Source organism: Hydra viridissima, unplaced genomic scaffold (assembly GCF_058129835.1).
Source record: "Hydra viridissima isolate aposymbiotic clone 2 unplaced genomic scaffold, HvirCarnegie_v1 scaffold_5, whole genome shotgun sequence".
Taxonomy (NCBI): Eukaryota; Metazoa; Cnidaria; class Hydrozoa; order Anthoathecata; family Hydridae; genus Hydra; species Hydra viridissima.
Genome location: NW_028324304.1, coordinates 10997549 through 11123216, shown reverse-complemented (window position 1 = coordinate 11123216; position 125668 = coordinate 10997549). Strand labels below are relative to the sequence as shown.

The following is a 125668-nucleotide window of genomic DNA, read 5'->3' as shown; positions in this document are numbered from 1 at the left end:
GCTTAACACAATTTTTTCAGAATATGATCTGATAAGATTAAATCTAGCTTCTTAGGAGTTAGAATTTATTTATTTATTTTTTCAAATTTGATCATCTTGTTTAAAAATTAAACATATGGCCCCATTCAACGTATGGAATTGGATATTACATTCAATTCGAACGACATCAACGTTCTATAAAATCAGTTTTCGAAAGTTGATTTGACTTTACCGCTGTTCGCACGCCGTACTTTACGATTTCTGATCGGCTGCTTCATTATCTTAACTCTGGTTTAGGATTTATTTAAAGAAACTGTCGTTTGCATCAAAATTTTTACTGATTTTGATAATCAAGCAAGTCAAATAATATTATTTAGAGAAATGTTAGCTTTTAATAGTTATTATTAACTACTTTAAATCAATAATTTAAATTAATATAAATATCCGCTAATATAAAGTGTAAGTAATTCATTGTAAAAAAATAATGATTGTAAAAGTTAATTGCGTTTAACGCTATTTTCCTTTCGGATTACAAATCGAGATAAATGTTAGTAATTAAAAAGTAATTACGTTTTTCTTAAAATTAAAAGGAAATTTTAAAAATCATAACTGTATGTTTTTAAGATTCGAATTCTCTCATAACATTATTAATTTCTTCATAGCAATAATGATTGGTTAATTAAAACATTATACAAATCCCAACGGACCAATCGGCGTAATTAAGATGTCTAATTCAATTATTCGATTTTCATTCAAATTCAAATATCAATTCTTTGTTCTGGAAAAATAGTCGTTGAAAAGCTTATATTTAAAAATTAAGGCATAAGAGTTTCTGTATTTTAGTTATAAAATAGTGATAAAAATGGATTGTAAAGTGTCTGAACAAGAAATTCCAACTCCATCTCTGATTCCAAGAAGGCATTCTTCTGGAAATATCTCTTTTAATGAAAGAAAAACTAATGAAATATCTCAAATGTTTATGACACCAGCAGCACCCAGAGGTGGTCGATATTTAAATTCTAGTTTATCTTTGTTAGGAAAAGCCCCTATGAAAAATGTCAACACAAAGATCGGAAGGCGTTTGTCATTGACTGCAATGCTAGAAAATGGCAAATCTCAAGTTCGAAAAAGATTGGATTTTGATTTGATACCCGTCGTTGCAGAATCGAATGAGAAAAAGAGAAAAATGACTACAGAGTTTTTTACGGTTTTACATAAAAACGATTTAGCAGTTCCTTTAAAAAGCCTTGACTTTAACCCTCCAAGTGCAAAACGTGTTAGGTTTGAGGAATCTAAAAAAAATATCTTATCTTTATCTCCACCCGAAACGCCCGTAATGGATCCTTCATATCAGTTAAAAAATAAAAATGTTAGCACGACAGAAGGCTTCACTAGAATAACGGCAAATGAAAAAAGGAAAATTAATGTTAAAAAGTTGTTTTCTTCGAGCGAGTCAAATGAAAAAGTGGAAATTGGATTTTTTCATACTTCGATTAGAAAACTAACTTTAAATTGAGAATGATTAAAGGTTGATAAGAAGCAGGTATTTTAGTAACATGGTCTATAAAAAGATCCACCAAAGAAAAATCAAATTTAGCCTCCGATTTTTCTAAATACAAATATTAAAACTTTGAAAATATCAATCAATTTAATGTTACTAAAGTTCGAGTTATTATTATTATTATAATAAATATATTTCTTATTTATTGCAGCTATATTTAATATGAAATTAACTTTTCTTAGTTCGTTAACGTCTTTAAGCAAATTTGCTACTTAACTTTTGTTCAAAGCTAAATATTGCTGTGGTTGCTGGAGATTTACTTTAATAGAACTGAAGCAATTTTCGTTTCTTTCTGAGTTATTATGTAAATAAATGTTGAGAGTATTCGTTAGTATTACTTAGACTTCGATTTTCTTTTCTGTTTGGAGTTTGTAAATCGTTATTAGTTTTTATTTTAATTATTCGTTAGTATTTAAATTTTGTTAAATTTTTTTTTTTTTTTTTTTTTAACAATTAGAAAATAAAGAAAATATTTTTCAGTAAAAGACTTCATTATACCTTGAGGTAGTATTTGATGGACAACATTTAAGTTTTTTTTTTTTTTTTCTTAAATTGTTTTAATCTTTTCTTTAGTAAATTTTAATCACCAGGAATGACGATTTGATTTGAAATGTACTAAAATAGCTTAACAAAAATTTGATTGATGAAAAACCACTAATTTTTTTGTATTACTGAATAAAATTTTTTTCTTCCTCCTTTAATTAAAAATCGAAACAGCTTATGATATTGAAGCCATAAGTTTTATCAGTATAGCTTACTACAATTACTGCTCTTCAAACTGGCTAGCTCTTTTTTTGTAGAGAACCAGTGTACACAGAGAGAGGACATACGTTTGATCGTTTTTAATTGGTTTTTCTATTTTCATGATTTTAGACGCCATGTTTTTGCCAAAAATACTAACTACGAGTGAAGGCTACCAATAAATTTTTGTTAAATATTATAAAAGTATTCCTTGTTGTGCTACAGTAGGTTGCCATAACAGGCCCGAGAAAGGATTTCTTATAAAATGCGTCACAACTCGACTTTCTCCCCCCCCCTCCTCCCCCTTACTTTATGATTAATTCTGATAGAGAATTTTAAGCTGACTAAGAATCGTATAAAAACATAGGTCTCAAAATCAATGGAAAGTGCTCTAGCTTAAAGTTGAAAGTACAATAATATACTTATATATCGCTTATATTCGCCATCTTGAATAAAGATTTTTTTTGTTTTAAAAGTTATTTTTTAAAAGTACTAGCAACCTGGTTTTTATTTTTTTAAATAAAGGTTTTGAAAAATAGAACGTTATGGGAAATCATTGCGTTTAATTATTATCACGCCAGCTTGTTTTAGTTGGATTATTCTTTAGTTGGCTAAAATATCTTTTAAACTTTTATGGATATTAAAAGATATTTTAGCCAACTAAAGAGTAATCCAAGAGTAAACTTATTCCATAAAAGAGTAGCCCCTGAAATACTTCTTAAGAAATCAAAGCCAGAGGGCTATTTGGACTTCTAAAGTTAAATGACTAAACTGGATACCTACAAACGCAAGCTTTTAATGTGAAGTAAGCATAAAAAAAAACCCACACCCATCATTACGTACTCAACGACGAAGATTAGAAAATCTAAAAATCCAAAGTGGTATTTTAACGGAAGTCTTTGAGTTTATAAAGTTCTGTTAATGGAGGTGTTTTAAAAAAACATTGTCTTATCTATAATAAATTATACTGAAGAACTAGAATTAAAAGTTAATAATGTTATTTCTGGGTACCATATACCAGGCAATATGGATATCTTTTAATATTAGCTTTACTAAAAGTGTTGCTATTTCCAGTTCAATAAAACACCCATGTGACTCAACTGGTGCTATTGATTTTTTAGCAGATGTGCTACATTTAATAAAGAATATAAGAACATCTTTCTTATGTAAAAAACATTTCATAATAACAGCAAAGATTCAAGAAAAATATTAACTTCAATCACCAATTATAGATTCAAAACACCTTAACAAGTTTGTAGACTTTCAAGAAGGTATGGATTTGAAGTTTGCTTATATAAACTCACATCTGAGCATCTTGATGAAAAAAATTTCAACAAAATAAAAGTATCAAGAGTAACATCTGTAATACATCATCATGTAAGTTGTGGATTAAAATTATTGCAAATGAAAAAAAAGACGATTGCTCACAACTGCTTGGTTTATAGGAATTCTTGAAAAAATTCTCAAAGGGTAGTTATGATATAGATAACCGTTAAATCTTATCAGATTTTCTTGACATAGTCAATAGTAAGGTGCTTAGCCACAGCAGAAAGAGCACATTGTTTTACCCAAATATTGGGACAAAACCTCCAGCTTAATCTTAAGTAACGTTAAACGAAATTGTTTGTTTAATATTACAGGGTACATAATTTCTAGAGTTAAAAAAATATGAAAACGTTGTTTTATTAGGCCGAAGACTGTTGCATGCTTTGCATTTACTATTATCAGTTTGGTTAACATCGAAATCCTAGTTGAAGTTTGCACGCTTAAACAATTCATCATAAGATTTTTACGTTTGACTAACAAATGCAGATCTTGTAGAGGCTGTGCAAGTTCGCCGTGTTGTTTTTTCTTTTTTTTTTTCCTTTTTTTTTTTATCGAATATTGGTAGTGTAAGATCGCAGATTGTGGTGTTTGTCACAAATAAAAAGTAGTCTCTTTTCGATGCCTGTTCATGAATGAACTCGATTTGTTTTGTTTGATGAACTCAAGTTTTCTTTCCGTTGTAATCTGAAGTCATCCTCAGACGTAGATATTTTAAATAGCGAAACAGCGTTTTGTTTTTGAAAAACACCACAGCCGAAAATGGAACAATTAGCAGCAGGAGTTTTTCATAAAAAAATACGTTTGCTAAATGAGCTAGCGAGACGCACGTGTTTGCTTACAACATAATTCACATATTAGTAGATTGCGTTATTAAAAAAAAGATTGGCAAAAGCGACCTATTAACTGACATATCTTATGATTTTGCTGGAGCATAGTTGCATTCAAAAACTTGCGATTTGTTATCACTATAGGTAGCTACAAAATCTTTAAAAAAAAATAAGAATCAATAAGAAAGTTAAATAAACTCTATTTACTATTAGTTCCAAGAAGGCGTCGGTGGTGTAACGGTTAGCATTGCTGCCTTCCAAGCAGTAGATCCGGGTTCGATTCCCGGCTGACGCACTCGTTTTGTTTTCGATTCCACGTAAGAACCACTAAATTATCTCGGTACTGTTGTCACTACGTAACAAAATTTAACTCTTTTCTTGTTCCTGGCTTAAAACTATAAATTCCCAGTTCTTTGTGACTAAACAAAATGTGAAGGAAAACATTTTCGGTGCTGAAACTTCGCTTTCGTGGTCAGGATAATAAATTTTAAACTTGGCTTTTTCATACAATAATACAAGGCGCTATTAGTTAAGCAAAGGTTTAATGACAAAAGTATCAGTTGAAAAATAGGGAAAACAAGTGAAAACAACACAGAAGTTTTTTTTTCGTTCCGCTTTTCAATGTGGAAGTGGATAGTTTACATACACTGTTGTCAGAAAGGGATTTTTATTTACAATCCTTTGCAGGTTTGTAAATAAAAATCCCTTTCTGACAACAGTGTTTGTAAACTATCCACAAATTTGGCACAAGTTTGGCACAAGTTTGGCACAAGTTTGGCACAAGTTTGGCACAAGTTTGGCACAAGTTTGGCACAAGTTTGGCACAAGTTTGGCACAAGTTTGGCACAAGTTTGGCACAAGTTTGGCACAAGTTTGGCAGATATGCTCGCTATTCAATCCAGGAAAAACTGTAAAGATTCAAAAATGTAAAGATTCTTGTTCTGTACGAAGCAGTTATGGAGTATTTGTTTCTGAACAGAAAGAAAAGCTGATTTCTCTTTAACTTCTTCTTTTCTTTACCTTCAACATATAGTTATTATTCAACATTCAATGTCTGGATTTATACTTATCTATCCATGTTGGTACACAATTTTAGCCTTTTTTCTTAAGCAAGTTTTATCAAGCATTTCACATCCTCATTCACATCAAAAACTAATAGGAAAGTTTTATCAAGCATTTCACATTCCAGGATGGAAGGTTTGAGCTTGACCTTTGAGGCTTGAGCTTGTTACCATAAGATGCTTCCCAGCAAGCAAACGACGTTGAAACAACGTTGAAATAACGTTGATCAACGTTATTTCAACGTTGTTTCAACGTCGTGTGCTTGCTGGGTTGTGCTTCTCCTGAAGGTTCAATACCATAAAAATAGTTATTACAAAAAAGTATTATAACTATAATACTTTTTTATAACAACTATTTTTATGGTATTGAATTCCGTAATAAAAAACTTTTATACAAAATATTAATAAATTAGTAGTAAAAACAAGACAAAAGTGCAATATTGTAATATAAAATCACGATATTAACAATTATGATGAGTTAGGATAACTATGATACAGTTTTGATGAAATTTGATATTATTACCACTAAATCTTCTATTTACAACAAGGACTAATATAATACTTAAATACTACTATAATTAACAGCAGGCTTAATACTAATTAAGCTGGAAGATCAAAACATTTATATAAAAATTCATAAAATTGTTACTAATAGTCTAACAGTAATTGGCTAATTGTCCTAGTAGAAATCTAGATCTCTTTTCTTGGTCACGAGTAAGGTCTTCTACAATCTTTATTTCGTGCTTCTTGAAAAGGGTTTAAAACTAAAACTATAAATGAAACTATTTTACTTCTAAATTTAATAGATTTAATTTAATTTCTTTTTTTTTTTTTGATGGTGTTGAGTCTTCTTTTTTTTTCCTTAGGTTGATTTTCATTAGTTTGATCGCTTTGTCCTTTCACCATTGTTTTAGGTTTAGTAGATAAAACCAGGTGATAAAATTTAGCAAAATGATTGGATTAGCGAAGTTAATGACTTTTAGCATCGAAACACTGGAAGTTTTTTTTCACAAGAAGTTGTTTTTTCTATTTTTTGCTTTGCTTAGAAAGATGCATATTTAAGCTTCCATATTTATACAGTACATACTGCTTTTATATTGGAGAAAATGCTAATTTTTAAATATAAACTAAATTGGTTTACCTAGCGGTCAAAAAGTGTAGTGGTAAATGCCATATAAACCTGACATTATTTATTTAATCAATAAATTTTATTGATTCTATTGTTAACTTAAAATAAATTTTCATGCCCAGAACACACGCAGACACGAAGACATACAGAGACACAAGTTTTGTTCCAAAATAGGAAATCCATGAGGAAGTTACGAGACAGTCTGCCCAGGTATTATTTGGGAAAAAAAATTCTCAGAAGTACTTTAGTAATAGCAACTTAAGATTTGTAAATTGGTAAAATCTCTAATATTCATAGTAATTTTTTACTGATATTATTCAAAAATCTTATGTTATAAAACAAGTTGAAAGACAATATACACAGATATTGATTTCTGAAGGTTTGCAAATAAAATAGGAAGCAAATCAAAAATTAGAAACAGTTGATTTATTATTCAATGTATTTTCTCATTTCTATTACACTCAGTATAGTTTAAGATTATTTATGTCTATTTTACAACAAGAGTTTTATTTTGAATTATAAAAGTGATTATTCTCAAAATAATACTAAAAGAAAAAAAGAGACTTAACAAAATGAATTTCTTTAGACTCATTGTTGGGAAAGAAAGTGTTTAGTCAGATCATAACAAGAAAGATGCAATCAAAACAATCTGTGCTCCCAATAAAATCCTTTTTTGACTGGTACATTCTGCAGGAAAACCAATTTAACCTTTTTAATACTGGTTACTGCAAGAGCTCTTGTTAAATAACGCGAAATTTGAATTGGACGATGAATCGTTCTGCCGACTAAGGTCACTTGGGCAAATCTAAATCAGCTAGCATTTTTAGGGGTATAACTAAAACTTGAGAAATTTTATATAGAATCTGAATCTGATTTAGCTAATTTAAATGATATTATTTTTTGCTTCGATGATTTGCTTTTTTAGGTAGCCTATTTTCATTTCTTTCTTTCTTTTTTTTTTTTTTTTTTTTTTCTTTTTTTTTTTTTTTTTCACAAGAATGGGAGGAGGTTACAATTCCGAACCGTACTAACATACTACAGACCGGAATAAATAAAAGAGTCAAATTCTTGACCAAAAATGTATTTTTCATTTTGTAATATTTTTTTAAAACCATTTTACAGTTCTTATGAAATTTTATAACTGTAATAGGTTTGCACTTATTCCAAATTAATTTTTTCCGTAAAGTTGGTTAATAAATTTTTATTTGCCGCTAAAATTTTTGTTCTTTACATTTTTTGTTTGTCAATCATTGTTATTACAAAAGTATTTCGATTTAACAATATTTTACTAGTCGCTTTTATTATTAAATAACAGGTTTTCTCCAGTAGTAGAAAATATATTTCTTTGTTATAGAGTTTAGATTTTATGTACAAATACACCTTTCTTTTGTGAAGATCATATCAGCTTTTGATTTTTCTAAAACATCAACCAAAACTAGATTTAAGCTAAAGAAAAAATGAGTGTTTATTTTGGTGCAGGAAAAAACTAGGTAGTGAAAAAATAGGGATATGATACAATATGTATAATATTAGGAGAATATTGTGATGTCTTCAACAGAAGAAATTATTCAGTGAAAGACACGCCCATTGACATATAACTAGCTATTTTAGATAATTGATCTTTTGTAAATGTTCAAACTAAATAGCCTAAGTGAGTTATGGAGAGAACCATTTACAATAAGATAGTTGCATTGTAGAAAGGCTGAAGCAATTGGAGGTCTGAGGAAAAAAAAAGGAATAAGGTAAATTTCAAAATTTGAAAGAAAAATTAACAAACTTTTTGATAATTTGGAATGCGCAATTATAAAACTTGATGACAAAGATCATTATAAAAAATGTGCGGAAAAGTTGAAATGTTCAAAAGAGTTTAAAACATCATCTATTTAAGAAAAGTTTACATTTTTAAGAACATAAAAGAAAAAGTTTGAAATATGAGCAAGTTTCATAATGGGTTAAAGGGTGAAACCAGAAAATAGCACAAAAGAGTACTGAGAGAAGAACACCAAGGAACTTCAAAAAAGGGAGATAACAATATTATGCTTTAAAAAAAAACATAAAGGAATATGAGCTACAATAAGCTCTTGGATCATCAAGAAACGTTTGTAATGAAAAAAAAGCATTTGATGCCTCTGTTTTAAAAGTAAAGATTTTACTTTAGCGGAGTATGTAACATTGAGCACTAAGAAAGTCAAACAATAAAAGATAAGTTCAGTTACCGAAGCTTTATGCAGTCTACAGTCATGAAAAGAGAGATAACTCGATAACGATTCTGAAGATAAGATAAAAGTAGGACAATAATCCCCTCCGCAGAAATCCAACGACATCTGACTGTTCAGATTTAGTGTTAATGTGTAAACGGGGGGAAAAAAAACGTCTGCCCTTTTATCCATCGAGTAAAAATTTCCTGCCTGTAAGGACTGCAAAAGCTAATGACGTTAGTCAACTTTTAAATCATGTAAATATTCCCGCTGAAGCCACATTTTATGATAGCATTAGAGGGAAAGGCACAGCTCCTGAGGATAGCAGTGACACTGAAGTTGTTGAATAGTTTTTTTTTTAATTTGTATTCAGAATTTTGATAAAGCAATATCAAAATTAAGTATGTTGTCTTATTTGAGCTGTTTTGTGATACTAGTTTATGATAAACATACTAAAAAATGTAAAACATGTTGTTAGCAACCTCATCCTGTAAAAGAAAAACAAACAAATTGCTACAAATGCGCCCAAGAACAAAAGGTTTTTTGAAAAAGCACTCCGCTCCAGCGTTGATTTTTGGTGCATAAAGAGCCTAAGTACTAAATTAGGACAAAAAGCACAGGAGGCAAAAAACAAAAAAAAGTCTTAAAATATTTATCGTTATCTTAAAATATTTCATGGCTTTATGGCTAAAGTATGCTCATGTGTATTCATTTGACACTGAATATAAAACCAAATCACTGGAAGTAGTTTGATCTTTATTGCCTGATTTCAGTATCGGATTGAATTTTTGAACTCCATTTATCTTCAAAATAGGTATTTTTGATTTAAGTACGTTTAGTACTAAGGTCTTCAATTACTAAACACACTGTGCAACAGTACTTTGGTTCCCAGCAAGTTATTGCTATTTCTCAATCCATTTTAACGCAAAGCATAAGAAAACCTCAATATTCTTTTCAAACTTTGTTTTTGAGGTTTACAAGTTGAGTTTTTGTCAAAAAACAGCTTTTTTTCGTGACTTTTTGCTGATACTTTTGTGATTTTTATGATAGATTTTGTGACTTTTTGGATATAATATGAAGACATTTTTTAAGATTTGCACAAGTTTTATTTTTCTCAGTTTGAAACAATTTTACAATATTGATAATGGACAGTTTTTCTAGATTTGCGAGTGCTTAATGTAACATTTTATCGTACAAGTCCTCAAACGCAGTCTCCCATCGTGCTTTCATTGTAAGATCCCTGATATCTGCATTCAAAGTACATTATGTCTTGGTGGAATCACTCTCCTTGTTCCTCTGAATATTCAATATTCTCCTTGAATAAAAAGATGCACATCAAGGATATGGACCTTCAAGAACATCTTACAACCCATTTGGCCTCTGATAACTTGGAAAAGAGTCTTTGTTAAGACTTGTAACAAACTGCTTCTCAGCCCTAATTTGATGTGCAACGGAGGAAACAACGGAGGAGTTTTTCCTGGTTTGAATAGCGAGCATATCTGCCAAACTTGTGCCAAACTTGTGCCAAACTTGTGCCAAACTTGTGCCAAACTTGTGCCAAACTTGTGCCAAACTTGTGCCAAACTTGTGCCAAACTTGTGCCAAACTTGTGCCAAACTTGTGCCAAATTTGTGGATAGTTTACAAACACTGTTGTCAGAAAGGGATTTTTATTTACAAACCTGCAAAGGATTGTAAATAAAAATCCCTTTCTGACAACAGTGTATGTAAACTATCCACTTCCACATTGAAAAGCGGAACGAAAAAAAAACTTCTGTGTTGTTTTCACTTGTTTTCCCTATTTTTCAACTGATACTTTTGTCATTAAACCTTTGCTTAACTAATAGCGCCTTGTATTATTGTATGAAAAAGCCAAGTTTAAAATTTATTATCCTGACCACGAAAGCGAAGTTTCAGCACCGAAAATGTTTTCCTTCACATTTTGTTTAGTCACAAAGAACTGGGAATTTATAGTTTTAAGCCAGGAACAAGAAAAGAGTTAAATTTTGTTACGTAGTGACAACAGTACCGAGATAATTTAGTGGTTCTTACGTGGAATCGAAAACAAAACGAGTGCGTCAGCCGGGAATCGAACCCGGATCTACTGCTTGGAAGGCAGCAATGCTAACCGTTACACCACCGACGCCTTCTTGGAACTAATAGTAAATAGAGTTTATTTAACTTTCTTATTGATTCTTATTTTTTTTTAAAGATTTTGTAGCTACCTATAGTGATAACAAATCGCAAGTTTTTGAATGCAACTATGCTCCAGCAAAATCATAAGATATGTCAGTTAATAGGTCGCTTTTGCCAATCTTTTTTTTAATAACGCAATCTACTAATATGTGAATTATGTTGTAAGCAAACACGTGCGTCTCGCTAGCTCATTTAGCAAACGTATTTTTTTATGAAAAACTCCTGCTGCTAATTGTTCCATTTTCGGCTGTGGTGTTTTTCAAAAACAAAACGCTGTTTCGCTATTTAAAATATCTACGTCTGAGGATGACTTCAGATTACAACGGAAAGAAAACTTGAGTTCATCAAACAAAACAAATCGAGTTCATTCATGAACAGGCATCGAAAAGAGACTACTTTTTATTTGTGACAAACACCACAATCTGCGATCTTACACTACCAATATTCGATAAAAAAAAAAAGGAAAAAAAAAAAGAAAAAACAACACGGCGAACTTGCACAGCCTCTACAAGATCTGCATTTGTTAGTCAAACGTAAAAATCTTATGATGAATTGTTTAAGCGTGCAAACTTCAACTAGGATTTCGATGTTAACCAAACTGATAATAGTAAATGCAAAGCATGCAACAGTCTTCGGCCTAATGAAGAAACAAAGTTAGACAAGAAATGTAGCAAGCTAAGTTTTCCAGTTCAAACCACTGGTACTGATATTTTTGGTACTGCACCAGAACGCGTGCTATTGACCCTCCAAGAATTACGGCTTGAAAAACAACCCGTTTAAAGAACGAGCAGAGATGGTTTAGGGATGAATTAAGAGATGATTTAGAGATGAATTAAGGAATAAAAATATCCTCTCATCGTACGTGTGAAGATCTTTAAAAGGACTTGGTGTCTGTTACATCAAAAACTAATTGGAAAGTCAATCGACTTAGGAGGTTTTTTTTTAGGGATGAAGAACAGAAATGCTTAAACACTTCAAAATACCGCGTTGATCATCACTCTATGGTCATTCGATGCTGTTTGAGTTTTATTTTTAACTGTTAAGCAAGTTAAGCAAGTTAACACTTTTTAATTATTCTGGATATGTAATCCCCAGAAACCAGGACGCTCTGTGTTTTTGTTTCCAAGAATCTGTAGGTTACAATGAAACGATGTAGATCTCGATAAAACGATGAGGGCTTCTTCAAATTCTGCTTTACTGGCAAAGCAGACAGATTTTTTTTTACTATTTATAGCTTTTTTAATCTTTTGATAGGGCATTGAATATACTTTTTTAAATTATCTTTAAAAAACTTACTACAAACTTTTGTTGTATTTGCATATATTACATGCACTTAATGGATTTGCCACAGCTAAAAACTGCGGTAAGGGGCAAATCGAAAACCTTAAACACTCTATCAAACCAATTTGCTATTATGGAAAAAAAACAAAGTGCATGCAAAAAATTTAGTGCTGGATTCGATTGAGCTCTGATGCTGGTTATTTTAATCCATTTCCCGCTAAAGAACAGCTTACTCTTTGGACAACCTGATAAAATTTGTTCAAAGAAGTTTTAATTTTTCACTATTTGGTTAAAGTTAACATTTTTATTGAAAGTTTCGTTGATTTTTTAAAAGCAGTTTTTGTTAATTGAAAGAAAAAAAAAAAAAGGACGTCTTTCAAAGACGAATATTTAGTAAAAGTGGAATTTTTTTCCTTATAAAATAAAATCTTTTTTTTCCAATTGATGGTATTTTCAGATTAAATCTGATTTGCTAACTTTTTGAATAACGAACCCTGCGATGAAAAATACTTAACCAAATACTTAACCAAACTACTTAACCAGATACTTCCATGCTGCTATGAGAAAAGTCGGAAGTAGAGACCCTATTTAAAGTAAATATGAAAAAAAACCATAAAATTAAAGTAAAAGTATTAACCATCACATTTTTGATCTTCTCATTTGAATTCGATGATCTCGATGGTCTCGATGGTGAAAAGCTTCAGGGAAAAAAAACAAATTGATTTACTTCATACATTTTTTTAACTTGCTTAACTTTTAGTATCTCCTTTTCAATCCCTAAGATGACGATGATAAGGAATATTTCGCAGAAGAGATTATTTATATCATAATTATGTAGTTACAAAATAATGATTTTAAAGAAACAGATGGAACTCAAAATTTATTTATCTTGTTTATGAAACGTAACAAATTAAAACTTAAAAGCTAAATTTTATGTTAAAAATTAATTATTATGTTGTTTTTATATTGTATATAATTAAAGTAGGTTATACACCACCATAGTTGTTGAGGAGCACAGGTATAAATCTCTGAGTGTGATTATACTTCCCTGTAAGATTATTTTTGAATAAAAGGGACAATTTTAATCCGGCATTTTAATTTTGAGCGACTATTTTAATCCAAAATTCGGCAAATAGATTTTAAATTGCTCACTATTTTAGTTAAACTTTTAACTAAAATTAATTTATCACTGTATCAAGTTACACATCACACTCTCTGTATCAAGTATCAAGTTACACATCACACTCTCTAAACTAATAAATTTATGAATTCTTTTCTTTTAATGCGTTTTTTTTTTTTTTTTCTAAAATAAAAAAAACAACATTTTAATAGAATTTCGCGATTACTTGAAGACACACGTATCGTGTTAACGTGAAGGTGACAATGTTTGCTTGAGTAGAAAGATTTATATTAAAACTGTTATAGATAATATATATACAAATTTGTATTTACAAGTTCTGCACTTCCCATTGCACCTAGCGTATAGATTCTTTGAAATAATCGGCTGTTACCATGGTGTTCAAACATATTATACCGCTACGATCTCTCATACTTTAAGAAGTCTTTAGTAACTGCTGCCGTATACCAAGAGATTCCGCCTTTTTGTTTTATAAAACGATTATTGTTACTGACGAAGAAAATTTTCCAAACAGAATTCGACGTCATTAAAATACTCCAGAGGCGTTGTAAATTCTTGCGCGTTTGGGTGTGTATTAGATATTGGCAACTAAAAAGAATTATTTATTTAAAACATATAAATGATGATCATATAATCATATCATATGTAAAAAATCAGTTCAAAATAATCGTTCTTTTAAATGTATATAAAGAGAGCATTTGCTAACTTTAGATATATTATTCATCGTTTACTATTGTTTATAATTTTAGTATATTTTTTAGATTTGTATTCCAGCTGTTTTACTTCTTTCTCCTTAAATTTTGAATTCAATTAAAAGATTTGATCAGAGGTTGATAAAGTCAATAAAACGACGTTTAAATTGTTTTTTGTGAAAAATGGCGACAGCAGTCACAGTGTCTAGACTGTTTCGTTCTTGAGTTGATAAATGAAATTAATTTAATTTGTATCTCAAAAGGCTTATAAAATTCAACGGCACCGAACTTATAATTAAGTAAAACATAAGGAAAAGTGCTAAATAATGTAGAACATAATTTTACACCTGTTAAAAAATGAACAGCTAAAGAAAAAGAATTTTAGATTTTTAACTGGAAATTCATTTTGAAAATTATAAGTTAGTAGAAATTTATTTATGATTAAAAAAATAGTTTTTTTTTCTTTTGCCATAAATTACAACGACGCTGCTAATAATACGATATATCGAAGCCGTAATTATCATTTATAAAATACAGTAAATAAAAAACCCGTTCTTTTTAATACAAAAAAGAAAAAAAAAAATTACCTGATAAGCTCTTAACTGTTGCGTCGGGTGTTCTTCAGCTAATTTATCGAAAGTTAAACTGCAAATTCGTGAACGATTATCCGTAACATTCTCGTATGCTGGTAAAGTAGAATAGTCCAGATAATAACTGAGCATAGCAATATAATCAATTGCCATTCGTAGAACTTCAATCTTTGAAAGCTTGTGTTTTGATCTCTCGTTGTTCACTGGAACTTTTCTACGAAGATTTTCAAGAGCATCGTTTAAAACGTGACGCCGCCTTCTTTCTCTAGCGCTTGCTTTTAAACGTTTTGATCGGTCCGCTTTACCATGCAGAGTCTTGAGTGGGGAACTTTCCTCTGAAGTAGTTGGTGAAGGACATAAACATTCAGAACAGTCATCTTCTCTCAAAGCTTGGTATGCTGGCATTTTCATTGTAAAAAGATTCCTGCGAGTTTTCCGGAGAAAAAAAGTTAAATTGACTTCGAGGCTGAGTGTAAACGAGAGTTATTCTCCGCTGTACAGTTTAACTGCTGGCCAATTTTCAACTACTGCTGACCATAATGTTACAACCTTTTATATGAGAAACCGCTGCTACTTTTCGCGCCTGCAAACCTTGAATGTTTATTGTTTTGCAAGTTTAAAGAGCTATAGTTTTATTATATTTTCTCGTTACACGTGTTTTTTAAAACAAAGAAATGAAATCGATTCTCATTCGACAACAAAATGCTTTGATCATAAAAAAACGATATTGACATTTAATTCAAACGCCTCGTGGTGGATTAAGGGAAAATTAAAATCAAATATAATAATTCGAATGTTAGGCCATGTTCCCAATGAACCTTTCAAACTAGTTCCCAGATTTTTTTGATAGAATCATAATACTTAAGAACAATGCATCTGGCTATGAAATTGTTTACTCTTCTAAATACTTCTAAACCACACAGCAACCATTTTAAACCTACGGTTAACTTAACAAAAGGCGTTAATTAGATTTGCAACAAAAAACTTGATGAGTAAAAGAAAATAAAAAAAGAACATGCAAAAATGAATAGAAAAAAAGAGTTAGTTACGCAAATTGATAACAATTCCCTCGGGTCAAAATTTTTCTAACGAAGAATAAAAAAATAAAGCATATATTATCTAGAAGATTTATTTCCATCAAAAACATCAAGTCTTACCTTAAAAAAATACGATTACGAACTAGAAGACTTTGGGAAATAATTTTTATTGCTTTTAATCATTTATTTTTTATTTATTAATTAAAATTTTTATTTAAAACTTACAGAAAGAGGAAGTTCTTAATGCGACAAGTTGCCTCTTTCATATAATCAATTCTCCCATTCATTTTGTAATTATATTTATAACTTAGTGTTTTAACACGCTTCTAATTCTGTTACAACTCACTCATCGAACGAAATCTTTTTTTAAATTTGAACAATAAAAACACCAAACACAGCATCAAATATGTTACTAAACAAACCTTCTCATACTTGTTTACTCCTGATCATTTTCTTTTGATTCAGCCTGGGAACTTCTTTATAAAATAGGAAAATGTGTTTACTCTATAAGAGAAAACTTACCACGCGATCAGCGCGTGTGTGACATGACTAAAGAATCAACATTTTATGAAATTTCATCCTAAACTGATTTTAATAAAACTTTTATTTGAAAGAACATCAAAATGGTATAATTTTTAGGTTTAGACGATCAGAAAATAGAGAGAAAAAAAGTTACACTAATATTCATCTTAAATCGAGGAGTATATGATTGGAAGGTCTTTCATAAAAACACCAATTTTAAGTTAGCTTATGAGGTGATTTACATTGTCTACAAAATATTCTAAAAAGCAGACCCTTTCTCTTAATCTTCTCATCTAAAACGTATGCCTCGCCACCTACGCAGAAGATATGCTCCGTCACCTATGCAGAAGATATGGGACGTCTAGGTGTTAATGCAAATATGACTAGTTTTAAACTATGTAAATACTCCAAATTAGTCGAGCTTTACCATAGTGAAGAAAAATTGTGAAACTTAAAATTTCGTAATGTGGTTTAGTAAAAATCGACAAGCTTTAAATGAAGATTGACTTTTTCTAAAAACGAACTTCATTTGATCTTTTTTAAGAAACAAGAAGAAAAAAAAGAGGAAGATAAAGGTTGACTAAAACTTTTAAAAAATGGTATCAATGAAACCTATGGTATTTATTCAGCTTGTATCTCTACAACTGGTTATTGTTAACTGTTAACCGAGTTTTCAGGATGATACAGGTCATCAGCTGTTACGATAGTTTTTTTTTCTTGATTAAAAAAAGCATGGCTTTAGCATAACTTTGCTGTAACCTATTCATTAGTCAGCATATAGAAATTTTTATTTTATGCAACCCTTGACAGAGGTTTTACGAATTAAATTTGTAGTTCTAGCTTTCTTTCTCATTATTACACTTTAAAATTGGTTTTGACGGCCCTGTTTACAGTCTGCCACATTGGCCCTTTTTTTTTTTTTTTGCAATGCTCACCTTTTAATATTGAAAAAGCTTAATTTTAGTATGATTATTTAGTTACTTCAATCAACTATTCGTTTTTGAATATAAACAAAAGCTGAAAATTCTAACCTCAGTGCCAAAAGCATAACTGAGGAAAAGATCAGCAAATGTGTTTGGTACGCCCTGGTACGTCCGAATATCTTGTTTGAAAGGCAAGAATCATGAAACAATCGAATAAAATCATAACCTGATCAGAAGATTAACTACGCGTAACTTTATTGAAAAGATTCTATTATCTAAAAAGAAATTTGAAAAAATATGCTATTTATTTATTTATTATATTGTTTTACCAACTATGCAGCTATTAACACAAGTTTATTAAATCACTATTAGGGTTGGGTTTTGACCGAATTTTTTTACCAGTAAAAAACGGTAAAAAAAATTCTATAAACCTATAAAAACCTATAAAACCTATAAAATGGTTATGCCGAAAAATAAGTCGTCACTCATTCTAGATCTAATTTTTGTAACAAACAATGTAGCAGTAGAAAAGTCTCACTAAAACTTGAGATATTTCAAGCATTCTTGAACATTTTTTAAAAACCATTATTTTCCGAAATTTATTGACATCAGTTCATCAGTAAATCGACAAAACAATTTTACCGATTAGCCAGTAAATTCTCAGTAAAAGCTCAACCATAATTACGACAGATTTGTGTTAACTAACGCGCTATGTATCATAACAAAAAGGTAAATCATCTTCGATAGCTACTAGCTTGAATGACTTGGATGATCTTTAAACTTTTGTAAAACTAAAATGTTTAGACAACGTAAATAAACTTAAAGTTTACCCAATCAGAGGTTTTTTAGCATTACCCAATCAGAGGTTTTTTGACATTAGGTAAAATAATTATGCCATAATCCTTTTAAAATTTAAAATTTATAGACTCTCTTTTTTGAAAAAAGTGGTTCTTGTCAACTCGATAACAAAATCCTCAGCCTCTAGTGATAGATGCAAAGGTGGAAGTTATAAAGGATATCAAACATCCTTTTATAAAACAAATGACGCTGATAAAAGCTCTCCGTGGTATAAAAAGCAACTGGTTTCTGCTAAGTTGTAAACTGACTTAAACAAGCCCCAAGGTCCGAAGTATAAATGTTGACACTAATTTTGGCTTTCTTGTGATTTACTTATTGGTAACCACGTGTGTCTATGATTTTTTAATTTTGTAGAGAACTATTTTTTAAAACACTGTTTTTTAATGTTATACTCTCCATAACAACAACATTGTAACTTTTTTTTTATTTTCCCAATCTAATAATATCATATTATCTGCAGTTTTCTACAATCAGTTGTATTAACGTTGTGAATAATTGTGACTTTTAGATTGTTGTTTTAGCCAAGTGTCGACAACTAATTGGAAAAGGCAACTGAAGAGCCAAGTGTTGTATTATTTGCATTTTGTGACATTTGTTTTCTAAAGACAGAAAGTAGTGTGCAAGTGTAAAGAAAAATTACTGTAAAGTGTGGAACGTTGAAGTTCCTTCACCAACCATTTGGAGCAAAAGAGTGCAGACATGTAAGCATTGTAATTAAAGTTGTGGTTGTTAATTTTTGTTGCAGAAATTGATATACAATATCTGATACATATAAAAATATAAGTATTAGATACAATAGGCAAAAGAAAATTATTGCTTTTAATAGTATATAGTTACTAATGAGGTCTTAACTTTACTTAGTCGAAAACCTATTGACCAGGTTTTTATTACCCACGGTTGCATTTTCTATGAAAAAATTTATAATCATTGATTTTTTATAGAAAATACAAGTCACTAGTCGACAATGCTACAAAAGTAAGTACTGAACCATACAATGCAATGCTAGAAAAGTAAGTGCTGTTAAAAACCATAAAATATGATTAGATCATACAAGAAAAACGTTATAAATGCATGCGGTGCTTTCAATAGCGAATCCCCAACTGATTGTGTTTTCCATATCGAATCCCCAACTGATTGTGTTCTGCAGATACAAGCTTGTATCAGTAACCATTTAAGTACGGGCACATCGAATGTCACTCATCACAACCAACTCATTTGTCTTCTATAAACCACTGAACATGCTGCTCTCATTAATGTCTTTTTTGGGGTCTCACGCTGGGGTATGCATAGCTGCTGAGAAATGTGGATCAAAGTCAACTGAAAGGATAAGTAGTGCACATTGTTACCAAAAAGGCATTCAAAAATGTTTTTAGAATATTTAGATTTACCATTAATGAAGAAGGCGTTGAAATAGAAAATAATGAAGGTGATGTGGAAACTTTAGATGACTAAACAACTCAGGGTGTAGATGATAATGTTCACGTTATTTAGATCACGGGGAAGTACTGGACCTCTCTTTTAGCCTATTTTGTATATAATCAGCAGTTTACTAAAAGGATAGCTCAGATAAAAATTCTAAGATCAAAAGGCATAAAATAGAATCAGAAATGGGAAAATGCAGGAATAAAGTCTTAGTCATCAAAAAAAAGCTTTTTGAGTTTTTTTTTTTTGGTTGAAAGAGCCGTTTGAATGGCAGTATATTTTTTCTCTAAAAAATTTTTGATAGATCACTTCTAGAAAAACATGCAAAGCTCTCTTCACTTCATAAGAGCGAAACAACCCTTGAAATTTTATTTTATATGCTGTATCTATAAGAGGAGTTGTAACGAACAATCGGGACTCAGTATTTTTTTTTTGTCGTTGTGAATTGTTTATGCGACCGCAAAGAGCTTGAGATAAGTGATAGAGAACCTAGTTTTCTTCAAGTGAATAATCATACAAATGATCTATTTTTTAACAAAACTCATAGCTCCGAGGGCAGTGATATTTCCCTTGAGATCTATCCTTGATCTTAAACTTACCTTATGCTCAATGCCCTAGAGATCTTAAATTTGAATAGTGCTACCTTGTTTACTTGAGAGCGCTGAACTTAATTAGATTTGAAATTTTTATGAAGTGGATTAACAAAATAACAATTAAAGTTGTTAGGATACAATGCAAAAACACTTGAATAAAATTTTTTAAAGATTTCAACATGCCTGTCCATACTTAATTTAGTCTAACATAATTATAATACGCTGAAATTAATGAAAATAATTTATTATAGTAATTATGAAAAATAATTACTTAAAATAATTATAAAAAAAAGTTTTAATTTATAGAAAATTATTTACATAAACAAATTTACATAAAAAAAACTACCTGGAAATATGAACAAGCATCTTCAGATATCTGAAGATTCTTCAAAACTTTTCGCTCTGTTTCTATTTCATAATATATGAATAGAAACATGTCTTGTATATAAATAATTTAAATAGAGGAGTAGTGGCAAAAGGTGGAGGCAACAGTCAGAGACATCTAAAGTTGAATCTGTATCAAATCATAGATGTATCTCAGACAATTTAAAGTTAGCATTGATAGCTTTTTGGAAAAAAAAACCCACAAAAAACAAAAAAACATTTAGAAACTAAATAAAATAAGACCTTTTATTCATAATATAGTAAAGATATAATATAGGAAAGAAAAACCATCCAAAGTCATCATAATTGACTACTTTAATCACTTTGAAGTGTCCTAAAAATAGACTCTTGTGTAACATCACAAGTTTCCTCATTCTTGTGCATGTTATCCAAAAGCTTTTGTTGTTTTACTATTTTCATTTTTTCTATTAAATTTTTTTCAACAATTGCATTAACTTTTGTCCGATGCTGTTCAAGCTTTAACCGGTAGGTATTTTTTTCAGGCTCAGATGCATTGCGCCACATATGGGACAACAGTTTACTTATCTGAGCAAATGTCAGTTTCGGATTTCGAGCAACTATTTTTGAGCGATAGCGTCTACAGAAAAATAAGTAGGCTGTCATTGTTTGCTTTTTTTTTTGCTTTCCACTTTTTGATTTGCTAGAGCAGAGTAAATAACCAATAGCTTTTTGGTATTCATCATTCATGAGCTTCTCTTGCAATTTCTCTGTTTCACGTTTCTCATTTAAACGCTGTTGGTCAAGAAAATTGCTGTCAATATTTAGTTCTGAAACCTTCTTTGAAGCACAAATATCTTCTATATTTATAGTTGATGCATCAGAAGAATTATTGAATGGTGTCTCCAAAGACAGCTCATCTGAAATTTGAATAGGTTTAACATACATGTATGGTTTCCCAACAAATTTTTTAAAAAGTTAAAAAAAGTCTAACCTAATAAAGGAAAATTTAAAGGTTAAAAAAAGTTAAGGGAAGTCACTGTAGAAAGATAAAAAAAAGGAATCTGACATGCATATAAAACTTAAGTTTAGTGAATATTCTTGCAAACAATTATCTATAAACTGCACATGAACAAATTTGCTATATCATGATATATTTTTTTAAAAAAAGAACCTTGGTCTTCTTTTAAAGAGCTGCTTATTTCAACCTCTCCAGCAGTGTCTAATTCTTCTCTTCTTGCCCAAAAGACATGTTCTTGCTCTTTAGCTTCTTTACTATCATCATTAATGTTTTCGTATGCTTTAGTTTGCTTAGAGCTCTGCTTTTGTTGCTCAATTTGCCTTGCAAATAAATCTGAACTGCTTGTCATATTTGCATTTTTTTAAAAATAACTTTATATAATAGATGAGAAACACAATATATTAAACTATATTAGGTAGTCTTTCAAGGGTATTCCTCAGTTAAGCGGCCTAAAATAATTTTATCTTATGCTTTTACTAACACTTACGGAGGAGTTTTTTTCTTTTAAAACAAAAAGGTACATAATTACATACTTTACATAATTACATCGCATAAGTAACCATAATTTGATAAAAATTTAAACCTGAAAATAAAGATAACTGTTCTATTTAAAATTTACAAATTTCCTTCAAACATATAGTTATCGTTGCCAAATTAAAAGAAAAAACTTTACAATTTAACTTTACATTTTATTTTTAAATTTTATCTTAGTAATGTAAAAAAGGAATCGTTTTAATTTCTTTAACAAACAAAAAAAAAAAGTTTCTATTTTTTTGATAACTTTTAATGAACAAAAACAAAACTTTTTTAAGTTTTAAGTATGAATTTGCTTGGACTTAGTCGGAAAAATGCCACGTGGTAGGCCAACGCACCAACAGTTATAGTCGAAGCACAAGAAATCCTGGGCCATGACGAAATATTACGAAAACACTAGACTTTTTTTGATTTATGCAATACTCTAGAAGAATCAAGGGGACTTTCTTAAGTGGTTTGCAAAAAGAAAACTTATTAAGAATAATTTGCATTGTAAGATATGACGCATTTCTTTTGGCTAAAATTCATATAAAAATGCAACTTAGGCTTCTCGTTGGTTTGGCAAAAACTGGAAAAAGTGACCAAGTGTTCCTGAAGGGTCATTTCTTAGTAAGAGTAGGTTGCTGCTAAGACAGTTTCTACTTAATATTTACGACTAGAGCCGCAATGTACCACAGGCTGATAACCAACATGACACAGGCATCCACGGTAGTGCAGCACTAACTGATTGGGTTAATTTTTGCCGAAAGGTCTGCGAGGTTGATACAGAAACAAACCTGTAAGCCATTGGTTGAATTAATGTCGACGGTACACCATATGTTGTTGAAATCAATGAATATAATTTTTTTTACAGAAAATACCATCGTGAATAATTGCGCCCTGGTCATTGGGTTTTCGGAGAAATTGAAAGAAATTCTCGTAGATGTTTTTTATGCGAAATTCCGAATCGTACTGCAAAAACCCTTAAAGAACTCATTCTGTAATATATTCTGGAACCCATATTGTTTCTGATTGACGTTCGTCATGTGGCGGAGTTGGGAATAATCATGACGGTATATATTTCCACGAAATTATCATCCACCAAACATTTTGTGAGTTCTTTAAACAATAAAAAGTTCAAACTCAAAACGTTTAGAAAATCTGGATGCGACTCAAACGTAAACTAAGGCAACAATTCGGCACTCAGAGGCTCTTTTTCAAGCACATCTGCATGAACTCGTGTGGCGGCAAAGATATAAACATTTCACTATTTTCAGCTTTTTTTTCTTGTGTAAACTGCCAGTATCCTATTTAAGTTTTTCGTCATTCTCCTACAGTAAGACAGTAATTCACATAATAAATTTCGTTGTAAAATATTATGGTGCTTTTATTTCTTATTTTGTTTTTCTTTTCAAAGGAATTATAAGTTTATGTAAAAAAACTCATAAATTATTTAATGAGATCATTATGAAATAGTGAAACTCATTTTAATATATTTTTTTCATCTGTGGGCGAGAGTGTATTTATCTGACGCATTTGTAACAAAAACAAAAAACCCTTCAAGATATATATTTTTTAATGCCACTTAACTGAATAATTACCCCAGATTAATTGAGCTCAATTATAATTCATGTGTAGATGCTTAACTACACATGCAAAATTATGAATAAAAGAGCAGTCTGATTTCAAACTCTGGTACTGATTTTAAATGATAACTTTTTGTTGATAGATTTTTTCAAGACCGCATAAAACAACAACAACAAAAGAATTAAGATTTGTTTAGTACTTTGTTTTTTTACTTCATCTTATATATACATACATACATACATACATACATACATACATACATACATACATACATACATACATACATACATACATACATACATACATACATACATACATACATACATACATACATACATACATACATACATACATACATACATACATACATACATACATACATACATACATACATACATACATACATACATACATACATACATACATACATACATACATACATACATACATACATACATACATACATACATACATACATACATACATACATACATACATACATACATACATACATACATACATACATATTTCAATGCCATTTAAAAACAGTTCAATATACGGATGATAGAAAAATACAAAATTACTTCTGTTCTATTCATGCGACTTTTTCATTGCACAATTTTTAGAAGTGCTACTCAATCTGCTGTATCTTGGCACCCAAACAAGCTATCTGCACTGTTTAAGGTGTTAACAATTTATTTACTTTCTGATCTGAGCTGAAAGAAAAAAATTTATTTGCATGTGCTATTTGAAAAAGTGTTTGGCATTACAATTTCTTGAGCTTCAGTTAAGCAAGTTTTTAGTAGTTAACGATTTTTCATACAACCTTATAGAGCTCGAATGAAAGATAAAAAGGTAAAAAAAATGACCTAGTTTTTCTTAAGTGTAGCATGAACATAAATTACTATAAGAGGCTGAGCAATAACTTTACAAAAATTGTGTGGATTAAAATGTATAAACTCTAAGGAACATATGGGCGAAATTGAAATCCTTTGTTTAATATCTTTTTCCTACTTTATCATCACATTTTACCAGTGGGGATTTTCTGCATTTCCGTTCTGTACCCATATCTGCGCTTTTTCATTTATTTATAGTAAAGCAGTAAAATCAAGATCTCATTTGCATGATCTTATAAAACCTCAGTTGCATGATCTTAAAAAACCTCAGTTGCATGATCTTACAAAATACATCTCATATTTTTTGAGGTTAAATAAATTCTTATAGCTAAATCAAACTTAACTACGGATTTTATTAAATTGTGACCAAAATGGTTGACAATTCAATGAAAATAATCTTTTGGCTTATTTTTAACAATTACATTTTTTAAGTCATGCACATGGGTGGTTTTGATTTTAAGAATAGAATACTTGCCCATTGTTAAACAAAGTTCCGTGTTTATAAGTTTTCAAAAACATCTTAGAGTACATTAAAAACATCAAAGTGTACATTAGAGAGAGAAAAAACATCTTAGTGTACATTAGAGAGAGAAAAAACGTTTAGAGTTAAAGTAAACCCTGATGGTTTCTGATCTTTTTGTGAATAAAATTATTATTTTTATGAATAAAATTTTATTGTGAATAATATTGAAAATTTTATTGAATTTTATGAAGAATTTAAATATTTAACTTTATACATCGTTTTTTCAGAAATCATTTTCTAAAAAACTCATACTTAGATTCTTTAAAGTGTTTAACTAGCGTTATTGTGCTAAAGATTTTTAACCATACAAAGCTTGATGAATCATACAAAGCTTGATGAATCATACAGAGCTTGATGAATCATACAGAGCTCGATGAATCATACAAAGCTTGATGAATCATACAGAGCTTGATGAATCATACAAAGATTGATGCATAAAAGTGGAATGTCAGTTGCATTTATTTATCAATAGAATTTCATATTGCCTCAACTGGGTATATTGATTTTTCTTAAAGGTCACTCATGAATCACACAAAAAAAACACCAAAATACGGTCGGTATTTTCTCAAAAACTTCGGCACGTCCAAATCTCAAGTATATTTGAAATCAGTGTTTAAAAAAGTTAATATTTAGCTCGCCTATTCAATTTTATTGATGAAAAAATCTTTACTGACAAGACATCGTTCTTTAGACACAATTTAATTCATATGAATTTAAACTTTCTTATGCTAAGAAAGTTTAAGTTCACTGGGCTTTTAAAACTAACGTTATCACGTCAGTAACTTATGTTTCTTCTATTTTTTAGAAACAAGTTTAATACAAAAGTTCAATACAAAAGAATTTGAGTCGTAAACTTTTGAGTCGTGATGCTCGACGCAAGAAACGATGACATATTTACTTTCCGTTAATAATTTATGAGGTGTAAAGGTGTAATTAGTTAATAATTTATGAGGTGTAATTAGTTAATAATTTATGAGGTGTAATTAGTTAATAATTTATGAGGTGTAATTAGTTAATAATTTATGATGGTGTAAAAAGCTAATAATTTATGAGGTGTAATTAGTTAATAATTTATGAGGTGTAATTAGTTAATAATTTATGAGATGTAATTAGTTAATAATTTATGATGGTGTAAAAAGCAGCTGATGCACGTATAGGCTGTTGTGAGCCAACGAAGTGTCTGAGAATATTTTAACAATTTGTCAGTGAGCTCCTCAATGTGTTGATAATTCAAAAAATGTGTAATGCTTTTAAATTAAGAATACTTGTTTTAAAATTATTTGGTTAACATTCTTAAAAGATAAAAGAAAAAAGTTTGAAAATGTATTGTTAATTTGAATCTACTTTTAAATTTTATCAAACTCACAAAACTTTGAAAGAAGGGTGGCAAAGGTGATGGCAATCTAAGCTGCAAACCAATGCAGGATTTCATCTTGGAAGGAGGGCTAAAAAAATATAAAAAATTTAGCCAACTATATTTATTTCTTTGTATGTTTAATGTATTTTAAAAGTGGTAATAAAAGAATTCCATGTCAATAGATGGGTAACCTTACAAAAAATCAACTAGTATTATTTTTAATTCTCTTGTTGAAATTTATAAACTGTAGTTTTTCTCCATTAGCTTTCCGTTACTCAATACGTACATCAATTTAAGGTCAGGGATTTTGCCCTTATTATCCCCTCTCGTCCTCCCCCATCCTCGTCCTCCCCCATCCTCGCATTCCCCATCCTCGTCCTCCCCCATCCTCGTCCTCCCCCATTCTCGATATCTTGCATTTATTGCGCCGCTATTAGTATGATATATACAAACCATGATTTTATGATAATATTCTTTAAAAACAGAATTGTTTTTAAGAAATATTATCAATTCTCCTAATGCTGTATGAATGATCAAAATATGAGATTAATGAGTTATTTTTTTTTTTAAAAAAAAACATTATCATGCATTTTTTTCCAATCTGTTGGTTCTCAGTCAGAATTATGTCAACTTCCAAAATCTTTTGTTTTAATTGTTATAGAAAATAAACGTTAATCGCAGCTTTTTATACGAAGTGTTTATTTAAACATAAAAAAACCACAACACAAGTGAGCTGTCTCACCGTGGGGAATATTAGTAACTGCTATAAGTTTATTGTACATTAATAGGAAATAAACAGCGTCCTGTGCATTGAAAAAATTTAGGGTAAAGATGGTTTTGCGCTCCCGTTCCATTTAAGTTCATTTTCCGGTAAAAAAAAAATTACTAAGATGAGAAATAAGATATTACAAACAATAAGATGCACATAATCCTAAAATAATAACGGATTAAAATAAGAAGCCCTTTGTGGGAATGGCGGCCGGGCTCAGTGGGACCCAATAAGATGCATAATCCTAAAATAATAACGGATCAAAAAAGAGAAAGCCCTTTGTGGGAATGGCGGCCGGGCCCATAAAAATAGTCACATAGAAGTAAAAGTCATTGAAACATGAAACTCCAAAAAAGTAAACAAATGATAAAAAAAATGAAAAATTTCATTAAAAAAAACATTTTGAAACGTATTTCATTACATTCATTCAATTTATCACAGAAAAAATTGGTTTGGCAAAATCTAAAATAAAATCTTATTATGCACTTATGAAGGAGTGGTGTGTCCTATCTAAAGCTTATCATCTGGTATTTCACGAAAAAGTCAAATTCAAACAGCACAGATAAAATGAGGTATTGTTGTGAAAAACGTTTTTCTTTGTTAATATTAGTTTAATTTTTTTAGATTTCGAATTGTCTTAGTTTGCCATATTTTTGCAAAGCAACTCTATCAAATCGCGATTGGTTTCAATAAAAATTTTCTGACTGATAGATAATTACTTTTGTATTCTTCCATGCCAATCCTTCCCTAAAATTGTCAGAGTAGGACGGATCACAAATTCAACGTTCCGCTGTTGCAGAAGAAGTTCTTCGTGATTTGAGAAAAAAATTATATTTTTCAAAAAAAAAAAAAAAGAAAAGAAAAAGAGAAATCAATGACTAAAAACCATCAAGTGACGAAAACGAATAGGTTGTTTTTATATTAACAATTTTGCCATAACTCACCATAGTGCCTTGTGGCTTTCTGCTGGATTAAAACTTAAAACGTTTAATCTTAAAATTATCATAAAATTAGGTTTAATTGATTAAGAAAACTAGTATTTACATTTTATATAACAAAATGTCTTTTCAGTTTAAAAAAAGTTCTTTTAGGAGCAAATTACGCAGCTCCAAAATCAATCAAACCACGGAGATAAACCAGACATCCCATTTTATGAATACGGACCACTTAGGAATGATAGATTAATATGAACCTCAAGTGACCCGCGAAATCAAGTTCTGTAAATAATAAAATCAGTAGATTTGACCATAGTCATAAGAAATATATAGTCTGGAAGCAAACAATGACCAATTGTTTGAACTTATTGTATTCGATTTTTGCTATCCCCAGATCTCCGACCCTGCACAAGTTTTTAAAAATCCTCTTGTTTTTCTGACAATCTGACTGTTTTTCTTGAAAAAACTCAAGATATATTGCCAATGCCGGGTGAAAACTGTTCAATTTATGGATGTTCTGCCTCAAGGAGATATACTGGAGTTGCTTTCTTTAAAGTTCCTAAAGAAACTGATGATTTTACAAAAAAATGGGCTTCAGAATTAGTTAACATTATCACAAAAGATCGAGTTGTTGATGATATTCTTCGAAAGAAAATAAACGATTCTGAACATAAAAAACTGTGGATATGCGAGCTTCACTTTTCCCCTGAACAAGTTTGGTGTTATGAAACAAAAAAAAAGTTGAAAGATGGGGAACTTCCATCACTAAATTTACCAAGAAAGAGCTCAGAATCGTCAGCTTCAAGTGTTGTTTCTCGATCCTCATTGTCGATATCTAAGCGAGAAGATTCTCAATTACTTCTTGAGAGTTCTTTCACTCAATCTTACTGTTACAAAAACTTTGCTGGCTTCAAAAAACGTCTTTTAAATTTGTCCTCATTAAATAAGTTATGGAAGATTGAGTTTTTTGATAATTTGTGTTATGCTTCATTTAAATTATTAGAAGAAGTCATTCCAAAATTTGAAATTTTTATAGAAGACTCCTTATATTTTACTATTCGTGTGTATGGATGGATGTTACCTGAAACACATGATTTATATTTGAAATATAAAAGATCATTTCTAAATGTTGTTTTTTCGCAACTTATTTTTGAAATGGAATTTTTAGAATTTTGCAATGGAATAGAAGTTCCTGATCCTATTGAAGTGTTGAATTTTCAGAAGCATGTTGTTCCTAAAACTTTTGATTATTTTGCTTATAAAAATTCTTTATTAAAGTCTAACTTGCATCAAATTGAATTTTATCGCAGTAACTCTTGTGAATTGTTAGTCTTTGGAAAAAATCAGCCTTGCAGATTTTGTCATGAACTTAATGCTAAAGTAAATTTTAGCATACACTCTAAAAAATCTACTCTTAAAACTCCTGCTAAATTAAATGCACCTATCTCTGTAACTTCCCCTAGTAGAGTTAAACTGGCTTTGCAGCAATGCAGACTTCAATGCAAGCAATACAAAGAGGAAATTGAACTAATGAAATCTGCTCTCAATAAATGCAGTAAGAAAATTTGTTCAGAACTTAGTAAAGATTTGATCTCGATTTATTCAGCTAGTGATCAAAAAAATATTCCACCGTTTATGAAGTTGTTTTGGGAAGAGCAGCAGAAGTATTTAAGTTGTTCCAATCTTTCATCTATTAGATACCACCCAACAATAATAAAATATTGTCTAAGTCTTGCTGCTAAATCACCATCTGCTTATACTGATTTGCGATATGATTCACAGACAGGTGAAGGTATTTTAACTCTTCCAAGCTTAAGAACTTTAAGAGATTACAAAAATTATATCCGACCTACTAGGGGATTTAATGCAGCTGTCTTAAGTGAACTTGCTAAAAAAACCCAAAATTTTCTTCCTTATGAAAAATTTGTTTCTATTGTTTTTGATGAAATGAAGATTCAAGAAGATTTAGTTTGGGACAAATACACTGGAGAGCTTATTGGTTTTGTTGATTTAGGCGATAAAGAAGTAAATATTTCTACTTTAAAAAATGTTAGAGAATTAGCTACTCATATTCTTGTGTTTCTTGTAAAGAGCATTGTTAATCCTTTATCATTCAGTTTAGCTACTTTTGCAACTACTGGAATTACATCATTTCAGCTGATGCCTATTTTTTGGAAAGCTGTGTGTTACCTTGAAAGTATGAACTTAAAAGTTATTTCTGCAACAGCTGATGGTGCTTCGCCAAATAGAAAATTTTTTAGAATGCATAAGAACTTAAATATGAATTTGTGTAATGATTTAGTTTACAGAGCTCAGAATATTTACTCCAACGAAAAACGTTACATATATTTTTTTTCAGATGCTCCACACTTGATTAAAACAGCTCGCAACTGCCTTGCAAATTCTGGTTCTGGACGAGGTACTCGTTATATGTGGAACAATGGTTTGCACATACTTTGGAGTCATATTTCACAACTTTATTATGAGGACTTAGAATGTGGCTTAAGATTAGTTAATAAACTCACAAGTGATCACATCAATTTAACACCATATTCAGTAATGCGTGTTCATTTGGCTGCTCAAGTGTTAAGTGAAACAGTTGGCAATGTTTTAAAACAATTTGGTCCGCCAGAATGTGCAGGAACTGCTCAATTTTGTCTTATGATGGATAAATTTTTTGACTGTTTGAATGTTTCAAATAAAAATAAAGCTGTTAAAAATTTAAAAGAAAATTTAAAACCATATGAATCTGTTAATGATGTACGTTTTGAATGGCTTGACAGTTTTCTTTTATATTTTAAGAAATGGAAAGAGTCTATTGACAATCGAAATGATAGGAGTTATACTGCTAATGCTAAGGCAAATATGTTTATTTCTTTGCAAACATATGAAGGTATCCAGATAACTGTTCATTCATTCAAAGAAGTTTGTAAGTTTCTTTTAGAACATGGTGTTCCTTACATTCTTTCAGAAAGATTTTGTCAAGATGATTTAGAAAACTACTTTGGAAGGCAGCGTGCTATTGGCAACAGACGTGATAATCCCTCTGTCAGAGATGCTGGCTATAATGACAATACTATTAAGTCACAGTATTCTGTACGATCTATTGTTGGTAATGTTCGATGTCAAAGACATAAATTTAATGAGATAGATGATTCACCATTGCCAAAGAGAAAAAGAAATCTGACAAAATAACAAATTAACTTTTCTAAAGTCCCAGACAGTGACTATAATCCTGTCAAAACAGCTATTTTCATAGCTACATATAAAATAATTACATTATTGGCTAGGATTCATTTTTAGTGCTTGTGTCAACAATTATTGCTTATTTATATTTATTTTGTCAAGACAAGCATTCCCCATTGATATAAGTAATTCCTAATAAATTACGATACTCTCAGGTGCTTAACTAATCCTCACATTTAGATTTTTTTCCCCATCCCAACCTTGTATTAAGCACCTGTGAGTATTACTTTAAATTAGGCAAGCTATTCTCAATTTAGGTTGATATATATATATATATATATATATATATATATATATATATATATATATATATATATATATATATATATATATATTAGTATGATCCATTCACTTCATGAAAATTTCCTACACACAATTTACATATAAAACATACCATAAATACAAAACTAATAATCTCCTTATTATTTAACATCATATAACTAACAACATGTTTATTTAAAAAGAATTTAGTTGTTTTAGCCATAACATTTTTATAGAATTTGTGGCTATAAAAATAACCGTTTTGTATCTTTTGGAGCAGATGACTGAAGACTGAAGTTATGGATCTACAACATTACTGCACATTGCTTTTCTTATCTCTGTTCTTATAGAAGACTTGCGTGCTTGTCGCTTGTTGATCTGATGTTTCTCATGAATATCTCTAGCATAGGAAAAGCTTCTTACCCTTGTGAACAAAACAAGCATACTTTCAAGAAGAGAGAAAGATATTTCTTTATCAATTTGCACTTCAGTACTGTAACATATATTGTTTAAGCTACTTATAATCACTGAGTCCTTAAGCATTTCATTAACCAGAGCTTTGTTGTTAATAGATGTTACAAAAGATTTGCTTTGTTTACGAAAAATTGTTTCACATTGTATAAAGATATTTTGAGCATACATGTTAGTTTTAAATAAACCACCTCTGTTCTTAGTATCAACATATATTTGAGTATCATGTGAATCAATTTTGCATGCTGATAATATTTCCATGCATTGTCTTTTATACTGCTCATCAGATTTAGAAAATTTGAACTTTGAATAAAGTTTTTGCACAACATAACCTGCCAAATATTGAATTATACTTAATTCTTTATCAGATAAAATATTGGATAATGATATTTCACTAATAGATGAAGTATTATGTTTACTTCCTGAAAGTTCTTTAAGTATGTGATTGGCAACTTCAGTAAGCAAAGTATTGGTCAATAAAACATCTTCAAACTTTGATGGCAATAAATTTTCATAAAGAAGACCATAAAATTGAGAATAAAATTTTTCTGCATCACCATTGTATTTTGAAATAAAAACCTGAAATTTTTCCAAAAGAGAAATAGAATCTTCAGTACTAAAACAAAAACTCTGCTTTGAAAATTTAACTCGAATTTCTTCAGGCAAGCATAAATCATTTGACAATTTATGCCCACATTCTTCAACAATTTTCTTAAGATCAAGATGACTAAATTTTATGGAGTTTTTTTCTTCGCTAATTATGTTGATTTGTTCGTGTTTGGAAGTTTTATGTCTTTTCAGGCCACATTTCGTTTTGTAAACTTTACAACACATGTCGCACAAAAAATTGGATACCAAACAACCTTCAGATAATAAAAGATCTAGATCTTGTTCAATTTCCATGTTATCGTCGAAAAATCCATCAGTAATAGCCATATACAGATCATCAAGCTGTGTTTCTGTGTGAAGTTCACTGCTCATTTTTTAAACTTGTGCAAGGTGAACGGGTCGAATATCAAAGTTCAAGTTAAAACGGCAAAACAATAGGAACGGCCCGTGCTTCCAGACTATGTATTTCTTATGACTATGATTTGACAGATATTTCCTTTTTAACTCGCTTTTAATATTATTAGGGGTTTTATTTCTTATCGATCTTTCTGACGTTCTAAGAAGTTATGCACACAATGGTATGTAACCTGAAGTTTAAATGTTTGTGCATGTGTTTGTGTGTGTGCTGAGTTTTTATATTGCAAATATAAATAAGCAGCAGAAAAGGGGCATTATCATAGCAAAAGCAGAAAAAGGGGCATTATTATATTGGGCTCAATGAAAAAGCCTTTAAAGACAGATGGTATAAGCATAGGAATTCTTTTTGTTATGAAAGTAAGGCAAACTCCACTGAACTTTCTAAATTTGTATGGGAGTGTAAAAGTAAAGGTTTAGAACCCATCCTTATATGGAAAATCCTCGATCAGGGAGTACCATTAAACCTAGTGGCAATTACTGTAATTTGTGCTTGACCGAAAAGTACCACATTGTGTCAAAACTAGGCTTGCTCAGTAAACGAAGCAAACTAACATCAAAGTGCTGCCATGAAAATAAATTTTTAATAAATAATTTTAATGCCATCATAGCAGACACTCCATAGCACTATTTTTGTATTTTTTGTTGTCACGTCTTTTTAGGGTTTATAACATCTGATGATTGCTATTATGTGAAATTTTAAGTAATATAATATAAACCAAGCTGATTATGTAGTTTGTATAATAATAATAACAATAATAACAATAGTAATAATGATAATAATAATGATAGTGATAATGATAATGATAATGATAATAATAATAATGATAATAATAATAATAATAATAATAATAATAATAATAATAATAATAATAATAATAATAATAATAATAATAATAATAATAATAATAGTAATAATAATAATAATAATAATAATAACAACAACAATAATAACAATAATAACAATAATAACAATAATAACAATATGAATAATGATAATAGTAATGATAGTGATAATGATAATAATAATAATAATAATAATAATAATAATAATAATAATAATAATAATAATAATAATAATAATAATAATAATATATAGCATGTTTACAAATTGATATACAAATTATATGTATATATTTTTTAGAATATGGCCCATTGTTATCATTCTGCTTCTTTTTAACCTTATTACAGATGTCACGCTGGGAGGTTTAAATTTTTAAAATCATATTATTTGATATTTTATATATTTATTATTCATCAATACATGAAATTCATTTGAAGTTAGAAAAATATGTATATGTATGTATAGCTTTCCTGCAGTGAACACATTTCAATTTTTTCTTCTCCTAAAAAACTCTCCTCTACAAAAGTTTTGCATTTATTTTATACTTAAAAAATACCTCAATTGCGTTCATAAAAAAAAACAAAAACTGAAACTCTAACTATATTTACAATATGTCAAGAAAACTACATCAATATCCACTTTACATAGTTTTTTCAGTGCAAATCAATTACAGCATGGGACATATATAGATATGTATCTTAAATTAATAAGAAATACTAAGAGATGTCAATGATCACCTTTTAAATTATTTTACAGTTACAATAGTTAGCAGTTACAATAAACATTTTTTTGGTAGTAAACAGAAAATGTAATTATTTTTACATTTTCTGTTTTCTTTCTCGTTTCACATTTTATTCACTTGTTGATTGATTTTTTTTTTCTTGATGATTTTTTTTTTCATTTTCTTTGAAGCTAAATTACTTAAATGTAAAATTGATATTTTCTACCTTTTCTTTAAACTTTTTTTGCAGTTCACTCAAAGCCATCTGAACCAACAGGTATATGAATGTATTTGGTTATTTTTTTTGCTTATATTACAATGTTATGCTTTTTTAAACCTTCTATGTCATTGACTTAAGACATGTACCAGAAAAAATCAGCGTGGACATTATAAAGGATATTTATCTAACTATTGTATTTCAATATTGAATGTTATGTATATTTTGAAACTAGATATATTAATATTTTTAAATTTCACTTAAAAAAGTTTGTGAAGTTTTGTACGTGAGAACGCACTCACTTTGCGTTTTACACTCGACATCAGCTTTTGCACAGTCTTCGGCTGGACTTTCTTGGTAGCTCTCGTCCATTTATTTTTGAAGTCTTTAATGTTTTTGGCTTCTTTTACATTGAACCTTAGTTTTCTTTTGACAAGAGCCCAATATCTTTCGATAGGACGTAGTTCGGGACAATTTGGTGGATTGCAGTGTTTTTTAACGAAATCTACTTTATGTTCTCTAAGCCAGTTTAAAGTTGTCCCAGAGTAGTGACATGATACTAAATTGGGCCTAAATAACAGGTTACCTGTGTGTGTTCTTAAAAACGGCAAAAGACGTTTCTTGAGGCATTCTTTTATGTATATTTTGGTGTTAATTGTTCCCTTAGTCACAAAACAAGAGCTTCTTTCACCACATTCACAAGTTGCTTGCCAAACTAAGAATTTTTTAGCAAATTTTGACATTCCAATGCATTTATATTTGGAATTCAGTTTCTTGCGATTAATTGCTGAATAATATTGGTGTCCTGGAAGAGATCGGAAATATGCAGCACAATAAGTTTCATCATCAATAATCAAACAAGATTTTTTAGCACATAATTTTTTATAGAGCAGCTTTGAACATCGAATTGCGACATTTTCTTGCTTTTCTTCACAACAAGGAACTTTTTTCTTTTTATAAGATTTATAACCACAATTTCTCTTTACTCTTTGTATAGTGGAAGCACTTGTCTTAAATTTATTCGCTAATGTTCGAACAGAAATCTCCGGTTTTCTGTCTAAGGCATCTTTTACCTTTTTACCAAAATCTCGTCTAACAAAACATTTTTTTCTTTCACTTCCTGATTTTCTTTTGATTGTACAAGTGTCCTTAAATCGTTTCACAACGCTCTGCACTGTTCTCAAAGCAATCTGCAACTCTTTAGAAATTGTTTTGTTTGATACACCAGGATTTTCAACGAGAAAATGCAAAATTTTTTCTCGCTTCTTATCTTGATTTGATGACATTTCAATTAAAGCAAATTGTTTTAATAACAGAGTTGTTTAAATTTTGAACAACATTAATACAATCACATTTTAAAACAATTAGCTATTTTAAATGATGTACGGTTTCCGTAAACACCACATCAGAACACGCGCAGTTTTTTTCTGGTACATGTCTTACTTTGTTTTTTAGGTCCTTCCAAGTGGATAAGTTTTTTAGGTTAGTATAATTCAAATTCCATCCAAACACATTTTACTTTTATTCTTGCTAATGCTTTCTTTGATTTTTGTTTGCCTTTTCAAGAAGTTTTTTTTAAGGATTATTCTTGTAATATTCTTGTTGAACTTTTGAAATAGTTGGCGGCTTAACTTTTTATCCAACTCTTTCAAAAGGAAGTGAACCAACAGGTAAATAGTTTTTTTTATACTTGAGTTTGTGTTATTTCTTTATGGCTAGCTAGTTTGGTATCTCTGCAATTTTGTGTGATTTAAAGTGCATTTAAATGAATGCTAGAATCATGATTTTTTTTTTTACTTTAGGTACTTTTTGATTATAAATATAATCCAATGCATCTGTTTGTTTTAATTAAAGTTATCATGAATTTTTTAGGTCCTTCCAAATTCAAATATTTGTCAGGTCCGTATGAATAAATTTGGTTAATGTTTAGAGTTTATAACAGGATTGGTTATTAAAACATTACTGGAAATAAAACTGATGCTCTTAAACAAAGTTGATTGTCTTTAACTAAGTTGTTTCCAAATGAGCAGTTTTCAATTTTGTCTGATTTTTGCATCAATGTTACTTGCATTTTCTTTTGAAGCTATGTTTGTCAAATGCAAAACTGATATTTTCTAATTTTTCTTGTTAAATTATCAAGTCATACTTTTAAACTTTTTTTGCAGTTCAACCGAAGCCATCTGAACCAACAGGTAAATAAATATATTTAGTTTTTTTTTTTTTTGGCTTATATTGCAATTTTATGCTTTTTTAAAAACCTATGTCATTTAATTGACTTACTTTGATTTTAGGTACTTCCAAGTCAATAAGTTTGCTAGGTTTGTATAATTTAGATTCCATCCATTTAGTTAAGTCATTTGATTTCCTATCAAATGACTTAAATAAAGTAAAATGGCTTAGAAGATAATTTCTTCTCAAATGCTTCCTTTATTTTTATTTGCCATTTTTATTTACTATTTTTATCAACATTTTTCTTGTAGTGTTTTTGTGTTAAATACTACCTAAATTATTTTTTCAAGAAACAATTTAAAAAAAAAAAGGCCAATTATTGGTCAAATACGAATTGACAATATGTCAACCTTAGTCAATCGACTGATAAGAGGCAAGGAAACTAAATAAGGTTTAGGAAAAAGAAGAAACTTATCCTACATAAGATTGAAGTTCAGGTTTCATTGTTGCTGTACCAAAAATTGAAGGTTGTTCTTCTAGTAATCATAAAAAGATTGCTCAAAGAGCTTTTAGAAATCATGGAATAACAGCAGAAATGTTAGGCCTTGTTATAAATCTTAGGGAAGGATTTTACATCATTCTTTATTTTATGTCATCTTAACATCCTGTAAATCTTTATATGGTAGAGTATCAACATAAAAACAGTAGAACTGTATGTAACAATTTATCTTCAGTATATAATGCTACAAGATCTTCATAATTTGGTCCTCAGGTTATAAGAGAGAAACCAGTTCCGGCCTCCCTAAGAGTGTTCAGAAGAATTGTAATAGGGATATTAAAATTTACAGAGAGAACATTTTTCAAAATAGTTTTTGTGTATATTTACTAACCAGGAGGTATTGAGGAGGCTTCTATGTCAAGGTGACCCCCTCCCCCTATATTAGCTCCTTGTATATGAGTTTAGGCTCTAAACTAAAGCTTCAGCTTCAAATTGTGGTAAAACTCTTTATAATTAAATAAGTATTATGATACGTTTATTTTGTTTAACAAGTTACATCAACAAATCTTACTAGTTTAACATGAAATAAAACACCATGTAAAACCAAATTCCTAATGTTTTTGCCAGTTTTGTGTTTTATTTAATCTAATTTAAGGTGTATAATTACAAAAAGTATAATATTTAACAAATTATGGTTAAAAAGTGGGTGCAGCTGAATAGAAAATGGCAGGAGATTATATATTTAAAAAATACTCAAAATAATGTCAAGATCACGTAGCACTTTCATTGCCCTAATGAATTAAAAGGTGAAAGATCATGTAGCACTTTCAATGCCCTAATGAATTAAGGTAAAAGATCATGTAGCACTTTCAATGCCCTAATGAATGTGAAAGATCATGTAGCACTTTCATTACTTTTAATGAATTAAAAGGTGAAACAGAGTGTTGTCACTTAATAATTTAAGTTTTTTTTTTTTTTTTTTTTTTATTTAAAAACTAACTCTAAATGGTTTTAAAAACATTTTTAAAAATTTCAGTCTGAAATGCTTTCATTATTTTTACTTTACCTTTTCAAGTTACTGTCACTTGAAAAATTTTTCTTGTATCTTAATGCAAAATAATGATTATTATTAATGTATTAATCTTACTGAACTTTTGAAACAATTGGCAGTTTTTTTTTATACTTGAGTTTTTGTTATTTCTTTATGGCTAACTAAGTTTGTATCTCTGCAATTTTGTGTGATGTAAAGTATATTTCAACAAATACTAACAATTTTTTTTTGTGATTCATTCATGCAGGCATGAATGGATCAGTATGAATGGATTTGTCTTACATTTACATCAATATTACTCTCATTTTCTTTTGAAACTATGTTCGTTAGTTGCAAAACTGATATTTTTTACTTTTTTTTTGCTAAATAATCAACTCATACTTTTAAACTTTTTTTGCAGTTCAACTGAAGCCATCTGAACCAACAGGTATATGAATGTGTTTAGTTGTTTTTTTTTGGCTTATATTCCAATTTTATGCTTTTTTAAAACCTATGTCATTTAAATAACTTACTTTGTTTTTTAGGTCCTTCCAAATCAATAAGCTTGTTAGGTTTGTATAGTTCAAATTCCATCCAAACACATTTTACTTTTATTCTTACTAATGCTTTCTTGATTTTCGTTTGCCTTTTCAAGAAGTTGTTTTAAGGATTATTCTTGTAATATTCTTGTTGATCTTTTAAAAAACAGTTGGCAGCTTAACTTTTTGTCAAGCTCTTTCAAAAGGAAGTGAACCAACAGGTAAATAGTTTTTTTTTATACTTGAGTTTGTGTTATTTAAAACATATCACTCCTACTTAACACAGGGCTGCGTTTGAAAAAAAATTTTCTGTTCCTGGGTGTTTCTTAGGTAATTCCTAATGAAATTGGCCTTCTAAACCCAAATATGATATTCATTTTGCTCAATCAGGTCAGGTTATTGAAATACAGCACACCTATTTTTTTTGAGAAAAACATAATTTTCAAGAAATCTCTCATTTTCATCCTAGTAATGTAATACATTGCAATAATTATTTGTGAACTGAAAAAAGGCTCAGTTGAACTCCTTTATTAATTTTACACTTAAAAACAACTTGTGAAGTAATCGAATACTGTAAAGAAAAAATCTTTTTCCCGAGGAAAGAAGTCCTTGATGCCTTCCGTTTGTGAAGAGTTATTGGTTCGTTGCGTTTAAGACAATAGTCAGCTAACATTATATGTCCCAACGTCCTTGATATCTGGTCTCCATCGTTTTTATATCCTGGTGGAATCTTTCACCCTGTTCCTCGCTGTAATCTCCACAGTTTTCAGATGTGACTGGAGAAAATGCATTTTTATTGACATGCGAGCTCCCAGTTTTTCAAAGCTTTTTATAAGCTCATTGACATGTGAAACATATTCAGAGCTTCTTTTATATCCCAGAAATCCTTCAATTACAGTGCTGAACATTTGCCATGTATCTTGTTCAATGCAATGTAGAATTGAACAAGATACATGGCAAATGTTCAGCACAGTAATTGAAGGTATTTAGTGTACCCCCTTGCATCCCAAGTAGAAAGCACGCAACCTGAAAAGAAAAGATTTATTCGTAAAAAATCAAATATTAGTAAGTTAAAATATATTTCTATTTCTTTCTAAAAAATTACCCACAGGTGCTCAAGTATTTTCAAAGGAAAGCTTTACATTAACAAGAAAACTTAAGTATTTTACCTTAAAGTCGCCACATATTAGCATATTGTGGTTGGAGTACTTGATTGCATCAATCAATACTTTCAAGTTCTTGTAGCTTTCTGTCAACTGAACTGAATTTCCAATAGGTACAGATGCCATTTTATTCCCAATGTGTAGGAGTACTGCCTTTAGGTTTCTGCTAGAGGAATCAATAAAGATCCTCCATTCTCTTGGTTGATAAGGAATGCCAAGTGCCTCTATTAAGCCATTTACATTATTGCAATATGCCAATGAGCTAGAAGAATCAACTTCAAAGAACCTTTGAAACTTTTCTTCTCTGTTTCTATACCAATAGAAGGTAGTTTCTTTGGAGAGGAGATTAGAAAGACCAAGATCTCTGGTCAAGTCATTTAATTGACTTTGAGTGAGTGGTCTTGGCAAAGTCATGCTTGACATTGGCTCATATGTCACAGATATGTCAGTGTCTTCCAATTTTACACCTTCCATATCCTCTTCGTGTTCGCCTTTCTCAGGTGGAGAAGGAACTGGAACTCCTGGACCATGTGGTGCTGGCTTAATGGCAGAAGGAATATCAGGATAAACCACCATGTGTTTGTTTTTCTTATTGACACCTGAAAAAATTCACATATTTATTTTCAGATTTTTATCCACTTTTCTATACAATTTAAAGAATTTTTTTGTTGAATTTCAACACAATTTTTATAAACAGTTCAAACTTCATTAGACTAAAAAAAAATAAATATGTTTGGATTAGTTAAATATTGTTCTTTTCAGAAATACCTTGAAGATTGGTCATACAAAAATAGCAGTATGTAGTATGGTTCTTAACTTCTTTTCATACCATCGGTACACCAAATAAAATACAGTTTGCTGTGCCCTCATTCCAGCGTCTTATGACTACAACACAGGCTTTGCAGCATTTATGTGGGGCAAAGCTTGTGTCTTGATCGCCAAGCCTTATTCGAAAATATGCACTGTAAAGGGACTTTACTTACATAGTTATGGTGCATTGCTGATCACTAAAAATTACCTTTCACATAGCAGAATCTGTCGGGACTGTTTTTACATTTTCTATTCATTTTTATGAAATAAACTTTATTTATCTCATATATTAGTCTGTAAAAAAATTGACAATGATAAATAAAACTTTATAAATATACTTTAGATACTGTTTATAGATATTTAAATACACAACTGTCACCTGGGAATCGCAATAAAATGGACACTCAGCTGTTATATGTGGTATAGAGCCCTAAGTCTGTATCTTAAAATCTAGACCTGATTGACAAATTTGAATCTTAGATTTGGATTTAGAAGGCAAATTTCATTGCGAATCACCTAAGAAAACCCTAGGAACATTTTTAATGCAGACCAGTGTAATCAATATATAAAAGCATGTAATATTTTACCCTATGCTAGAACAAATAATTATGGTATACCTGGACTAGTTTAAGTGCTTTCACAAAATGCTAAATTTGTTTTTAATTTGTGAAGTTTTTTCTTGTTGAGTAATGATCATTCTTATATTTAGTGTAACAAGCCATTTAAAATGTTTTAACACATTTTGTGTTCAAATTTTTCAAAATTACTGTTTAATTGTTAAAATTATTTAAAAAAAAGTGTCAAAATTATTGCTGAAATATTTTAACAGTTATTTTGTATTTTTGTGACTTTTAGCCCTGTTCTCCACCCTCTCATCCCTTACAATTCATTTATCTGTATTTTTTTATTAAAGTTGTCATGAATTTTTTTAGGCCCTTCCAAGTCCATATATCTGTCAGGTCAGTATAAATGAATTTAGTTCATGTTTAAGGTTTATGGTGTGATTGTTAAAACAATGCTAGAACTTATTATTATCATTATTATTATTATCATTATTATTATTATTATTATTATTATTATTATTATTATTATTATTATATTATTATTATTATTATTATTATTATTATTATTATTATTATTATTACTGTTATATTATTATTATTATTATTATTATTACTGTTATATTATTATTATTATTATTATTATTACTGTTATATTATTATTATTATTATTATTATTATTATTATTATTATTATTATTATTACTGTTATATTATTATTATTATTATTATTATTACTGTTATATTATTATTATTATTATTATTATTATTATTATTATTATTATTATTACTGTTATATTATTATTATTATTATTATTATTACTGTTATATTATTATTATTATTATTATTATTACTGTTATATTATTATTATTATTATTATTATTATTATTATTATTATTATTATTATTATTATTACTGTTATATTATTATTATTATTATTATTACTGTTATATTATTATTATTATTATTATTATTACTGTTATATTATTATTATTATTATTATTATTATTATTATTATTATTATTATTATTATTATTATTATTATTATTATTATTATTATTATTGTTATTATTATTATTATTATTATTGTTGTTATTATTATTATTGCTATTATTATTATTATTGTTATTATTATTATTATTATTATTATTATTATTATTATTATTATTATTATTATTATTATTTTTACTATTATTATAATTATTATATTTATTATTATCTTTATTATTATATTTATTACTATGTTTATTATTTCTTGAACAAAGTTGTAGGGGAGAGTGGTTACACCTTTTTCATACCATTGCTAAGACCTTTTTTAAAGACCAATGGTTGCCATACCAAAAGTATAATCAAATATATATTCAATAATATATTTAATGTAACATTTAATGTAACATAATTGGTAGAAAGTTTTTTTTGACATTTTGTGTCAATAAAAGTTATGGCTTGGTTAGCGTTATCACTTACTGTGAACAAATAACCCTAGCTAGACCAAATCTGTGTTCCTGAAGGCTTAAATTTATTTTTGAGCTAACTTATTATTTTTGAAAGTAATTCTTCTGAGCAAGATTAAATTAACTTATTGTAAAAGGAAACAAGTTTTGGCATATCAAAAACACAAAGCCACAGGTATTTTTTTAGGTGCATAACTTTTCTAATGTCAGTAGTGATGTGAAATTTAATATTAGTTAAATTAACTGATATGAACCAGCAAATGGTGTTGCATCATTCCTGAGATTTAAGCACTATAACATTTCCACTCTACATCTCTCTTACTTAAATTGTAGTTTCCAAATGAGAAGTCTTCAGTTTTTTTTCTGAACTTTTGTATCAATGTTACTTTTGTTTTCTTTACACATGAGTTTAAATTGTTGTTTCTTGATAAAAAAAAAAAAAGTATTCATTTTGAAGTTAACTTTTTTTCTGAGGTCTTCAGATCTTTGATCCTAATTAGATGATGAATTAGATGATGAATTAGATGATGAATTAGATGATGAATTAGATGAATTATACTTAAATGTTTTTTTAACAACTGATAAAATTTTTTTTTTTTGTCATAACCGAAGATAATAAATGTTTTGTATGATTATACTTAGCCATTCATAAATAATTTACAAAAATGACATGGTTAAAAATTTAAAACCTGTTTCTTAATTTTCTCATTTTAACAAATTTTGTATGGTTATTTTTTTGATTGGGTTTACAAGGAGTTTTTTACAAGGAGTTTCTTACAAGGAGTTTTTTACAAGGAGTTTTTTACAAGGAGTTTCTTACAAGGAGTTTTTTACAAGGAGTTTCTTACAAGGAGTTTTTTACAAGGAGTTTCTTACAAGGAGTTTTTTACAAGGAGTTTTTTACAAGGAGTTTTTTAAAGTATTTAGGATCACCAAAATAAATTTTGAAATAAAGGAAAAAAATTGAAAGTTAATATTGTGATGTTACTAATATAAAAAAAATCTTAAAATATAAAGTTTGTATAACAGATGTTTTTAAAGTTTTTCTTTTTTTTCTAGTTATTTAAATGTTTATTTGTTGTGTTAAGAATCCAGGAAACTTAGACCATATACAAATAACTGTGCCTTAAATGCAATACATGAGCTTTAGGCGCTGCAAGTAAATTACTGTTGAGAATTCTCTTAAAGGATTTTTTAAAATGTCTTATTGTTTTTAACCTGCAAGACTAAATTGATTAAAAACTACATTTATATATGGAGGCCAGTTCAAGGTCCAGAGATTGAAAAACTTTGAATCACAGGATTAATATACATACTCCGGATTAAATAAATTAGACTAAAATTAAGTTTCCAAATCCTCTTCCAGAGTAATTGTTTGCAAATCTACAGCTTGTGCCAAGTTATCATGGTATAGGTGATCCTATTAGAAAATTCTTCACAGGGAATTTAATTGACCACATTTTCCAAAGTCAAGTTGTTTCTAAAAACATTTAATTATGTGACTGCGTTTATTCCAAGAGGTTTTACTTGGTTGTGTTAAATGTGGCTTTTAAGTTTAAGTAATGCTACTTTAAAACCCATTTTCCTCCCCAAGTTCACAATTTTATAAGCTTTGCAGACTTTTTAATGTTATTTTATCTATATGTTATATTACTGCTTTAGCTGTATGTTATATTAGTGTTTTATTTTTATGTTACTGTAACCTTGAGTAAAATCTGCTGCATAAAATGTTATTTGGAAGCGTTAGTGATATTCTAAGACTTAATATTCTTCGCCCTGTATTATGAAAATAATTTTTATATTATTACAACAGTTGTGTAATCTTTTTTCTATGCTTGGAAAAAATATCGGCTTTTAGCGATTATAGGGCGGCTAAAGAGTAATTTGTGTAGATGGTTGATTTGTGTAACACAATAAGTTTTGCAGTATTATCTAAGCAAATCATTCTACCAAATAACAACGTTCGTTCTGATTATAATTTTGACAAAAATCTTCGCCGTATGATGTTGATTTTTGTGAAATATAGTTCTTGTATTATTTTTATTATAATTCAGAAATGAAATGATTTTTTTTTTCTTTCTAAATTTTACATTAATGTTTGATTTTCTTTTGAGGTTTCTTTAATCTACTGCTTTTTTCTGTTTTTTTTTTTTTTGAATTTGTTTGAATTGAATTTCTTTTTTCGTTCATTTTTAATTCAGGTTATATTTATATTTTATTTTAATATTATACTATTGCTTAATTGTAGTGCAATTCTAAAATTGGTTCTAAAGTCCATCTAAGACTATCAGTTCGTCAGGTTGGTCTTCGTTTTTTATTGTTTTAATAATTTTATTTATAATTTTTATAAATATACTTTTATTAATTTTTTTGATCAAATCAATTTTTTAATGAATAGTAGTCTCTTTGTACATAACTTTTTTTACATACTTTGCATTAAAGTTTTTGTTTTTTTTTTCCTTCATAATTTTTCTTCTAAATATTTGTTCAATATAAGTTAGCTAACATTGACTAAATCATATATAAAAGTGTTTTTTAAAAGGGCGGATTTGCACTAAACACTTGTGTAAAATTCGTCCTTTTAAAAAAACACTGATTCGTATCTTAATGAGGTTTATCGTTTTTTTAGTTTTCCTCAATCCTTTCAACAGGTAATTGTTTTTTTATACATAAAATGATTTTTATGTGCCCTGAGTTCTATTCCTGGTCTAGTTTTTAATTTTTTTTCTTCTAGTTTTTTCTAAAATAAAGCGACCTTCCAAGTTAGTATTGTAGTTTGTATTAGTTGTTGTTTTATCAATGTCAATTGCCGCTTTTAAATATGTTTAACATATAAAAAGCTCCGTAGCAACTTTGATCGTTTTATCAGTTTTCACAAAATTTAATTTTTAATTTTTTGCTTTCTTTGAAATTTAAAATTTTTGTCTAAGTTATTTTTCTCATTGGAATCAGAACAGAGACTAATTTAAAGTAAAAATATCAATTAACTGCAATATTCTAACGTTGCCGTCATTTGCCAAATTTGATAATAGCTTACAATTGTGTTGATCAATGATCAAAAACAAAAAGATTTGAATATTTTGACCAAAAATAGTCTATTTTGCTTCACAGTGCGCTGCTACAGGTTGCAAATTCTTTTACAATTTGTTAGAAAAATTAGAAAACTTTTTTTTTTTTTATTTTTTCTATGTTATTTTTCTTTTCATAGTTTGTTCGCCAAACCAAGAATGAGGCATTCAAAGCGAAAAAAATGACGATCAGCTTCAATATTTTTTAGTTTGTAAAAATTCATAGTATTTAATGATGATTTATCAATTGCGTGTTGTTCATGAGAGGCCATAAATGACCAAGTTTTCATTTTTATTTCTAAATATTAGCATTGAAATTTCTGATTCTGTTTCCTTTAACAAAATTTTTCTTTAAAACCCAAATTAAATTCGATTATTTATGCAAAATATCTGTTGAACATGGTTTTAGCTGAAAATATCATTTGCATTAAGTTCTCCTGATAAAATATAAAAAATCAACTCAAAGAAAATGGAACGGTAATTTAAATACGTCATTTAAAACGTTATTCTTAATTTACTTCAACTTTTTTCCGTTTACAGTACAATAATTTAATTCGAATTTTATAGGGAAAAATTAAAGTTCGAATTAGAAAGTTGACTTTTCTTAAGCACATTTCAAGGTGACCTAACATTTAATCGAATTGTAGAGTTTTTCAAATTTTAAGGAGATTCGAAAAAAAATGATTCTCTCTGGAGATCAGTTTTTTAAGGTAATAGCAAGTTGCATAAAGATGTTGCTCAGAGATGGTATCAATATAGTTTAGTATGGTTTTGATGTTGCTTTTTCCGAATACTTTCTGCTGCAATTGTTGCTGATTCCAAAAAAACAATAGATACATGGGTTTAGAAGTTGTGTGCTTTTAAATGTAATACATTAAGTGTGTAGTCATATAAAGTTGAGTACACAGATCCAGTTTCATGCAACTTATCATCTGAAATGAGGCAAATGAATGCTAAATTTGTTTTTAGTTTTGAAATATATCACCTTTGGATGCATATGTTAATAAATGACTTTTTACTTACGTAATTCTCAGCCCTAGTTCTTTTTGAGGTATAAAGCTGCGATAACACTTGGTAAATCCATTTATAATAATAGTGAATTAAATTATTATTATGAAATAAACTTTTTCAAACTAAAATTAATGATATTTCAAAATTAACAGAATCGCACATATAAAAAAGTAAATAGTGGTATTTTAATTACTCATTTTCGTTCCTTAGAAAATGCGACTAAACATTTTGTTTCCAATATTTTTTAGAGTATTTCCACCCCAGTCCTACCATCTGTTAGAGTCCTTCCCAAGCTTCGAAAATTGCTACATATTGATTAGGGGTGTTCAAAAAAAAAAAATTTCGAAAACGCGAATACACAACAAGCTAAATTTGGGGCAAATGTAAAAAAAATACGATTACAAAAAAAAAAAGTCAAAAATATTGAGATTTACCTTGTGCTCAAGCGTCAAAACCCCCCTAAAAATGCCCCAAATAGTACCCTCGTAGCAATGCTTTGAGCACAAGGTAAATCTTAATATTTTTAATTTTTTTTTTTTAATGTGCTCATAATAATCTATACTTTTTTTTTAAATTGATGTGTATCCGTGATTTTTCTTAAAAGTTCTTTAAATTGAAAACGATTTTATGCAAAAAAACGAAAATATGCGCATTTAACAAAAAAGAATGCGCAATAATTCGTACTTATTTTATTTGTTTATATTCACATTGTTTGGTTTTTTAATCATTAATGTTTCTTTTGTTATTTGATTTGTGTACTTTGTTTGCATTTTTCTTTTGTTCTCACTTAATAAACAATTTTATTACCTGTCTAAAACTTGTAAAAAGAAAAAACTGACAATTGTAAATTAACGTTAATGTATATTGCGAAATTCTGCAGTAAACATTTTAGTTTCATCTCATATTTTGAAATTAGTGAACGTCATTTCTTTTAAAATAGTTTTAAAAATTATAATGGACAATTTAATAGAAAACAAAGGAGAGTCACAAAAAATGAAAGTTTCAAGTGCAAATAAAAGTAAGAAACTATTAAAAAGTGGCAATGAAAAGCGAAATATAAAAATGAAAAGAAACAAACATTTTATTATTGAGAAAGTGAAACCAGCAATACCAAGTAACGAATTTGTTTTGAGCTTTTTTTAATTTTAAATATCTAGTTTAGGATATAAGACTATAGTTAATAATGTGAAATCTTATGACTATAAGATTTCACGTTGTACAAGAGCAAACTCAACCTGAATATTTTTGTTATTAACTTTAGTTGATCAACTGCCAACTGGATTAGATATTTTACAACACATAGCTTTTAATAAGTCGACGCTTTCTAAAACCTCAAAAAAGTCAATGATAATTGCATGCTCGGTAAAAAAAGACAGAAAATACGAGAGATGTGTTGAACTGCATTGTAGGTGTATTCTAAGCAAAATCAAGGGTCCCTGGCTTAAAGCTGGATTCCCTCTTCAATCAGATAATAACTTGATACAAAAGCTGAATAATGTGAGGAGGGAAGATGAAGAAAATTGTAAACATTATCTTTAAGTTTTACCCGACTCAAAAACGCTACATTCGAACGAGGAAAAGAGTAAGTCAACCAAAAAAACACCAGGTGGACACACATGTCTAATAACATGAAAAATGAATAAGTCACACCATAAATGATTAAAACTGTTTCGCAAACACGACTTGAAACACAATGATATGATTTTAATTAGTAAAGTTCTAGAAAGTTCTGTAGCCACTCTGATATAAAGACTAATAAAAAGAAAACTAGTAAAACTTGTTTTAAAGAATACCATGACTCAGAAGTTGAAACTAAAATACTGAACGAACTTGAAGAAAAAAAGAAATCTATTGTCTGGACGAGAATTCAAAATAACACCTGCGGACAGATAGAAAAGGAACGGTTGAGAAAATCTTTTAGATTTTTTTTATAATTTTTTTAGGAGAGATTTTATTTTGGAGCTCTCTCTTTGGAGAGATGTTTTCGGAAAATTTTGATGAAGTGTTTTAAAGAGAGTTTTAAAAAGGATTTTAAGAAAAAGAAAAAGTTTTAAGAGATTTTAAGAAGATTTATGAGAAAAGGATTTAAAAGAGTTTTAAGAGATTTTAAAAGAGGATTTATGAGAAAAGGATTTAAAAGAGTTTTAAGAGATTTTAAAAGAGGATTTATGAGAAAAGGATTTTTGAAGATTTTAAAGAGAATTTAATGAAAAGAATTTATGGACAATTTAAAGAGGAACTTATGAGAAGGATTTGGTAAGGAAATGTATTTGAGTAGTTTTCAATTTGCGTTATTATAAGTATTAATGTATTGTTATTTGTATGAGTTAATATTAAGAGAATATATATATTGATGAGAAATAATTGAGAATATTGATTAAGAAAAATAAGTAAGAGAAGAAAAATCAGTCGTAAGTATTTTTACTTTTGCTTTCATTTTAAGTAAGGCAATATTATCATTATAAATATTTTTATTATTGCTTTATTTGAGTAAACAATTTTTATTTAAAAAAAGTCTGATGCTCCTATCGCGCTTTTACCACATCTGCGTTACACACTAACAGTCCTACCTCACATTCTATCACTCTCTATATTTGCGCTACCATTACACTTACATAGAACCAACCACCGCAGTCACATCGCTGCTTTCATCACCACAGTCACATTTAATAATCATCATCCATTAACATTAAAATAAAATAAGATTTATTAATAAAAATCCGCCGCCCTCACACTGGAGGTCCTAGAGAGTCTCGATCAAAATTATCTATTGGCAAAACTTCAATGTCGGGTGTGATACAGTTGGGTGCAGATGGTGTTTTTGAGTAAAATAGTGGTATAACATTAGGGTTATTGTTGTTATGTGGTGAACCTGAATGACTCGCCATAATTTTTTTTTTTTTTTTTTTTTTGATGTTGAGAAAAATGCTTTAAATGTTTTCAAAAATGGGCCTCCGTTTGTTTGAAAAATTTCTTTCTATTCTTTTCTTCTCTTAAACAAAATTTTTTTTTGATGTTTTTTTTTTTCTTCGCCTTTTGTTTCAAAAATAAATTATTTAAATGTTTGAAAATAGTTAATAATGAAAGAGTCTAAAGTGTGAACCGTGCAAATATCTCACTGATTTATGAAGAAATGAGTGAATTAAGTTGATCTCGGTAGGACCTCCAGTGTGAGGGCGGCGGATTTTTATTAATAAATCTTATTTTATTTTAATGTTAATGGATGATGATTATTAAATGTGACTGTGGTGATGAAAGCAGCGATGTGACTGCGGTGGTTGGTTCTATGTAAGTGTAATGGTAGCGCAAATATAGAGAGTGATAGAATGTGAGGTAGGACTGTTAGTGTGTAACGCAGATGTGGTAAAAGCGCGATAGGAGCATCAGACTTTTTTTAAATAAAAATTGTTTACTCAAATAAAGCAATAATAAAAATATTTATAATGATAATATTGCCTTACTTAAAATGAAAGCAAAAGTAAAAATACTTACGACTGATTTTTCTTCTCTTACTTATTTTTCTTAATCAATATTCTCAATTATTTCTCATCAATATATATATTCTCTTAATATTAACTCATACAAATAACAATACATTAATACTTATAATAACGCAAATTGAAAACTACTCAAATACATTTCCTTACCAAATCCTTCTCATAAGTTCCTCTTTAAATTGTCCATAAATTCTTTTCATTAAATTCTCTTTAAAATCTTCAAAAATCCTTTTCTCATAAATCCTCTTTTAAAATCTCTTAAAACTCTTTTAAATCCTTTTCTCATAAATCCTCTTTTAAAATCTCTTAAAACTCTTTTAAATCCTTTTCTCATAAATCTTCTTAAAATCTCTTAAAACTTTTTCTTTTTCTTAAAATCCTTTTTAAAACTCTCTTTAAAACACTTCATCAAAATTTTCCGAAAACATCTCTCCAAAGAGAGAGCTCCAAAATAAAATCTCTCCTAAAAAAATTATAAAAAAAATCTAAAAGATTTTCTCAACCGTTCCTTTTCTATCTGTCCGCAGGTGTTATTTTGAATTCTCGTCCAGACAATAGATTTCTTTTTTTCTTCAAGTTCGTTCAGTATTTTAGTTTCAACTTCTGAGTCATGGTATTCTTTAAAACAAGTTTTACTAGTTTTCTTTTTATTAGTCTTTATATCAGAGTGGCTACAGAACTTTCTAGAACTTTACTAATTAAAATCATATCATTGTGTTTCAAGTCGTGTTTGCGAAACAGTTTTAATCATTTATGGTGTGACTTATTCATTTTTCATGTTATTAGACATGTGTGTCCACCTGGTGTTTTTTTGGTTGACTTACTCTTTTCCTCGTTCGAATGTAGCGTTTTTGAGTCGGGTAAAACTTAAAGATAATGTTTACAATTTTCTTCATCTTCCCTCCTCACAATAAGTTGAACAAAAAATATTTGAATTTGAAAAAAAACATGCACAGGAGGTCGCCTTTAGAATTAAAAAAGCAACAAGACTTTAGAAAAGAGCTGGGAAAAATCTTTTGGGCAGGAATAGCTGACTTACAAAACTGGATAAAGAAGGACAAGAATAGATCAGACCTAGATAGGAAAGAGGACCTAGATTTTTTATACGATCAAGAACACAACAGAAAGTTATTTCTAGGGCCTGAAGACAAAAAATATAGCGAGAAGGTATTATATATTATAATATAAATCCATATTATAAACCTTTTTTCTGAATTTAAAAACTCTCCTATCATTGCTCACTCTTCTGCAATTTTTCATTGGTTTTTATTTTGGGTACATTAATTTTTATTTTATAATGTATGCTGTTTAGATTTCGGAGAATACAAGAAAGAGAAATCCATCTATAAAAAATGCTGCTAAATCAGTAGAAGTAAGTTCAGAGTTAGAATTTGGTACGGACACCAGCGAAGATTCATCTTTTGATTCCGATTTTGAACCAGGATATCGGCGTTCTATAGAGTCAAGTAGTCTTATAAAAGCTGAGATCCCAAAAGATATTATTTCTGGTAATGTTGCTCTTATTGCCACAATTACTGATATTTCTCCAAACGTTTTGACAAAAGTTACTGCTGCAATCCTTGATAGTTCTGGGGTTGATCTTACAAATGTAAATTGCAGCAGGTCAACAGCATCTAGAAAGATGAAACAAACAGCTCATGAAATGGCAGTTATTGCTAAAGAAGATGTCGAACTTAGCATCCGAGCTTCTCCCTACCCATGCATTATACATTTTGACGGAAAGACACTTTTTGAAATTAATAATGGAAAAAAATTAAAGCATGATAGACTTGCGGTTCTGGCAACTATTGATAATGACTCCCATCTTCTCGGAGTTACGCCATTACCCTCTTCATCTGGAGAAGATCAGTACAATGGTGTAATGAAAGTCTTAAAAGAGAACAATCTCGAATCAAAGATTGGATTACTTTGTTTTGATACCACATCAAGCAATACAGGAATACATAAAGGATCTTTAATAAGAATATCTACTGAGTTAAATAAGTATCTAATTCTTTTAGCTTGCAGACATCATGTTTCTGAGTTGAGAATCACACACTTTTGTGAGGCTATAACAAATGAAAAAACTACGGCCCCCGATAACCCTTTGTTTAAACATTTCAAAAACTTGTTTGAGCAGCCTAATTTTGAGTACAACCCATCTATGTTAGTAAAATTTGGTTGGGAAGAAATTAAAGGAACCGTTGTTGAAAAAGCTGCTACAGAATCTCTTGAGTATTGTAGATCTTACTTATTGAGAAATAATATTGTACGGGAAGATAGAAAAGAACTTGCAGAGCTAGTGGTCAGCTATCTTTCTCCTTCTATCATTAAAATTCGAAAAACTGGAGCGGTTCATCATGCAAGATTTCTTGGGAAATCTATATATTATTTAAAAATGCAAATTCTTTCAACTCAAATTGATTTTATTCAAAAAAATAGAGAACATATTAAGGTAATAACTGAATTTATAGCTTGTTTTTATGCAAAGTGGTACCTGCAATCAAATGATACAATCAAAGCTCCTTTTACGGATGTAACTGCTATTCATCAAATGCATCAGTATAAAGCAGTATGTGCAGAACCATTTGCTGTTGATGCTGTGTTGAATTCTTTATTTAAACATACATGGTATCTTGACTCAACTCTGATTCCTTTAGCCTTGCTGGATGATGGTGTTGCACTCGAAGAAAAGAAAAAAATTGCTGCTGCAATATTATCATTTCCAAAACCTAAGTCATGTTACTTTAAAACTGAAAATAAGCAAAAAAAAGATATAGAAAAATTGTTGAAAATTGAACTTAACATTCATCAGCAAATTCCTAGCTTAGCTTCTTCGGTTGATGAGTTCTCTTGGTTAATGTTTGATATGATCGGAATAAAAGATCAACGAATTGATGATTGGCTGACCTTGCCACCTCAGTATTGGCACACGCAATCAACATATAAATTATTTTTAAATTTTGCAAAAAGTATTGTTTGTGTAAACGACCACGCTGAAAGGGCAATTGGAATGATGCAACAATTTGTTCACTGCTACAGAGACGAGGAAGAAAAACAAAATAGGCTTATTGCTGTGGACAAAGTTCGCTCAATTTTTAAGGCATCAGGCAGTGAATCTTTATTAACCAAGAAACAAAATAACAAAGTTATAAGCAAGAAAAGAATCGCAAAGGAACTACTTAGCTTACGCTCCAAAATTCAGAAGATAGCTTGAACTTTTGTATTTATATTAAAAAAATATTTTTTAAAGATACAAGTTGCACGTAATTTAAGTTTGTATCATTCAATCAACCTATAAAAAAAATGTTTTTCTAAAAAGCTTAATACAAACTAGCAATAAGCAACCCGTAATACGGGTTATGGTCGGTCTGTTAATTTATGGTGGCTGTTTTCCACAATTTAAAGTTGCGAAACCATTACTAATACCCTTTTAGAAAAACGCCTTCAAATTTAAAAAATTAAACCATCTGTAAAATTAAAATAAAAAGTATGCGGAGGTAAAATAATTTACCAATTACTTAACATTATTTGAGAAATTTAAAACTGACATGTCAAATCAGTGTAAGGCAGAACCATTTTCCTCGACTTTACTAAGTTCAAAACAATACGTTTTTAGTTACTGACAGAAAATAATAACACTTCATCATGCTTTAAATTGACGAAAAAAGCTAACTTTTTGTTATATTTTTTTATAACATGAACTTTAATTAATAACAGTAGTATAAAGCGAACGTTAATTATACATAAATTATTAATTTTTTGGTATCCCCTTGATACATGTTTCTTTAAAAAAGGAAATTGTCTTTAAAACGTTAAATGCACACAACTAAATAAATTTATTAAAAATAACTGAACATTTGACCATTACTATTTATGGCACAAATCTGACCATTTTTATATATGGCCTCTTTGTTTCAACAGTTTTTAGTAAACGGTAATTTGCTACAATTTACTGAAAATTCCTTTTGCTACTCGAAATTTAATTCTCTTAAATGTTTTGACACTAATAAAGGACCTCCCTTCCCCGTTTTGGCATTAATGGTGGTCAGGAGAATAGAGTTATTTTTATTAAGAGTAATCAAATTTTTGATGAAGACCTTTTACCAGAATAATAAAATGTGAAACAATGATTTAAGAATTTAACATATATAAGAATTTATCTTTCCTCAAAATTAAGCTAATTAATTAGTTAAACACCTTATAAAATTTAAGTAACTCGATATTTGACAAATGAGCAAAACTGCAATACTCACCCCCCCGTTTAAAAAGATCCCCTAAGTTACTTACAACAGATTATTAGGCATAAAATAGAGAAAATTAAAAAAAAATTGAACTAATTGCATATATTTATATCATTTTAACTGACAAAAATTTACAATAAAAGGTAATCAGGTTTTCTTTTTATAAATCGTATAAATGCGTCAATCGTAAATCTTAAAGAAAAAAAAAAAAACCACATAAAAACTGAACATGGATTTACCTATTTATAGTAACCTATTTTGACATGGCAGTTAATATAAACATTTATCGAAAATGTAACTATAAAATCTGTTTCGAAGTGCAAAGGATTAACAATACTAAAATAAATTTAAAAAAAAAAAAAAATCAAATTAAGATATAAACTGCATTTTTAACATAATGTTGGCTTTTAGTAAATAAATAAAAGCAGTAAGTTCCAATAATGAAACTACCTATTATTCATTTTTAACAATAGACACCAACGTGAAGGTAAGCCAAGCAGTCTATCAACACAAAACATCACAACAATAACACATAGCAATAGAATATTTACACCCTTGATCCTAATATCCAGCGAAAATAATAAACCAAATTAAAATATGAAAGGCAAACCTAGAAAACCAATTTAAAGTTAACTATATATTTATCTTTTTACTAAACATATAACTACATAAAAGTATATTTGTTTTTATGTTCAATATTAGTTATTCAATTACTTCAAATTTAGGACATGCAAACACCCTAGATTTAAAGATCAAGGTTGCATACTCTCATACACATTACGCTAAACATTAACAGACATTATTATGTGTTTTGAGAATAATTAAAAAAGGCTAGACAACACAACCTAGCTCCGAAGCAGTAACTCCGTCTGGCACTAAATGCTGCCAAGTCACAACTCTGCTATAAATACATTGCTTGGCTGGCAAGGTTATCAATCTTGCTCAACATAATGCCAAATCACACCACTTTGAAAACATGGAAACAACATAATTTAAACATATATACAGCTATAAACAAATATGGTTTCCTATAACACATTTGATTAATAATCTTTTCAATTTGATGAAGAGTAGCTTGTTCAGCTATTAGAAGTGGGACTGAGTGGTGAATGAAATCTTCCATCATAAAAAATTTGTATGTATTCCAGAGATGTAAAGAATTGTCAGGTTCACAAAAGGTCAAAATAATTGAAATCAATTGTCTAATTTTCTTTGGCATATGTGTTAAAACCGCCTCAAAAAGAGTATTCTGCCATTCAGTGTCATCTTGCAACAGACTTTTCAAAACACATGCTTCACAAAACGTTTCAAGGACAATACCATTAACAGTATGCACATCCTCCCAAGATGTTGCTCCTTTTGCTTGTAAAAGTAACAGTCTAAGAAAAAACAATACTCCAGTTTGATTAACTTTATACATTCTTACTATCACCTTATTACCACCCCTTTATCTAACCTTCCATTTACAATGTTTATCATCAAATATAAAGTGATAAGGAATGTCTACATACGAATAGCAATATGCTCTTTCATTTTCAGTATTTAACTTAAACCATGCCATTAGGTGCATATCACGCTGAGCTGCACGATCTAAAGCCATATGTTCTGCTCCTTCTCTAAAATACAACAATTGATTTTCAGGTAGATGTTTACCAAGTCACAGCACTTTAAAAACACGGAAAGAGCATAACATAAACATATGTACAAACTATAAGCACAATAAATGTGTTTAAATATGTATATAAGGTTAAATATATACTAAAATAAATAAATACCATATATACATATTTAAACACATTTTTAAAACAATTATGTAACACATATTAACACATACACAAACAGTAAAAAAACACTTTACATTATTATAAAAACACATTGATAAAACAACTATAAAGCGCTTATTACCACACACACATACATATGAAAAAAGCATATATGTAAACAATAAACGTGTGCAAACAAAAATTCTAAAAATGACGCAAGAAAATATAAAAAGATACAAAATATATATTTACAAACAATTCTCTTTACCTTCTTTTTTTTCTCATAAGAACTGTAATCTTCATAACAACATTTAACCTTTACATACAATAACATGTGACATGCCATATCAGTGTTGGCACAAAAGTTTCATTTATTTTTCTAAATTTTCTAAAGAAGAAAAAAAATAGTTAATAGCATCACAGAAATTTCAAAGTATTAATAACCCTTTTATGGAAATAGCATTAGTATAACTTTAAATAACATCCATTCCCCTATTTTCTTTCTAAAAAATAAAATAATAAAAATAAAACTGCTAAAAGAAAAACTAAAACAAACAAAATCTATACGATTTAAAAAATTAAAATCCTTTCTTCTTTAGATCCTTTCTACTTTATCTAATAAAAATTTAAATCCTTTCTACTTTATCTGATAAAAATGTATATATAACTATTTCATATACTTACTTCAATTATAATATGATATATAATTGATTAAGATGATTCTTTATGTAATATATCTAAACTAATAATTAAGTTCCAAAAGGAAAAAAGTTTTAACTCGCTCAAAAGATCTTTCTCCAATGGCCGCGTGCATTTGAAGAACGCGCTCTTTCAAAGCCTAGTAACTAATTCAAAGCCTAGTAACTAATGACGAAACGACGTTAAACGTTAAACGTTAAACGTTAAACGTTTCTGTACTAATTATATTATAGATAAAATGAAAACCAAACACTGTGAATATAAACAAATAAAATAAGTACGAATTATTGCGCATTCTTTTTTGTTAAATGCGCATATCAATTGATACAACTTTCGTATTAATTAGGGAGTTTTGGCAATTTTTATAGCCAATGAAAATCTTTTTTATTTCAAATGCATTGGATTCCTTAATATATTTTATTTTCAAAATGTTTTCAACCACTTCTGTAGCTTATTTGGTTCCAAAGATATTCGTGTTTTAATATTTTCAATTCATATATATTTTATGAAATATTTCCTTAAAGTATCTCGTTAGACTTTTGGCACCGAAAAAAAACTTTTTTGTCTTTTTTTTTCTTGCGTAAAAAGTTGCGTTAACAATAAAATATCAAAAGACGGGGGAAATTTATAAAATCTCCACTTAGAAAACAAAAAACCCACCCTATTAGACTACCAAAAAAAAAAAATCTGTTTGACATAATAAATAAATAGTTGCAGAATCTATTTTTATGTGGGGACGAAAGAATTAGCTTAATTTACTTGTGTATAAACAAAACTGAAACATTTAAAATTAAATAACTTTATCAATTCTAAAGCAAAACGACGTCCCCAAAAAAATTATTGCAGTTCAACCTTTTCTAAAAAAAATAACATCTATATATACGTATATACTATTTATTTTCATTGGTGGGTTTGTATTCTTCGACACCTACATAAAATCATTTGTTGCGTTTTTTGGACGAAGTTTTTCAAAAACGTACGATATATTTTTTTCCGCGATAAAATGTTTATCATAGAAAGTAATATTAAATTGCTTTGACAGAAATGAAGCACTTTTATTGTTTATTGAGTTAAACATTAAAAGTATTTAAAAAAAAATACTTTTGTGATACAAGTCGGAGTGTAATAATTGCACCATTAAGTGGGTCAATTGTAACAATAGACTATTGTCATTATTACAAATTAATTATAACAATCAACACCGTTATCACGAATAGCGATAATGAAAACCTAGCTGACCCGAGAGTGCTACCTAATGTGGGGTGATCCGAGAATCCCTTGATATAAATTTTAAAATTTATTATTTTCGTCCGCAGAAAAAAATTGCTTTTGAATCTTTCAGTAAACTACTGTTTTAACAACCTCAAGTGTCACCTAATAGTGTCACCTCATAGTGTCACCTCATAGTGATTCTAAAATTTGAACCAGAGTAAGAAAATCAATAAAAATTAGTGACAATGCACCAAATGGGTGCAAACACATGTGGGTGAAATGGCTGCAAACACATGTGGGTGAAATGGGTGCAAACACATGTGGGTGAAATGGGTGCAAACACATGTGGGTAAAATTTCCGCTTGATCGTATTCATATTTCAGGACTTATGCCAATTGTAATATTGACTTTTTCCTTTTTTACCATCATTAAGAAACTTCTCTGTAAAAAATACTCTCTTGATATCAGTATCATGATGATATCAGTATCATTATGATGGCAATTTAAGAACTCTATAGTGATATACCAACAAATTTTGTAAAAAAAAAAAAACATTACCTTTACTGTTATAATAGTAAAGGCCAAAAATTAGATTAAAGAGAGATTCTTTATTTGACTATTAAATCTTCATCTTACACAAACTTTCTTTTTTCATGTTTAAAACTCTTAGAAATTATTTTGAAATTATGGATAATTTAATCAATTTCATACTTGTGATACAATTTGAGTAACTATGGCTAGTTGCTCAAACTGCATTAAGATATAAAATATTACAGGTGTAAAATATTTTGAGTCTGCATATTAAAGTAAACGTAAAAATGTATGTTTGCAACCTGCAAACCCATTATGGGTTTACTTTTATTAGTGATTAAAATTGTGCTTATGCACCTCAACATTGATATGCACTGTCATAAAAAAAAAACAAAAAATCTTAACCCACATAATTCCAAATCAAACTCACGTATTTAAATTAATGCGATGATTAAATTTTCATAAGAATCGTTTATACGTTAAGATTAAAATCTAATAATTTATCTTATAGTATTAAAAAAAAAACAAAAAAGCATCAATATGAACAAATAAAGTGGAAATTCTTTTTTTTTTTTACAAACTTTTTTTTTTTACAATAAAACAGAAGCAGGCTTTTTGAGTGTAAAAAAGTTGAAAAATTCTGATATTTCTTTGAACGAATATTTCTTAAAATGACTCTTCACAAAAATAAATTTCTTTGATTACAGGAGATTACTTTTTATATGTAACAAGAATTGCACAATTTTGAATTTTTTGTGTATTCTTTCTAATTTGATCAACAAAAAAGTTCTCATTTATTTCATCTTTCAAAAACTTGCATAACTTTATAAACATATTTTCTATAATTTTAGTGGATAAACTTTGTTTGTAGAAGTTTAAAGATGCTTACTATTAAAGCCCACAATACAGCACAATCACCTACCTTTATATTCTATGTGGGTTTTGTTTCTTTTAAAGTTTGACCAGTGTTGATGAAAGTTCTGGTGTGCACATGAAATGTCACTGTATAGACTTTAAGAGTGATGCTACCATTTAGGATTGCTAGAAATGATACCTTGAGCTGATCAATTTTGTTTGTGTAGTCTGCTTCCAGGACAAATCCAAAGCATAATTTGACAACTTAATTGATCTTTTTAATAATGGTGTCAATCATGTTAAAAACATTCAAAACTTCTTCCGGAACAAATCCAAAGATTTGACAACTTAATTGATCTTTTTAATTGTGTCAATTATGTCAAAACAAAAGCTTCTTTTCGGAATTTATTTCCTTCAACTGCAGCTGGCCACCTGCATCTGCACCTGCCTAGGTGGCTTTGGGAATCTTGTATAGATGGTTAACAATACCCAGTAGAAAATGAAGCCCCATCGGTGGAATGATATCCAAGAATATTTTAAATCTTGCTTTAGGAAGAGGTAAATTTCCATAAGTAGCCACAACAAGATCTATACGAGCCGAAGCGCAAGCTTCCAAATGAGACGAAATTTGTCGCCAATCGTCAAAAATTGGTTGCATGACCGTTTTTAAAAGTGAATTGTAATATAAGACGAGAAGTGAGTTTCTTGGCCAATTAAGATCGCTAAGATGTTGGTTCTCAGAAGATCAAATTCTCTATCCGTTCCAAAAGAAAATTTATTCGGAAAGAAGATCATAATTTGACTTTGGTGGAACTTCGACGGAATCTTGGATTTTAAACTTATGCCGAATGGTAGCGCCAACAACGCTGAACTTTTTTGCGAGTAACTTAAAGCATGTCAAGAATTTTTCAAATAGGAAAATTTGAAGATTGTTGGCAGAAGGTGTTAGCAATAACGGTCTTTACTTTAAAGAATAGTTGTTATTGTTTTGAATAAATTCTTACATAAAAAAAGATTATTTTAACACGGCATACTTCTGCAACTGCGCCCCTCCGTTTAGAACTAGTTTCGACGGCCGTGTAGACCTCAATCTGGTGTTGATAATTCGATCTCGTTCCTTGACCCGACAACTTCAGTGGAAGCCATTATAGAGCAGCTCAACAATTCCACACGGAGGTTAGTTTACATATTTTAACTAAAGAACAACGAACTTATAATTTAACAATACTTAATAATGTTTTTAGAAATTAAAAAATTAGTTAATATACTTTTTTTATTTGATTAAGTACAAAAATAAATATAAAATTGTATTTTATTTGTGTTATATTTTTAAAGTGTCTCCCTATATCAGTAACTCTTTTTTTTAGACTGTACTGAGGAACATTGGGAATCAATATTTTGAGCAGATAAAAGTTGCTGTAGAACCTATGAAACTTAACACGATCAAAACTCTTAAGACTACAAGCGATTAGATCTTTAAGAAATGGCTGCAGATGCACCTATGACTCCTGTGGACGGTAATGGTATTTTGTTTTTCTTTTAAAAAAGTAAAAAGGCCTGGAAATATATAGGTTATTTGGCTTAAAGAAAGATTGCTTTACTTTAAAAAGTCTTAATGAAGCAGCTAAAGTTTTGAAAAATGGGAAGATTCATCAAACATATCGAGTTGAAAAATTAAATAAGCTTTAAAAAGTTTACACAAGAATTTTAGTTTTATCACAATAATACCTAATCATATCTTCATTTATTTCTAATCAAATCAAATATCTATACCTAATCAAAAACACTTTTACTGTTCAAGTTCTTATCATAATTTAATAGAAGTAATAAATTTTATATACTTTTTTTTATGCCATAACAGTATGAATGGTAAAAAATTGTGACATTTGTTTTGAAAATTATATTGATTTAATTGTTGGCATTATTTTCAGACTTTGATAAAACTCTGTGAGAGTATTTGTATATATAAAGATGAGTGATTCTTCTGAATTTCAGCTCATAATCTTTTGTTGTTCCGAAGATAGTCCTATATATGTGTGTGTGTATGTGTGTGTGTGTGTGTGTGTGTGTGTGTGTGTGTGTGTGTGTGTGTGTGTGTGTGTATGCATGTGTGTGTGTGCATGCATGCTAACACCAGAAAGCCTTATATTTTTTTAAACTACTTGCTCTAACACCTTCAAAGTTAATAAATCATGACAATTTAATGAATAATTTCAACACTCATCAATAAAGAACATTACTTTTCAATAATCAAGCTGCAATAGCAGCTTAAAATGCAGAAAAATATATCAGCAAAGTGTAAAAAAAGAGCTCTATCATTTTTAAGACCAGATTGTTAGATTAAAATGATAGTCTATCATTTATATGAGTATTATATGATTATTCTAGAGGTAAAGTATTTTGATGAGCTTGTAAACATGACTATCATTTGAATCTATCAATCTCAACCTAAAGATGAGCTTTTAAGAAGTTTTTCTGATAAATGAATACTACATTAATTGATTTAAGTGTATATTTCCTATAGTAAAAGTTTGAGGACTAATTTTAAAAAATTTTCTTTTTAATAATAGACTACCCAAAGAAGTATTTGTAATTTATCACATATTTCAACACTTTATTTTAAATCATTTTCAATTTTTTAACTCCTAATATAGACCTTAAATATCAAAACCATTAAATGCTTATGCATGAGTAGAGTTTTTAATAGACAATTTTCCTTAGATAATAAATATAATGACCTGTTGTAACATTTCCAGTAATGAAAGAACTGTGATTTTAAATGTATTGCGTGTATTTTAAGATACCTATAATCGTGGCGTTGAAGACTATAGAAAAGAGCAAGATGAACGTCGTGAATATCAGCGAAGTCTAACACCAACTCACAGTCCGGATCAGAGAAGTAATAGCCCTGGTAGGAGGCGGAGTAGAAGTCGGTCACCATTACGGAGAAGATCACGGTCACGATCACGGTCTCCTCGCCGTCATAGGGATAATCGTAGTGGGGGCAATTATAGAAGTGGGTCTGGTAGTGGAAGAACTGTTCGAGATAAAAGCTGTAGAGTTTATGTCAGTAATTTAAATTATGATACAAAGTGGATGAATCTTAAAGATTTTATGAAAAAAAGTAAGCAGCTTTTTTTTGTAATGTTTATGAACATTCTAAATAATGTTTCTGAACATTCTAAATTAGAAATTGGTTTGCAACTACTTGTTTTACTTATACTAAAAACCAGCTTTATTAACATTTTCTTTTTTTTTTTTAAATATATACATCTGAACTTTTAACCTATATTTTAAAAATGTTTTTTTTTTGTTTTTTTTTGTATGATAGGTATTAGCTGCCTTTTTTTAAAATTTTGGTTTATATTTTATTGAATTTGTTGCGGGTCTTTTACAATTGATGTTAGATTAAGCAATTTTTTCTTTAATTTTAAAATTAAACTTATAGTTATTTTTAAGTATTATCAAAAAGTTCTTAATTTTTATCACAAGACTTCTTAAAATTGTTTTCTATTTTTAAAATATAAATTGATAAATATAAATTGTTTTTTTAAAGTTGGAGCAGTTGAACATGTTGAAATTTTTACTGATGGTGAAGGTCGCTCAAAGGGATGTGGGTATGTTAAAGAATGACCTCATTTATTACTAAAAATTTTAATGTTTAATACTTTTAGAGAATTCTATATAACTCTTATATTTGTTTGCTTTTTTGTAGTGTTGTTGAATTTTCACACAGTGATGATGCTGCTCAGGCTATTAAAGAACTAGATGGAGGAGAGCTAGCTGGGCGTAAGCTCAGGCTGCGTGAGGTAATCTAACATTGAATTAATTTCTTTTCTTACTTGACTCCTTTTTTATTAACTTTTTTCAAAAAAGTCAGATTACATCATTAAAAATATTTTCTACAAGAAAAAGCACAGTTCTACAGCATGATATTTTGGAAAATTGGTCAATTACTAAAAAGAAGATATTTTATCAGATACAAAACAAATGAGGCAGAAAAACACTACAAACATTGCTTGAGTTACTCTTGGTGTTTGAGCTTCAATATATATATATATATATATATATATATATATATATATATATATATATATATATATATATATATATATATATATATATATATATGCTGTCTGAAGAAGAAAAATCGATTATGATGTCAAAAAAAGTTGCTTAATCACTGATCAATTGCAATGCAGTGTTAACTGTGCCAAAGTAAAATAATTCAACTTTTTTTTTGTCTTAAAGCTAAAAGAAAGCAAAAGAGAAAGAAAGCTGAAGTTTATTTGCATGTTAATTAGTAGCAACTTTAGAAGAATTTTTTTTTTTTTGTTTTGTAGGTTTTTTTTCTGCTTGAGCATTTTACAATATAACTCTTTAATCAACTAGTTTTTGAATGAAACAAGTAAATTTCTTTGTTTAAGGTCTTTGTGGATGACTTGATTGTGCTTATTTTGTAAAAATAATCTTTTAAACTTTTAATTTAAAATTTTTTTATTAGGATATTATGGATGACTCAACATACAAAGAGCAGCTCAAAACACAGAAAGATAAATCTCAAGCTATTAAACATAGAGAAAGTGATCGTCTTGCACTATCACAAAACAACTCTTCATTGGGTCTTGGTTTAGGAGGAGGTTTAGGTGGTTTAGGGGCATTGTTTGGTGCACAAAATCAGCAACTTCAAATTTTGACTATGTTAAATAGCAAAGGAGGAGAGGCAATCAACAGCTCTGTTTTTGTTAGCAATGTATGATTTTCTATATTTGATTCTTATTTCGTTAAAGATAAAATCAGAAGTTTTTTGTTTCCCTTTCATTTCAAAGGAAAAAAAAATTCAAGTTTATTTCAAGTTATTTTATTTAAGTGTTTGTATTTTGTTAACAGATCTTATGTTGCTACAATTTTAGCTAGATTACGAACTAACTTGGCAAAAGTTAAAAGACTTATTTCGTAAAGTTGGAAATTGTGTTCGTGTGGACATTGCTCAAGGAGATGACAATCGTTCAAAAGGATTTGGAAGTGTAGTTTTTGAAACTCCAATGGAAGCACTAAGTGCTATTGCAATGTTTAATGGTACAGAGGTTGGTCCTGGAAGACGACAAATGAGTGTTCGATTGGTAGATATTTTTTCAGATTTTAAATTTGATGAGCAAATTACTTATTTTTTAGTGTTATTAAAAAGGTTATACTAGTTAATGTAGCAGGTCAAATGATTTCTACTTTTTAAAATAAGGTTTAAAACTTTCTTGATTTGGTTTATTAATTCATTCAATTAGCTATTAGATTTTTTTGTTTTAGGATCGAAGTGCAAGTCTTCATCAGTTACTTGGCCAGCTTGGAATAAATTCCATAGATATCAATCAGAAAACATTAATTCAACTTCAGTCTTTAGCCACTGTAGCAATGCTAAGTGTAGGGGGTCTTGGTGGAGGTCTAGGTGGGCTGGGAGGCTTAGGAGGTGGGAAATTTTTTTTTTCACATTATACTTAGTTGTATATAGGTAAACTTTATAACCTTTAAAATATTCTGTCTTAATATGCTAGACATTTTATAGCAGATTTAAAACTGGTACTAATTAAAAATATGTAACCAGATTGCCAAGGTTTTATAAACATGTTGCTGGAGTGAACTATTTCACATTTCATGCCCTGAATTCAATATAATCATATTTTTTTATAAAAATTTATTTTAATTTTTGTTATATTTTTCTCTTTTATTGATTTAACAAAGTGCTTTTAATCTTATTGTCGTCAGTGTAACTTTAAAAAATGTTTTTTTTTTACCTAAACTTTATTTATTGGTATTAATGCTTTGTTATATTCTTTATGAAGAGAATTTGTATGGTTTATAGAAATGCTGAACTATATCTTATATCATAGTTTTGATCAAATTGAATATGATACCTAAGGCTATATATTATTTTTAAAGTAGGTAAGTGTGTGATTATTACTTTTATTAAGCCAACTATAAATGCCAACTATAAATGAGCAACAAAAAAGTAAGTTTATTCTAAAGGCTTTAAAAGCTCTTTCAAATAAGTATTTTTTTGTTTAAGGATTTTCTGTTCTAATTAGGGCATTCATATAAAAGTATATAAAAAATTTAGCTGGAATAAATTTACCTTTGAACAATTAGCAGCAAACAATAGTTGTTAGCTGCATTTTTTTGAAGTGGTTCATTTGAAAAAAGCTTAACAAGTTTTTTTATGTGTAATCTCAGACTTGGTCATGAGAAATTAACCTGAGTGTGGCTAATGCTGGCCTAATATTGGTGTAATATTTTTTGTATTTTAAAATAGTTAAAAAAAGCATGTGATTAGAACACTTTTAGGAAGTTTTAGCTGTGCAATGGGTCTCACTAAATTCTGGTGTGAGTGTGCTGTGGAGGAGTGTGCAAGTGTAATCACATGCTGTTCTTGACCAAGACTGGGTCTAAATTTGTTAAGAGTGATGGTTATCTGCCTATATGAATTATTTTCATTATTAACCTGTGTGTTGATTTTTAATAAGATTGGTAAAGTTGGTAACTGTCAACATTTTGGTATAAAATGCTGAGAATTTGAAGGGTTAGAAAAATGAAAATTGCCTTGATTTTTTACTGTTTCTTTTGAACTTTCTTTTTTGTCATGGTGAAACAAGTGTTACACCAGGCGAATCAACTTCAAAGTAGGTTTGAATAAAGTTTTAAAAAATTTGTGTATTTGATTTTTTTACACTTTGACATTAGTATATGTGGACATTTTACACTTATTTCACGTTAGTAAGTGTGGACAATTTTGAAACATTTGCTCTTTAGTATTTGATCGTGGTGTTTCTGCATGCTTTTTCTTGTTATGTTTACAGGAGCATTGGGTGGTCTCAGTGCTGCGTTAGGTACCGCAGCATCGGGCACTGGTTATGGAGGTCTTCAAGCGAGTCAGACTAGTGTAACAAACCAGTCATTAGCCGGTTTGTCAAATTTACAGAATTCTTTAAGTGGTCTAAGCTCTTTGATCAATGGCGTCGGTTTGTCTGGGGCTGGTCTCTCATCGTTAGGAAACTATGGTTCATCAGGTGGAACAGGCAGTTATGGAATTACAACTAGCAGTTATGGACAATCAGGAAATACAGGTGGAAATGGTTACAATTCTGTAAATACTTCCTCAAATGTAGGAAATAGTAGTCAGTCGAGTCGCAGAGACAGTAGTAGCGGAAGATATGGAAGTACAGGCACTCGTGTATTTATAAGAAATGTAAGTAGTTGAGAGCTGTGGATAGCGGGTAAACTGTTTTTTGTGGTGACATTGTTTTACTATTCGTTTCTGGTAAAAAATCATGTGCAATATAAATCATGTGGTTGTAGCATAAGTTTTCTTCTACTCAGATTTTGTTCAATCAATTGCCCATTAACTGTTTTTACACTGGATAACTAAGTTGCATGAGGTTGTCTTGACTGTAACCAGGGGAGAGTTTCTTTGCATGCCATAGCCAATGGGATAATTGAACTAAATAATTATATTTTATTATGTTCAAAATTATATTATGTTTTATTATGTTCAAAAAAGAGCATGCTGTTTTTTAAAATATATACTAATTTAGTTTGCTTTTTTTAAAAAATATATTCTAATTTAGTTTACTATTCAACAACTCATATTGAAATTAACTTCGATAGATTATTTTTTTTTAAAGAAAAAAACAAACTTTCATCACCTGTTTTTAGCTTCCTTTTTCTCTGCGATGGCAAGATCTAAAGGACAAGTTTAGAGATGCTGGTTAGCCCTTTTCTCTTTTTTACCAAAAATTTAAAAGATTATATATATGATTATTTAGTCTTTCTTTTTCTGTTACGTATGTTTTGTTTGTTTGTTTTTTCAGGTAAAATAGTTCGTGCCGACATTATGAAGATGGATGACGGTCGTTCAAAAGGCTGTGGTACTGTAACATTTGAAACAACTGCTGAAGCTAATCGTGCTGTCAGTATCTTTTCTTATTTTTATTCCATTTATTCGCATCATAATAAATCTTTTTGGTTTGGTTTCATGATTATGTTATTGTTCTACGCTGTTTTATCACAAGAGTTTTACGCCAACGAACTCTGCAGTTAAAAACCCTAATTCATATTGTATTATTTTATATAAGCATTTTTTTTTATCCATTATACATAAATTAAACCTTGATTTTATGACGATGAATCTTCAAACTGACTAAAAATTATACGCAATAAATAATATAATATATAATAACGTACTGTGCGACGCACCACTATATTTCATTTTTCTCAGGGTTTTGTGCGTGTGCGTGCGTGTGTGTTAAATTATTGAAAGTAGGGAATACGTTTGGTGCAAAGTCGACAGACAATTGACAGGATTAAAAACCGCATGCGTAGAAAGGCACCTGAGCGATTGTTCTAAACTTTTCCCCTTCCTTTTTTTGGATTTTTTGGATTTTTTGGTTTTTCTTAACGATAAAAGCTTTATTTAATGGTTACCGATTGGATGGACGAGAGATGGAGGTTAAAATTGACATGCTGTTTTAATATCAAAAGTAATTTAGAGTTTTCCCCACGAGAATAAGATTATTTAACGGCAATGGTGAGCTATTTAACGGCAATGGTGACATACAAGCATTAACCAAACTTATGTTTAAAACATTTGATACGTTTGCCATACAATCTTCACATCTATAAAAATGATTCAATGTCAAATGTTAACAATACTTCAGGACAATTTTATCTTAGAGTACCTCTACAACACCTAAATAAACATATCGACTACGTGTAGTTTATCAGTAGATGTACATTAAGAAAAGCTGTTTAGAAACGAGACTTGGTTTACTTAGTGAACCTATATTTTTTAGTGTTGTGGTTTATTTCGTTGATTTTATTTCTTTTGATTAAGCATTATTTATTATTACAAATTTTGTTATTAAATGCGCTAAAGAGAACTATCCTTGGTGAAATTCTAATGCCACTTCTATTCGACTTTACAATTATGGATTTTTGGTGACTATTTCTAATAAATAAAGTGCTTCTATAAAATATTTTGAACAACTTTGATTTTGAAATATTTAACTAATTGGTCTTGAAACATTTTTCAATCGAGTTTTATAGAATTCTGAACCATATAATTTGCAAACTTAATTTAAAAATATTGTAATAACGATCCAAACAAAGTATTAAGGTTTTTTGTAAATGAAAAAGTTATAAATATAATCTGTCGTTATAATTTAAACAACTTCAATCACGAAGCTGATAAAGTTATTCGAAATTTTGTTTATTCGATTTTTTGCTCCCTTTGACGAAAACCCCGTCAGTTATTCTAAGTTTTTCTTCGATTCAAGATACCATTGGATTGCATTTCAAAATATATCATTATTGAACGTTATCAAAAAATAAAAAAATAATAACAAAACATAAAACAAAATAAGATAACGTATAACAAAAAAATGATAATAACATCAAAGTATAACAAAATATCGAACACATTGCAATGTGGTACAGTAGAAATTTCAACATGGCGTCTACACGAAGGAAGACAGTTGTGACAATCAAAGAAAAATATCTTGTTCTTAAAGATTTGGGAAAAGGTATAACTAAAAAGAATGTTGCTCAAAAGTTTTAAAAAAATTTAACTTACTGGATTAAGCGTAAAGAAGACATTATCAGCAAGTATGTGTCCGGTCAATTTGGAGCAAACAGACAAAAGCTAAGTTTTGGAAAGCATGATTACGTTGACAAAGCTGTATGCAAATGTTTTATGAACGCACGTAAATGAAACGTACCAATTGGTGGACACATTAGGGAAAAAGCTTTGGATTTTGGATAAGAACTCAACATAAATGATTTTAAGTCTTCAGAAGGGTGACTAGATCGGTGGAAAAATAGACATGTTGTTTTTCGAACTATTTCTTGCGAGGAAAGGTCATGCACAGAAGAAATGACAGCAAGTTGGGAGCAGACCCGTTTCCCCACAATCCTCTCAAGGTATGAATTGAGGGATATTTACAACGTATTTACAGCTTAAGAGTTTATTTACTAAGAGTTTATTTATTAAGGGATATTTACAACATAATTACAGCTTAAGAGTTTGGTTTATTTTATCAACAACATCCGACGAAAACATTTCATCTTAAAGGTAAACGATTTGTAAGAGGAATTTTTAAGCTCTTTGATGAGATCAATTTTTTGGCATCGTTTAGGCGTAATGGCGTCCCAAACAGCCTTTATTTCGATCCAAAGTCGGTCTAAATTTGTTGCAGTTGACCGGTTTATGTTTCCATCAACTTCCTCTCAAAAATTTTCTATCGGATTTAGGTCTGGTGACTGTACAGCCACTCCAAACATCAATCTTGTTTGCGTTAAACCACATTTTAACACTTTTGGCGGTGTGCTTAGGGTCGTTGTCTTGGAATTTCCAAACACATGGCATTTTCTAGTATTTCTTTGTACATGTGTTGATCAACTGTCCCTTGAATTCTGTGCAACAGGCCCACACCACACCATGAAAAACTGCTCCAAACTATCACATTGCCACCACCATGTTTTACGGTCTTAAGAGTATACCGAGGGCTGAGTTCTTGGTTTCGGGGACGACGAACATATTGTTTTCCGTCGGATCCCAAGCGATTAAACTTAGACTCGTCAGACCAAAGCACATTTTGCCGAAAACGTAAACTCTTGAGTACGTGCTGTTTTGCAAACTTCAAACGGCTGACAAGATTACGTTTTAAGAAATATATTTTTTCGTGCAACCCTTCCAAATTGCTTACTTTCCCGTAAGTGACTTTTAACAGTGCTGACAGAGGGATCGAGTTTTAAGTCTTGAGCTATTTGCTCTTTAATTTTTGGTGCGCCAACAAAAGGATTCAGCTTAGCGATACGGACAACAGCTGTGTCTTCTCTGGGGGTTGTCTTTCGTTCGCGAGACTTGCGTTTTTTGTTGCTTAATGAACCATTATCGTTAAATAAATTAATAGCATTGAAAACTTTCTTGCGAGAACAACCCAACCTTCGAGCTATTTCAGAATTGTTCAATCCTAGATCTCGAAATGTCTGTAATTGTCCTCGAAAGACATCTGTTCCATGTTTACCTCGTCCCATAGTTGATAGATAATGATTTTTTTTTATTTTTCTAAATGAATTACAAGAATATCCTTTAAATACTGAATGGAATGATTATCTTTTGGTATAATAAAAGAATTTAAGTTTTTTTTTAAATAAAAAGTAAACGTGTGTTACTTAAAATGACCGCCAAAAGGTAAACACGACTGCTTAAATGGTTAAAGCAAGCAATTTTGACAGCTGTAAATGTCAAATAAGTATTTCCGTTCAAAAAGGTGAACATTGTTGATGCTATAAAAAATAACAACAATTGCTATAGTAAGTTGGTATCAAAAAGTGTGTGTGTGTATATATATATATATATATATATATATATATATATATATATATATATATATATATATATATATATATATATATATATATATATATATATATATATATATATATATATATATATATATATATATATATATACAGTGGTGGCCAAAAGTCTTGGAACAAAACATTTAACGACCAAAAAAAATTATTTTTGATCTAAAGTATAAATTTTGATGGTTTGAGGTATATTTTTAAAGAGAATGTTGTTTAAAAAAATACTTAGAACTTATTTATTTTTTTATTTATTTTACTGTTATCGTTTATTATTTTTAGTATAAAAATTTATCAGCTATATTATGCCAGAACTTTCACCTAAAAAAAGAGGAATTATTGCTGCATTATATGAACTAGGTTTAGTTCAAAGAGAAATATCTCAAAAGCTTGGTTGTTCATTATCAACTGTAAGTAGAACTTTAAAAAGGCATAAAGAAGAGCCCCAATTAAATTTTACTTCAAAGATGAGATCAGGCTGGCCCAGAGCAACCACCTCAAGAACTGACAAACTTATTGGCCGGATCAGCCATGCAAATCCACGGCTATCTGCACATGAGATTTCAAAAGAAATTTTTATTGAGAAAAAAGTAAGTGACCGAACAGTTAGAAGAAGGCTTTTGGTTGATTTCAAAATGAAGGCATGCAAGCCAGCAAAAAAACCTTTTTTATCATTAAAAAACCTAAAAGATCGAAAAACATTTTGTCAGCGCTACAAAAATTGGACTGGAGAAAATTGGTCTAAAGTTCTTTTTTCTGATGAAACATGTATTAAACAATTTAATGTTACAAACAACTTTGTAAGAAGACCAAAAAACTGTAGATATATGCCAAAATATACAGTTAGCAGTGTCAAGGCTCCTGTGTTTTGTATGGTTTGGGGTGCTATTTCTGCAAAAGGACGTGGGCCATTATGGATAATGCCCAAGAATACCACAATAAACAGCAAAGTCTATTTGGATGTTATGAAGGAGAAGTTGCCACCTTTCATGCAGATCTTGAACTGCACTTATTTCCAACAGGATGGTGCAACATGCCACACAGCCAAAATTGTAAAGAAGTGGTTTGCTGATGAAGGAATTCAAACCCTTGGAAATTGGCCTGGGTCATCACCAGATCTTAATGTTATTGAAAATTGTTGGCATATTATAAAAGTAAAGGTTGCTGCCAAAAAGCCTAGATCCTATAATGATTTAGTTGAAGCAATCAAATCAGTGTGGAGCCATGAAATTACACCAGACTATTGTACAAAACTTGTTAACAGCATGCCAAAACGTATCCAAATGGTAATTGACAATAACTATGCTTCCATTAAATATTGAACTTTAATCATGTATGTGCATGTACCTATCATCTTTGAAATTGTTATAAACACTTATTTTATTGAAAAAAATAAAAAAATGTACTAATAAATTGTTTTTCACACAAATATATTGATTTCAGAACATAAAATATGTTGTTCCAAGACTTTTGGCCACCACTGTATATATGTATGTATGTTTATATATATATATGTAGTGCTATCACTTACATTTAGTGCATAATAACTAAAAAATTAGCCACAAGTCTCAATATTAGAATTAACCTTGAATGCATATATGCCTTTATGTATCGTATATGCATGAAATGCACACTATGTATATCTAAAAAACTAGAGGTGATGTATAAAACGGATTTTAAATTTGAATTCAACACCCTTAAATTAGGTGAAAACGTAATTATAATAATTATAATAATAATATCAGAATAATACTGAATCATAGTACTTATACATAAGTTAGGATTTATACTATGTCTAGAATTTTTAAAATCCATTAAAGGCGCCTATGTATCATGAGGTCAATACGAAATGGCCCTAGTGCCCACCTCCCTCCCCTCTGATATGCCTGGGAGCAAAAGTCTACACAAGTCCCGGAAATCATGAGAAACTGTCACGGAAGACTCCGAAAAAATCCTTTAGAGGGAATGATCCTCACACATTACTGTTCTCAAAAATGCAAAAAATGAAATCTTTTGTGACCAGGCGAGAAAAAAAAATCAGTTTGAATTTTTTCATTTATTTCTTAAAATCATGAAATGACAACTCTCACTCTTTTTGCATTTTTACAGCATATCTAAACAAGTTCTATTCAAGCACTCTTTAGATATGGATACTAAGATGAATGTGTACACAATCTTTAAAAAGGATTCCTAAATCAAGCCAAACAGAGTATAAACTCTTAATGACTTTAGTCACTCTTGCTGTTGAAGTCAACCATGCATGTTTTGAGCCACTTTGCATACTCTGGATGGTTGTTGGGCCTTTTGCATCTTTCCCAATGATATTTGACGCTGTGATACAGTGCCTCAGTGGCTTGCTCACTGTATTTGCCAAGTGATTCTTTTTTCAGCAGAATAAAGTCTTCCACATGGAAGAACACTGCGTGAACTTTTGGGGTGACACTGACCCCTTAGAGAGAAAGGTATGATGCTCTGAAGGCCTGAATCTTTGAAGCAAAGTGAGGATCAAGGGTGCTGCCAAAGCAGGAGGACACTACAGCATCAAACTTTTGAAGAGTGTTGATGATGCCAAAAATATTGAAGGCACAATCCTGTATAAAGAAATGCTCAAATTTAGTGAAGAAAAACAGAAACAAAACACTATACCATGTACTTCTGAAGAGATTAGCATAAAGTAAGTTGTAAAACTTAAAAAGTACCTGCTCAGCCAGTTGCCTCAGCACATCTACATTCCTCAGAAGCTTACGACATTCATTACCAGCAAACTGGCCACCATGGAAAGGCTGGCTCTTGATGTGCAGTGATCTTGGCCAATCATCAGCTTTTGGCCAAGCCTCTTTCAAGGCCTTGAAGAGGTGATTGACCACACCAAGGAGGAGGTGGAGCTCCATGGGTGCTATGAAGGTGAGGACCATAGAGCTGTCCGGTTTGTTGAAGAATGGCAAGTGAATGACATTCTTGAACAGTCGTGCTTGTTTTGGATCTTGCCCATGTGCCTGAAACACAAGAACAATTTTATTTTTCCAATTTTTCTATTAAATTGACATTAATGAAAGAATTACCTGAATTACCTGAAAGGCATCAAAGCACTGTCGCAGTGACCCAAATGTCCGAAGTTTCCTTTTTTGAGAGAGTTTTTTGCTTCAACATCACATCAAGTGCAGGGATGTGAGCAGGAATGGGACTGAATGCCAAATACAATATTGGCCAGTTTTAAGTGGTAGGAGAGGAGAAAGTCAACTCCATCAGGATGGATTAAGTCAAGGATCTTCTGAATGTTAGTGTAGTTTTCAGGAACATCTTCAACAATGGCAACCAGAAGCTGGCGCTTGACGCTTGTGTCTTTTGCCACTTGTGAAGCCAGAGTCTTTTTTTGAGGAGGAGATTGTAAGTCTTCAGGTTGTTCAGCTTCTTGAACTCCGAGGCTGATCTTGAGAAAGCCTCCTCTACCATCAATGCCAAGCTTCACGACATGTTCTGAGTAAATTTTCCTTTGGAGCAGCAGCTGATCAAGAAGGTCTGCTAGTTTGATGCAGTGAACAACAACTTGACTTCTTTTTTCAGTTTTGTCAGTGGTGATCTCAATTGTAGATTGGGTAAAGTATTCTGATAAGCTCTTGCCAAGCTCAGCAAACTTTGCGTGAAGGTTTGGCTCCAAGACTGGAGCCTGGGAGAAGTGGTTAAGTGTGGACACTTCTTTACAGATTGATTTGACAGCCCGGTGTTGGCTTGAAGTCTCGAGCGCTCAAAAAATCAGCTTCAGGCAAGAGATTTTTGGCACTGGATGGACCTAGGATCACAGAGGAATTCTCATTACTTGTTTACAAAAATCTCTTAAGTATTTAAACCACGAAAATAATGTAGCAGTACCTATTAAGAACAATAAGTTTTACCTTTCTTCACTCGCAAAGGGTACCCACCAGAGGCTTGAGCCAGTTTCACAGTCTCATGTGGAGAGGCTTCCTTGGCAGCAACTACAGATGCTGCAATTTGCTCTCCAAACTTAGGGTCTTCAAGTGCAAGTGTTGTCATATTTTCACTGAAGGAGGCATTGCTGCAGTTGTGTGGCACCCCTCTTCCAATGATTGAAAGGCAGTCTGAGCACCTTCGCTGTGTTGCTTGAGGCTGTGCTGAATTTGAAGTTGGTGGATTGTCCAGAGGATGCTTTTCAAGGAACTTCATCCGCCCTATCTTACAGATAAGACAGTCACATGCTTGCTCTCTTGCAACTGGTCTCATCCTGATAGAGAAGAAGTCAAAGACAGGAGAAATGGTGACAGACTCTCCCCTTGCTTTTTTCCCTAATGCTAGCCTACATGTGTCACAAATGCCTCTGGGCACTCTTGAGTCACTGAAGTCTATAGGAGTTGGAAGGGTTTCTAGCACAACTTGTATCAAGTGGCCTGTCGCCTCTCTGACACACTTTCTCATGCAGAAAAAACAAACTGTTTTCCTGCATTCATCATGGGACTTGACTGAATTAGGCATGATCGCAAAGCAGACCTAAAGAAAATCATAACTTTTATGCATACGATTAGGGCTGTCATTGGTGACTAGCAAAAGTTGACATTGAAAATGTATTTAAAAACTAAAAAGAAAATGAGTTATTGGTCAAGAAACACCTTGTCATCATTTGATTTTTACGGAAAATTTACCTTTAAAATGGGATCCGAAGCAGATAAATTTCTCATGCACAGATATGTAGGTATTGCACACTTTATTTGTCAGTGCTATTTCCCGGAATTCAGAAAAAAAAAATTTGATTAAAAATATAGCACAAAGCAAATATTTAAAGATTGGTCCTTTAGACATATTGGAAAGAACTAACAAATCCTGTCTAATAAAAAATTACATATCAGGAAATGTTACGGCTTGTTAGAATAGATATAAAACTTTAAAAAGGATTTATATAAATATATTTATATTTTAGTTATTTTTTCTTAGTAAAGATGTTTTTGGTCAAATTCATCTCAGTATTCATATCTAAAGAGTGCTTGAGTAGAACTTGTTTAGATATGCTGTAAAAATGCAAAAAGAGTCAAAGTTGTCAATTCATGATTTTAAGGAATAAATGAAAAAATTCAAACTGATTTTTTTTTCTCGGCCGGTCACAAAAGATTTCCTTTTTTGCATTTTTGAGAACAGTAATGTGTGAGGATCATTCCCTCCAAAGGATTTTTTCGGAGTCTTACGTGATAGTTTCTCATGATTCCCGGGACGTGTGTCTACACTTGAGTCCAAGGAGGTTTAATACACAGGAGACAGTGTTGCGTTAAAAAAAGTTAGTCGTTAAAAAAGTTTATTAAATGTGAAATCTGCGCATGCGCAAAATCATTAAAACTTTTTTGCCCGTTAAAAAAGTATTCAAAATGGTACCGTCAACCGGGGTAATGATATATGAGCCCATGAGATGCATAGTGGTATAAGTCACTTTTTTCAATATTTTGAGTTATTGCCACCAATGGTTAGTATTTTGTTTATTCTATTACATGGCAGAGTGATATAAGTCTAATGATATCGATAATGATGCTGGAACTGTTTTTTGTTATGCTTCTCACTAAACAGCTGTTTTTGTTCACAGCCATAGTGATATTAGTCAGACTTATACCACTATTGCAGCCAGCAACTTGACTTATACCACTTTGCCATTTCATAATCTGGCTTTAAACAAGATTGATACGGTTCTGGAATATAGTGTGATGTTATGATTTTTGCATAAGCTACAGGATTTTGAGTTTTCTTTTTTAAAAATGAATTCAAGTGATGATAAATCATCTAGTGAGCCATCCATACTGGAACATTCAGGATCTGAATATGTTCCTTCAGATTTGGAAGAAGGTAAGTTTACTTTTTGGGGTTATGTTTTGGATAATAATTGTTTGTTATAAACATAGACTAGAAACTTGTATTAATCAAAACTTAAATTCATTTTTCTTATTTCACTTAACTCATTTCAGCTTAAAACAGTCATGATAAAAACAGATTAAGGATTATATATTAAACTACAGGCCTAAGAGTGGGAATACTACGAATGCATGTTATATTCAGCTATATTGATTTTGTTGTTAATAACTTACTGGTTTACTTGCTAGATCCTTTGGAAAATTATACTAGCTTAGCTCTTATCAGTTGAAACACCAGTTGTAACTGAAAGCACCTTCTGTTAAATTATTTGAACTTGAGGGAAATTTATGAAATCTTATACTAGACATTACACCAGTATAACTTTTTAAGCTCTATGTATTGAGTTGATGGCACCATTACACTATGCAATATACAATAATAGTAGGCATAATATGTCTGATGGGCTGCATTTAAGTTGTCAGTACAACAGTTTGTTTTTTGTTTTCAGAAAGACCAGAGGATGGTGATCATAACAGATGGAGACAGGTGTAGGTGACACTCAACTTCTGACTTCAACTCCTGACTCATTAAGGAAAAATAGACCAGAAAAGATATCTTGTAAAAGAATCAAGGGAGAATCTTGTAGAGTGAAAAACAAAAGGCTAAGAAACTCAGGTGAGCAGTACAACAACATAAAAGGTAAGACAGTTAAAAAAAAAGTATTTGAAAACATCCCTTGCAATTGCAAAATGAAATGCAATGAGAAAATTAAAGAAGAAATAAGGAAGAAATTATTTGAAAATTTTTATAAGACAGGCTCCTACAGCACTCAGAATGCCTTCCTTCTTGGTCTTTGTCACCAGAGTAAGCCTTCCACACATTGTCCACGAAAGGGTGTATGGCAAAGAAAACAATCCGTAAAGTACTTCTTAAAATTTAAAGAACATGATGAAGCAATAACACAGAAAGTTTGCAAGCAATTTTTTTTGAAAACTTTTGAAGTATCAAATTGTCGTTTACAGCGGTTGCTAGAGAAGGAAGTACAGGGGATTGAACCTGGAAGCGATAAGAGAGGACGGCATGCTCCAGCTAATAAAACTAGGGAAGATGCAGTAAAACTTGTATGTGACCATATCTCAAGTTTTCCAAGTTTACAATCTCACTACACACGACAACACAACCCCAATAGAAAATACCTTTCACCAGAATTAAACATAAGGACAATGTTTCGTTTATACTTGGAACACTGTAAAGTTAATGCCATAGATAACCCAGTGACTGAGTCTATGTATCGTAAAATATTTAACACACAGTTCAACCTGCACTTTAAACATCCACACAAAGACACCTGTAAAAAATATGATTTGTATAAGATAAAAATTGATAGTGAAATTGACCCAGAGAAAAAAAGAGAGATTGAAACTGAACATGAAGTTCATTTAAGAAAGGCTGAGGTTGCAAGGAATGCTTTAAAAGATCTTAGGGAAAAATGCAAAGAAAACTCAAATGTCTATGGACTATCTTTTGATCTACAAAAAGCATTACCTTTTCCTAAATTATCTGTGTCCATTGCATACTACAAACGAAATATGTATGTTTATAATCTCGGTTGTCATGAAATATCTTCTGGCTCTGGTTTTATGTATGCTTGGGATGAAACCATAGGATCCCGGGGCACAGAAGAAATATCATCTTGTGTGCTGTACCATATAAAGCAAGTTATTCCTGCTGAAGCCCAACACATTGTAATGTTCAGTGACTGTTGTGGTGGACAAAACAGGAGCATCAAAACAGCTGTGGCTTTCATGCACTTTTTACAACAGGATCACCACAACATCAAAGTTATTGATCACAAGTTCAAGGTGAGTGGACATTCTTTTCTGCCAAATGATGCAGATTTCGGCGTGATAGAAGCATACAACAAGTCAAGACCTATTTATGATCCAGATGACTGGTATGAAGGTATAATAAATTCTAAGAAGAAACAACCTTTTCATTTGAAAGTTATGTCCAGTCAGAGTTATTTTCTGTGGAAAGTTTATTGAAAAATATCACAAATAGGAATACAAACAACCTGAAACAACCTGTCAATTGGCTTAAAATACAATGGTTACAATACACTAAAGAAAACCCTCTGCAGATTTTGTATAAAGAAAGCCTAAATGAAGAGATAGAGTTTTGTAAAATCAACATTGATAAAAAGCCAAGGCGTGGTAGACCTACAAACGATTTTAATAAGCTTTGGCTTCAGAACTTGTATACTGCTCCAAGACCTACCCACATCAACAAAAAAAAGGATATGGAAGATTTGCTTCCTTTCATACCTCCTGTAAAGCACACATTCTTTACAAACCTTCTTGCAATGCCAAATGCTGAGGAAGAGCGGCCTTTATCAGGCTCAGAAGATGATGAATGAATAAGTTGCATATTGAAAGTAAAATCTTTTGTTTATAAGCTACAGACAGATATAATTTTTTCATGTGTTTATTATTTCTTATGCATTTAATTGTTTTAATGAATAAGTTTCATTGAAAAGTAAAAACTTTTGTTTGTAAGCTACATACTGACAGATATGTTTTCATGTGTTCATTGTTTTTTATGTATTAAATTTTTAATGAATAAGTTGCATTTAAAGTAAAAACTTTTGTTTGTAAGCTACATACTGATAGATATAAAAATTTTGGAAGTGAATTAATTATTCAGTAAATAAAATATTCAATAATAGACAACTGTTTAAGTTTTTTACCATTACAGCACAATAATTAAATTGAAAAATGCATGTTTTGTATGATTCACACTAAAAACCATTCATTTTCATCAGAAGCATTATCAAGGCAGAGTGGTATAAGTCCCTTATGGTATTTTTAGGCCCTTATGACATTCAAGTTAATAGCAGAAAATACATAAAAGTCCAATAAATAGTTGGGGGAACTTATTAACAGTTCAATTAGCCAGAGAAACTTCCTCTAAAACAGTTTGATGATTTATGATATGATGTCTACTAAATGCCTCTGTATCTCAAAACTAGATATGAGTGACTTATACCACTATGCATCTCAAGGGCTCATTTATGATATGATGTCTACTAAATGCCTCTGTATCTCAAAACTAGATATGAGTGACTTATACCACTATGCATCTCAAGGGCTCATATTATATATACTCGATGTCTAACTTGCGGGATTCTATTGGACGAAAAGTGAAGCCGCTTTTTTTGTTTACAAATTGAATCCTCCATTTGTAATAAGGGCAAAAACTATATCCGCCATTTGTAATAAGGGCAAAAACTATATCCGACGTGCGAAATAAAAGTTAAAAATGCACGTTTTTGCCCGAATTAGAAATGGCTCCCACGGCTTCACATTTCGGATCGAAGTTAGACATCTAGTATATATAATATATCATTGAACCGGGGTAACTTTGGTCGCCGGGGGGACTTTATTGACCGGTGTCAATTGTTGATTTTTTTTTAAATTCCGAAAATTTAACAAAGATAACATGTTTTAATTTTGTTAGAGATACCAACAATATATATTGACTATTATATCAACAATTTTGGTATATCAACAGTTTTTGTGAATATAGCACAGTTACTTCGTAGACTACATTGAGTTTATTTTGGCATTTTTTGACACTTCTGATACATTTATTGAACCATTTGAATTCTTAGCCGGTGAAAATGCCGAGGAAATATAAGCGAAAGCGTGGTTCAAGAGCATATGCAACTTCATACAGTCAAGACACGTTGTCCAATGCTATAAAAGAATGTTTAACTGGAAGAATAAGCGTGAGAAAGGCTAGTCGACAGTTCGGAATATACGCTTCCCATTTGCTTCAACCACTGGACGTTGCTGTTTTCCGTCCGCTAAAGATAGAATTGCGCATCAAAGAATCAATACCAAAAAATCAGTTCCTCGGTCTTCTTGCTCTACTGCAACGTCAATTGAAAAGCGATAATTTGAGATCTGACTTCAAGGCTAGTGGAATATTTCCCTTCGATAAAGAAATGGTCATGAAGCGTTTGCCACAGGTTAACAAAGACATTGGAGGAGGTACCGGTAGTACTGTTAAGGAAGTATTCAATGAAGATATAGAAGGTCTATTAGTGAAACATTGTGGACAGGATGGGAAAACAAATCGCACCAGAGGGAAAAAGATCACACCTGGCAAAGCGATAACACCGCAAGATCTGGTGAATAACACAACTCCTACCACATCAAAGAATAACAGTAACACCAAGAATAACAAGAAAAGGGCAAGAGTTGAACAAGTGTCATCATCCTTAGATGACGATAATGACCTACTAGAAAATGACTTTTAATGACTTTTGCACAATAACAGGGAGCTAGTTGCAAAATTTTTTGTCCATTTAAATGTTCTTTTCATGTTTCTCTAAGTGTTTAAGGACTGATAATTTTTTAAAACTACGAAAAGTGACCAATGCTACCCCATAGCAGGGGTATTATTGATCAAACACAATAAAAACCTGGGGTAACATTGGTCACTTTTCGGCGTTTAAAAATAAATATTTGTAATAAAAAAATTAAAAAAATAAATATAGAGGCCTATTGCCAAGACCTATAATGTTATTACCACAAGAGAAAACTGTAAAAAGTTAATAAGATTCAGAGATGCCAAAACTGACCAAGTTACCCTGGCTAACGATACTCTTTAATTTGCGCAACCCTCAAATCCACAACAGAATATACTTTGAAATTTTGATTAAGGCATTGGGAAGCATTCTTTTTTTTATTTTTGAGCGAAAGCTCTCAAAGAGAGTTTCAATTATTTTTTCCATATTTTTTTTCCCTGTAATTTTCTAATTCTACAAAGTTATACAATTTTCATGACATTTTTTTTTTCATTTGACCTCCTCATAGTATCAAAGCTTTTAAACTCCTAAATAAATTATATTTCATGAAAAAATAGAATATAGATACTCACTTCTAAAAAAATTATACTATACTAATTATAGTAATATATACAAAATCAAATATTTTTAAATTCTCATATTATAGTTCAGAAATATTAACATTTCACCATGAGCTCCTGTTAAGCTATATCTCTTTGCAGTATATACATTTCCACCTATACTAAAAAGTCTTTCACTCTCCAAAGAAGACGGTGGGCAGCTTAAATACTTTAAAGCAAGCTTTGCTAATAGTCACATTTTGGTTTTCTGTGATTTTCACCACAACAAAAGATTGCTTCCTTTGTCAATAAGGTCTTCATTTGAGTAGTGTTGAATTTTGTTTAATAAAGTTTCATTTGAAATTAAAGTTCGTGGTTGACCGACTTATTTAGAATTAAATCCTACAAGTTCTTCGAAGTAATTGTCAAAACCCATTTCTACTATATCTTTCTATTCATTTAGTACTGTACCATTATTTTCATATTCTGAGTCAATATTTTCAATGTCACAAGCTGCAGACCGATCATTTTCAGTAACTTTGATGTTTTTTATATTTTCATGGGTTTTAATAAGTTGAATGGTTATGTTCTCAGTACTTGTTTTAACAGCTGAAAAGGTGTTTTCATTTTTGAACATTTTCAATTTGAATCTGGGATCAAGAAATATTGACAAGATGATGTTATAGTTATCAGTATATTGTTTGAAACTATTCTCCATTGAATTAGTTGTCATCAATTAAAGCTTTATGAATGAAACGTTTCAAAAACTGTATCTGTGGTATAATATCTGAGACAATAGAATTTCTTTCACTCAAGCGAACTCTTGTTTTGTGGAAATCTTTTAGCAAAACACAAAACTGTCCAATAATCATCCATTTGTTTGCATTTAATAAAGGAAGCTTACCATTTTCAAGTGCATATATGGTTAGAGGTTTCCTTTGTTCATAAATTAGTTCTTACATATGACAGGTACTATCCACCTTGTTGGAACATTTTGAATAAGTTTGTGCTTAGGAACATTGTTTGCTTCTTGAAGAGCTTTAAGTTTAGGGCAGGCTTGGGGAGAATGGCTAAAATGCCCAACAATTGAATGGCAGTTTGCAATCACATTCTCGACAACTGTTTGTTCAAAATTACACTCATTAATTACTAGTTTCAGTGTGTGTAAAAACAAGCCATACTATCATATGGGCTATCTTTAATAGCCTTAACAATATTTGTACCATTATCTCTAGCTATTAAATGAATTTTTGAAGGTGATATTTTAAATTCAGCCATAATATCTTCAATCAATTCAACAATATTTGCTGCTGTATGCCTCTCAGGAAATGGAACTACTCTAAGTACAACAGTTTTCTGATTAAATGTATTGTCTAAACAGTGACCTGTCAGGCTCATGAAGCTTTCATTTGAACTACTGGTCATTTATAAGCTTTACTACTATATCAGTAGTAAAGCTTATAAATTCAGCATCTGAGTAAACATGGACAGCCATTTTTAACATAAAGTGTAAAATAATTTCATCAACTGAGTAAACATGGACAGCCATTTTTAATATAAAGTATACACTAATTTTTATTATTTTCATACCCTAATAAAACAATGCAACTTTTTTAACGTCTAATTTCATTCCCTAACGAACCTTCTTTGACCATACTGCGCATGCGCAGAACTATTTGTTATTTTTTTTAACGACTAACTTTTTTAACGCAACAACGCACAGTGGGCCAGAAGGTGGACAAAATGGGAAAAATTTTAGTTGTCTAATCTTGAAAACTTATTTAATTTTAGTATCTATATATATTAGGAGAAATTTATTGATAACTTATTTATATTAAATCCCTTAGTTACCAGGACTCTAAGCATTTGAATATTGAAATTAAAAAAAAAAAAAAAAAAATTTTAAATAAGTAATTAACGGTGATATCAACGTTGTGTTATATTTCAATTACATCTACGTTTTTGAAACAAAAAATTAGTACATGTTATTCTAGAATATTTAGAGATAAGAAAAACCAAATGTGTGAAATAAATTTGTCATAGCATGTTATCTCAGTTATACTTTGAAAATCACAGATTAAAAAAAAAAATTCCTTAAGAAATTTGTTTTTTGCCGCACTATAATTAATAATTACCACAATTTGCCATGTATTATCTTATATTTATTTGATCTATATGATGCTTCAATTGAGTTTTAATTGATTGCTCGTCCCCTTAAATCCCCGTTCAGATTTTATATATGTTTTAACTTGGTTGCTATGGTACTAAATTTTGCATGGCAACAACTCATTTTTACATTAACGTTGTTTTAACAGTATTTTACATGCGCTAAGTACACAAAATTGGGGGTATGTATTAAAATGAGATTCACAATTCTTATGAGATTATTTTTTTTGGTTAGTAAGGATACCTTACTTTGCATAGCATAGCAACAACATATTTTCGGTAGTTGTTAGTAATTTAATTACTAACACTGACAGTAATTTAATTACTTTTAATTTTAATTACTAACACTTGTAGTAACTTAATTAATAACAAGTATTAGTAGTCCAGGCGGCATATATATTATAACATTTTACTTTTAAATACAAAATACTTGTTACAATAATAATTTAGATATGGTTTTATTAAACTTAGACATTCATAATTTTCTCCTAAAAAACAATCTTAGTATTTCAAAACAATATATTTCTGAAGATATATTAAAATTTATTCAGCCAAAATTTGCTGATTTTAAAGACGTTGATTTTAGACATGCTGTTCAACGATTTGTTTACTTGTATAAAAAAAAGTCGAAATCTGCAAACTATACTGTCAAAAATTTTAAAAAGAAGTTTGTGAGCTGGCTTAATGAATATTTAATTGTCAGAAAAAAAGACAATGAACCAACTGCAAGTAGACGTGGTCGAAAACCAGTTGCTTTTGATAATAGTTCTAATAAAACTAAAAAACGGCGTGTATCTTGTTTAAGTGAATCTCATTCATCCAATGAATTATTTTTTGCTGCTAATAAAAAATTTAGAGATGAATCTATTACTATTGCTGCCAAGAACGTTTTAAATATTTCAAATACAGATAAAGCAACTAAATATTCAGCAGACGAAGCACTGGCTTTAATAATTGATGCAAGTCTGACAAAAGCTTCCTATCAATTGGTTAGAAGCGGAGCCTTGGAGAAAGAATATAACATTTACCCTGCTTACAATGATGTCAGAGATGCAAAATTGAAATGTTATCCTGCAAACATAACAGTGGAGGACTATTCAGCTTCAGTTCCTTTAAAAGATTTAATAATTCATACTTTGATAAGAATCTGTGCAGTTCGGGAACCTGTGCTAAGGCACTTGATATTGAACGACAAAGCAATAAAAACAATGACACTAACGTGTAATGCTGGTTTTGATGGTGCTACTGGCTAAAGCATTTATAAACAAGTTTTATCAGAACCCGACATTAACAGAGATTTAAAGCGTGAAGAATCATTATTTATTACTTGTCTAGTACCATTAGATTTGACTGGATTTAACAACAGCAACGAAAAGGTGCCTATTTGGAAAAATCAAAAGTCGTCCTCCACAGGCAACTGTAGACCCATAAGATTTGCATACAAAATGGAATCCAAGGAATCTGTGATTGAAGAAGATCAGTACATTAAAAGTGAGGTAGAAAGCTTGGGAATGATTTTATTTGAGGTTTGTAGATCTTCTATTGAAGTAATTTGTATTATTGAACATACAATGATTGATGGGAAGGTTCAAACGATATTATTGTTTTATAATTTTTTGATGCAATTTAAAGTTGACAATGTTTTCTTGCACTATTTTTGCTTTTAATATTCCTAAAACATTATTTACCTAAATACTCAATTGTTATTCAATATAGGTGGGACAAAAATCCGATAAAATATTCAAATACCAATTTACCATTTTGTAACTAAGGAGAGTATCCGGAAACTAAGCAATATAAGTATCCATAGCAACTAAATTTAAAAAATTATCACTTTTGTAAGAAGTGTGATCTCATATTGGTACTCATGACAAATTTAGTGAATATAGCACTTATAAAATATCTTATATAATAAGTAAAAAAAGGTATCCATAGCAACGAAATAAAAAAATATTACCTTCATAAAAAGCGCAGACATCATATTAGTACTCATACTAATTTTAGTGAATATAGCTCTTATATTAAATTAGTTACGAATTTTGTCCAGTAAAAGTGAATTCTGGCCCACTGTGCAACGGCATAACGTGACTTTTTTGAAGCCAGTTTTGAAATTTGGCCGCCATCTTGGTTAACCCAAAAGAATTTCGCGGAACTAAGGATTTTATTTAAAACTTTGTTAAACCAAATCAAAACATTGCAATCAAATGATTGAATAATTGGTCAGTTTATGCTTGGTAACTTATACTATCATGTAAAGAATTATTTGCTAACTGATAGTCTTCTTCAGTTCATTTCAATAACATTTGGAATACTGAAAAAGACATTCAGATAGCTGTATTTCAACATGCTACCAACAGAGACTGTATTTCAGATACACGAAAGATTCTTGTGAAAAGAAAACTATATGTTTGTGAGTTGAAACAAGTATGTATTTACATGTATATAAGATTTTTATTTAGCTTTATATGATTTACACTGAATAATAATAAAATGATAAATATTGATAAACAGATTTAAATTGACATGCCATCTTGTTCTGCTTATGGGTGTACTTCAAGAGATTGTAGTGGTGGCATTATATTTAAATGTTATGTAAATGGTTGATACAGAGAGAAAGTTTTCCAAAGTTTTCTGCAAAGTATAAAAATGAAAGTTGATAAATTCATATTTTGATAATGGTGAGGTTATAAACACAGCAATAAAGATATCAAACAAACGACAAATTTTTACTACTGATCTAAAATAATGACAAAGTTATAAGTAAAAAATCATATGTAGTATATTTATTGCAAAAAAAAACTCACATATAATATATTTATTTCAATAAAAAACTATTAAGTGATTTTTCTGAAATTCCCCTTCCAAAATTGACAGTGTTTTTAAATGCATGTCTTTTACTACCCTAAGTTATTCAATAGGAAATAGCTTACAAATTTGGAATTTAACACAAAATCTTTTTTGTGTTAAATTTCAAATTTGTAAGCTATATCCTGGTTTGTGTTAAGTATTCAAATTTATAAGCTATATCCTGGTTTGTACTGGTATGCTGAAAAGTACTTGCAAACTAAGCACTGGTATCTTGTTCTGCCTATGGGTGCACTTCAAGAGATTGTGCTGGTGGCATTACTTTTCATAGGTACAGTAATTTTTTTTTGGAAAAAAAAGGAGGTTTATTGGGTTGTAATAAATACCCTTCAGCAAAACAGTTTATTGGAACATAAAAAATTGCTGGTGCATAATGATATTCAAGATATTTTTCATGGAAACTGTTTGCCATTGCAAATTGTACCTATTTTGACTGCTTCTAGTAAATACCAAAACATTGAAAACATTGATGTTCCTTCTGTTAGTGTTTTGAATAGCTCTATTAGCAGAAACAGGATTATTGAACTACTAGAAAACTCTGTTACTGATCATGATTATTTTTAAGTTCCTGATGCTAGTTGTTTGTCTACATGTTCACAAAGTATTGTGGTTTGTATTGCAGGATTTGCTGTATTTAGGGTAAATTCTGGGGAATTCGCTACACTGTGAAACATGTATTTCAGCGCTAAATACAAGTAGCAAACAAGAACAATATGCATTAACTTGAAAACAAAAGCTGCATTATTGATATTTCCCTCAAAAGATGATCATGACATTTGCATTTTTTGTGAAAAGTTGTTCAGAATCAATGTAGAACACAACAGCAATGATTCATTATACTTGTCAGATGTAAGGTGCCATGCAATTTTGCAGTCAGTATATCAATTCACAAACGCTTGTTTTTATTTCCACAAGAAACGTTCATACTGTGTAAAACATGGTGTCTGCTAATTTTGTGTTGACATACAACTATCTGAATGTCTGTTTCAGTATTCCATATATTTTGGAATAAGCTGAACCAGATAATCAGTTAGCAAACAATTCATTGTAACATAATATAACCTCGAAAGTATAACTGGCGAATTATTTATTGACTTGTTGCAGTGCTTTGATTTCGTTTCATCTGTGTTTTTTCCATAGTTCTGCGCAAAATATAAAAATGTTTTGGGTCAACCAAGATGGCGGCTGACTTTCAAAACTGGCTTCAGCGCGTTTTATATAAACGTATATACCGTGCCGTTGTTGCGTTAAAAAAGTTAGTCGTTAAAAAAGTTAATACATAGTTTTGCGCATGCGTTACGCGTGCGCAGTATGGTTAAAAAGCGTTCGTTAGGGAATGAAATTTGGCGTTAAAAAAGTTGCATCGTTTCGTTAGGGTATGTAAAATATTAAAAATTAGTTCATACTTTAAATTAAAAATGGCTGTCATGTTTACTCAGTTGATGAAATTATTTTATACTTTATATTAAAAAGGGCTGTCCATGGTTACTCAGTTGCTAAATTCATAAGCTTTACTTTTGATATATGGACCAGTAGTTCAAATGAAAGCTTCATGAGCCTGACAGGTCACTGTTTAGATAATACATTTAATCAGAAAACTGTTGTACATAGAGTAGCTCCATTTCCTGAGAGGCATTCAGCAGCAAATATTGCTGAATTGATTGAAGATATTATGGCTGAATTTAAAATGTCACCTTCAAAAATTCATTTAATAGCTAGAGACAATGGTATAAATATTGTTAAGGCTATTATTAAGATAGCCCATATAATAGTATGGCTTGTTTTAACACACACTGCAACTAGTAATTAATGAGTGTATTTTTGAACAAACAGTTGTCAAGAATGTAATTGAAAACTACCATTCAATTGTTGGGCATTTCAGCCATTCTCCCCAAGCCTGCCCTAAACTTAAAGCTCTTCAAGTAGCAAACAATGTTCCTAAGCACAAACTTATTCAAAATGTTCCAACAAGGTGGAATAGTACCTGTCATATGTTAGAACGAGTTTATAAACAAAGGAAACCTCTAACCATATATGCACTTGAAAATGGTAAGCTTCCTTTATTAAATGCAAACAAATGGATGATTATTGGACAGTTTTGTGTTTTGCTAAAAGATTTCCACAAAACAAGAGTTTGTTTGAGTGAAAGAAATTCTATTGTCTCAGATATTATACCACAGATACAGTTTTTGAAACATTTCATTAATAAAGCTTTAATTGATGACAACTAATTCAATGGAGAATAGTTTCAAACAATATACTGATAACTATAACATCATCTTGTCAACATTTCTTGATCCCAGATTCAAATTGAAAATGTTCAAAAATGAAAACGCCTTTTCAGCTGCCAAAACAAGTATTGAAAACATAACCATTCAACTTATTAAAACCCATGAAAATATAAAAAACATCAAAGTTACTGAAAATGATTGGTCTGCAGCTTGTGATATTGAAAATATTGACTCAGAATATAAAAATAATCGTACAGTACTAAATGAATACAAAGATATAGTAGAAATGGGTTTTGACAATTACTTCGAAGAACTTGTAGGATTTAATTCTAAATAAATTGGTCAACCACAAACTTTAATTACAAATGAAAGTTTGTTAAACAAAATTCAACTCTACTCAAATGAAGACCTTATTGACAAAGAAAGCAATCTTTTGTTGTGGTGGAAATCACAGAAAACCATAATGCGACTATTAGCAAAGCTTGCTTTAAAGTATTTAAGCTGCCCACTGTCTTCTGTGGAGAGTGAAAGACTTTTTAGTATTGGTGGAAATGTATATACTGCAAAGAGAAAAAGCTTAACAGGACTTCATGGTGAAATGTTAACATTTCTTAACTATAATATCAGAAACTAAAAATATTTGATTTTGTATATATCTTAATATAATTAGCACAGAAACGTTTAACGTTTAACTAGGCTTTGAAAAAGCGCGTTCTCTAAATGCACGCGGCCATTGGAGAAAGATCTCTTCAGCAAGTTGAAACTTTTTTCCTTTTGAAATCTAATCATTAGTTTAGATATATTACATAAAGAATCATATTAAGAGAAATGATAATCGTTAAGATCATATTATAATTGAAGTAAGTATATAAAATAGTTATATATACATTTTTATTAGCTAAAGTAGAAAGGATTTAAATTTTTATCAGAAAAAGTAGAAAGGATTTTAATCTTTTAAATTGTTTGTATTTTGTTTGTTTTAGCTTTTCTTTCAGCATTTTTATTTTTGTTATTTTAATTTTTAGAAAGAAAATAGGGGTATGGATATTATTTAAAGTTACACTAATGCTACTTCCATAAAATAGTTATTACTACTTTGAAATTTCTGTGATGCTTTTAATTATTTTTGTTCTTTTTTAGAAAATTTAGAAAAATAAATTAAAATTTTGTACCAACACTGACATGGCATGTCACATGTTATTGTATGAAAAGGTTAAATTTTGTTATGAGGATTACAGTTCTTATGAAAAAAAAAGAAGGTAAAGAGTATTGTTTGTAAATATATATTTTGTTTACTTTGAATCTTTTTAAATTTTATGGCGTTATTTTTAAGATTTTTGTTTGCACACATTGTTTGCATATATGCTTTTTTGATATGTATGTATATGTTGAAAGAAGTGCCTTATAGTTGTTTTATCAATATGTTTTTACAACAATGTAAAGTGTTTTTTTATTGTTCGTGTATGTGTTAATATGTGTTATATAATTGTTTTAAAATTGTGTTGAAATATGTATATAAGGTATATATATAACCTTATATACTTATTTAAACACATTTATTGTGTTTATAGTTGGTACATGTGTTTATATTATGTTGTTTCCGTGTTTTCAAAGTGCTGTGACTTGGTAAATGTGTAGAGCAAGATTTGTCAACTCTGCCTGCCAAGTGATGTACTTTTAACAGAGGGTTACACAATAGTTTTTAGCGTCAAACTATTACTGCTTTAGGTCTTGCTGTTTTCAAGCCATTATTGTTAAAGATTATTCTAAAAATACATAATGTATTTTAATAACATTTTGTGTAATGTTGTTACTTATGTTTTGTTATATATGAATATTATCTTAAGTTATATTATATACATATATTTACTTATGGTGTGTGTTGTTGCTGTGATGTTTTTTTGTTATCTTTTGAGTTAATAGACATTTGGCTTAACTTCATGTTTGTGTCTGTTATTAAAAATGTTAAATAGGTAATTTTGTTAAAAATCACTGCTTTTAATCATTTACTAAAAGCCAATACAAATTATTTTGCCATATATACAATTTGTTTTATCTCAATTTGATTTTTTTGTTTTTAGCGCTGTTTACTACATGATTTTGCTATAAATCTTTTGGAATCATGATGTTCCAGCATAAATTGCTATAATCGCTATTAGTCTCCCTTCACATAATGAAGTTGCAGTTGTATTTGTTGGTGTACTACCTGTTTCCAGGGAAGATGTTATTTACCCAAGAGGTCATCCTCTTAAAACTCTATCAAATATGTCTGCCAACTTAGATCCTATGGTTTATCCTCTATTTTTTCCAAGGGGTGATGCTGGTTGGCATAATCAATTGGTTCACAACCCTGAATGTGCTATATTGGTTAGAAATCATGTTACATTTTCTCAGTATTACAATATAAACTTTCAGTTAGACAATTTTTTTCTTCACTCTTTTATGGCAAAAAACTGTTTCAGCAATATGCTATTGATGCGTATGTTAAAATCAAAGGCCAGCACCTTGCTTTCATCAGAAATAACCAAAACAAACTGAGAAGCAACCAGTTTAATGTCTTACATGAGCATGTAAAGAATTAAATGCAGTTGATAGGTTGTTAAAAGATATTTGCAACAACAACTTTCCTTTCTGAGGAAAAATCATTCTTTTTGGTGGTGACTTTACGCAAATTCTGCCTGTTGTGAAAAGAGGACAACCAGCTGAGATAGTAGAATTGTGTATAAAATGTTCTTTGCATTGGCAATGTGTGCAGAAGTTTGCATGAACTGGAAATATGAGAGTAGAAGATGGAGAAGGTGAATTTTCCCAATTGCTACTAAAACTTGGGAATGGAACAATACCTGTCAAAGAGGAGGATCCTTAAAAAAGATGCATTAAAATACCAAATAAGTGCATTATTAGAGAAAATAAATCGATTGTTGAAAAGATTTTTGGAGATGCTGATCAAAATGATTATTCTAAATGTGTGATTTTAATACCAACTAATGTTGATTCATTATCAATCAATGAAGAAGTGCTTGAATGTCTGCCGGGTAAGGTCAAAATTTATGTAAGTGCTGATCAAATTGATACTGATGACCTTAATGAAAGAAATGACTTTCCTGTTGAGTGTTTGAACAGCTTAACTCCATCAGGTATGCCACATTGTTTAAAATTGAAAATTGGTTGTGTAATAATGCTACTTAGATATTTAGATCTCAAAGCTGGGTTATGCAATGGTACTCGAATAAAAGTTTGTGCTCTTCAAAATAAATATATTGATGCAGAGGATTTGACAGGTGTTTCTGGTGGTAAACGGGTTTTTGTTCCTCAAATTCAGTTGGCTCCATCAGGTTCTAATTTACCTTTTGTTCTGAAAAGTCGTCAGTTTCCTGTCAGATTGGCTTATTCAATGACAATTAATAAAAGTCAAGGTCAAACATTTAATAGAGTTGGAGTATAGCTCAAAAAAAAACCATTTTTCTCTCATAGTCAAGAATGTTCAAGAATGAGAGCATTTAATAGTTTGTTTTTTTTAAAATTAATAAACATCTCATTCAAGGTGTGGTAGATGAAAAGTATTACACAAATAATGTTATATTTTTTAATGTTCTTAATTTATAGTCTTAAGATTTTTATTTTGAAAATTTACTGTTTGTAAGTTGTTAGCACATTTTGTTTGTATAAATTTATTTATTATTTTAATATATATATATTTTTTATAGTTTTTGATAAATATATCTGTCATTTAATATTGTTATAAAATGTGTTTATATGTGTTATATAAAACCATATTCGTTTATAGTTGTATATATGTTTAAATTATATTGTTTCCATGTTTTCAAAGTGGTGTGACTTGGGATTATGTTGAGCAAGATTGATAACCTTGCCAGCCCAGTGATGTTTTTGTACTAATTATATTAAGATATATATATATATATATATATATATATATATATATATATATATATATATATATATATATATATATATATATATATATATTAGCTATGTTAATCCTTTTGTACTTCGAAATAGATTTTATAGTTAAATTTTCGATAAATGTTTATATTAACTGCCATGTCAAAATAGGTTACTATAAATAGGTAAATCGATTTTCGGTTTTTATGTGGTGTTTTTTTTTTTGGTTTTTTTGGTTTTGGTTTTTTTTTGTTATGGTATTATAATTCCTTTTTTTTTTTCTTTAAGATTTACGATTGACGCATTTATATGATTTATAAAAAAAAACATGATTACCTTTTATTGTAAATTTTTGTCAGTTAAAATGATATAAATATATGCAATTAGTTCAATTATTAAAAATCTTCTCTATTTTACTCCTAATTATGTTGTACGTAACTTTGGGGATCTTTGGTTTATAATTGTAGTTTTGCGCATTTGTCAAATATCGAGTTACTTAAATTTTATAAGGTGTTAAACTAATTAATTATCTTAGTTTGCATTTGCAACACTTTTGAGGAAAGAAAAAATTGTTATATATATTAAAAAGAAAAAATTGTTATACATGTAAATCATTGTTTTACATTTTATTATTCTGGTAGAAGGTCTTCATCAAAAACTTTATAACTCTTAATAAAGATAAATCTATTCTCCTTACCACCATTAAGGGAAAAACGGGGAAGGGAGGTCCTTTATTAGTGTATAATTATTAAAGAGAATTAAATTTCGAGTAACAAAAGGAATTTTTAATAAATGGTAGCAAATAACGTTTTACTAAAAATTATTGAAACAACGAGGCCACATATAAAAATGGTCAGATTAGTGCCATAAATAGCAATAGTCAAATGGTCAGATATTTTGAATAAATTTATTTAGTTGTGTGCATTTAACGTTTTAAAGACAATTTCCTTTGTTAAAGAAATATGTATCAAGGGGATGCCAAAGAATTATTAATTCATGTAACATTTACGTTCGCTTTATATTAATCTTATTAATTAAATTTCACGTTATAAAAATAACACGAATTTAGCTTTACTTTTTCGTCAATTTAAAGCATGAGGAAGTAATATTATTTTGTGTAAGTAACTAAAAACGTATTGTTTTGAACTTAGTAATGTCGAGGAAAATGGTTCTGCCTTACACTGATATGACCTATTTCAGTTGTAAATTACTCAAATGTTAAATAATTGGTAAATTATTTTACCTCCGCATATTTTTTAATTTGAAGGCGTTTTTCTAAAAGGGTAATAGTTATGGTTTAGCAACTTTAAATTGTGGAAAACACCCACTATAAATTAACAGACCGACCATAACCCGTATTACGGGTTGCTTTTTTTGCTAGTTATTATAATTAGTATAGTTCTTTTAGGAGTATCTGTGTACTATTTTTTCATGAAATATACTTTATTTAGGAGTTTAAAATCTTTGATACTCTGAGGAGGTCAAATGAAAAAAAAAATGTCATGAAAATTGTATAACTTTGTAGAATTAGAAAATTACAGGGAAAAAAAATTTGGAAAAAATAATTGAAACTCTCTTTGAGAGCTTTTGCTCAAAAATAAAAAAGAATGCCTCCCTATGCCTTAATCAAAATTTCAAAGCATATTCTGTTGTGGATTTGAGGGTTGCGCAAATAAAAGAGTATCATTAGCTGGGGTAATTTTGGTCAGTTTTGGCAGTTTTTCTTAAACATCTCTGAATCTTATTAATTTTTTACAGTTTTCTCTTGTGGTAATAACATTATAGGTCTTGGCTATAGGCCTCTATATTTATTTTTTTAATTTTTTTATTACAAATACTTGTTTTTAAACGCCGAAAAGTGACCAATGTTACCCCAGGTTTTTATCATGTTTGATCAATAATACCCCTGCTATGGGGTAGCATTGGTCACTTTTTGGAGTTTTAAAAAATCATCAGTCCTTAAACACTTAGAGAAACATGAAAAGAACATTTAAATGGACAAAAATTTTTGCAACTAGCTCCCAAAAGCTAGTGCAAAAGTAAAGTCATTAAAAGTCATTTTCTAGTAGGTCATTATCGTCATCTGAGGATGATGACACTTGTTCAACTCTTGCCCTTTTCTTGTTATTCTTGGTGTTACTGTTATTCTTGGTGTTATTGTTATTCTTTGATGTTGTAGGAGTTGTGTTATTCACCAGATCTTGCGGTGTTATCGCTTTGCCAGGTGTGATCTTTTTCCCTCTGGTGCGATTTGTTTTCCCATCCTGTCCACAATCTTTCACTAATAGACCTTCTATATCTTCATTGAATACTTCCTTAACAGTACTACCGGTACCTCCTCCAATGTCTTTGTTAACCTGTGGCAAACGCTTCATGACCATTTCTTTATCGAAGGGAAATATTCCACATTTTTTGGTATTGATTGTTTGATGCGCGTTTCTATCTTTAGCGGACGGAAAACAACAACGTCCAGCGGTTGAAGCAAATGGGAAGCGTATATTCCGAACTGTCGACTAGCCTTTCTCACGCTTATTCTTCCAGATAAACATTCTTTTATAGCATTGGACAGCGTTTCTTAACTGTATGAAGTTGCATATGCTCTTGAACCACGCTTTCGCTTATATTTCCTCGGCATTTTCACCGGCTAAGAATTCAAATGGTTCAATAAATGTATCAGAAGTGTCAAAAAATGCCAAAATAAACTCAATGTAGTCTACGAAGTAACTGTGCTATATTCACAAAAACTGTTGATATACCAAATTTGTTGATATAATAGTCGATATATATTGTTGGTATCTCTAACAAAAATAAAACATGTTATCTTTGTTAAATTTTCGGAATTTAAAAAAAAATCAACAATTGACCCTGGTCAACAAAGTCACCCCGGCGACCAAAGTTACCCCGGTTGACGGTACCATTTTGAATACTTTTTTAACGGTGTTGCGTTAAAAAAGTTAGTCGTTAAAAAAGTTTATTAAATGTGAAATCTGCGCATGCGCAAAATAATTACAACTTTTTTAACGCCTTACGGCGTTAAAAAAGTTTGCCCGTTAAAAAAGTATTCAAAATGGTACCGTCAACCGGGGTAACTTTGGTCGCCGGGGTGACTTTGTTGACCGGGGTCAATTGTTGATTTTTTTTTAAATTCCTAAAATTTAACAAAGATAACATGTTTTAATTTTGTTAGAGATACCAACAATATATATCGACTATTATATCAACAAATTTGGTATATCAACAGTTTTTGTGAATATAGCACAGTTACTTCGTAGACTATATTGAGTTTATTTTGGCATGTTTTGACACTTCTGATACATTTATTGAACCATTTGAATTCTTAGCCGGTGAAAATGCCGAGGAAATATAAGCAAAAGCGTGGTTCAAGAGCATATGCAACTTCATACAGTCAAGAAACATCCAATGCTATAAAAGAATGTTTAACTGGAAGAGTAAGCGTGAGAAAGACTAGTCGAAAGTTCGGAATATACGCTTCCCATTTGCTTTAACCGCTGGACGTTGCTGTTTTCCGTCCGCTAAAAATAGAAACGCGCATCAAAGAATCAATACCAAAAAATCAGTTCCTCGGTCTTCTTGCTCTACTGCAACGTCAATTGAAAAGCGATAATTTGAGATCTGACTTCAAGGCTAGTGGAATATTTCCCTTCGATAAAGAAATGGTCATGAAGCGTTTGCCACAGGTTAACAAAGACATTGGAGGAGGTACCGGTAGTATTGTTAAGGAAGCATTCAATGAAGATATAGAAGGTCTATTAGTGAAAGATTGTGGACAGGATGGGAAAACAAATCGCACCAGAGGGAAAAAGATCACATCTGGCAAAGCGATAACACCGCAAGATCTGCTGAATAACACAACTCCTACCACATCAAAGAATAACAATAACACCAAGAATAACAGTAACACCAAGAATAACAAGAAAAGGGCAAGAGTTGAACAAGTGTCATCATCCTCAGATGACGATAATGACCTACTAGAAAATGACTGTTAATGACTTTTGCACAATAACAGGGAGCTAGTTGCAAAATTTTTTGTCCATTTAAATGTTCTTTTCATGTTTCTCTAAGTGTTTAAGGGCTGATGATTTTTTAAAACTCCAAAAAGTGACCAATGTTACCCCATAGCAGGGGTATTATTGATCAAACATGATAAAACATTGGTCACTTTTCGGCGTTTAAAAATAAATATTTGTAATAAAAAAATTAAAAAAATAAATATAGAGGCCTATAGCCAAGACCTATAATGTTATTACCACAAGAGAAAACTGTAAAAAGTTAATAAGATTCAGAGATGTTTAAGAAAAACTGCCAAAACTGACCAAAGTTACCCTGGCTAACGATACTCTTTAATTTGCGCAACCCTCAAATCCACAACAGAATATGCTTTGATATTTTGATTAAGGCATTGGGAAGCATTCTTTTTTTATTTTTGAGCAAAAGCTCTCAAAGAGAGTTTCAATTATTTTTTCCAAATTTTTTTTCCCTGTAATTTTCTAATTCTACAAAGTTATACAATTTTCATGACATTTTCTTTTTCATTTGACCTCCTCATAGTATCAAAGCTTTTAAACTCCTAAATAAATTATATTTCATGAAAAAATAGAACATAGATACTCACTTCTAAAAGAATTATACTATACTAATTATAGTAATATATACAAAATCAAATATTTTTAAATTCTCATATTATAGTTCAAAAATATTAACATTTCACCATGAGCTCCTGTTAAGCTATATCTCTTTGCAGTATATACATTTCCACCTATACTAAAAAGTCTTTCACTCTCCACAGAAGACAGTGGGCAGCTTAAATACTTTAAAGCAAGCTTTGCTAATAGTCGCATTTTGGTTTTCTGTGATTTCCACCACAACAAAAGATTGCTTTCTTTGTCAATAAGGTCTTCATTTGAGTTGTGTTGAATTTTGTTTAATAAAGTTTCATTTGAAATTAAAGTTTGTGGTTGACCGATTTATTTAGAATTAAATCCTACAAGTTCTTCAAAGCAATTATCAAAACCCATTTGTACTATATCTTTCTATTCATTTAGTAATGTACCATTATTTCCTAATTCTGAGTCAATATTTTCAATGTCACAAGCTGCAGACCGATCATTTTCAGTAACTTTGATGTTTTTTATATTTTCATGGGTTTTAATAAGTTGAATGGTTATGTTCTCAGTACTTGTTTTAGCAGCTGAAAAGGTGTTTTCATTTTTGAACATTTTTAATTTGAATCTGGGATTAAGAAATATTGACAAGATGATGTTATAGTTATCAGTATATTGTTTGAAACTATTCTCCATTGAATTAGCTGTCATCAATTAAAGGTTTATTAATGAAATGTTTCAAAAACTGTATCTGTGGTATAATATCTGAGACAATAGATATTCTTTCACTCAAGCGAACTCTTGTTTTGTGGAAATCTTTTAGCAAAACACAAAACTGTCCAATAATCATCAATTTGTTTGCATTTAATAAAGGAAGCTTACCATTTTCAAGTGCATATATGGTTCGAGGTTTCCTTTCATCATAAATTAGTTCTAACATATGACAGGTACTATTCCACCTTTTTGGAACATTTTGAATAAGTTTGTGCTTAGGAACATTGTTTGCTACTTGAAGAGCTTTAAGTTTAGGGCAGACTTGGGGAGAATGGCTGAAATGCCCAACAATTGAATGCCAGTTTGCAATGACATTCTTGACAACTGTTTGTTCAAAAATACACTCATTAATTACTAGTTGCAGTGTGTGTAAAAACAAGCCATACTATCATATGGGCTATCTTTAATAGCCTTGACAATATTTCTACCATTATCTCTAGCTATTAAATGAATTTTTGAAGGTGATATTTTAAATTCAGCCATATCTTCAATCAATTCAGCAATATTTGCTGCTGTATGCCGCTCAGGAAATGGAGCTACTCTAAGTACAACAGTTTTCTGATTAAATGTATTGTCTAAACAGTGACCTGTCAGGCTCATGAAGCTTTCATTTGAACTACTGGTCCATATATCAGTAGTAAAGCTTATGAATTCAGCAACTGAGTAAACATGGACAGCCATTTTTAACATAAAGTATAAAATAATTTCATCAACTGAGTAAACATGGACAGCCATTTTTAATATAAAGTATACACTAATTTTTATTATTTTACATACCCTAATGAAACAATGCAACTTTTTTAACGTCTAATTTCATTCCCTAACGAACGCTCCTTTGACCGTACTGCGCATGCGAAACGCAGGCGCAGAACTATTTGTTAACTTTTTTAACGACTAACTTTTTTAACGCAACAACGGGCAAACTTTTTTAACGCCGTAAGGCGTTAAAAAAGTTTTAATGATTTTGCGCATGCGCAGATTTCACATTTAATAAACTTTTTTAACGACTAACTTTTTTAACGCAACACCGTCTCCTGTGTATTAAACCTCCTTGCTTGAGTCAAATTATGTGGAATTACGGCAATTCCGACAAAAAATTCTGACGAAAATCCTCCAAACACGTGTTACGGTTTGTTTTATATTTTCTACATTAACAGCATCAATCACATTGCCCTTAATGCAGTTTAAGTTTTTGTAATAAAAATTGGTCATCTGAAGATGAATATTCAATTGTTTGAGAGACTAAAATGTGATGGTCAAATTCACAAAGTAATCTTAATGCATTTTTTTGTTAGAAGTGAATCTTGTTTTTTTAACTACCTATGGTCTGTTTACTTATGCCTGCATATATTTTGTTTTAAGATGGGAGGTACAAAATTTACTTTAAAAAAAAAAAGGAAATCTTTATTTATAAAACTACATATTATATACATGTGGGTTCACAAGGTTCCATACATTCATATAAAACAATAGACAAATAATGATAAATAAGAAGAGATAAAAGATTAATTCTATAACCAAAGTTTGTTCTGTATTGAATTTTGATATTCTATACTCTAAAAATCAAATAAAAACAGCTCATATATAACTGTCTTGGTAGTGAATAAATTGTCTCTTAATAATTATAATATGTGTATTAAAATCTCATTTACAACGCAAGTTTACAAAGAAAGTTTAAAATATGGCTTTAATTCGCAAAAGAACTTTTAGTTTGTTTTATTTTTACATTTTCTTCTAAAACCCTTATATTGTTTTATTATTAATAATGTCACTATTTACAAAATCATCTGTTATGTTTTATTTATTTTAGAATGATCTCAATGAAGTTTTATCCAAAATCAGGGAACTCTTTAACAGTAAAGATAAATGGCAACAATTGCAGGGTTTATGTCTTTTAAATGTTATAGTAAAAAAAAGCAAAATTGATGTTTTGGATGAATATGCTACATCATGGATTAGGCAAGTAATGCAAGTAATTAGCACATTCCCAGTAGATAGCATATTAAAGTTGTGTTTCAGTATTGTTATTTATTTGCTAAAAAGATCTGCTGGATTTGATAAGTTATCTAGAGAGATTGCTTTAAAAACTGTTGAACCTTTTCTAGTGATAGTTCTTGGTAAGCCTTAAAAACGTTTTTTGTACATTTTTCAAGTTATACATCAATACGCCCACAGTTCGAAATATGACTTTTATCCAATATCTTTTAAATTGTTTTGTGGATTTTAAATAGCTTGTGTTTTTTTTTTAATGTTTTGTACCAAACAAGAAAAATAATGGTCTGAACCATTACTTTTTTTGCTTGGTATCTTATTTCTTTTATGCATTTCATTTAGAGCCTAATTTGGATGTTATATGTGAAACCTTCATTCTGCTTTCAACTTGTATTCAATATTATCCAGGACCATGTGGTCGATATTATAATGACATTGAAAAACTTATTATGTCAGCTTTGTTTTCTTCACATGAAGCAGTAAGTATATCTGCTAGTTCTTGCTTTCCATTGTTAGCATTATGTGGATCTGGTGGTGAGCGAAGGATTAAACATGCTGAACGTTATGAGTTACTGTTTAAAAGAGTTCTAAAAACAATTTTACATTTAACATTGTCACTTTCAGATAATTTAATGGGTAAAGAAAGACATTTATTTAATGACATTGATATGAAACTTCTAATACTGCCACCACTTGAAGATAATGTAACCGGGATTTTACCACACACCTGTTTACATTTAACCAGACTATTATTTGTTGTTACTGCTTTTATTACGCAACCAATACCTTTTAAAATAGATTTTCCAATCAATCATCTAATAACACTCTTTATGACTGTTTCTGAACTTACTCACATCACCATCAGTGAAACACACAAAAGACTTGGAGTGGATGCATCTATCTCAAGAATTTTGAATGAATTACAAAAAAGTATTTGTTATTCAATACACCAGTTCTCTACCTTGCTCCTACCTTATAGTTATGTTCTTCTAAAGCTAATATTTGTTGGTTTTTCTAGAGATTCTTGTTCTGTTAATGCTTATAAAAGCTTAGGTATAGTTTTTACAAAGTGGAAAGGTATAGCATCTAGAAGTACTTTTGTGGAGGAAGTTTTAAAGTATGTAATTGCTGATTTGAGATATGATAGTTCTGACAATCTTGTCTTAATCAATGTTGAAAGTTCAAAGAAGAAAAAGAAAAAGAATAACTTATCTCAGATGATACAGGAAGAATTGAATAATTCTACTTATCAAGAACCTGCAACAAATCTTCAAGAGCAGCGGGCCTTTTCTGCCCTTAAACTTCTTGAAATTTTATTAAATAACTCAGGATCTATTTTAGAAGGCAGTTGTTTAAAGCTGATTATTAACTACATATTTAGTGCTCTACAATTGATTTATAGTGTTAATAATATGACTGCAACCATATACAGTAATAGCCATGTTCGAAAGATGCTTTTTCAAAATGTAAATGCATTAGTAAATCTAAACCACCATTCTGTAAAAGTGCCAGTCTCCTCTCTTTTAATGCTTTTCCATATGGGTGCAAAAGATGAATGCTGTTTAGTGTCAGAATATTGTGAAGTGTGTTTAACTCTGTGTGATACAAAAATCCACAGTTCAAATCCTTCATTTCGTAATGAAGCATCAGAGAAAAATGATGCTAAAGAACAAGCTATAACTATGTTACAGGTATTTTTTTGGATTTTAAATGTATATTATTTGTCCCTTTTTTGTTACAGGTTATGAAAGATTGTAGTTTCAAATGAAGATTTGGTACTTGTTTTGTTTTTTGACTAGTGCTCTAACTTATAGTTCGAATAAATATTTTTTCAATTTCAAAGGCCATTTATTTGTGATAAGTAGTTAGACTGGTTTTTTTTGTTTAAAATTAAAAGTTCTTTCCTGTAATCATTGTAGTTTTTAAACACATAAAGATTACAAAGTTACCAAATTTTTTGATTGTTAATTTTTTATTTTACAAACTTGATAAAACAGCCTTTAATTTATTATATTGGTTATTATTTTTAATTAAAAGATAAAATTAAAATAAAATTCTATACGAAAAACTGACCAGTCCAATATGCAATCTAAAAATGAAATTTTTTGTGAGATGGAAAGCAAAGGAATGACATTAGGATTTGCTATAGGAATCTAAAAAAATTCTTTTCTTTAGGCTCATAACTGCCAAACATTGATTGCTATGGAGATAAGCAACTGTCTTAGCATTTTCTTCTTGGAATTTTCTCTCAACATTTAAGTCCAGATAAAATTAGTGAAAATATGAAAAGTAGTTTATGATAGTGTTAAAAGTTTTAATTTGTAAAAGTTTTAGTCTATTAACCTTTTTAAAGAGCATCATCTTAAACTTAATTGGTGCCACTGTAAACATGCCAATTTGCATAGTGATATAGCTTGATAACTAATGATGATCAGAAAATGGCAACTATTAGCATTTTGGTATGGTTTTTGGCTTTTTATTTTCCTTTTAACCTTAAATTAGAGTACTTTACGTTGGTCAAAAAACAAAATTTATGCCACTCTTCTTCATTTTAAATAATGATTTTATATTCTATTATGTTTATGTAATAGAAATTAAGTACACAATAGGTTTTCTATTTTTACTATATATATATATATATATATATATATATATATATATATATATATATATATATATATATATATATATATATATATATATATATATATATATATATATATATATATATATATATATATTGTTTAGGTAAAGAAAGACAATTTAGAGAAACAAAACTTATTCAAGTTATTTCAGCAAGATCTAGTGAACGTAAAAGGACCGTCAACAGTGCAAGAAAATTTAGGCTCAAAATTTTCTGAATCATCTGAAGTTGTATTGGAAAATAATGATCGTTTGGACGGTTTAAACTCGACTCAAAACGCTAAATATTTGCAACCTTCCCAGGATTCTGTGACACCAAGTGAAATGCCACATCTAACAGATATTCCATCTAATCAGCAAAATAGTATATTAGTTGTTGATAGCAGCGAAGAAGAAAACAATATCGAGTGTGTCCCACTTTTAACTACGAGAAAAAGAAATCGAAGTCAATCCGAAGACAAAGAATATAATTCCGTTGTGAAAAAAGTATCAAGTTCCGCAAAAATTACAGATGACGATCAGGCTGTTTTAATAGAGTCACAAGAAGTTAATGAAATTTTGAGTAGTTTTTTTGAAGAATAATTTTTTTTTTCTTCTTTAAGAAAGTTTGTCGTTATCACTTCTTCTTAAACGCTGACTTGAATGGCTTTTTTTTTTTTTTTTTTTTTTCTTTTTTTTTTCGGGCTTTTTTTTATGCAGACTTAGAGGAGTGAGGAAAAATGGACTACCTCTCTTAAAATCAAATCAATGGGATAAAGATATTTCGAAACTTAATGCATTAGTTAGTTTCTGAGTTTCTAAATTTAGATTGTCAACAGTTCAAAATTTATAGACGGTTAAAATGATGGCATAAAAACACTATAAATTTAATTGATTAATCAGGAAACAAGGACGACATGTTTTTATAGATCATATTTAATTATGTTTTGATACACCTTACTTAAGTAATATTTTATATTCAGCTAATTTACAGTCATTAAAAAAAAAAAAAAAAAAAAAAATTACTGCATCATATCTCACTAGTTGTAAATTTCCTTAGCTACATTTTGTTGTTTTTTTATGTAATAGGTATGCAATTTTCTTGCTTTAATGTGATTTTACAGCCAGAAAGCTGGGAAGTCAGTCCACGCAGTTGATCAAAGTGTGTATCACAACATTAACTAACAATTAAAAAAAAAACACCCAATAGTATTTAATGCTGACCTTAAAAAAATTCAAATATGTTTCATGGACTGACATTACACAATGTGAAACTTTCGGCTTAGGAGAGATAACCAATTTAAATAAAATAAAAATAGAATCATGGCATTAAAAAAGACTACCTGAGAAGGATAGCTCTTTGGTTCTTCACAACGTTAAGCTGAATTTCTTTTTAGCTAAAACAATTTCAGTTGTGAAAAGGCTGCGTGAAATTTGATCTTTTAGTAAATGCAGCTAACATTTTATCTCCGCATGTATACATTGATCTATTAGTAAATGCAGCTAACATTTTATCTCCGCATGTATACATTGATCTATTAGTAAATGCAGCTAACATTTTATCTCCGCATGTATACATTGATCTATTAGTAAATGCAGCTAACATTTTATCTCCGCATGTATACATTGATCTATTAGTAAATGCAGCTAACATTTTATCTCCGCATGTATACATTGATCTATTAGTAAATGCAGCTAACATTTTATCTCCGCATGTATACATTGAGCTCGGCTTGACTTTGAAAAAAGAATGTCTGCAATCTACCCAAACCCTAGATAAGTGATGAAAAAATGACGAGTAATGAAAAATGAAGAATTCAAGGAAAAGTCTCCAAGGAAATACAACTGGAAAGATTGTAGGAGTTTAAGTGGATCTGCGAAAACTTCTTGGGTAACAACGATTTCATCGAAACATAAGGCTGATGGAAAAACGCTAGCAGGAGTTAAAGAACAAAATGTCGGCAGATTACTGCTGAGTGTTGTATCGCGACATTCCAGACCATTGCATTGTGGTTAGAAATACTCTTTATAATACTTTTAGGTAATATTTGTATTACGTTAAGTTGACCCATTTATAAAGGAGTGTTAATACCATAATATTTGCATATTTTGTACTAAGGAATCCAACAGAACGAAAAGTTATGATAAGTGTTTTGTGTTTTACCCATCCCCCACTCCCCTATTGTAGAACATGGGAAATTCAACGTGATGGGGGGATTTATTACTAGTAAAAGCTGTTAAATCACTTTGAAAAAATCCATTTTTGAAAACATATTTAGTCCCAAGAAGGCAATAATTTATAAAAGAAGATTGAATATAACTGACATTTTTTTATGTGTTTAAATTTATTCAGTAAAAATTGGACAAGTATATAAAATATTTCAAGTTCATTAACTTTGTTTTGTTAATATTTGCATGCGTAAAGATAAACTTGATGCCAAGCATAAAAATACTTAAAGCCTCATGGAGATGTGTTGTTCACTAAAATTTGCTCAACATGGAAAACGTTAACGACTTCGATCTTTCTCTTTCTTCGCTGTAAAATAAAGCAATTCTTGAACTGATAAAATTAAATTTAGCATTTTGTTGTTGATCAAAAAACCATTTTATACTCGAAGAAGTTTTCGCTACATAGATTTCACGAGTGAAGAAAATAAAATCTAATTAATTTAAAATACTAAAAAAGACTGGAACCTAAGGGCTATTCTTGACATGGTACTGATCATTACTAACGTCACCATAAAATTGCTGATTTTCAACCTCATCTTGTTTCTTCCATTGGGCAGGAGTTTTTCCAGTTCCTATGTAAAAGACGTCATAAACGAAAAAGTGGAATTTTTATTATATTTTTATGTTGTAGAAAGTTAAAGAAGGAATTCATACCAATAAGTCTAACTTTTAAATGATAAAACTTCTTATGATGATATGGCTCCTCATAGTCTGTTTTATGAAGATATGGCATGTCATAGTCTGTTTTATCGTATGGCAATTGATTGTCTGGATTGTAGCTAACGTTCTAGTAGTTCCATTCAATGAAAAACTGAGAAATGTGGTTCTTATTAGACTACATAAACTATGAAAAATGATCCTTATCTTTTAGCTTTTAGCCACATAACGTAATACTTCTCTTATTTCTGATATTCCCTAAATCCCTAACCTTAATATTCGATGTTCAAAAAAAATTAAATATTGAGAGTTAAAGCTCTAATTCTTTAATTTATTACAAAAGAAACAGAAAAATTGAATATGTTTCATAATCCCGCATTCAAGTTGCTATTACTCTTGTTCACATGAGTGCACAAATTAACAGACGCCTTGCAGGTAAATACTTTTGAAACATAAATCGCACAATTTACATAAAAAAGATTTGCAGATAAATATTAAAGTCACAGGCAACAAGGGCTACAGGTTACAGTGGTTAGTACAAAATCTATAATTGCTGACATCTAATAAAAGTTGTAAAAAATTATAACTAAAAAATAAATAAAAACTACACGAAGAGCTAAATTAAACATAAAAATATAATAAATTCCAGGAAAAATGTTATAAATTCCAGGAAAAATTATTTTATGAAAACAAGACTATTAAAACATTGATTGATAAGCTTTTATTTACAGTGACGGTGAATTATGTTCAGACCTCTTCGTCATATTGATTGGCACCAAAATATTGTTGAGGAGACAAGTGTCGTTGCTCAGCATACCTAATACCTTTAAATGCGAGATAAATATTAAAAAAAGGGAAATAAATGTAAAAAAAAAAAAAATTAATCAATGATTTCAGAATATTAAGATATAGATTTTTGTCTATAAATATTTTTTGTTCTTGTTGACGCAAATCATAGAACTTTATAAATTGAAGGCAAGGACATCAGTAAAAAGAATAAAGCAAATGTGACACGTTGTCAGGTGTGCTCTTCCTGGTCATTCCTGGTCACAACTGTTTTACAACTTACTCTGTATATTTTTTTCTCTTCAATTAAAGTTCATTATATGACACAAACTTTTTTTTATTTATATTTCGTACCGATAAACTTTAAATTAATGCAGGCAGCTTTTTATGATACTTAAAAATCTGCATTTTAAATAAAAAGTCACAAAATTTAAAAAATGTAGTCTGAGCTTAGATCGATGCATCATACTTGAAAAGTAGCCCTTTTCTAATAATATTGTACATTAGAATATATAGTAGATTTTAGTTAAAAACAATTTGTTTTTGTCATTTAAAAGGTTAAAGAGCAAAAGATATTTTACATTGACCTAAAAAAATCTAAAATTTTTTTGGTTCAATTAATTTTTATTGTACTGAAAAATCTCCCACTGTGAGGCCCCGAGTACCATGCTTTGCTAACGTAAAAACACTCTCTAAAAAGTAACTAACTTAAATACATCACCTTTTGCATCTGGCGTATCAAGATTATCGGCATTAACTTGTTCACTATCAATCTTTACGAGGTTTCCTGTGTTAAAACTAAATCCATTGAGGCGTGAGTTATGATTAGTTTCAATAAAAGAGCGTTTATTTTGTACTTTTTCATCTTTGTAGGAAACAGTTTTTGTTTCAGCCAATTTTTCTGCTTCTATATCCAGTTTATTTTTCTGATAAGAACTTAAAACGTGTTTAGAATTAATTAATTTATTTTTCAGAATATTTACCGAGTTATTCGCAGCGTCTAAACCTCGGTTTTCTTTTAAAAACGAGAAATAATCTTTGGTAGCACTACCATCATTCTCATTGTCAGCTTCATTGTATTTAGAATCTTCATTGTATCCAGAATAACTTTCAGATAGCCTACTATCAAGACCGACTGTATTCACCGACAGAGAGTTATTATTTTTTGTCTTTAGTTCAGTTGAGGTATCTTCCTGAGTATTATTCGAATTGCCGATATTTTTTAAAGTACCGTTGCCGAGTACAAACAACCATTTCGAATTCAACTTATTAGAATTCAATGCTTTGTTTGTTTTTCCTACGATTGAGTTATTAAGGAACGGGTTGGCCGGATTTTTGTACAGCTGCTCAAAAGTTTCCGCGTCATGAGTCAGGTTATGATATGAACTAGAATACTGAGTTTTTGCATGCTCATCACTCGAGCGATTTGTAGAAGTATCTTTACTTACTTTAAGAATTTGTTCTGAACTCCTTTGTTTAGTTAAACTATCAGTCAGTCGCATTATCTTATTGCGCTTTGTGTTTAATATTTCTTGTATTTCTTGAAACAAACCATCCATAATCGTTAAACAGGAAACACTGTCTAACACAAAAATTAGAAATAGAAGATGCAAAACTTTCATTTTTTAATCTCACAATATTAAAGATCTCTTCAAGAATAAAGGTTCAAATCATAAAAGTTTTATTTAGCGTTAGGTCACAGTAGAAACCGTGAGTTTTAAAAGTGTGCCGCAAAAACGCTTGTCACAGCGAGACGTTATGTGAGTTACGTTACAAGCAGTTTGTTTTATTTAGTGAAAGAATGAGGTACTTTTCATTTAAAATGCAAAACATAAATATATTAATTGCAAAATAAAAGCTGCCATATTTAAAGCCAATGTTGATGAAAAGACTGTATAGAGATTGTTCGAAGAGAATTTGTGTTCTAATTACACCGAGCATCTTTAAGGAGATCGATTGAGTTTAGAAAAAATCTGTTTCCTCAGGGGCGTCTAAGTCTCGGTACTTGATAATTTTGCGCTCTCTGAAGTTAGTAGCAGCGCCCCCTCTGAAAATAGAACAAAAATAACAACTGTTAAATAACCAAAAAAACGTTTAAAAAACTTAAAATATTAACAATTTGAATATTTAACAACGATCATTTAACATTAGTTCCATCTAAAGCTCTGCATATACTTTTTTTTTACTCTTAAAAAATTTAAAATTTCAATAGAGGGATACTTTCCTAGATTATTTTTATTTTAACCGACAAAACTACTGAACTACTTCTAGACCATAACTTCTCTCCTACTTCCATGCCTAACCAAACCCTGTGTAAATTTCGTAATTTTTTTTTTTAAGCTGTTGATTCAAAATAGATTAAAAAAAAACAAAATTTTTTAAAAAACATAAATTGCACATGTTAATGAAGAAAAACGCAACTAACAATTTAAAATTACAAATGGCTTTTTTCAGATAAAATTTGAAAAAATTTTTTGAACAATTCAACAGTAAGGAGTGACGCCGACTCCAACTTTTGGAATCCAAGATTTAGGATTGGCTCAGCAATTTAATTACATTTACATTCCATTATTAAAAATGTCAGGTTTTCCAGAAAAATTTAAGAGCAACTGCAGCCTCTTCAAAAATTTTTTTTCTCAGCTCTTCAAGATCAACTGAATTAAATTTTTAAAGATGTATTACTATATAATTACATTTCATGGCATTAACTTTTAACAACTTTTAAGACAGCTTTAAATAGTTTTTAGGAATTTAATTGCCTAATATTGGCAAATTATATATACTTTCTGCATGTATTAAAAATCTTATAAGATAGATGAGATTTCTTACTTTTTTTCTTCTTAAAAGAGAGATTGCTAAAAGAAATACTAAAGCAATAACACAAATGCATTTGTAATCCTTATAATATTACCTTCTTTGTTTTGGTGGGTAGGTGCTCATTCGCCCATAGGTCTCTTGCATCATAACAGGTGATTGTGGGATGGATGTGGGGTAAACTGTAGTTGCACTAAGAGGTGGACGGGGTGCTAAAAGTAACACCAAAGTTAAAAATAGTTTTTAAAACTAATGTAAAAAAAATAACAAAGCTGCATCAGTACACTTACTAGCAAACAAACCCGATTGTCTAGCAGAAGACATCCACGTACGATTTGTTGTTACTGGAGTAAAAGAAGCAGTTGTAGTTTGGTTAACTCGCAGTTTAGGATCAGGAAAGCATGGGCGCTTGCTATCATAAACATAGTTATTGAAAAACATCACCTAAAATAAACACAACAAAAAAAGTAACACAGAAATTAATGGCCACAGCACAAGCTGAGAAGAAAAAATTTAAGACTGCTGTAGAATCATTTCTCACTTCAGTTTTTACATTTTCCACACTGCTTAAATGCTTCATCATAATATGCTTTCTAATGTAATCAGGTCCACGGAATTTCTTCCCACTAAGTGGACATAACCATTTGTCTGGTGTTAATTCTTGGGTGTTTGCTTTAATAAAATTCTCAACTTCACTAAAAGAACTTTGTTAAGAAAAGTTTTTATCTTTTGAAAACCTATAAGGTTGATAATTTCTAAATTTCGATTTATTGAATTTTCAAGTATGTATAACAACAATTAAAATATTTGCAGAGAAACAAGTAACAAATAAATGTAAGCATTTAAGAAAAATGTAAAATAAAAAAAAAGGATACACTTCTTCATCTTTTTTTCCTAACTTCATTGCTTCATCGTCAGAAGCCAGCTCACTGTCATTCAAAATGTGTTCCAACTTACTTTTAATACTTTGAAACCATTCATCAACTGAAAATTTTATAAAATCTAATTTAAATTAATATAGCTTCAAATCCGAGCTTAAACTTAAAAACAAACAAACAAACAAAAAATATTAAAGGTAAACTAGAAAGTTACCATCTTTTTTGCTAGCAGATAAAATTGGCTGGTCTCGTACATGCATAATTCCACACCTTATCGGCATCTCATCTTCATGCAAGTATTCATTGGCATTATAGTAATCAACACAATGTACAACACGTAAATACAACAAAAGCAGATCCAATGACTAAAGAAATGATACAAAAATTTCAATAGAAGAATAAATATACTGGCTTTTATAACTAAACTACACTAAACTCCCAATATGTTAAATATATTTTGAATATCAATATATCTTTATCAACTATAACTCTATACTTTTTCAAGCTTTTTGTCAACAACTATGGTATGTTCTATCTTTCCATCTTCCTCATCTTTGATCTTTATTGGGGCTACTTCAATTATATCTGATGGCAAATTCTTAGTAATTGGATTTTCTTTAGGTAGCTCAAACTGCTCTTCTTCTTTTTTCTTCACACTCTCCTCCTCTTTAACTTCTTTTACCTCACTGGTATCATCTTGGCTCTGAAAAATTTTTTTAGTATTTTTGAAATGAAACTTTAATATATATATATTTTTTTGCTAAAAGATAAATCCTTAAAGTAAAAAATTCCAGAGAAAATTTATTTTTCATTTCTTGTACCTTATTTATAGAACTCTCAGTTGAAATGTCAATAGTTTGATTATTTGTTAACTCATCAGTTTCATAGAGTCGATATTTCTTATCCAAAATTTGAATCAAATCTAAAGCAAACTTTACATCAAGTTGCATTGTCATTGGTGAACATGTAATACCATTGACAGGACGAATTCTGTGAGAGACTTCACGGTTAACTACAGGAGCAAGCTCACAATCCTTTATACGGATATTGCTTAGGTTCCAACAAATATCCTTAATATTTACTGTGTGTTCAAATGTAGCCCATGCGCGACGTGCCCACCTGCGATCAGGAGATGGATCAGAAAGAGCCACTCTTAAGTAGCCCGGATAACGCTCACAGACTGTTACTAAATCATGGCGGCTAACATTTGATGGAATGTTACGCATAAATAAGGAAACTGGTCTCTTCAAATGTAACCCATCATATACATACTTATCATCATCTTTCTTTGCTACAGAAGCATCAGTCATTTCTTCATCATTCTTTTTATCATCAGCACCATCATTTTTATCAATTACTTTTTCCTCTTCATCCATGCCAGGTAATTCAAGCTCTTCATCGTCTTCCATTCCAGGTGGAAGAGGCTCTTTTGCATCATCTTCTTGATCTGCACCCTGATCCCCATATTGCTTTTTCTCCCCCTAAAGATCAAACTTAATTTGACAATTACACAAACTTTATTTTTTAAAAACATTTATTAAATTTTCTTGCTGCTTTTCAACAAACAAAAGTTCACATACCCGCTCCTCATCTTTAGATACTCCATCACCATCTGTAAAAAAAGTTTAAGATTATTTAGCCAGTTGTTATGATTTTTAGCTAAAATTTAAAAGCTTAGAGAACAGCTGTTAAGGAAATAAAAAACTAAAAAAAACTATTTTAATTGTGAATCAACAATTTTCTTTTGTACAGCTAAGTTGAACATACAGTATCATGTACACATTTGATAAAAACTTTTTTTCTGCCAAGAATGATGTTAAGACTTCATTAATCAATTTATTGCAATGAAAAAAAAACTTAATGCAAACTTTGAAATGTAATGGTAACATAAATCATGTAAAAAAAAAAAAAAAAGAATTCGGAATTAAAATATACCTATTTTCACATCAACTTTCTCTTTGATTGGAGGAATGTCAAGGGCTTCTACATCTTCTTTAGTACCCCCCTCAAGTTTTACAATGACTAAATAAAAGTAGAAACTATATCTAAAAAAGTTCTTACAGAAACTGAAGCATAATGTTTAATCTTAAACAAACCTAAAAACAAAGTTAGCGATGTGCAGAATTTACACAACAATTAATTGCAAATATTTTCTATTTAGAGCAATAAAATGCTACTATCTCTAAATATTCTACTAGAGTAACTTTTAGCACCCCCTTTAACCCTTTTAGCTAGTATTTAGTAAATTTAGCATCTTTAACTACAAACTATCATTCTAAAATAGCACTTTTTATATACCATACAAAACTAAAAAGTAGCAACTTACCTCTGTCTAAAAACTTTAATACTTCAGAGCTTGCATCGATGGTCAATGAAAAATTATCAATAAATCCTGCTTCATACAAGTCAAGAAAAATTCGGAGACGTTTTCTTAAGCCGCTGCGTATAACTGCTTTACGAGCATTACTTTCTACTGGATGGTATTTTTCTTTAAACCTAAAATAAAATAAAGCTTTGATCTTAAGAACAGACTTCTACAATTCACAAAAAGCTATTGACAAAAAGTGTGTTGTTCTAATCAACTTTATTCACTTATATATGGCAAATTCTAATTTAATATCAGTTTTGGCTTTATCTTTAAAGGGATTTCCCATAATAAGAATATTCTTCTTAGAGAATTTCATATTAAAAAAAAAATCTTTAATATGCAAATAAATGAAAGCAAACTCAATTATCTGTCGTTAAAACAAACAAATTACAATTTAAAACAAATTACAAAAATATACTAAAAACACACCATTTAAAGAAATAGATAATTTTTCTAAATTATACTCAAGTATATGCTTTGGGCACAGAAAACTTTGTCATTTTTGACTAAACGGTTTTGAAAATTTTTGTAGCAGATTGTAATGACTCTTGATGATATAACAGATATTAATTATCAGCCCAAAAACTGAACTTTGGATGTATTGGAAATATTAACAAGTAATATCATAAAGTACTACAACTTTTAGATTCAACTTTTACATTACAACTACATTACAACTATTGTTAAATGGAGTATTTCACTTTGAATTATACTGCTGTAAGTCACAAGGTGACACAACAGCTAAGACTTATGCAGCCATTTGATATTGATTGTTACCAGAATAATCATAAAAAAACAACATCCATTATCAACAGTGACACCATGAACAGTCTTTCACATGATACAACTCTTGCAATGCAAGCTCTGGTTAGGAAAAGGTTAAAATAATTGGAACTCTTGCAAGAGATGATAATGCGTTCCTACTTGGTACCTCTGAGATTGGATCCAGTTTTGGCACAGATCAAGCCAATTCATTTTTATTTCTACTACCAACAAATGAGCTCCCTTTCATACCCCATTTGTTTTCCATCAAAATACAGTTGAAAAAGGACAATATTTTAATGAAATAATCTTTTTCTAAAATCAGTTAGCCTAAGAGACCAAAAAGATGGAAATGGAAAAGCATTTTTGCCACAGATTTCCATACCTGAACTTTTTAAAACAAAAGAATATTTCTAGGGCCTCTGTAAGAAGAATCTGAATTCCTGTTCTTCGGAAATAAATTATTATCACTTTGAAACAGCAACACTAGATGAAAATAACTGAGGTGATAGGCTATTTCTATTATCCAACAATTAAACACTGCTATTAACAAAGATGAAGCTCAGTTACAAATTATTCCTTTTGTAGTGTTTCTTAAAAACTAAATTAGCCTATCATGTTTTAGCCATAGAGTTTTATCCTATTTTTTCAAGAATCCTCATCAATCAGATTATTTGGAACAGACTATGGTTTCTTCCAAATCCCTTTTTGAAAAAGTAAAAAAGTAGTAAGTATAGCAACAAGATATAAAACAAGATTAAACATAAGATCAATACAACTTTCTAAAGACACAATTTTCTACTAATATGATAAGAGTGAGTACAAGAGTATTATCATTCGTGGTTGGGGGGGGACGGACGGACGGACGGACGGACACAGGTAAAACAGAGCTAATAATAGCCTATAATCAAAATCACTGTAAGTGAACAAAAACTGCCATATTCTTTTTACCTTCATTTATTAAGCTAAATTTCACTTATTAGGCTACCTTCACTTATTAAGCTAACTTCACTTACTTAGCTAAATTTTAATAATCCAACAGAGAAGGAATGAATATTATAAAATTAAATTTTTAAAGAATTGCTAATCTTTGCTAAAAATATTCAATAAAGCAAATGTAAAACTGTTTTTAGCAAATATTAGCATTAAAGATGATTTTGAGATTTGTAACAACAAATTAAACTCCAAATCATCTTATTAAATCAAACTCAGAAAAAATAAGACTGCAATAATTTGAAATTCCAACACCAAAGTCTACTTTAAATTAAATAAACTCAAGTAAACTCTTCTAAAATGAAATTAATATTGCTTTAAGTTTAAAATATTTAGTGATTGTGAATTAGAAAATTGAAAAAACAATATAATTCCGTTAGAATTTCACTATATTTGATAAAGAGATTCTTTTTATTTTAGGCAAAATGATAGCTTGACAGAGTTTTACAATAAGCAAGATGGACACACATGAATTCAAATCAGTTGAATCCTGGAAGACTATCTCAGCAACCACAGAAATATTTTAATCTATGAAGAAGTTATGGTTAAATCCAAATCCAATGAGAAACAAAAACTTTAAATTTTAAATTAGTGAAAGTTACTTTCGTAAAATATCAACACAGAAGCTGGGTTTCAAATCCTACCATAAAACAACAGTTCCATGAGTTCCTGAGTAGCAAAAGGAAAATGTTGATTTGATGAAACCTATATCGCCAGAGATCCATCAAACATCAAAAAAAATCCTGGTTGACTATACTGTCAATACTCAAGAAGAAATCTGAGCTTTCTGACAGACTGGTTCAAATCCAAAAATTAAAACGGGGTTAGTTTGAAACTTTAAATTATAAAAGTTTACAACTAAACATTTTTTTACTGTTTTTTCTTAAAAAAACTTAATTTTCCTTCATTGTAAATTATCAGCTGCTTACCTTTCTATATTAGGTAAGATGTTAAGTGACTCTCATTAATCTAGACCAACAGCTTCATTTAAGAATGAAAGTTTACAAGAGAAGTAAGTTTATTGCAATTTAAGCTTCTCTAACTCTTTATTCTTAAATGTTTGCTTGAAGTAACAATTATTTTTGAATTTCTTCAAGTAATTTGGATATTTGCTATACTGAACTAAAATATATTTTTACTAAATCTATTTCGTACATCCTTTAACAAATAATCAAAAATGCAAGTTCTGATAGATCATCACTACACAATACATTCAATATAAGTTCTGATAGATCATCACTACACAATACATTCAATAAATAAGTAATCACTGTATGCTACTTGTTTATCCAATATAAAAAATTTTGTTAAATTTCTTTCTAAATTAATCTCAGTGAGGATCTGTAATGTTAATGGTGACTTTTGTAATATAAAATATTTGTCACAGCATATAATAGTTTTTAAAACACAATCATTAACTTTTATGAATACAGCTATAGGCAGCATTGTTCCACAAATATTTATTAAATATTCAATGATAAAGCCAAAACTAGCATAAATTAAAAAATGATAAAATGCTATTTTATCCTAAAATAGATATAACAGTAGAAGAAAAAAAAACAGCTTAAAGTTAAAACCATTTGAAGGTATGTACACAGATATACATATATATACTAACCATTATATTAACAATATACATACTTGTCACATTTTTTATGTATACATAAGAATAACTTACTGACTTAGGAAAATCATCCAAGTATAATGGCGGATAATTCAAAATGACGGGTAACTTTTAATGCAATCGCCCACAGCCACATTATATACCAGTGACTGTGGACGCACACTCAAGCAAAAATAAACAGGCTTGGTGTGAACTCATTTAAGAATACATATTTAAATATATTTCTCAAGCTATAGTTTAATTTTGTCTTCTCTGTTCCCAGGTAGCGAAGCAATGGGAAGCTAAAGAGTCAGCTAGATACAATTCTATTAGCCCTAAAATTTAGTATGGAAATACAAATAGGCAAGAAAAGAAATTAACCAGCAATATTTTCAAAATACTGGTAAGAGGATTGAATAACTAACTATAATTCTTTGAACATAAATGTTTGAAAAATGTGGAAAAGAATTAATCACAAAAACATTAAATATACGCACCATTCTTTGTCTTTTTGCAAGACAAAAAAGTCATTTATTTGTGTTCGCTTAAATTCCACCTTATATTCTTGATACCGACGTACAGCTTCACTTTCATCAATATCATCTTCTTGTTGCAAAATAAACTCTTTGAAACCCATCAATGAAGGACTGCCATTGCTAAAAAGGAAGAAAACGAGTTAAACATTAAACCTTTTATTTTTCTTATTTGTAAATAATAGATATAACTTCCTTATTTACAAGCATTTGGAAATGTAAAATGACAAATTTTTTCTCTTTTATTTAAAATCTATGTAGAAAATATTTGCACTCCTCTCAAAAATCCCAAAACTCTATATAATATTTCCTCCATATTTTATCAACAGCAAGGTAAACTAAAAAACTACTTTTTAAGATATAGATCAATCTTTTTTATTCACATGCAATAAAAATGACCAATTAAAAAACAGTGTAGCTTTTAATAAAAACAAATTGAGGTACTACCACATGGTCAACAAACAAAAAAATGAAACCAGCTTAGTTTAAAAAAAAATATATTTACATATAAAAATTAAAGATTAATTACATTTTACTGTCATGAGGAACTAAAGAATTTGATTCTGCTCCTCTCCATGGTGACTGCTCCTCCCTAGAATAAAATACATATGTTCATATACATATGTTCATATGTTGTATGAACATATGTATGCATATCATATTACACATGTGTAAATATTTTTTGCTATTAACTTACAATAAACAAATAAAAATATGTAAACTAATAAAAATTGTTGAAATTGGAACTGATTTAAATAGACACAAAAGACAATCTTATAAAGTTGCAAATTTTCTTTAACAAGCTGTTCTTTAAAAATCCATACAAATCATGTTCTGTGTTTGTAATATAAACTTATGTAAATGATTGTAACAGTACTTACCATTCGCGTCTAGATCTCTTTGAAGATGGACTAGAATTGCGTCCAAAACTATCTCTACGTTCATGATGGGCATCCCTCCCATAGTAATCTCGCTTGGAACCTTTATTTTCCCAGCTATTATTATCATGTGAAGTTCTTACTCGCTCACCTCTAGCACGATCATATGCTCGTGGTGGAGGTCGGCGTGCATCATAATCATTTCGTTCACCCCGAAATTTATCACGGCCACGGCGCCTATCATACTCTTCATCACTATCACCCATTCAAATTACTATGTTCTAGATCTAAACAATTAGCAAGAAATTTGAAATTTAATTTTAATAAACTTGATCAAGTTTTAAAAAGATATTTTTTTAAAAGGAGAGTTTTATATTATTTTTTCTAAAACTATATAACTTGTATAAATTACTAAAACACAAAACAAGAAATCATCAATGTCTTAATCTAAATTAATGGGGAGAATTTCATATAATATCTTATTACAAAAAGATGTCAAAAAATTTAACATTAGTAGCATAATCATACAACTAGAGTAACAGCTTGTTGCAATGAGTCAGCTTCAACAGCTTGTTGCAAGACATTGTAAATATCTAAGCAGCCTTGTTTACTAGTCTTTAATAATTCTTCAAGATTGTCTAGGTGCAATCTGGAGTTGATCTGAAAAGCAACTACCTTTGCTGTTCTAGGCAACATTGCTAAAGTAAGTAGACAGGAGCCTGAACTTTCTTCTAAATGGTTTATGTCTGTTAAATTTTTCTCCTGAACATAACTTGAAGTACAAGCACAAACAAAATCTTTCATTGGCACCCCAGCATCTATAAGGGCAAGGGTAGCAACATTGATGCAAGCAGCTATAATACCACCATCAGCTTGAAGGACCTGAACATAAATATCAATCTGTGAACGTGGGTAAAGCTCAGTCATAATGGCAGTTTCAAATGTTCTCTCTAAGAGCATAGAAATTTCAGTTGATTTTCTATCACCTTTTGAACGATTCTTGTGTTCACTCATGCTAAATGTTGCCATACTAAATTGACAATTAATTAAAGTTGAATCATGCAGAGCTTTTGTTCTATTACTAACTTCATGTGGGCCATAAACACTGGCAATAACTTTGGTATTGCCTTGCTCAATGTAAGCTGAACCATCAGCTTGTGTAAACACTCCTTTTTTAGCTGTTATTTTACGCAGCTCATGGCATTTCCTACCATCAATACGAAGACCTTCAGGTGATACCAAGTCCAAACCAGCCATTATGATTTGATTCTGCAAGAATAATGTTAGATTCCTTTAGTTTGAAATTTCCTTTATTTTATATTTCTAATCATTATGCTGACTTATGAAAAATACGATAAAAACAAAAATGTTCTATTTTTAAATAGAAAGAGAAATTTAAAAAATCTAAAAAACAAAGAAAAGGTAAACATACTTTTAAAATGAGATAACAATATTCTTAATGTTTGACAATATACTTTGCTGGTAGAGCATTCAAAAATATAAACAAGGTAGCAATTTAACACTCTTGGTGCTTTTCAAAGCAAAGAAACAACCTTCATTTTTTAAAAACCAAACAGAAAATTTAAAGTCAGTAACTTATAATTTCATACATTTATTCTTAAGAAGTTATGCCTACTTAACAATAGATCTTGGCTGTTTAATATTAGTTTTATTTATGAAAAAGTTTATTTATAAAACATTATCTTCATTCATTACTTACAAAAAACCTGTTTAAAAAATAATTATTAAATAATACTAAATCAGAATACTTATTTATATCATTAACATTTTTTTATTTTAAAGTTTTTTTTTATATTTGCTAAATTTCTTTTCTTTTAATTTAATTTGCAGGTGTTGCCCGATGTCTTCCAGATGTTTTTGTACTAAAAGATTCTCCACCTCGTTTTCTAAGACCAGCACCAGAAGATATGGCTGCAATTAGAATATTTGTATCATTAGATGATGGTGCTAAGTTTGCTTGCTGTGCTGAAAATTCTCCATCCCAATCATCTCTAGCAGATTGAACCAGCTCTAAAATGGAAGAAACCAATTCATTTAATGAAGATACTTGTCGCTCAGCTTCTTCTTGTTGAAGTGATGCAGCCTTATTAATTAGCATTTGTTCTTCTTTCTCAACATCAGGTTCATACTTGGTCCGCAATGCATTTGGGACAACTTCATGGTTAAAAATTGGTATTCTATTCTCTGTCAAGCGCTGCAGCTCTTCATCACAATCAGGCTGTACATTTATCGGTAAAACACAAAGGTTTCTTAAAATGGGCATATGGTCATTTTTTAAAAGTTTATTTAATGTGTTTATTTGGCCTGATAAAAGTGCAAAATTGTCTAATACTTGAGGCCAAGTTAAAAACTCATGCTCAATTTTGAATAAGAAATTTTGCAATGATACTCGTATATCACCAACTCGACCAATAAGACTTTCCAGAGATGTCTCAATAACCTTTTCATCAACTTGCATTATTTAATAGAAAACTATTTAACTTTTAAGCTTAGTATATATACATATAAATAAATAATATAGTTGTTATTATCAAACGTATAATCTCTCTTAAAATATAACGCATAAATGTATTTCTGCATATACTGATATATATTACTTGACAGCATAAAAATTATTCTTCTTCAAGCAAATAACTAAATATTTTAATAAACTCTGTAGTGTGCAGTCCAAGCAAAAGAAAACTTATGGTACAGATTTAAGTAAATTGAAGACAGATTTATCGGTGCTATAAATGTTAGTAATTGCAATTTTTTTAAAGATAAACTAGTCTTTTTATCATAAAATAACACCTAAATCTATGGCGAATTTATGGCCAAGACCGCCATGTCAACCACGAATAAAATTTTAAAGTAGTACTAACTGCTTGAATGCCCATGTGCCCCCCCTCATCAGCCCTTAATTTAGCCTTAAGTATTTTAAAATCTAAGTATGGCTTTTTGTTTCGATCATCATGATTATTGCATTCGAAAAATTTAATGAAAATCTTTATTTTTAATGACTTTTATCTAATTCTTTATATCAAAAAATAGCTAAAATTTTATAATTATTTTTGATGAAATTTGAATTTACTGTTTATATCATTTTATGATCATATAAGGAGAAGTTTGCTTTATCAAGTAACTGTAGGGACAAGGGTATAGGAAAAAAATAAGATGTGTTGTTCCTTTGATCATAATGTTATTATTTTAAAAAATGCATTCTTTAGACTTATCTAATACTATAGCTTTGTTCTATATTGTAAGAAAATATATGACCAACTTCATGTCAATAAAAGCTTGTATAACCATTTTATAAGCAATAAAAGCTGTCTAAAATAAATCCTTTCAACCTTGGGAAGATTCGTGTACTAAGGGTCATTTTTTGGGACAGCTTTTATGGTTTCTTTACTAAATGTTTCTTTACTAAGTGTTTCTTTACTAAATGCAGAAGATTTACGAAACTTTGTTGGGTTTAGTTACATAAAGATAACTTATGATTGCATCTATTGCAAAAATTTTACAATCATTGTTCTCCGCACATAAATTCTTCATTAATAAAGTTTTAATTTTTTTATAATTTGCTTATAACATGCTCATTTGAAAAGAATCTGATTTGATTTAGTATAATACTATAATGCATATTTGAGGCATTTGCCAGGTATTTTATTAAAATGTAGTTTTCTTCTGTTGAAAATACTTTTTTTGATTTCCTATTTGAGTAATCGCTGCTTCCAGACTTTTCAAACAGTTACAACTGGTACATGAAACTGGTACATGAAAGTTAATTTTGCAATCTCTTACTGCTTCACTTTTTTACTGCTACAGTTGTCCAACTGAATGATTAAAATTGATTATTAAGTAATTGTACATAAGTACATAGAAATATACATTCTAAAAATGGATTGTGGGTTAAGTGTAAAACTTATTTTTATTTAACAATCAATTAGAAAAACTACGATGCATAAGATATATAAATAAATACAGATAGTTTGTAAATATGTTAATAATATTTGTTTGTAAATAAAAATAATACATCATTATTATCATATCATACATAATATAAATGCATCGTTTTTTCATCAAAAAACCTTTAACTTTATTATAACTGAAATATTTTTTATAGTTTTATTTCTAATTTAAAACTACAAAAGCACTAGCAAGAAAATGAACTTTCATTTGTTTTTTTACATACGAGAGCAATAACTTGCAGCCGTTTGATAAATTTTATATCGTAATTTTCATAAAATTGGTCTCTTAAAGTTCGCAAATAATCAAAGCGCAATATAAACAAAAGATATAACATCCTATACCTGTATCTAAGCAGCGTATTGCACACGCGTATGTTTGGTTAGAGTCTTTTACGCGCCAAAAGATTAATTTAAATTTAAAAAAATGGGTTCCTCAAACCGCACCAAAATAACGTATTATTTTATCTAACTATTCTATGACCAAAACAAAAAAAACAACTTTTAGGAAAAACAGCATTATTTTGTAATTACGTTATTAAAACAGACGAAACATCAGGGGGAAGTTGTTTTACATTTTCAGATTTGTGGTTTTTGAAACTAATGCGGTTAAAGAAACTAAAATTTTCAGGAGTTTCCTTCTAACTTAACCTCAAACTCGACAATTCATTTTAGCTTTAAGATGTTCATTATACAATTACAAAAAAGTTTTTTTTTAAATAACATGATGCACCCCTCATATCTTGTTTCTTTTGGCAATATATAAATATTTAAAAAATTTTAGATCATATGATTATGTTTTGACCAAAGCCCAAACCAAATAACTGATTTACTGAAGTAATCTTTATTTTTCCACATTAAAATCATGAAAAGATATTTGTAATGCAGTACGGTTAAATAAAAGAGAAGATTAAATACAAAGGTACTATATAATAATAGTAATAATAAATAATAATTAATAGTTTTAATAAAAGTTCGTACAACTGTAAAATTACATAGTAAATTATCAATTTATTTAAAGTTTCCTTTGGAAAGTTTGGAAGTTCTTTGCAATCAAATTCAACAATAACAACGAATTGCATGGTTTGCAAACTTCTGTCTTTGATTTTTAGGGTCTTAAAACCAGCTTCTGTGTTAATATTTGGTCAATTGAATCTCTGAGTTGAATAAAGATGGTGTTTGTAGGATCTGATGTTGCACCAAACAATTGTTTGTGAACAGTATTCTTTCATATAAGTGATGCCGACAAGCCAATAGAAATAATTTTTTGCTGAGCAACTTTTCCATTCAAACACAAGCTCCACTATTATATCCAGAGTTACTAGCTGTAGTGTCAAAAACAAGCGATCTTATGTTACCAGAAATGTCCCACTCATTTGCAAGGTCATATTTACAAATATCATTGTTTAAAAACTTCTAAAATCGTAAACAAGCCAGTGGTTATCCTGCTCAATGGTGGTGAACAGGATAAACACTCAGTTATTTGGGTCGAGCGGGAGTCAAATCATCATCAAATGATCTAAAAGTCTTTACACATTTATATTTTGCCAAATAAACAAGATAGGAGGGTAATTCATGTGTTTAAAAAATTTTTTTTTTTTTGAAATGATCTAAAGTTCATCTTCATTTCTGGTCAATTCTTTCATTCCCTTTTGATTTTGAAGATGTAAGGGTCAACAATGATCTGTACTAAAGGTCTTCTTATTCAATCATACTACTTCCTTCATAATGGTTAATCTAAGTGAAGGGAGAATTAAAATTGAAAACAACGATCGTGCGTACACACGATGGCTTATTCAACCTACTATATAAATAAATGATGAATAGGTATTGCAACCGAAAATAAACAAAAATTACAAAAGCTAAAAAAAATTAGAGTTTTATGGAGAGAAAGAAGGAGTTTTAAAGAGAAGCAAAAGAAAGTTTATAAGAAGGGAGAGAAAATTTTTGTGGTTGAGGAGAGATTCTTTAACGTTTTAACCATGCCCAGTCCTAACTAAATGGTCCCCAGATCTTGCCCTTTCCTAACCAAACTATTCCCAGATCAACATCAATCCCAACCTCCACATACCCCTTCCACATAATCCTCATACTCATACCTTCATAACCTTACTACAGCTTCATGCTACAAACACCACTAATAAAACATTAAAAAAACGCCACCCTCACAGGAATAATAGCTATCTGAAAAAGACTTCGCTCGTTAAGTTGGGCCGCGCCAATATTTGCATCAGTATATTTTTGTTTATACACACTTTGATTGGAAGCAGCACCTAAACCCACATTAAAGTGAAGTACACCTTCAAACTTTCCCCCACTCTCAGCGAATATTATATTCGAATAAATATTCTCATAGAATCTTGGCAGTTAGTTAAAGTTAGTATCTTTCCAGAGTATGATTAAACATACTCTGTAAAGGAGTTAAAGCAGATGTTTCTGTCAGAACTACACCCGTAGAATAGTATTTTTCTCTTTCATTCTGGATTTCATGAAGTAAAGGATAAATATCTGCATTCTGCGTTATGGATAAATTTTTAATAATTTGATACTGTTCATTAGAAAGATCACACTGAATTTAAAGCTCAAGGTATCTTCAATCTTCATTTTTATTGAAAAACTGAAGTCCATGCTTTTAAGTTTGTCAGGATTGATAGCATTTTTTATGACAAAAATAAAATCTTTCTAGATAGGATTTCCGGAGCCTCTTCTTAATGAAGCTAATGCAAATGCTTCAGCAGGATGTATAGCCTACTTGGTAACCTTAAACAAGATAATATTTAATATTTAAGTGAGCAAACTACCTTTTGAATTGGTTTAAATTCAATTAACTTATTACTACATGATCCTTTGCTTCTATCACTTAGATATTCCCAGTCCTTGTTCTTTCTAACTGGATCTGCTTCAACGTCTTTTCTGTTAACTATTATTTATTTATCCAAACAGATTCACTCGTGTTTCAGAAGTCTTGAGAAGGTTCTTGAATGTTTCAGTAATTTAGATTTGAATTTACATTTAAATATTGATCGAGTTTTCTTGAGATTTATTGTCTCAAGTTCATCAATATTTTCATGGTCGCACTCTCCATTCTATTAAACTCAAGTAGAAGAGCCTCAAGTAAATTATCATGATTAATTCCTAACTCTTGAATGACAGGAACTAAATGTATACTTTTCATGATAAATGTAACCGATGATTCGTTTTTGTACGCTAGTTTTCTTTTTAAACGTTTAATTCAAGCAATAGGTGGTCAAATCATGCAAATTTTGGTTTTTGAGGTTTAGAAATGTTGGCTTCTTCCTTTATTATCTTTTTCTTGCGTTTTTTTGAACCAGATACTTGTACACGTTACATTTTCACTGGCCAAATCTTTTTCTCTCTAAAATCACTCTTTCACATTATTGCGTAAGTACTGTTAACGGTTAAAAAACAGGTCAAAATTTTTAATTCAATTTCAAAATTTGTAAAAAGATAATACTGGTAATTTTCTTAACCATAGTTGTACATTTTTCTCCCTTTTATCTAAAACATTATACATTATTTCATTTTTGCAAAGTTTGAATTGGCAACCAATTGCTTTATATCAAAAAAAGACTGATCAATTAAAACTCTTTTAAGTTATCATAGATTCTTGCTAAATGCATACTTTGCTAAATGACTCTTGCTAAATGCATACTTTGCTAAATGACTCTTGCTAAATGCATACTTTGCTTTACACATTTTTTTGAGTTAGTGAATAACATTTATACTTTCTCAGTTCATTAACAGATTTCCCTTTGATTTGTTCGATTTAACTGTTTTAAAAATAAAAATTTGTCAATGGCCATTTTTTTAGATTTATTTTTTAGATTCTGATTCCTAAATTTTTGAAAAATGTGAAATCGGTTTTTTTTTATTTGTATAATCATGAGTTTGGTTGAAAAAAATTTTGGTATAAAAAAAGATTCAACTTCATGG

At 29.9% G+C, this 125668-nt stretch overlaps 18 protein-coding genes, 2 non-coding genes and 1 pseudogene across 26 annotated transcripts; 9 read left to right on the top strand and 12 right to left on the bottom strand.

The window, feature by feature from the left end:
• Window positions 1-4657: 4657 nt before the first annotated feature.
• Window positions 4658-4729, top strand: Trnag-ucc (transfer RNA glycine (anticodon UCC)). The gene has a single exon. It is a non-coding gene; the product is annotated as a tRNA-Gly (tRNA).
• Window positions 4730-10895: 6166 nt separating this feature from the next.
• Window positions 10896-10967, bottom strand: Trnag-ucc (transfer RNA glycine (anticodon UCC)). Its single transcript has one exon. It is a non-coding gene; the product is annotated as a tRNA-Gly (tRNA).
• Window positions 10968-13684: 2717 nt separating this feature from the next.
• On the bottom strand, window positions 13685-16133 carry LOC145189525 (basic helix-loop-helix neural transcription factor TAP-like). Its single transcript, XM_080066181.2, has 3 exons — window positions 15981-16133; window positions 14716-15803; window positions 13685-14024 (listed from the first exon to the last, which is right to left on the bottom strand). The coding sequence occupies exons 2-3, from the start codon at window positions 15127-15129 to the stop codon at window positions 13923-13925; spliced, it is 516 nt and encodes a 171-aa protein (XP_079922307.2). The 5' UTR covers window positions 15130-15803; window positions 15981-16133; the 3' UTR covers window positions 13685-13922.
• A 4549-nt stretch (window positions 16134-20682) lies between these two features.
• Window positions 20683-21913, bottom strand: LOC145189552 (uncharacterized). The gene is made up of 2 exons (XM_090087222.1): window positions 21590-21913; window positions 20683-21335 (listed from the first exon to the last, which is right to left on the bottom strand). The coding sequence occupies exons 1-2, from the start codon at window positions 21783-21785 to the stop codon at window positions 20773-20775; spliced, it is 759 nt and encodes a 252-aa protein (XP_089943348.1). The 5' UTR covers window positions 21786-21913; the 3' UTR covers window positions 20683-20772.
• Window positions 21914-27529: 5616 nt separating this feature from the next.
• Window positions 27530-46338, top strand: LOC149888642 (uncharacterized). Of its 4 annotated transcripts, XM_090087227.1 has the most exons (16): window positions 27530-27653; window positions 34162-34223; window positions 34833-34859; window positions 36255-36281; window positions 36419-36469; window positions 36672-36698; window positions 36965-36991; window positions 37091-37117; window positions 38919-38945; window positions 39043-39069; window positions 39207-39257; window positions 41942-41968; window positions 45272-45322; window positions 45653-45674; window positions 45758-45785; window positions 46232-46338. In XM_090087227.1, the coding sequence occupies exons 1-13, from the start codon at window positions 27649-27651 to the stop codon at window positions 45280-45282; spliced, it is 396 nt and encodes a 131-aa protein (XP_089943353.1). In that variant the 5' UTR covers window positions 27530-27648; the 3' UTR covers window positions 45283-45322; window positions 45653-45674; window positions 45758-45785; window positions 46232-46338. The 4 variants fall into 4 exon arrangements, with proteins under 4 accessions (XP_089943353.1, XP_089943352.1, XP_089943354.1 ...); XM_090087226.1 differs by lacking the exon at window positions 45758-45785; XM_090087228.1 differs by lacking the exons at window positions 36255-36281; window positions 45758-45785.
• LOC149888644 (uncharacterized) lies at window positions 28331-31287 on the top strand. Its single transcript, XM_090087204.1, has one exon. It carries the CDS (start codon window positions 28500-28502, stop codon window positions 31209-31211), a length of 2712 nt encoding a protein of 903 aa, XP_089943330.1. The 5' UTR covers window positions 28331-28499; the 3' UTR covers window positions 31212-31287.
• On the bottom strand, window positions 31821-32993 carry LOC149888643 (uncharacterized). Its single transcript, XM_090087553.1, has one exon. It carries the CDS (start codon window positions 32973-32975, stop codon window positions 31821-31823), a length of 1155 nt encoding a protein of 384 aa, XP_089943679.1. The 5' UTR covers window positions 32976-32993.
• A 3857-nt stretch (window positions 46339-50195) lies between the features above and the next one.
• On the top strand, window positions 50196-53871 carry LOC149888641 (uncharacterized). Its single transcript, XM_090088534.1, has 2 exons — window positions 50196-51766; window positions 51912-53871. The coding sequence occupies exons 1-2, from the start codon at window positions 51476-51478 to the stop codon at window positions 53814-53816; spliced, it is 2196 nt and encodes a 731-aa protein (XP_089944660.1). The 5' UTR covers window positions 50196-51475; the 3' UTR covers window positions 53817-53871.
• A 1059-nt stretch (window positions 53872-54930) lies between these two features.
• On the bottom strand, window positions 54931-57463 carry LOC149888640 (uncharacterized). The gene is made up of 4 exons (XM_090088533.1): window positions 57291-57463; window positions 56875-56994; window positions 56355-56459; window positions 54931-56222 (listed from the first exon to the last, which is right to left on the bottom strand). Exons 2-4 carry the CDS (start codon window positions 56907-56909, stop codon window positions 55802-55804), a joined length of 561 nt encoding a protein of 186 aa, XP_089944659.1. The 5' UTR covers window positions 56910-56994; window positions 57291-57463; the 3' UTR covers window positions 54931-55801.
• Window positions 57464-60976: 3513 nt separating this feature from the next.
• LOC149888639 (myelin expression factor 2-like) lies at window positions 60977-69153 on the top strand. 2 transcript variants are annotated; one of them, XM_090088203.1, is made up of 12 exons: window positions 60977-61079; window positions 61271-61420; window positions 62704-63027; window positions 63460-63520; window positions 63619-63712; window positions 64408-64656; window positions 64817-65026; window positions 65208-65367; window positions 66752-67140; window positions 67608-67659; window positions 67763-67864; window positions 68359-69153. In XM_090088203.1, exons 2-12 carry the CDS (start codon window positions 61387-61389, stop codon window positions 68421-68423), a joined length of 1740 nt encoding a protein of 579 aa, XP_089944329.1. In that variant the 5' UTR covers window positions 60977-61079; window positions 61271-61386; the 3' UTR covers window positions 68424-69153. The 2 variants fall into 2 exon arrangements, 1 of the variants encoding a protein (XP_089944329.1); XR_016452743.1 differs by lacking the exon at window positions 66752-67140.
• Window positions 69154-70604: 1451 nt separating this feature from the next.
• Window positions 70605-70985, bottom strand: LOC149888638 (uncharacterized). Its single transcript, XM_090089101.1, has one exon. The coding sequence runs from the start codon at window positions 70983-70985 to the stop codon at window positions 70605-70607; it is 381 nt and encodes a 126-aa protein (XP_089945227.1).
• Window positions 70986-73365: 2380 nt separating this feature from the next.
• On the bottom strand, window positions 73366-86600 carry LOC149888636 (uncharacterized). The gene is made up of 5 exons (XM_090088335.1): window positions 86197-86600; window positions 75974-76048; window positions 75212-75821; window positions 74018-75108; window positions 73366-73909 (listed from the first exon to the last, which is right to left on the bottom strand). The coding sequence occupies exons 2-4, from the start codon at window positions 76007-76009 to the stop codon at window positions 75017-75019; spliced, it is 738 nt and encodes a 245-aa protein (XP_089944461.1). The 5' UTR covers window positions 76010-76048; window positions 86197-86600; the 3' UTR covers window positions 73366-73909; window positions 74018-75016.
• Window positions 77558-79626, top strand: LOC149888637 (uncharacterized; annotated as a pseudogene).
• Window positions 86601-88392: 1792 nt separating the features above from the next.
• On the top strand, window positions 88393-90195 carry LOC149888635 (uncharacterized). Its single transcript, XM_090088336.1, has 2 exons — window positions 88393-88480; window positions 88578-90195. The coding sequence occupies exon 2, from the start codon at window positions 89325-89327 to the stop codon at window positions 89670-89672; it is 348 nt and encodes a 115-aa protein (XP_089944462.1). The 5' UTR covers window positions 88393-88480; window positions 88578-89324; the 3' UTR covers window positions 89673-90195.
• LOC149888634 (ATP-dependent DNA helicase PIF1-like) lies at window positions 90072-93209 on the top strand. 2 transcript variants are annotated; one of them, XM_090088337.1, is made up of 3 exons: window positions 90072-90195; window positions 90361-90594; window positions 91417-93209. In XM_090088337.1, exon 3 carries the CDS (start codon window positions 92475-92477, stop codon window positions 92778-92780), a length of 306 nt encoding a protein of 101 aa, XP_089944463.1. In that variant the 5' UTR covers window positions 90072-90195; window positions 90361-90594; window positions 91417-92474; the 3' UTR covers window positions 92781-93209. The 2 variants fall into 2 exon arrangements, with proteins under 2 accessions (XP_089944463.1, XP_089944464.1); XM_090088338.1 differs by lacking the exons at window positions 90072-90195; window positions 90361-90594 and adding an exon at window positions 90609-91308.
• Window positions 93210-98560: 5351 nt separating this feature from the next.
• Window positions 98561-99315, bottom strand: LOC149888633 (zinc finger BED domain-containing protein 4-like). The gene is made up of 2 exons (XM_090089100.1): window positions 99021-99315; window positions 98561-98958 (listed from the first exon to the last, which is right to left on the bottom strand). Exons 1-2 carry the CDS (start codon window positions 99313-99315, stop codon window positions 98561-98563), a joined length of 693 nt encoding a protein of 230 aa, XP_089945226.1.
• Window positions 99316-99630: 315 nt separating this feature from the next.
• LOC145189063 (proline-, glutamic acid- and leucine-rich protein 1-like) lies at window positions 99631-103874 on the top strand. 2 transcript variants are annotated; one of them, XM_090086616.1, is made up of 4 exons: window positions 99631-99763; window positions 100445-100751; window positions 100969-102317; window positions 103375-103874. In XM_090086616.1, exons 2-4 carry the CDS (start codon window positions 100601-100603, stop codon window positions 103849-103851), a joined length of 1977 nt encoding a protein of 658 aa, XP_089942742.1. In that variant the 5' UTR covers window positions 99631-99763; window positions 100445-100600; the 3' UTR covers window positions 103852-103874. The 2 variants fall into 2 exon arrangements, with proteins under 2 accessions (XP_089942742.1, XP_089942741.1); XM_090086615.1 differs by having other exon boundaries at window positions 99712-99903.
• A 2068-nt stretch (window positions 103875-105942) lies between these two features.
• Window positions 105943-108542, bottom strand: LOC149888632 (uncharacterized). The gene is made up of 4 exons (XM_090089099.1): window positions 107642-108542; window positions 106888-106958; window positions 106132-106264; window positions 105943-106049 (listed from the first exon to the last, which is right to left on the bottom strand). Exons 1-4 carry the CDS (start codon window positions 108540-108542, stop codon window positions 105943-105945), a joined length of 1212 nt encoding a protein of 403 aa, XP_089945225.1.
• LOC145188732 (serrate RNA effector molecule homolog) lies at window positions 108529-118066 on the bottom strand. Its single transcript, XM_090086612.1, has 14 exons — window positions 117753-118066; window positions 117401-117463; window positions 116836-116994; window positions 112939-113108; window positions 112548-112634; window positions 112193-112224; window positions 111434-112093; window positions 111109-111315; window positions 110827-110977; window positions 110610-110718; window positions 110276-110429; window positions 110025-110178; window positions 109832-109946; window positions 108529-108967 (listed from the first exon to the last, which is right to left on the bottom strand). The coding sequence occupies exons 1-14, from the start codon at window positions 118013-118015 to the stop codon at window positions 108883-108885; spliced, it is 2409 nt and encodes an 802-aa protein (XP_089942738.1). The 5' UTR covers window positions 118016-118066; the 3' UTR covers window positions 108529-108882.
• A 116-nt stretch (window positions 118067-118182) lies between these two features.
• On the bottom strand, window positions 118183-119006 carry LOC149888631 (exosome complex component RRP41-like). Its single transcript, XM_090086613.1, has one exon. The coding sequence runs from the start codon at window positions 119004-119006 to the stop codon at window positions 118272-118274; it is 735 nt and encodes a 244-aa protein (XP_089942739.1). The 3' UTR covers window positions 118183-118271.
• A 545-nt stretch (window positions 119007-119551) lies between these two features.
• LOC149888630 (mediator of RNA polymerase II transcription subunit 8-like) lies at window positions 119552-120613 on the bottom strand. Its single transcript, XM_090086614.1, has one exon. It carries the CDS (start codon window positions 120226-120228, stop codon window positions 119590-119592), a length of 639 nt encoding a protein of 212 aa, XP_089942740.1. The 5' UTR covers window positions 120229-120613; the 3' UTR covers window positions 119552-119589.
• Window positions 120614-125668: the final 5055 nt, after the last annotated feature.

Excerpts from the sequence above, each read along its gene's own strand:
- LOC145189063 (XM_090086615.1), top strand. The coding sequence starts at position 99,853 with ATGAATATTCAATTGTTTGAGAGACTAAAATGTGATGGTCAAATTCAC. Across the intron at positions 99,904-100,444 it reads GTGATGGTCAAATTCACAAA|AATGATCTCAATGAAGTTTT; the intron begins GTAATCTTAATG and ends TATTTATTTTAG. Across the intron at positions 102,318-103,374 it reads AAGCTATAACTATGTTACAG|GTAAAGAAAGACAATTTAGA; the intron begins GTATTTTTTTGG and ends TATATTGTTTAG.
- LOC149888639 (XM_090088203.1), top strand. The coding sequence starts at position 61,387 with ATGGCTGCAGATGCACCTATGACTCCTGTGGACG. Across the intron at positions 67,660-67,762 it reads GGACAAGTTTAGAGATGCTG|GTAAAATAGTTCGTGCCGAC; the intron begins GTTAGCCCTTTT and ends TTGTTTTTTCAG. Across the intron at positions 67,865-68,358 it reads TGAAGCTAATCGTGCTGTCA|CTTTATTTAATGGTTACCGA; the intron begins GTATCTTTTCTT and ends TAACGATAAAAG.
- LOC149888641 (XM_090088534.1), top strand. The coding sequence starts at position 51,476 with ATGTTTACAATTTTCTTCATCTTCCCTCCTCACAATAAGTTGAACAAA. Across the intron at positions 51,767-51,911 it reads ACAAAAAATATAGCGAGAAG|ATTTCGGAGAATACAAGAAA; the intron begins GTATTATATATT and ends TATGCTGTTTAG.
- LOC145189552 (XM_090087222.1), bottom strand. The coding sequence starts at position 21,785 with ATGACAAGCAGTTCAGATTTATTTGCAAGGCAAATTGAGCAACAAAAG. Across the intron at positions 21,336-21,589 it reads CTCTTTAAAAGAAGACCAAG|ATGAGCTGTCTTTGGAGACA; the intron begins GTTCTTTTTTTA and ends TTCAAATTTCAG.
- LOC145188732 (XM_090086612.1), bottom strand. The coding sequence starts at position 118,015 with ATGGGTGATAGTGATGAAGAGTATGATAGGCGCCGTGGCCGTGATAAA. Across the intron at positions 113,109-116,835 it reads TTGCAAAAAGACAAAGAATG|GTTTAAAGAAAAATACCATC; the intron begins GTGCGTATATTT and ends ATTTTATTTTAG. Across the intron at positions 110,179-110,275 it reads TGGAAAATGTAAAAACTGAA|GTGATGTTTTTCAATAACTA; the intron begins GTGAGAAATGAT and ends TGTTTATTTTAG.
- LOC149888632 (XM_090089099.1), bottom strand. The coding sequence starts at position 108,542 with ATGAAAGTTTTGCATCTTCTATTTCTAATTTTTGTGTTAGACAGTGTT. Across the intron at positions 106,959-107,641 it reads TGATACGCCAGATGCAAAAG|GTATTAGGTATGCTGAGCAA; the intron begins GTGATGTATTTA and ends TCGCATTTAAAG. Across the intron at positions 106,265-106,887 it reads CCAATCAATATGACGAAGAG|AACGTTAGCTACAATCCAGA; the intron begins GTCTGAACATAA and ends TGGAACTACTAG.
- LOC149888636 (XM_090088335.1), bottom strand. The coding sequence starts at position 76,009 with ATGAGAAATTTATCTGCTTCGGATCCCATTTTAAAG. Across the intron at positions 75,822-75,973 it reads CTTCGGATCCCATTTTAAAG|GTCTGCTTTGCGATCATGCC; the intron begins GTAAATTTTCCG and ends GATTTTCTTTAG. Across the intron at positions 75,109-75,211 it reads CCCTTTGCGAGTGAAGAAAG|GTCCATCCAGTGCCAAAAAT; the intron begins GTAAAACTTATT and ends CTGTGATCCTAG.
- LOC149888631 (XM_090086613.1), bottom strand. The coding sequence starts at position 119,006 with ATGGCTGGTTTGGACTTGGTATCACCTGAAGGTCTTCGTATTGATGGT.
- LOC149888644 (XM_090087204.1), top strand. The coding sequence starts at position 28,500 with ATGCCGGGTGAAAACTGTTCAATTTATGGATGTTCTGCCTCAAGGAGA.
- LOC149888640 (XM_090088533.1), bottom strand. The coding sequence starts at position 56,909 with ATGAAGATTACAGTTCTTATGAGAAAAAAAAGAAG. Across the intron at positions 56,460-56,874 it reads CTTATGAGAAAAAAAAGAAG|AGAAGGAGCAGAACATATGG; the intron begins GTAAAGAGAATT and ends GTTGTATTTTAG. Across the intron at positions 56,223-56,354 it reads GAAAGAGCATATTGCTATTC|ACTGTTACTTTTACAAGCAA; the intron begins GTATGTAGACAT and ends GTTTTTTCTTAG.
- LOC149888630 (XM_090086614.1), bottom strand. The coding sequence starts at position 120,228 with ATGCAAGTTGATGAAAAGGTTATTGAGACATCTCTGGAAAGTCTTATT.
- LOC145189525 (XM_080066181.2), bottom strand. The coding sequence starts at position 15,129 with ATGAAAATGCCAGCATACCAAGCTTTGAGAGAAGATGACTGTTCTGAA. Across the intron at positions 14,025-14,715 it reads AACAGTTAAGAGCTTATCAG|TTGCCAATATCTAATACACA; the intron begins GTAATTTTTTTT and ends AATTCTTTTTAG.
- LOC149888638 (XM_090089101.1), bottom strand. The coding sequence starts at position 70,985 with ATGGGACGAGGTAAACATGGAACAGATGTCTTTCGAGGACAATTACAG.
- LOC149888635 (XM_090088336.1), top strand. The coding sequence starts at position 89,325 with ATGACAACTAATTCAATGGAGAATAGTTTCAAACAATATACTGATAAC.
- LOC149888643 (XM_090087553.1), bottom strand. The coding sequence starts at position 32,975 with ATGAGCAGTGAACTTCACACAGAAACACAGCTTGATGATCTGTATATG.
- LOC149888634 (XM_090088337.1), top strand. The coding sequence starts at position 92,475 with ATGCCACATTGTTTAAAATTGAAAATTGGTTGTGTAATAATGCTACTT.
- LOC149888633 (XM_090089100.1), bottom strand. The coding sequence starts at position 99,315 with ATGGCTGTCCATGTTTACTCAGTTGCTGAATTCATAAGCTTTACTACT. Across the intron at positions 98,959-99,020 it reads TAAAGATAGCCCATATGATA|TTGTCAAGAATGTCATTGCA; the intron begins GTATGGCTTGTT and ends TTGAACAAACAG.
- LOC149888642 (XM_090087226.1), top strand. Across the intron at positions 34,860-36,254 it reads AAAGCCATCTGAACCAACAG|GTCCTTCCAAGTGGATAAGT; the intron begins GTATATGAATGT and ends TTTGTTTTTTAG. Across the intron at positions 37,118-38,918 it reads CAAGTCAATAAGTTTGCTAG|TTCAACTGAAGCCATCTGAA; the intron begins GTTTGTATAATT and ends CTTTTTTTGCAG.